Genomic DNA, 114155 nt, shown 5'->3' with positions numbered 1-114155 from the left:
CGGCGAAGCGTCTGATCCCCAGGCAAGCCGCTGGTCACTGTTCTTTGGCGTTTTGACTTCCGGATTACCTACCGCCCCGGGATCAGAACACAGTGATCTGACGCCCTGTCCCGGGTCCATGAAGAGGAGGTCAAGGCGAGCGTCAGATCCCCGGAACCCATCATCCCCGTACCACTACCGTGGCAAGCCCTCACCTGGGACTGGAAAACTGTCCGGGAGGCCCTGGCACGGACCCGGAGCCAGGACTGGCCCAAGGAAACGCTCTACGTCCCACCGGAAGCCAGAGCTGCTGTCCTGGACTTCTGTCAGGGGTCCAAGCTGTCCTGTCACCCAGGGGTGCAAGAACCGTGGCAGTGGTCAGGCAGCGCTTCTGGTGGGCGTCTATGAGCCGATGACGGGAGTATGTCCAGGCCTGCACCACCTGCGCCAGGGGAAAGGCAGACCACCAACGGGCACAGGGTCTCCTCCAGCCGTTACCTGTGCCCCACCGCCCCTGGTCCCACATCGGCCTGGACTTCGTCACGGGCCTCGCCGTCCCAGGGCATGACCACACATCCTCACGATAGTGGACCGGTTCTGCAAGGCGGCCCACTTTGTGGCCCTCCCAAAGCTCCCGACGGCCCAGGAGACTGCAGACCTCCTGGTCCACCACGTCGTACGTCTGCATGGGATTCCATCCGATGTCGTCTCTGACCGTGGTCCCCAGTTCTCCTCGCAAGTCTGGAGGAGTTTCTGTAGAGAACTGGGGGCCACCATGAGCCTCGTCTGGGTACCATCCCCAGACCAACAGACAGGTAGAGCGGGCCAACCAAGAATTGGAACAGGCCCTTCGCTGTGACCTCGGCGCACCCGACGGCCTGGAGCAACCATCTGGCCTGGATCGAGTACGCACACAACAGTCAAGTTTCGTCTGCCACCGGCCTCTCCCGTTTCAGGTGTGTTTGGGTACCAGCCCCCATTGTTTCCGCTTGTGGAGGGAGAGGTCGGGGTGCCCTCGGTCCAGGCCCATCTGAGGCGGTGCTGTCGTGTGGCGCTCTGCCCGCTCTGCCCTGCTCAAAGCCCGGACGAGGGCCAAGGCCCATGCAGACCTCCGGCGATCCCGGCCCCTGCATACCAGCCCGGGCAGGAGATTTGGCTATCGACAAAAGACATTCCTTTACAGGTGGACTCACAAAACTGAAGGATCGGTACATCGGCCCCTTCCCCATCATCAAGGTCCTCAGTCCTGCCGTGGTGAAGCTGAGGCTGCCAGCTTCACTGCGGATACATGCTGTCTTTCATGTCTCCCGGATCAAGCCTCACCACACCTCATCCCTCTGTGCCCCCGGACCGGCGCCGCCTCCTGCCCGGATCATCGACGGGGAGCCCGCGTGGACAGTTCGCCGGGTCCTGGATGTCCATCGTAAGGGCGGGGGTTCCAGTATCTAGTGGACTGGGAGGGTATGGACCCGAAGAGCGCTCCTGGGTGAAGAGGGAGCTTCATCCTGGACCCGGCTCTCCTGGCCGACTTCTACAACCGTCACACGGACAAGCCTGATCGGGCACCAGGAGGCGCCCGTTGAGGGGGGGGGGTCCTGTTGTGTGGGCCGCTGAAGAGGAGGTACTGCTGGCCCACCACCAGAGGGCGCGCCTGCCTGAAGTGCGGGCTTCAGGCACGAGAGCGCCGGAGCAACCTGGAGTGGCAGCTGTCACTCATCAACAACGCCAGCTGTCACTCATCATCATCATCCACACCTCCATAAGAGCCGGGCAGCATCTTCACCTCACTGCCGAGAAATCATCTACCGAACAAGTAAACGTCTCAGCCTTTTTGGTGCCATACAGTTGTAACGTCTTTACTTCTGTGCTGGACTGACATTAATTCTGAGTTTGCAGATGTACCTCTTGTATACTACGAGTACGTGGCTGTGTTTGGGGAGTTGGCGTATCTCCACTCTTCTTTCCAGTCTCTTTTTAGTGTGACATCAGGATCTGCACGAGCTCCGAGAGAATTGTGATTGAGAGGTGGAGGTGCTTCCCACCTTTATATTGAACTGTTTGCTGGGTGTCCACGCACCCACCATCACCTGTCTGTTCTTTCTGCCAGCAGTACCCGATCTGACAGCCGGAGGCAGTGGCCACCTGGGGACCCAGTGCTTGGTGGCTCCAGGATTGCTTCAGGTCCGGTGGAGTGGAAGGCGTGTGGGATCCAGCTCTTTTCTGGACGGGCGTCTTCTATCCTCAAGCCTGCTCACACATCACTGTAATTAATTAGACTGTTGATCTCAATTGTGTTGTCTGTTGCTCTGTTGTGCACATTCACAACATTAAATTGTTATATTGGCTTATTCCATTGTCCGTTCATTTGCGCCCCCTGTTGTGGGTCCGTGTTCCTACACTTTTCACAACAAAAATCAGGACTTAAACCCTGAGCCGGGGCCAAGCATGACAATATCATGTTGTATGGATTTATTTCATTGTGATTTTGAATGATATGTTTTCTTTCTTTTTCTTTTTTTTTTTAGAATTTTTAATAAAATGCCTGAATTCCTTTGTTGTTGTTGTTGTTGTTGTTTTTTAGTGTTGTTTTAGGTTTTTTTTAATTTGAGGTCATTAAAATTTTTAAGTGTAAAAGCCCAACAGTTTCCTGCTGTGCCTCAAATTAACAAGACAGTGTCAAACATTATAAGAAACATGCTCCTTTAAAAAAAAAAAAAAAAAAAAAGCCCATGAGTGAGAGTCCTGCAAAGCGCAGTGTGCCAGAAAGAATCATATGCTGCAGAGAAGTCGCATTAAAGACACCATCCACAACACAAGTGACACTACACCACAATAAATGACGAAGTAATTTGCTGGATGGAGGGAGAGCTGCAGTATTTGTGTGTGAGTGGACAGATAGAGACACACACACACACACACACAAAATCATTGATCATTTGCAGATTGAAAGCGTGTCTCTGAGTGGCCGATCAGCCAATACATATCAATAAACAGTGATCAAAGCCGGAACACATACGACATGCATGTTTTCACTGTAATGCTGCTATTTAATCTTTCTCTGAATCTTTTTCTTTTTTCTTTCATCAGTTTTGAGCATTCACTTATCAGATGTGCATCTACCTAGTTTTCTTTTCACATGCTGTGTATCTCATCTGCACACCTCTTTGCTCTGTTTTCTCTCTTTCTCTGTCTTCACTGTTATCAGTGAGATTGCAGTCTTCATATTATTTGCACTAATTTAATAGCACGCCTCCATTCTTCTCTATGTGTTTGTGGTGCCACCTATGTGCAGTGTGCTGTTATAACCAGTGATTTCCAAATGCCGCAGTGGCTCCAACACCTCCTCTGTCAGCCGGACACCAACGCTGATGTTGATTTGAGCTCAATTACATGTCTACAGTCTGTTCATACTGCATTTCTAATTATTTCCATGTCAGATTTTTCTGTCTTTCTTTCTCTTTTTTTGCAGTATGTGGCATTCGGCTCACTCTTCTTCATCCTCCTGTCCATCTCCACCTTCTGCCTAGAGACCCACGAAGTCTTCAACACCATCTACAACAAGACGGAGAACGTCACTGTTGGCAATGTGACACACGAAGAGGTACAATGAATCGCAGAATCAGAGGCGCTGTATAAAAAACACCACGGTGGATGAGGTCACTGAGGGCTGTATAGTTAATGTTTTTCTTCTTCTTTTCAAAAGCCATATTAATACAGAAGTAAAAACAATGGGCAGCTTCATACATCATCACTCAAGCTCATTGCAGGGTCTAATTCTTTCACGACATTATAGAAATAATGTTTTATGAGTTCAATGGAACAAATATTTAATTCACCCAATTAAATATTCGTTCCATTGAAGGAATGAAAAAACTTTCATTATTTGTTTTATATAACACCTAAAATAGATCCTTGTCATTTGATGTTGTATTCATTTATAAACACCAGAAAAGGGACATTTTGGTGTTCCACTGGTGCTTTGACATCAACAGTCCAACACTAACTTTAAATAGGAGTCCAAAATTGTTCTCAGTCAACTTGCAAAAAACAATCAGTACAGACTGCCGCCTGCTTTGCTCACTGCAACAAAAAAATTTTGTCAGAAATTTGTCCAGCTTTTCATCCTAATGTCATCCTTTTCATCTGAACAGCTGTTCATGCCTCCAGACGGCTTACAGCGTAGTGGGTTTGTTTTTTGTTGGAAGAATTAGCCCCATCAGTTAGCGCCTTCAAATCGTTGTCCGCCACCAAAACAAACTGCGGCGTGTTTAGCTAAACGCTGACCCCGGTAGTGTGAGCATGCGCAGTGTTGGGGGCATGCAATAGCACATTTCATATAGCACCAAAATTGCACGCTGAAAAGAGCTATTGCACGGTCAATGAAACACAATGGGAAATGGTACGAATAATCCATGTCACATGATGTGAACCCACCAGTCAAATGACAAGAATCCACTCAGCTGTTATAACACCAGATAATTTGATCCTTGATCTTAGTCCTAGAGAAGATTCAGGGGTTTCATGTCACTGACATCACATGTTGAACCATTGTTGTGGAGGACTTCTCAGGGGGTTCTGAGTGTTTAGAAGGTTGGATTGTCACCAGCATAGAAGGGAGGACACAACAGACTTGTCCAAAGCGTAGAGGCTTGTTGGCGCTCCGCAGTAATGATGCCACTTCTTTATAGCCACCGACACTCTCTGAAGTTGCCAACAGTTTCCAGCTGATGGCCAACAAATAGTAAATTAGAAGACAATATCTGAACAGTAACACATCCCATCTGCTGTATAATGAAAAAAAGCAAAATGTGTTCATGCGCGTAACTCACAAAAATTCTAATCCTAAGGACTTTCCACAGGAAAACAAAATTCCATTAGATTTCAAAAAAGCTACTGGAAAACTTAGATGAGCCTGTGAGATTGCAGACTAAATTAAATAGCATATATATATATATATATATAATATATATATATATTAATATATATAGCAGGCACGCGAGCGCCTGGTGGTCGGGCCTTAGCCCTCCTGTGGGTTCACCACCTGCAGAGGAGGCCATGGGGGTCGGGTGCAGAGAGGATTGGGTGTGGTCGAGGGCGGGTGGCCCGGCGGCCCGGTCCATGCTCACAGCCCCTGGCTGTTGGGATGTGGAATGTCACCCGCTGGGGGGAAGGAGCCTGAGCTTGTGCGAGAGGTTGAGAGATACCGACTAGAGATAGTCGGGCTCACCTCCACACACAGCATGGGCTCTGGTACCCAACTCCTGGAGAGGGGCTGGACGCTTCATTTTTCTGGCGTTGCCCACGGGAAGAGGCGGAGAGCTGGGGTTGCATTGCTTATTGCTCCCCAGCTCAGTCGCCATGTGTTGGAGTTCACTCCGGTGAACGAGAGGGTCGCGTCCCTACGCCTTCGGGTCAGGGACAGGTCTCTCACCGTTGTCTCGGCCTACGGGCCGAGCAGCAGTGCAGAGTACCCGACCTTCCTGGAGTCCCTGGGAGGGGTACTAGATAGCGCTCCGACTGAGGACTCCATTGTTCTCCTGGGGGATTTCAACGCCCACGTGGGCGGCGACAGTGAGACCTGGAGGGGGGTGATCGGGAAGCACGGCCTCCCGATCTGAACCCGAGTGGTGTTCAGTTGTTGGACTTCTGTGCTAGTCACAGTTTGTCCATCACAAAACCATGTTCGAGCACAAGGGTGTCCATAAGCGCACGTGGCACCAGGACACCCTTAGCCGGAGGTCGATGATCAACTTTGTAGTCATATCATCTGACCTTCGGCCACATGTCTCGGACACTCGAGTAAAGAGAGGGGCATAGCTGTCGACCGATCACCACCTGGTGGTGAGTTGGAGCCGCTGGGAGGGGAGGAAGCCGGTCAGACCTGGCAGGCCCAAACGTATCGTGTGGGTCTGCTGGGAACGACTGGCGGAACCCTCTGTCAGGGAGGTTTTCAACTCCCACCTCCGGGAGAGCTTCTCCCAGATCCTGGTTGGAGACATGGACTCCGAGTGGACCATGTTCTCCACCTCCATTGCTGATGCGGCCGCTCGTAGCTGTGGTCGCAAGGTCTCTGGTGCCTGTCGCGGCGGCAGTCCCCGAACCCGGTGGTGGACACCGGAAGTAAGGGATGCCGTCAAGCTGAAGAAGGAGTCCTACTTATGTTTGTTGGTAGGTGGGACCCCAGAGGCAGCTGACAGGTAGCAGCAGGCCAAGCGTGCCGCAGCCCGTGCGGTCGCAGAGGTAAAACTCGGGTCTGGGAGGAGTTCGGGGAGGCTATGGAGGAGGACTATCGGTCGGCCCGAAGAGATTCTGGCAAAACCGTCCGATGCCTCAGGAGGCGGAAGCAGCTCTCCACCGGCACTGTTTAAGGTGCGGGTGGGGAGCTGTTGACTCTGACTGGGGATGTTGTTGGGCGGTGGAAGGAGTACTTCGAGGATCTCCTCAATCCCATCGTCACGTCTTCCGAAGAGGAGGCAGAGACTGGGGACCCAGAGGCGGACTCATCCATTACCCAGGCAGAAGTCACAGAGGTGGTTGGAAAGCTCCTCGGTGGCAAGGCTCCTGGGGTGGATGAAATCCGTCCTGAGTACCTTAAGTCTCTGGATGTTGTGGGACTGTCTTGGCTGACACGCCTCTGCAACATCGCGTGGCGATCTGGGACAGTGCCTCTGGATTGGCAGACCGGGGTGGTGGTCCCTCTGTTTAAGAAGGGGGACTGGAGGGTGTGTTCCAACTATAGGAGATCACACTCCTCAGCCTCCCCGGTAAGGTCTATTCCAGAGTACTGGAGAGGAGAATTCGACCGATAGTCAAACCTCGGATTCAGGAGGAGCAGTGTGGTTTCGTCCTGGTCGCAGCACACTGGACCAGCTCTGCACGCTCTATCGGGTGCTCGAGGGTTCATGGGAGTTCGCCCAACCAGTCCACATGTGTTTTGTGGATCTGGAGAAGGCATTCGACCGTGTCCCTTGGGGCACCCTGTGGGGAGTGCGCCGGGAGTACGGGGTCCGGGGTCCTTTGCTGAGGGCTATCTGGTCCCTATACGACCGCAGCAGGAGCTTGGTTTGCATTGCCAGTAGTAAGTCAAACCTGTTTCCAGTGCACGTTGGCCTCCACCAGGGCTGCCCTTTGTCACCGGTTCTTTTCATTATTTTTATGGACAGAATTTCTAGGCGCAGCCAGGGTGTAGAGGGGGTCTGGTTTGGGAACCATAGAATCTTGTCTCTGCTGTTTGTGGACGATGTGGTTCTGTTGGCTTCGTCAAATCAGGACCTTCAGCGTGCACTGGGGCGGTTTGCAGCCGAGTGTGAGGCGTCCAGGATGAAAATCAGCACCTCCAAATCCGAGGCCATGGTTCTCGACCGGAAAAAGGTGCTTTGCCCCTTCAGGTCGGGGTGTCCTTGCCTCAAGTGGAGGAGTTTAAGTATCTCGGGGTCTTATTCACGAGTGAGGGACGGATGGAGCGTGAGATCGATAGACGGATTCGTGCAGCGTCTGCAGTGATGCGGTCGCTGTATCGGACCGTCGTGGTGAAGAGAGAGCTGAGTAGGGGGGCAAAGCTCTCGATTTACCGATCGATCTACGTTACGATCCTCACCTATGGTCATGAGATTTGGCTCATGACCGAAAGAACGAGATTGCGGGTACAAGCGGCCGAGATGAGTTTCCTCCGCAGGGTGGCTGGGCGCTCCCTTAGAGATAGGGTGAGGAGCTCGGTCACTCGGGAGGAGCTCGGAGTCGAGTCGCTGCTCCTCGACGTTGAAAGGAGTCAGTTGAGGTGGCTCGGGCATCTTTTCCGGATGCCCCCTGGAGGCCTCGCTGGAGAGGTGTTCCGGGCACGTCCCATTGGGAGGAGGCCCCGGAGAAGACCCAGGACACGCTGGAAGGATTACATCTCTCGGCTGGCTTGGGAACACCTTGGGGTCCCCCCGGAGGAGCTGGGGGAGGTGTGTGTGGATCGAGAGGTCTGGGCGGCTTTGCTTGAGCTGCTGCCCCCGCGACCCGACTCGGATAAAGCGGAAGAAAATGGATGGATGGATATGTATATCTATATATATATTATATATATATATATATATATATATATATATATATATATATATATATATTTATTGTGGGCAGTCTAAGGCACACCTGTGCACTAATCATGGTGTCTAATCAGCATCTTGGTATGGCACACCTGTGAGGTGGGATGGATTATCTCAGCTAAGGAGAATGCTCACTATCACAGATTTAGACTGGTTTGTGAACAATATTTGAGGGAAATGGTGATATTGTGTATGTGGAAAAAGTTTTAGATCTTTGAGTTCATCTCATACAAATGGGATCAAAACCAAAAGTGTTGCGTTTATATTTTGTTGATGTATATGTGTGTGTGTGTAAACATATATATAAATACACACAGATGTGGTCAGAATTTACATACTCATCATGGACATGAATGTCATCGGAATTTTGGGCTTTCAATGAAGTCTGAAACTTCTCTTTTGCTGTGGTGGAATGATTGTATGGCATATATCATTAATGACTAAAAAACAAGAACTGGGTGCAGAAGTCTGAATTTATTTTGGATCTTCTCCAGTCAACACAGGGTCAAAATTCACATACAGGCTCAAATAAATACAAATATCCCTTAGCAAGCTGGACCTCAGCCAGACACTTTTGGTAGCCGTCAACAAGCTTCTGGCATAATTCTGACTGCATATTTGAGCACTCTTCTTGGCAGAATTGGTAGAGTTCTTTTAAATTGGTTGGTTTCCTGGCACAGACTCAGCTTTTAAGTGTAGTCTATAAATTTTTAATAGGGTTGAGGTCGGGGCTTTGGGAAGGCCACTCCAGAAGCTTAATATGAGTCTGATTTATCTAACCCAGCAGCTTTTGTTTTGTGTTTGAGGTCATTGTCCTGTTGGAACACTGAGTTGTGGCCAAATTTCAACTGTTTAGCTGTTGATTTGAGGTGATGTTGAAGAATCTGGTCTAGTCCTCCTTCTTCATTATCCCACCACTTTGTGCAATGCACCAGTACACACCTTTACTCCTCCTCCAAACATACATCTTGTCATTGTGGCCAAATAGCTCAGTGTTTGTCTTGTCTTAACATAAACGTTTTCTACAGAAGGCATTTGGCTGTCCATGCAGCAAATTCAGTCTAGCTTAAAGTTTTCGATTTGAAGCAGGGGCTTCTTTCTTGGTCAGCACTCTCTCAGTTCATGGCGATGCAAAACTCACTTCAACCTGGACAGTGACACTTGTTCCAGCAGTTTCCAGCTGATGGCAGACCTGAGTCTTGGTGGGTCTTGAGTTGTTCCAGAACATCCTAGCCATTTCTTGCTCTTCTCAGTGTGACAGTTTGGGTCTTCTTCCAGACCTTGGCAAAGTGGTGAGACATCTGACTAACTTGTCTTTAATTTACAGTTGTTTGAACAGATGATCTTGGAATGTGCAGTTGTTTCGAAATGGCTCCAAGAGACCTTCCCAACTTGTGTAGATCTCCAATTCTCCTTCTTAGAGCTTCCCTGAGTTCTTTGGACTTTCCATTGTTCTGAGTATTGGTCAGTGAAATGAGTGCTATCAAAACACATCCTTTACATGCTGGCATATTCTACTCAATCGGCTGGAGAATCATTTTAGGATTACTGGAATGCCCTTGCATGGTTGACATCATACCGACCAGTCGTTCTCACTGTGTTTTGTACAGTATCACTACCTTTAACCATAGTGACATGAAATTTGGGCTTCCGCAGGGTCCGTCTTAGGCCCCCTGCTTTTCTCCCTTCATATAGCACCCCTTGGGCACATACTGTGACATTTTGGGATTACCTTTCATTGCTATGCTGATGATACTCAGTTATACATGCTGAAAACTGCTGACAATCTCATCCACATAAAATCCTTAGAAGATTGCCTTGTATCAGTGAAAAGCTGAATGTCTAGCAATTTCCTACTTTTAAACTCGGACAAGACTGAAATGATGGTTCTTGGTCCAGTGAGACATAGGCATCAATTTGACCAGCTAACGCTTAGCGTAGGCTTGTGTGTTACACATCACACTGACAACATGAGGAACCTTGGGGTAATTTTGATCCTTGTTGTCCTTTTACCTGCACATTAGAGATATTACGAGGACTTCTACTTGTGAAATATAGCGAAGATTCGTCCCATCCTGTCTGTGGCTGATTCTGAAATCCTGATTCATGCATTTGTTTCTTCTAGATTGGACTAGTGAAATGTTCTATTTTCTGGTTTACTGTAGTCCAACATTAGGGGTCTCCAATTGGTTCAAAATGCTGCTGCCAGACTTTTGACAGAAAGCAGAAAGTTTGACGACATTACACCCATTTTGGCATCACTGGCTTCCTGTCCCTGTGAGATCAGATTTTAAGGTTCTGCTACTAGCCTATAAAATTGTTCACAGACTGGCACTTGCCTACCTAGCTGACCTAATTAAACCCTATGTACCGGTCCGGGCTTTGTGTTCTCAGGGTGTAGACACTCTGTGTCCCTAGGGTAAATAAAAAGTGTGCAGGTCACAGAGCTTTCTCTTATTGTGCCCTGTTCTGTGGAATGATCTCCCTGCATCAATAAAACAGTCAGATTCTGTAGAGATTTTCAAATCCAGACTTGGTATGGCTAACATACTGGCATAGTATACTATGCGTTCTACCCTTTTAAATAAATTTTATTAGTAAAGAGAGTGGTCACGGTCTCAACTATATCTAAAGTCTGGGTCTTTTAGTGAAGCTTAGGTCAGTGGCTTAATACTGACAAATGATCCTGTATTTGTTGTCTTTCTGATGCCTGATTCTGTTTTTCTCTCTCTCTCTCTCTCTGTTTGAAACTTTAACAAAGATTTTCTAAATCCTCATAGTCAAATGCAAATAGTGGAGTTTTTAGATTCTGTGTTTTGTATGGGATTGTATCCTGTGATAACACATCCAAGCAGGATTACTATGAACACATCAACACTCACTGACAATATATTAACAAATGTTATTGTTGGTAATTTAATGGGTGGGTTACTTATTAGTGACATCAGTGATCACTTGCCTGTCTTTGTTGCTTACAATTCCTTAGGACCAAGGTAGCTTAGCCGCCGTTAGATCCCCCCTGGCAGATCCCGAGCAGTTGGGAAAGCAGGCTGACTGGGTGACTGTGAGGAGGAAGCGTAGCCCTAAACAGAAGCCCGTGTACCGCCAACCCGTTCACATCTCTAACCGTTTTTCCCCACTCGACGACACACCCGCCGAGGATCAAACTCTGGTTATTGGCGACTCTGTTGAGAAATGTGAAGTTAGCGACACCAGCAACCATAGTCAATTGTCTTCCGGGGGCCAGAGCAGGCGACATTGAAGGAAATTTGAAACTGCTGGCTAAGGCTAAGCGTAAATTTGGTAAGATTGTAATTCACGTCGGCAGTAATGACACCCGGTTACGCCAATCGGAGGTCACTAAATTAACATTAAATCGGTGTGTAACTTTGCAAAAACAATGTCGGACTCTGTAGTTTTCTCTGGGCCCCCCCCAATCGGACCGGGAGTGACATGTTTAGCCGCATGTTCTCCTTGAATTGCTGGCTGTCTGAGTGGTGTCCAAAAAATGAAGTGGGCTTCATAGATAATTGGCAAAGCTTCTGGGGAAAACCTGGTCTTGTTAGGAGAGACGGCATCCATCCCACTTTGGATGGAGCAGCTCTCATTTCTAGAAATCTGGCCAATTTTTTAAATCCTCCAAACTGTGACTATCCAGGGTTGGGACCAGGAAGCAGAGTTGTAGTCTTACACACCTCTCTGCCTCTCTCCCCTGCCATCCCCATTACCCCATCCCCGTAGAGACGGTGCCTGCTCCCAGACCACCAATAACCAGCAAAAATCTATTTAAGCATAAAAATTCAAAAAGAAAAAATAATATAGCACCTTCAACTGCACCACAGACTAAAACAGTTAAATGTGGTCTATTAAACATTAGGTCTCTCTCTAAGTCCCTGTTGGTAAATGATATAATAATTGATCAACATATTGATTTATTCTGCCTAACAGAAACCTGGTTACAGCAGGATGAATATGTTAGTTTAAATGAGTCAACACCCCCGTGTCACACTAACTGTCAGAATGCTCGTAGCACGGGCCGGGGCGAAGGATTAGCAGCAATCTTCCATTCCAGCTTATTAATTAATCAAAAACCCAGACAGAGCTTTTCATTTGAAAGCTTGTCTCTTAGTCTTGTCCATCCAAATTGGAAGTCCCAAAAACCAGTTTTATTTGTTATTATCTATCGTCCACTGGTCGTTACTGTGAGTTTCTCTGTGAATTTCAGACCTTTGTCTGACTTAGTGCTTAGCTCAGAATAAGATAATTATAGTGGGCGATTTTACACATCCACACAGATGCTGAGAATGACAGCCCAACACTGCATTTAATCTATTATTAGACTCTATATGGCTTGCTAAAAAAGTAAATGAGTCCACCCAAACTTAATCATATCTTAGATCTTGTTCTGACTTATGGTATGGAAAATAGAAGACTTAACAGTATTCCCTGAAAACTCCCTTCTGTCTGATCATTTCTTAATAACATTTACATTTACTCTGATGACTACCCAGCAGTGGGGAATAAGTTTCATTACACTAGAAGTCTTTCAGAAAGCGCTGTAACTAGGTTTAAGGATATGAGTCCTTCTTTATGTTCTCTAATGCCATATACCAACACAGTGCGAGTAGCTACCTAAACTCTTGAAGGGAGATAGAGTATCTCGTCAATAGTTTTACATCCTCATTGAAGACAACTTTGGATGCTGTAGCTCCTCTGAAAAAGAGAGCTTTAAATCAGAAGTGTCTGACCTCCGTGGTATAACTCACAAACTCGTAGCTTAAAGCAGATACCCGTAAGTTGGAGAGGAAATGGCGTCTCACTAATTTAGAAGATCTTCACTTAGCCTGAAAAAGAGTCTGTTGCTCTATAAAAAAGCCCTCCGTAAAGCTAGGACATCTTTCTACTCATCACTAATTGAAGAAAATAAGAACAACCCCAGGTTTCTTTTCAGCACTGTAGCCAGGCTGACAAAGAGTCAGAGCTCTATTGAGCTGAATATTCCATTAACTTTAACTAGTAATGACTTCATGACTTTCTTTGCTAACAAAATTTTAACTATTAGAGAAAAAATTACTCATAATCATCCCAAAGACGTATCGTTATCTTTGGCTGCTTTCAGTGATGCCGGTATTTGGTTAGACTCTTTCTCTCCGATTGTTCTGTCTGAGTTATTTTCATTAGTTACTTCATCCAAACCATCAACATGTTTATTAGACCCCATTCCTACCAGGCTGCTCAAGGAAGCCCTACCATTATTTAATGCTTCGATCTTAAATATGATCAATCTATCTTTGTTAGTTGGCTATGTACCACAGGTTTTTAAGGTGGCAGTAATTAAAACCATTACTTAAAAAGCCATCACTGACCCAGCTATCTTAGCTAATTATATCTCCAATCTCCAACCTTCCTTTTCTCTCAAAAATTCTTGAAAGGGTAGTTGTAAAACAGCTAACTGATCATCTGCAGAGGAATGGTCTATTTGAAGAGTTTCAGTCAGGTGTTAGAATTCATCATAGTACAGAAACAGCATTAGGGAAGGTTACAAATGATCTTCTTATGGCCTCGGACAGTGGACTCATCTCTGTGCTTGTTCTGTTAGACCTCAGTGCTGCTTTTGATACTGTTGACCATAAAATTTTATTACAGAGATTAGAGCATGCCATAGGTATTAAAGGCACTGCGCTGCGGTGGTTTGAATCATATTTGTCTAATAGATTACAATTTGTTCATGTAAATGGGGAATCTTCTTCACAGACTAAAGTTAATTATGGAGTTCCACAAGGTTCTGTGCTAGGACCAATTTTATTCACTTTATACATGCTTCCTTTAGGCAGTATTATTAGACGGTATTGCTTAAATTTTCATTGTTTACGCAGATGATACCCAGCTTTATCTATCCATGAAGCCAGAGGACCACACCCAATTAGCTAAACTGCAGGATTGTCTTACAGACATAAAGACATGGATGACCTCTAATTTCCTGCTTTTAAACTCAGATAAATCTGAAGTTATTGTACTTGGCCCCACAAATCTTAGAAACATGGTGCCTAACCAGATCCTTACTCTGGATGGCATTACCCTGACCTCTAGTAATACTGTGAGAAATCTTGGAGTCATTTTTGATCGGATATGTCATTCAAAGCGCATATTAAACAAATATGTAGGACTGCTTTTTTGCATTTACGCAATATCTCTAAAATCAGAAGGTCTTGTCTCAGAGTGATGCTGAAAAACTAATTCATGCATTTATTTCCTCTAGGCTGGACTATTGTAATTCATTATTATCAGGTTGTCCTAAAGTTCCCTAAAAAGCCTTCAGTTAATTCAAAATGCTGCAGCTAGAGTACTGACGGGGACTAGAAGGAGAGAGCATATCTCACCCATATGGCCTCTCTTCATTGGCTTCCTGTAATTCTAGAATAGAATTTAAAATTCTTCTCTTACTTAAAGGTTTTGAATAATCAGGTCCCATCTTATCTTAGGGACCCTCGTAGTACCATATCACCCCAATAGAGCGCTTCGCTCTCAGACAGCAGGCTTACTTGTAGTTCCTAGGGTTTGTAAGAGTAGAATGGGAGGCAGAGCCTTCAGCTTTCAGGCTCCTCTCCTGTGGAACCAGCTCCCAATTCAGATCAGGGAGACAGACACCCTCGCTACTTTTAAGATTAGGCTTAAAACTTTCCTTTTTGCTAAAGCTTAGTTAGGGCTTGGATCAGGTGACCCTAAACCATCCCTTAGTTATGCTGCTATAGACGTAGACTGCTGGGGGTTCCCATGATGCACTGTTTCTTTCTCTGTTTTGCTCTGTAGGCACCACTCTGCATTTAATCATTAGTGATCGATCTCTGCTCCCCTCCACAGCATGTCTTTTCCTGGTTCTCTCCCTCAGCCCAACCAGTCCCAGCAGAAGACTGCCCCTCCCTGAGCCTGGTTCTGCTGGAGGTTTACTTCCTGTTAAAAGGGAGTTTTCCTTCCCACTGTAGCCAAGGTGCTTGCTCACAAGGGGTCGTTTTGACTTGGGTTTTACATAATTATTGTATGGCCTTGCCTTACAATATAAAAGCGCCTTGGGGCAACTGTTTGTTGTGATTGGCGCAATAAAAAAAACTGATTGATTGATTGATAGTTGACAAAACTGATCATATTGAAATTACGAATTTCAAAAAGAAAATGACATAGGAAACTATGACAAAAAAGAAAATATTATTGATTGTGTTGCTAACCCTTTAACCTATATTTGAAACTGCGAGATTCCTTCCAAAATGAAATAGCTTAAGTAATACCGCTGTTCAAATCTGTTGACAAACATGCTTTTTCAAACTACAGGCTTCATTGGTGGTAATTGATTTTGTGGAACATATTATAAATGCAATTGAAAACAAGCAATATACTGTAGAGTTTTTTTTTTTTTTTCAACTTACAGAAAGCACTTGATATCATAGATCACACCTTATTACTGGATAAATTATGGAAGTATGGTATCAGAGGATTAGCTCACGACTGGATAGCACGTTGGTGGGATAAATTCTGAATTTTGGAAGTGCACTTGTGGGGTGCTCTAGGGCTTAGTCCTTGTGCTTTTGTTGTTTCTTTTACATATTAATGACATATGTTTGGCTTCTAAGTTTGTGAGTTGCATTTAATTTCCTGATGACACAACTGTGTTTTGTAGTGGGAATCATTTGGGAGAGGTTCTGGACATGATGGAGAGGGAACTACAATTGTTTAAACAGTGGTTTAATTTTCCAGTTTCTAACAACTTTCCAGGCTTGTGGTATTCATCTTTGTGGTAAAATGAGGCAATAAAGGAAAAAATGAATAAAGTTGATCACTAATATATGAAGATTCAGGCTAAAGATTCAACAATACAAAGTAATAATGCAACCTATGATTATTTTCAAAATTTTTCAAAATCAATTAATTGATCAATTATTTTCTCAATTAGTCTGTTAGTTATTGTATCCATGAAATGTCAAAAAATGTTGAAAAATGTTGATCTGTATTATCCAGAGCCCAGATGATGCCTTCAAATGTCCTGTTTTGTCCACAGCCCAGAGATATTCAGTTTACTGCCAGATAGGAGTAAAGCAGCAAATTCTCACATTTTTAGAAGCTAAAATCTAATATGTTAGATATTTAAAAAGAAAAACAACTCAAAATGATTAATCAATTACCCAAATAATTGTTGATTCATTTTAGTTGATAAGCCATTGATTAATCACTGCAGCGCCATAATAACAAAAGATTTCAAAGTTTAACAGTGTTGTGCAAATTGTGAAAACAGATGAGACTATTCTTGCAGAGCAATAAATTATAATTTTTAAAATTCTGATCATATTAATTTAGGACATTAGACATATGGATTGGATTTATTGGATTGCTATGGTTTATTGGGTAAAAAATAATAAAAATAGATCAAACAATTCACAAATATATATAAGAACTCAGTGAGCTAATAGTAATTAAATTAAGGTAATATAGCTGTCTACTGCTAAAGCCCCAGTCACACTGTGAACTGATAAAGGAAACATATGAAGAACTGATAATATAAATTTGTGTTCATTTTTGTCTGAAAAAAGTCCTTTTCCCATCTGCAAAATGAGTTCCTTGACAGCTGATGTCTGCCAAGTTCATCAGAAAGTTTGTGCGTGTTCAAAACAAGCTTTCCTGCTGCCTGACGTTTGTTTTGTCCTCTGCTTGTCTTTTATTTGTCCTGCAGCTGTCCGATGGTTTATTCTCAGCTTCTGATTGCCAAAGCTCCAACACAAGCAGAGAATGGATGTTGCAGCCAACATCTCTCTCTCTCCTCTCTCTCTCTCTCTCCTCTCTCTCTCTCTCCTCTCTCTCTCTCTCTCTCTCTCCCTCTCTCCCAGATACGAGGCATGGTGGAGTTGTTTGATGTCCTGATGTATAAACAGTGAGGAAATATGACATCATGCTTTCAGACCAGGGCAAACTCCGCTCAAACCTAGCATATTTTCCATTACATCCCAGCTTCACAGGAGACTCACAAATTTGCCAATGGACAAAATATTTAAATACGTAACTAATCCTTTTGTTCTGTCAGTGTGTTCAGAGTGTGGCACAGCCTTAACAATTTGGTTAATGTTAGCCGAAAAATACTAAAACAGGCTGGCTCTGTCTAATTTGTCCAAATCAGGGAGAATGTCAGATTGTCGTCCCCACAGGCCTCCACACCTCCTCTAGCTGTCCTCACAGCATGCTGATGCCAAGCCTCGGTCAATGAAGGGCAAAGCTCCTGCTTCCAGCAGCCAAGTTGTTGCTTTGCTTTTCATCTTCTGTTTATTGCTTGCAAGGCGAGTGCTCACCTTTGTCTACAAACCAAAAAAATAATAATAATAATTGCTTTCAACTTAAAAGGTCCAGACTTGATATTGTCCAGGTTGTTCAAAACAGAAGCATGAGCTGTTTCAAATAATTGGTTCACACCAGCAGCAGCCATGTTGGTTGTTGAGCAGGTTATGTCCAGGGATATGCATTAGAAATATTAAGCAATATATGAAAGTGAAAAAGTAACTGAACTAACCCTCTGCCATCCTGCAGGTTGTGTACGAGGTGGTCACAGATGATTGGCTGACATATGTGGAGGGCGTCTGTGTCATCTGGTTCACCATCGAGGTGATGCTACGCGTCATCTTCTGCCCTGACAAGGCAGAGTTTTTCCGTAGTTGCCCTCAACATCATAGACTTTGTGGGCCATTGTCCCCTTTTACCTGGAGGTGGCGCTGAGTGGCCTCTCTTCCAAAACAGCCAAAGACGTGCTCAGCTTCCTGCGTGTGGTGCGATTTGTCCGTATCCTGCGTATATTCAAGCTGACCCGCCACTTTGTTGGTCTGCGGGTTCTGGGCCACACTCTGCGGGCGAGTACCAATGAGTTTCTTCTGCTCATCATCTTCCTGGCGCTGGGCGTCCTCATCTTCGCTACCATGATCTACTATGCCGAACGCATTGGTGCTTCTCCAGATGATCCAACAGCTTCTGCCCACACCAACTTTAAAAACATCCCCATTGGCTTTTGGTGGGCTGTGGTGACAATGACAACATTGGGCTATGGTGATATGTATCCTGTGACGTGGTCAGGAATGCTGGTGGGGGCCCTGTGTGCCTTGGCTGGTGTGCTAACCATTGCCATGCCGGTACCCGTCATTGTCAACAACTTTGGCATGTACTACTCCCTTGCCATGGCCAAGCAGAAGCTTCCCAAAAAAAGAAACAAGCACATTCCACGAGCACCACAACCAGGAAGCCCCAACTACTGCAAACCAGATGCCCTTGCTATGGCAACTGCCTCACCACATCACCTGATGGGCAACGTACTTGGGCCTGGAATGGTGGGCTCCGGGAGCATGATGGGTACTGGAGACTGTCCACTCGCACAGGAGGAGATCATTGAGATCAACAGAGCAGGTGAGAGGGACCAGTCACTTGGGTTATATAATAATAATGAAAGGCATCAGAAGACTATTGCATACCCTGTGTGTATGTGAGACACATCACAGTACACAGTACAAATGTACAAGTTAATATACAAACATACAACCCCAGTTCCAGTAAAGTTGGGGCATTGTGTGAAATGTAAATACAAACAGAATACAATGATTTGCAAATCCTCTTCAACCTATATGTAATCGAATACACCACAAAGACAAGATATTTAATGTTCAAAGTGATAAATTTTATTGTTTGGGAACTGAGGACATTAATTGTTGAACCTTTGTAGGTGGAATTCTTTCCCATTCTTGCTTGGATTTTCTAAATCCAATCAAAAATGGGAAAATGTCACTGATTAACTGATTCCATCTGCTCAAAGTGATATTAATCAGTGAAATCACCTGGTGGAGTCAGTGGCTGCAAAGAAAACCTGCACCCTCTTGGCCCTTTCTGGAACAAGTTGCCCACCCCTGCTTTAGTTCATCCATCAAGGCATGTTTGTTGTCAAGGTGCACAAAAAGGGTGTTATTCAGACCATGTTTTCCTTGACCTTGACCTTTCAGCTTTCACCAGACTGCTCCAAAATCTAATCACCTCCAGATATCTATCCAAATAATATCCCCACCAAGTTTGATCCATCTAGACTTCCTGGTTGTTGAGATATACAAAAGAAGTATTTGACCAAATGCCCCCAAAATCGAATTACTTCTCGATTTCTATCGAAGAAGTATTTCCACCAAATTTGAAGGAAATCCATCTGGCCATTTTTGACACACATGTGCCAGTGAAAGCAATATCCTGCTATCACTGCTTCACCGATGTGCAGAGTAACAAACAAATTTCAAACAATAATGTGTACAGAAGGTGCAAAGTTACTTGGCTGCTCACATGTAAAACAGCCAAGACTCAGAGTAACATTTTGTTTGCTAAAAGTACAGAAGAAAAATCATTCATCCATTGGAATTGCCTTGTCCTGATGGGGGTCGTGGTGGGTGCAGGAGCCAATGGAGCCAAAGTGTTCTTGAGGCAAGTCACCGAACTTTTGCTCTTTTATCAAACTGTAAACCTCATAAAAATGAGTTGCAGGAAGATCAGCCTGCACAGGCTGGTGGAATAGTTTGATATAGCAGAACGAGGTTTTACAGCAGGAGTGTTTTGAACATTAATCTAAATGCAGTTATCAGTACTTTTACAGTACTACAGTTTATTTGCTGGTACAGCAGAATGTAAAATTGTGACATGTGTGCATGTCATGTTATGTGTCTACTGTCAGCAGTTTGAGTTTTACTTTTGACTGCTGTTGTTTCACTATCATGTCTGAGTTCACAGAAGTAGGAATGAAACGGTTATTGGAGACAGTAAATTACACTGAATTGTACAGAAATGTGCTCAGAATTGTCAACACTAATCTCATTTATTTAGTAAAACTGCCCTGGGTGTTAAATACCATTACTTGGTTTTGAAGAGTCCTGATTGGGAAGATAATCCTCTCCAATCACAAGCACTGAACCCTGAATCTCCTATAGAGTTGTTGTGGGTGCCTTGGTGGCTTCCGTCATTAGTCTCTTTCACAGCCTGCTCTACATGTGCCATAATCTTAAATTTTAATGATGTGACACTTGAAATCCACTCCAGAACTTTTATCTGATTCCTCATCTGATTTCGATGTAATTTCCCTCACATTAAATCTGCAATTTTTATTTTATAGTTTTTGCTATTTGCTTTCAACTTTAAGAAGATGTGAAGGAAAGCCAAAATAACAATAGTGATGAAAAGTTACACACTGTAGATTTGTAACAGGATTATGGTTAGGTTAATGTTATGTTTGGGGTTAAATTTAATATTGGGGTTAAAGCTAGATTTTAGGGATTAAGATTAGGTATGGGGTTAGGTTTGGGTTTGAGGTTACATTTGGGATTATGGTTAAATTTGGGGTTAAAATTCAAATTGGGTTTAAGGCTAGATTTGGTTACAAAATGGAGTATGGATTTCAGATTAATTTTGGAGTTAAAGTTAAATTGGGGTTAACTGTTGTTTTGAGATTAGCTCAAATTGTGGTGTGAAGATTAGTTTTTGGTTTAGGTTACTTTTGGGATTGTGGCTAGGATTGGGGTTAAATCTAGATTTGTGATTCAGACTCAATTTGGGGTTAAGGCTAGGTATGGGGTTAAGATTAGTCTTGAGTTTTGGGCTAAAGTTAAATTTGGGTTTAAGAGTAGGTTTGGAATTACATCTAGGTGTGCTATTAAGATTAGGTTTTGGTTTGAGGTTATATTTGGCATTACAGTATAGGACTAAAACTAAATTTGGGATTAAGGCTAGGTTTGGGATTCAGGATTTGCATTTGATTAAAATTATATTCTGTCTTTTGGTTTGCATTTGTAATTATGTCTATATTAGGAGTTAAATTTAAATTTGGGATTAAGGCCATGTTTCAGATTTAGGATAGATTTGCAGTTAAAGTTTGGTTTGGATTTGAGATAACGTGGTATTAAGGTAAATGTTTAGGATTATAGCTAGGTTTGGGATTAAGATTAGGTTCAGGTTTGAAGTTATGTTTGGGATTATGACTACGCGTGGTGTCAAAATTCCTTCTGGAGTTATGGCTCAGTATGGTATTAAGGCTAGCCTTTGGGTTTGAGGTCAAATTTGGGGCTAAAATCATGTTTTGGGGGGAAGCACGGCGGCTTAGTGGTTAGCACTGTTGCCTCACAGCAAGAAGGTCGTGGGTTCAATTCCTGTGGCCTTTCTGTGTGGAGTTTGGATGTTCTCCCCGTGTTTGCGTGGGTTTCCTCCGGGTGCTCCGGTTTCCTCCCACATCCAAGGACATGCGGGCTAGGTGGATTGGACTCTTTAAAATTGTCCGTAGGTGTGTGTGTGGGTGTGTCTGTGTTTGTTTGTCTATTGGTGGCCCTGCGACAGACTGGCGTCCTGTCCTGGGTGTACCCCGCCTCGCGCTCTATGACTGCTGGGATAGGCTCCAGCCCCCCGCAACCCTTAATTAGACTAAGTGTTGTGTAGGCCGCCAGAAGAGGAGGTACTGCTGGCCCACCACCAGAGGGCGCCCTGCCTGAAGTGCAGGCTTCAGGCAAGAGAGGGCGCTGCCGCAGCTGTCACCCATCTCCACTTCATCAATCCACTCCATAAAAGCCGGACGTCATCTCCACCTCGCTGCCGAGATATCATCTACCGGTGAAGGTAATTGTCTCTGCTGATTTAAACATTGAGTAATAATCTGAACTTCTTTGCAGCCGTATTCCTGTGGCGTTTCCTTATCTGTGGGATTGGCATAAAGTGTGATCAGCGGCGTCGCTTCACACTCCAGCCAGATAAGTGATTTAACAGGAGCTGCACGAGTGTGTGATTAGAGGTGGAGGTGACTTTCCACCTTCTGACTGTTTTTGTTACTGGGTGTGCACACCCCCACATCTCACTGTTTGTGCTCCTCGCCAGCAGTACCAGATCCGACAGTCGGGGACGGTGATCACCTGGGAATTCGGGACTTGGCGGCTCCAGTATTCACCAGGCTTGGTGGCGGTGGAAATCGTGTGGTTCCGGCTCTTCTCGGAAGAGACGTCTTCTATCCTCGAGCCTGCCCACACGTCACCTTTGTGTATTGACTGCTATCAGATTCTGTGATTGTCTGTATAATCGTTGTGCACATTCACAACATTAAATTGTTACCTTTGGGCTCATCTATTGACCGTTCATTTGCGCCCCCTGTTGTGGGTCCGTGTCACTACACTTTCCCCAACAGGATGTCTCGGCCAATGTCATGGATCCCGAGGGGCGTCAACCATCTCTTGGACAGCCAATGGAAGAGCAGGCTGCACAGGCGTCGGCTGGAGGCGTGATTGGTGAGTTGCAGCACATCCTCACCGCCTTTACCGCTTGGCTGGACCCGATGACCGAGCAAAACATCATCCTTAATCGCAGGATGGAGGCTCTCACCGCGCAGGTGGAAGCGCGTGCTCAGGGCGCTGCTGCAGCTCCTCCTCCTGCCGACCCGGTGCCGAATACAGACATTCCAATGGTCATTCAACAACCCCTCCACCATCCCCTGAAGCATACATAAGCCCCCCAGAGGAGGTTGTGTGGAGACGTGCGCGGACTTTCTTATGCAGTGTTCGCTTGTCTTTGCACAGCGTCCCGTGGTGTACGCGTCTGACGCCAGTAAGGTGGCTTACGTGATTAATTTGCTTCGAGGTAAGGCACGCGCTTGGGCTACAGCGCTTTGGGAGCAAAGTTCACGGCTCCTTGCCTCTTATACTGGGTTGTGAGGGAGCTCAGAACTGTTTTTGATCACCCTAATAGAGGCGAAACCGCGTCTACCGTGCTGCTGTCAATGAGACAGGGGCGCTGGAGCGCAGCCGAATATGCAATCAACTTCCGCATCACGGCTGCGAGATCCGGCTGGAACATGACTGCACTCCGCACCGCCTTCATAAACGGACTGTCGTCGGTCCTGAAGGAGCACCTGGTGGCTAAGGAGGTACCGCGGGATTTGGCTGAGCTTATCGATTTGGTTATACGATTGGACAATCGGTTAGAAGAACACCGACGGGAGCGAGGCGAAGGGCATGGTCAGGCACAAGCCGTCCCTCTTCCTCCCGGGTCCGAAAGGGAGCCGTCTTCCCCACGCTCCACAGCCACAGCGCTCCGTGTGGCTACAGCTCCCCCTGCTGACGATGCTAGGGACACGAGCAGGGCCACATTCAGACAGAGGAGGCTGGTCCGCGGGGAGTGCTTTGTCTACGGCTCGAGTGAGCATCAGCAGAGAGACTGCCTCAAACGGTCAAAACACAAACGCCCGCCCTTAGAGACTGGGCTGAGGGGGGGTCAAAACATTCACGTGGGTCATACACATCTTTCAACACGACTCCCAGTTACAATCCTGACCGGGATTTTAACCCTTCAAGCCCCAGCACTGGTGGACACGGGGTCAGAAGGGAATCTGCTGGACAGCAGATGGGCAAGGGAGGTAGGGCTCCCTCTGGTGGCGCTTTCTTCACCAGTGAAGGTGCGAGCACTAGATGGCACTCTTCTCCCTTTTATCACACACAAGACATTACCTGTAACCCTGGTAGTGTCTGGGAATCACCGGGAGGAGATTGAGTTTTTTGTGACTACTTCTACCTCCTGCGTGATTTTGGGCTTCCCATGGATGATTAAACACAATCCCCGGATTGATTGGCCGTCTGGGGTTGTGGCTCAGTGGAGCGAAACCTGCCACCGGAATTGTTTAGGATCCTCGGTTCCTCCCGGTGTAAATGCTAATGAGGAGGTTAAAGTCCCTCCCAATCTGACGGCGATGCCAGTTGAGTACCACGATCTTGCTGACGTCTTCAGCAAGGATCTGGCGCTCACCCTTCCCCCGCACCGTCCGTACGATTGTGCCATTGATTTGGTCCCGGGCGTTGAGTTCCTGTCCAGCAGGCTGTACAATCTCTCACGTCCTGAGCGCGAATCAATGGAGACCTACATCCGGGACTCATTAGCTGCCGGCTGATCCAGAATTCAACCTCCCCGATGGGTGCAGGTTTCTTTTTTGTGGGCAAGAAAGATGGCGGACTCCGTCCATGCATTGATTACAGGGGGCTGAACGACATAACGGTTCGTAATCAATACCCTTTACCCCTGTTGGATTCAGTGTTCACGCCCCTGCATGGAGCCCAAATTTTCACCAAACTGGACCTTAGGAATGTGTATCACCTGGTTCGGATCCGGAAGGGAGACGAATGGAAGACGGCATTTAACACCCCATTAGGTCATTTTGAGTACCTGGTCATGCCGTTCAGCCTCACTAACGCCCCTGCGATGTTCCAAGCTTTGGTAAACGACGTCTTGCGGGACTTCCTGCACCGATTCGTCTTCGTATATCTGGATGACATACTCATCTTTTCCCCGGACCCTGAGACTCATGTCCAGCATGTACGTCAGGTCCTGCAGCGGTTGTTGGAGAACCGGCTGTTTGTGAAGGGCGAGAAGTGTGAGTTCCACCGCACCTCTTTGTCCTTCCTGGGGTTTATCATCTCCTCCAACTCCGTCGCCCCTGATCTGGCCAAGGTTACGGTGGTGAGAGATTGGCCCCAACCAACAAGCCGTAGGAAGCTGCAACAGTTCCTCGGCTTTGCAAATTTCTACAGGAGGTTCATTAAGGGCTACAGTCAGGTAGTTAGCCCCGTGACAGCCCTGACCTCTCCAAAAGTCCCCTTCACCTGGTCGGATCGGTGCAAAGCCACATTCAAGGAGTTGAAATGCCGGTTCTCGTCTGCACCAGTTCTGGTGCAGCCCGACCCTAGCCGCCAGTTTGTGGTTGAAGTGGACGCCTCTGACTCAGGGATAGGAGCCGTGCTATCCCAGAGCGGAGAGACCGATAAGGTTCTTCACCCGTGTGCCTACTTTTCTCGCAGGTTGACCCCAGCTGAACGGAACTCTGACGTCGGCAATCGAGAACTCCTTGCGGTGAAAGAGGCTCTTGAGGAGTGGAGACACCTGTTGGAGGGAGCGTCTGTGCCGTTCACAGTTTTCACTGACCATCGGAACCTGGAGTATATCAGGACCACCAAGCGGCTGAACACCAGGCAAGCCCGCTGGTCACTGTTCTTCGGGCATTTTGACTTCCGGATCACCTATCGCCCTGGGACCAAGAACCAGAGATTGGATGCCTTGTCCCGGGTACACGAAGATGAAGTCAAGATGGAGCTGTCGGATCCACCGGAGTCCATCATTCCTGAGTCCACTATCGTGGCCACCCTCACCTGGGACGTGGAGAAGACCGTCCGGGAGGCCCTGGCACGGAGCCCGGACCCAGGAACCGGTCCGAAGAACCGTTTATACGTCCCACCAGAGGCCAGAGCTGCAGTCTTGGACTTCTGTCACGGTTCCAAGCTCTCCTGTCATCCGGGGGTGCGAAGGACCGTGGCAGTTGTCCGGCAGCGCTTCTGGTGGGCGTCTATGGAGGCCGACGTCCGGGAGTATGTCCAGGCCTGTACCACCTGTGCCAGAGGCAAGGCAGACCACACGAAGACACAAGGACGTCTGCAGCCTCTACCGGTGCCTCGTCGCCCCTGGTCCCACATTGGCCTGGACTTTGTCACGGGTCTCCCACCGTCCCAGGGCATGATGACCATCTTCACGATAGTGGACCGATTCTCCAAGGTGGCCCACTTCGTGGCCCTCCCGAAGCTCCCAACGGCCCACGAGACAGCAGACCTCCTGGTCCGCCACGTCGTGCGTCTGCATGGGATACCAGCGGACATCGTCTCGGACCGTGGTCCTCAGTTCTCCTCACAGGTGTGGACGAGTTTCTGCAGGGAACTGGGGGCCAGCGTGAGCTTCTCGTCCGGGTATCATCCTCAGACGAATGGACAGGCAGAGCGGGCCAAACAAGAACTTGAACAGGCCCTCCGCTGTGTCACGTCCGCGCACCCATCAGCCTGGAGTGACCATCTGGCCTGGATCGAGTATGCCCATAACAGCCAGGTATCCTCTGCCACTGGCCTCTCCCCGTTCGAAGTGTGTCTGGGGTATCAGCCCCACTGTTCCCCGTGGTGGAGGGAGAGGTCGGTGTGCCCTTGGTCCAGGCCCACCTGCGAAGATTGCTACGGGTGTGGCGCACCGCCCGCTCTGCCTTGTTGAAGGCCCGGACGAGGGCTAAGGCCCATGCAGACCGCCGGCGTTCCCCGGCCCCTGCTTACCAGCCCGGGCAGGAGGTATGGCTATCAACGAAGGACATCCCCTTACAAGTGGATTCCCCTAAGCTGAAGGAACGTTACAGCGGACCATTCCAGATCCTCAAAGTCCTCAGTCCGGCCGCAGTGAAGCTGAAGCTACCAGCTTCACTGCGGATCCACCCGGTCTTTCATGTCTCATGTGTCAAGCCATACCACACTTCCACCCTCTGCACTCCTGGACCGGCACCGCCTCCTGCCCGGATCATCGACGGGGAGCCTGCATGGACAGTGTGCAGGCTCCTGGACGTCCGTCGTAAGGGCCGGGGGTTTCAGTATTTCGTGGACTGGGAGGGGTATGGACCAGAGGAACGCTCCTGGGTGAAGAGGAGCTTCATCCTGGACCCGGCCCTCCTGGCTGACTTCTACCACCGTCACCCGAACAAGCCTGGTCGGGCACCAGGAGGCGCCCGTTGAGGGGGGGGTCCTGTTGTGTGGGCCGCCAGAAGAAGAGGTACTGCTGGCCCACCACCAGAGGGCGCCCTGCCTGAAGTGCTGGCTTCAAGCAAGAGAGGGCGCTGCCGCCATGGACACAGCCGGGGGTGACAGCTGTCACTCATCAACTCATGACAGCTGTCACCCATCTCCACTTCATCAATCCACTCCATAAAAGCCAGACGTCATCTCCACCTCGCTGCCGAGATATCTTACCTGTGAAGGTAATTGTCTCTGCTGACTTAAACATTGAGTAGTAATCTGAACTTCTTTGCAGCCGTATTCCTGTGGCGTTTCCTTATCTGTGGGATTGGTGTAAAGTGTGATCAGCGACGGCTTCGCTTCACACTCCAGCCAGATAAGTGATTTAACAGGAGCTGCACGAGTGTGTGATTAGAGGTGGAGGTGACTTTCCACCTTCTGACTGTTTTTGTTACTGGGTGTGCACACACCCACATCTCACTGTTTGTGCTCCTCGCCAGCAGTACCAGATCCAACAGTCGGGGACGGTGATCACCTGGGAATTCGGGACTTGGCGGCTCCAGTATTCACCAGGTTCGGTGGCGGTGGAAATCGTGTGGTTCCGGCTCTTCTCAGAACAGACGTCTTCTATCCTCGAGCCTGCCCACACTTCACCTTTGTGTATTGACTGCTATCAGATTCTGTGATTGCCTGTATAATCGTTGTGCACATTCACAACATTAAATTGTTACCTTTGGGCTCATCTATTGACCGTTCATTTGCGCCCCCTGTTGTGGGTCCGTGTCACTACACTTTCCCCAACACTAAGCGGTGGAAGATGAATGAATCATGTTTTGGGTTTGAGGTCACATTAGAAGTTCATGTTAGTTTTGACATTATTGGCGTTTAGGTGTGTTGTAGTGTTAAAGACTGTGATTTGGGATTGAAAACATGTCTCCTGAAAATTATGAAAACCTCTCTGTTTGTGTGTCCACTTTGCTTCATCATTTTAGTCATGTGATCAGAATAGCGCACTAATATTCCTTTACACCTCTGTCTCTCTCTTTCTGCTCATTCTGTCATTGCTTCCACTCTTCCTCTATTTTACCCTCTTTCTTTTTTGCCTTTTTACATCATATTAATTCCCTTTCAACTCCCAACTTTTTGTCTTCTGTTTCTCATCTCTCCTGCTTTCATCCCTCCTCACCACCACCACTTCAGTTCTCTTTTGCATTTTTATTGCTTTCACGCTCTCGACCTTATCTCAACAGTTCAAACTCTTGCTTTTCCTTTTCGCTTCTGGTTTTTAATCTTCCTTTTGTCTCCCTACTGTCTCTCGACTTTTCCTTCTGCTATTTTCCAATTTTTTTTATCTTTTAAAAACAGTCCTCTTCTCTGTTCCCCAATTAAAATATTTCAACATTGCTGTCGTTTCAGAATCCTTTTTCTTCCTCTTCTCTACTTATATTTTCTTTCTTGTTCCTTCCTGCTACTCTTGCTTCTTTTCACCTTCTGTTTTACCCCAGCAAAGCAGTGACGTAGAGGGTGTGTGTGTGTGTGTGTGTGTGTGTGTGTGTGTGTGTGTGTGTGTGTGTGTGTGTGTGTGTGTGTGTGTGTGTGTGTGTGTGTGTGTGTGTAAATGATAACTCAAAAACTGATGAATGCAGTTCCTTCAAACTTGGTGGCAATGTTAATTGGATAGATAGTCAGTGGTGATTAGAATTTGGGGTGCGCAAAGTGCAAAGTAATGAAAAAGATGGTCCAAAGAAAAAAAATCCCTTGTATATCTCAACAATCAAGAAGCCAAGATGGATTTTTTTTATGCATATATTTATCAGCAAAATATTTGTGATTGATATGAATGAGGCAGCACATGGCTCAGTGGTTAACACCACCGCCTCACAGCAAGAAGGTCATGGGATCACATCCCACCTGGTCCTTTCTGTGTGGAGTTTGCATGTTCTCCCTGTGTTCACATGGGTTCTCTCCAGGTTTCCTCCCACTTCCAAAAACATACAGGTTAGGTGAATTGGTGACTCTAAATTGACCGTTGGTGTGACTGTGTTTGTTTGTGTGTGTGGACCTGCGACAGACTGGCATCCAGTCCAGGCTGCACCCCTCCTCACACACTATGAATGCTGGGATAGTATCACTTGATTGGAGTAAGCAGGTACAGAAAATAAAACAATGGTATGAATGACTAGTCTACATCATGATCATATATTGATCAGCAAAATATTTGCAACCATATCCTAAAGTGATTGAATGAATAAATGAATTTATTTATTTATCTGGCACGCAAATCAACAATAAGAAAAACTCATAGCAAAACAACTCAACAATGTACCCGTGTTACCGAAAGGGTGTGGGCAGAAGCAAATCTTATAAATATCCGCACCTTATACTATAAAAATAAGAAATATACAAACACATATATACGAGGTCTATTAGAAAAGTATCCGACCTTATTATTTTTTTCAAAAGCCACATGGATTTGAATCATCTGTGATTGCCTCAGCCAAGCTTGAACCTTCGTGCGCATGCATGAGTTTTTTCACGCCTGTCGGTTGCGTCATTCGCCTGTGAACAGGCTTTGAGTGAGGAGTGGTCCACCCCTCTCGTCGTTTTTTTCATTGTTTAGGAATGGCTCAGAGACTGCCACTTTGCTTGATCAAAATTTTTTCAGAAACTGTGAGGGACATCAAAGTGGACACCATTCGAGAAATTCAGATGGTTTTTGGTGAAAATTTTATGGGCTTCAAAGAGATTACGGAGTGTTACTGTCGCTTTAAGGATGGCCCAGAGCGACTGGTGGTGTGCCGCGCTCCGAAGCCACCATCGACAGGCTGAGCGACCATTTCATTTCCAAACGGATGGCTGTATGGATCCGTGACCATCGTGGGCAATTTCTCTGGTTATCACAAGAGCTGGACATCAACCATTTTCTGGCAGATTTCACTTTTAACAAGAGATTTTGTCATGGAAAGCCAAGCGGAGGCTTCGCGCATCACGATGGATTCGCTACTGGAGCGAGACAAAACCACCTCCGTTTTGGTCTCACAGGACGGCTTTGAGATGGAGTTCAGACAGCTGTCGGTGGTTTTTCAGTCGAGTGATTATCCGAGAAATTGTGGATGTGCCTGAACATTCCAGAACATGTCCTGTGAGGCTTCATCACGGCGTTGCTTTGTGCCATGCGGCGCCGCGACACGCGGAATTCCTCTGCACGTCTGTCTCAATGTGCTGAAAAATTGCTGATGTCCATGTCTTTTCACAATTCCTGTGCTAGCCAGATGACATCCCGGATAAAACACAGCGTCCAGTTTGGAAATGAACACACATTCCACTGTTACAAGAGTTTGTGTCATGGAAAGAGGAGCGGAGGCTTCGCGCATCGCAGTGGTGCTGCATGGCGCAAAGCAACGCCGTGATGAAGCCTCACGGGACATGTTCTGGCATATCCAGGCACATCCACAATTTCTCGGATAATCACTCAACTGAAAATCCACCGACAGCTGTCTGAACGCCATCTCACAGCCATCCTGTGAGACCAAAACGGAGGTGGTTTTGTCTCGCTCCAGTAGCGAATCCATCGTGATGCACAAAGCCTCTGCTCGGCTTTCCATGACAAAATCTCTTGTTAAAAGTGAAATCTGCCGGAAAATGGTTAATGTCCAGCTCTTGTGATAACCAGAGAAATTGCACACGATGGTCACGGATCCATACAGCCATCCGTTTAGAAATGAAATGGTCGCTCAGCCTGTCGATGGCGGCTTCAGAGTGCGGCACACCAGCAGTCGCTCTGGGCCGTCCTTAAAGTGACAGTAACACTCTCTTTGAAGCCCATAAAATTTTCACCAAAAACCATCTGAATTTCTCGAATGGTGTCCACTTTGATGTCCCTCACAGTTTCTGAAAACATTTTGATCAAGAATGAAAAAAACGACGAGAGGGGTGGACCACTCCTCACTCAAAGCCTGCTCACAGGTGAATGATGCAACCGACAGGCGTGAAAAAACTCACACATGCGCACGAAGGTTCAAGCTTGGCTGACGCAATCACACGTGATTCAAATCCATATGGTTTTTGAAAAAAATAATAAGGTCGGATACTTTTCTAATAGACCTCGTACATACTGTACATGCACACTTAAACACAATTACATAAATACATATATATAAATATATATATATATATATATATATATATATATATATATATATATATATATATATATATATATATATATATATATATATATATACACACACACAGAAGTCACCCAGAAGTGATATAATGAAATGATACATAATCAAAAGCACATTACAGACATATGTATATTTATGTGTACATTTCTATCGTGGTATGTAGAGTACGTAGGGGATCCTCTGACACCTTTCATTGTTCTCAACATTAACCCTGTCCTCCTGTTCCCTGTTCCCTGTCCTCCATCCCGTTAGACTCCAAACAGAACGGCGACGCCGCTGCCAGCGCAGCCGCCCTGGCCAACGAGGACTGTCCCACCATCGACCAGGTCCTCGGAGACGAGCGTAGTCCAGCCACAGGAGGTCTCGGCTCCACCACCAGCCGCGAACGTTACCCACATGACCGGGCCTGCTTCCTCCTGAGCGCCGGGGAGTTCCAGCGCACAACAGACGGAAACGTCCGGAAAGGTAGGCAGGCGGGAGGATGACGACGACGGAAAATTGAAAGAATAGGAGGAGGAGCAGAGGGAGGGCAGGACCGGAGTGACAGCAGTAGGTTGTCGCTTGGCGCATGGCCTTGATTGACATGCTGTGAGAGGATGCACAAATGTTCATGTAGAACCTGAATATGCACCAACATACACAAGTAAAGAAAGTGAATCCAAACTGAAAGCACGACGGGTTTCTCACATTTTAGTAGCAGTAGAGCTTATAAACACTATTCTTAACATTTCAAAATCAATTTTTGACAACACGGTAAAACTGAACATCCACAACATGTTTCATCTGCATCCTGCTGATAAAACATAAAACACAAACAGCTCAGCATCACCACATGCCTTGCTGACGTTTGACCTTTAATATCAAGATCCACAGATCAAAGTCCAATCAATTACACTGATATGTAATTTAATGAGCCTCATAAATCTAGTGGTGCAGCAGCCTCTTATCCTGACTGTGTACCGCAGTGGTACTGCAGGTTCTGCTGCAGCGCTCTCAGCTGCAACACAAACGCATCACCTCTCAAAATATGAAAGACAGCCACAGTCTGCATGAGTTCAGCTCATTAGAGACTCACAGGCTCAAACATGTCCAATCACACACAATGCCAAGCTAGAGGAGTGCTCACAGAGTGTATGTTATCAATGTGAACAATAACCAAGAAGCATGCGATTAAAAGTCTCTATGATGTCATAAGGGAAGAATGATAGGGCAGAGATCAAGGAAAGATTTATTTCGCAGAACATGAAATTTAAAAAGAGGATACTTTTATTGTCACAAGATAAGGCAGGCACTTAAAGTAAATTAAAGAACATATCAAACCTAAAAAAAAAAAGCTCCAAAATTTTTCTCTTAAGGCTCGAATACCAACTGGTTCCAAAAAGCATTTCCAAAATCAATCCGCTACTATTTGAGTTACCTTGTACATAGACAGATGGGGTGACCACATGACTTCTGCCTAAGGAATTCTTCTTTAAAAATAAAATAAATATAAATCTGCTTCACGCCTTTATTCAAATTCAAGAAAATTGAGGATAAACAGAAACAAATATATAAAAAAATCAAAAATTTTATTCCCAAAACAGCGTCAACAAGTCAGAAAACACAAAACTTTCGTACACTAACATTCAGTGTTTTTTATCTGCATGCATGTTTTTTGTTGCTGTAAAGCCTTGAAGCATTTCAGGATCAAACTGTGAATTAAATTGTGGAGGCTGGGAAGACATATGTGTGTGTTTGTATTTCTGTCTTCATCACAACCTGTTTGAGTTTTAGACCTAATTACTGGACACCTCCTTTGGTCCCTGCCTCAGTACATTGGACTCCAAATGACCACATGAGTGAGGGTTAGACTACTTGTAGCGCTAAGGTTAGGACTGGGTTTAGGTATGGTTTACAGACATGGTCATATTTTCAAATTCTGCATGCAGGCAGTAATATTTATCAGTTGGAGCTCAGCCTAGCAAGTTAAGCCATATCTGGAAGACCTCATGGAGACATGAGGTCTCTGGATGGAGGTGTTTTGAATGATTGGAAAAAGATAAAGAACCAAGTCTTTAGAGTTCTGGTGCTTTTGGTCTTTAATGTATGGTTGGGATCCCTGGATGCTAACCAGTAATATGAGATGATGACTGGATGTCTTTGGTAAAAGGTTTCTCCAGAGAATCCTTGGGTAACACTGCAGTGACTTTGTGTCAAACAAACAATTACTTAGGGAGACTGAGATGAGACATACTACTTGCACTGTGAGGGAACATCAGCCAAGATACTAGAGCCATGTGGTGAGCTTCTCTGGGCATGAAACAGTGCTCCAGTGCCTTAGCACCAAAGATAAAGTCCATATCTTACCTGGCTGTGACATATAGATGACTACTTTCATTAAGATAGTGATGGATGTTGATTTATCTGGGTGATTTAAGTAGCAAGATAAAGCAAAAAATAACTTGCACATAAGTGTGAAGTTGAGCATCATAAACCCACTTTCTGTTTTGTGCCAGGGATCATATCTACTGCCTGCAGACCACAAGCCTGAAACCAGTTTTGGTTGCAATGTGTGATCCGGTCTATATGAGCAAAGTAGGAGCTCTGTCTGCATTCTTGGCATTACATCAGATCTGTTTCCAGTGGGTGTTGGACTCCACCAGGACTGCCCCTTGTCATCAATCCTGTTTATAATGTTCATGGACAAGATTTCAAGGCTTCAAGGCAAGGATTTCAGGGACCAGAGGGTGTCCAGTTTGATGACCTCACAGTTGCATTTCTGCTTTTTGCAGATGATGTGGTTCTTTTGACTTTATCAGGTAGTGACCTCCAATGTGCACTGAGCAGGTTTGAGGCCGAAGGTGAAGCAACTGGGATGAGATTCAGCACCTCCAAATCTGAGATCATGGTCCTCTGTCAGAAAAGGGTGGGTTGCCCCCTCTGGATCAAGGGAGAGTTACTGCCGCAAGTCTGATCGTTTGAGTCATTCCCGTCAATGGATCATCTTGTTCCACAGCGGGCCGCTTTGTGCTTCAAGTTAAAACACTCACAGTTCCTCATCTGCTCTGAACATTTCAGTCTGCACGCAATGAAATTCCTATGATCCAAAAACAATCAAATAAAATAAAATAAAGTGAAAATAGCCAGTTCTACCTTTGTATGGAGTGGAGAATCTGCACCCATGTCTGCATGCACGCTTGTCAATATACAGTAGTGTTCAGAATAATAGTAGTGCTATGTGACTAAAAAGATTAATCCAGGTTTTGAGTATATTTCTTATTGTTACATAGGAAACAAGGTACCAGTAGATTCAGTAGATTCTCACAAATCCAACAAGACCAGACATTCATGATATGCACACTCTTAAGGCTATGAAATTGGGCTATTAGTAAAAAAAAAAAGTAGAAAAGGGGGTGTTCACAATAATAGTAGCATCTGCTGTTGATGCTACAAAACTATTATGTTCAAACTGCTTTTTTAGCAATCCTGTGAATCACTAAAGTTTTCATGATTTCTTCACATCTGCGAGGCATGGAGTCAACCAATTTGTGGCATCTTTCAGCTGTTATTCCACTCCAAGATTCCTTAACAACATTCCACAATTCATTCACATTTCTTGGTTTTGCTTCAGAAACAGCTTCTTTGATATCACCCCACAAGTTCTCAATTGGATTTAGGTCCGGGGATTGGGCAGGGCACTCCAAAACATTAATTTTGTTGGTTTGGAACCAAGATTTTGGGGTTACTGTCTTGTTGATACACCCATTTCAAGGGCATGTCCTCTTCAGCATAAGGCAACATGACCTCTTCAAGTATTTTGACATATCCAAACTGGTCCATGATACCTGGTATGTGATATATCGGCCCAACACCATAGTAGGAGAAACATGCCCATATCATGATGCTTGCACCACCATGCTTCACTGTCTTCACTGTGAACTGTGGCTTGAATTCAGAGTTTGGGGGTCGTCTCACAAACTGTCTGTGGCCCTTGGACCCAAAAAGAACAATTTTACTCTCATCAGTCCACAAAATATTCCTCCATTTCTCTTTAGGCCAGTTAATGTGTTCTTTGGCAAATTGTAACCTCTTCTGCACGTCTTTTATTTAACAGAGGGACTTTGCGGGGGGTTCTTGCAAATAAATTAGCTTCACACAGGCGTCTACTAACTGTCACAGCGCTTACAGGTAACTCCAGACTGTCTTTGATCATCCTGGAGCTGATCAATGGGTGAGCCTATGCCATTTTTGTTATTCTTCTATCCATTTTGATGGTTGTTTTCCATTTTCTTAAACGCATCTGTTTTTTTGTTGGTTTTTTTTGTCCATTTTAAAGCATTGGAGATCATTGTAGATGAACAGCCTATAATTTTTTGCACCTGCATATAAGTTTTCCCCTCTCCAATCAACTTTTTAATCAAACTACGCTGTTCTTCTGAACAATGACTTGAACGTCCCATTTTCCTCAGGCTTTCAAAGAGAAAAGCATGTTCAACAGGTGCTGGCTTTATCCTTAAATACGGGACACCTGATTCACACCTGGTTGTTCCAAAAAATGGACGAATTCACTGACTGAATGCCACAGTACTATTATTGTGAACACCCCCTTTTCTACTTTTTTTTACTAATAGCCCAATTTCATAGCCTTAAGAGTGTGCATATCATGAATGCTTGGTCTTGTTGGATTTGTGAGAATCTACTCAATCTACTGGTACCTTGTTTCCCATGTAACAATAAGAAATATACTCAAAACCTGGATTAATCTTTTTAGTCACATAGCACTACTATTATTCTGAACACTACTGTAAGTTTCTGTGTAGGCTCTCAGTTGTCCAGGTGGTTTCCATAGTAGAGAAGCTTGAATCTTCGACTGGACTGGGTTGCTTGACGTGAGGACTATAGCAGTCTTCCTATAGCAGTCGGCCTCTCGGTAGGAGGGGTCTGGTTAGGTTAAAAACTCCAGCTTTTGTTGGCTTCTGGTTTATTCTTCTCTACAAGAGTCAAGACAGAAGTCAGACTACCAGAGCAAGAATTTTAGCTGAGGAAGCTTCTGTGATTTGAAGCAAAACGTCCTCACGTCAAGCAACCCAGTCCAGTCGAAGATTCAAGCTTCTCTACTACTGTAAATGTTTCCACATGCCAATGGAAAAAGATTCTGCTGGTGAGAATAACCTTTATGACACCGAAAACACGGTGCAGCTCTGACCCGATCCACTCGATGGAAACAGGTATGTCAGTAGCCTGTAAAAAATTCATATATTAATCCATAAATTAATAGGACAAGATAATGGTTCCGGAGCTAATGCCACTTCCTCCTTCTTCTTGTCCAATGTCAGTACGCAGGGAAGTTCCTGGCTTTTAGTGGCGCACAGTTCAAAATCCGAATATTTGTCTCTTCAAGAACTGCGCACCAGAAAAGGATAAATTTCAAACTGTTTAATTTTAGTCTTAAATATTCATGAAAACATGGCATTACGTGTCATCTACACTTTAAGCTCCTATCCTCACCTATGGTCATAAACTTTGGATAATGACTGAACAAACAAGACTGCGGATACAAATGGCAGAAATGAGATTCCTCCACTGGGTATCTGGGCTTACACTCCTGGACAGGATAAGAAGCTCGGCTATCTGGGAAGGACTCAGAGTAGAGCCGCTGCTTCTTTGTATTGAAAGGAGTCAGCTGAGGTGGTTCGGACACCTGGTGAGGATGCTCCCTGGTCGTTTCCCAAGGGAGGACTTCCAGGCACATCCAACTGGGATGAGGCCCCGGGGAAGACCCAGGACACAGGGCACGCTGGAGAAATTATATCCCCTACCTGGCTTGGGAACGGCTTGGGATTCCCTGGGATGACTTACAGGGCTTGTCCAAGGACAGGAAGTGTTGGCTGAGCTGCTTGCTCTGCTGCCACCATGACTTGGACCTGGATAAGTGACTGAAACTGGATGAATGAATAAATGAATGTGCCACTTAAGAGGACTAAAAAGCACTTACAACCCAGCTTTAGTACTCTATGACCTACACCAAAATGTATCGGTGGCCATCCCAGGGTAGTAGCAGAGGTCAACATTTAAAAATGCTCCAATCCTGGTGAAAGATATACCACATAATTTGTCTGGCCATAAAGATTCCAAAAAGGTATAGTTTGGACTATCTATGACTGAATGTTAAGAGTTATGACGTAAAACAGCAAAAATGGAGAAAGGGGTCCATTTCAGTTTGTACAGGGTAAAAAGTGATTCAAATTATTGGTTGACCTAATAGAATTTGTTAATGAAATATTTTTGACCATGTTAAATACTTGGTCTCCAAAGTGAAGGTCAAATATTCTGTGTTTGATGCACTGTAACATAATAACTAAACATAACAGAAGGTGCAAACTATTTCTTTTAAAAACATTAATAGCTGAACCGATAAATGAGAGCGCCCCCTACCTATGAGAGAAGATAAATGGGTGTGTACGCTCAGGAATTAATGTAGAATTACATACAACATGTATGCCTTCCCTCGCTGCTCGTCCACGATCACCTGTGAGGACAGTTCACAAGGTCAAATGGGGTCTAAAGGTCAAAGGGCATAGTGCAGGTCCATGTCTGATGCATTCTCTTGCTGTTGTTTTCTTGTTTTGTTACTGTCTCCTTCCGCAGGTTGTGTCATATCATGCGTTTGTACGTTGTTGGTCTGTGTTACACTATCCATTTGTCTGTTTGTCTGTTTCTCTGTTTTGTTTTGTGTTTGTTTGTTTTTGTCTGTCCATCTGTCGTTCTGTGTGTGTTCGCATATCGCGTGTAGCCGTTTTCCCCTCCTGCTCCTCCTCCTCTTCCTCCTTCTCCTCCTCTCACCCGGTCTCTTCTCACTCTGGTACTTACAGGCAGGGCAGATAGGGGGCGCCATACACCAAGTGCTCTCTGGTTTTTTGGTTTATTTTGTCACCTGAAAGTAGTTTGGCCCCAAACTCCACCTGGTCCCGCACCACCAACGAGGTTTTTAGTTCCACACTGCTTTTGGGGAGACGGCACCGTGTCTTTTCATGCTTTTTTGTTTAGAAAGCAGACACGACATGTCGTTCTGTCGGGGTCAGACAAAGGGTGCAAGAATGAATCAAAAAGAAATGCCTCAAACCTAAAAAAAACTTTTAAATAAATGTATTGCGACCTGTCTTTTTTTTATGTCCACTGGTTGTAACTGCATTTGCAACATTTAGTTTTCTCAGTTTCAAATGATAAAATTCTGAGTTTTGATACACGGATTAACATAAATAAAAAAATAAATCTAGTAAACATAGTTTTTAAGTGTTTTTAAATACATTCAAATCACATTTGAGCAATCAGCTTTGAAGTTACATTTATTCTAAATTCACATCTTTTGAAACTTTCAAAAAGGTCTAAATGCAGAGTTCAAAGCAAACATCTATGGCTGTAAAGTTTTGGAGTAATGAGTGGACGGTTCAGTCTTTTGTCTCTCTGTGACATCACAGAGAGACAAAACTTTGTATTGAAATGCATTTCAGTCATTGGGTTAAAAACTTGGCACAAATGCATTGAGCACAGTGACAAGTGCATGTTTGTGTCAACGAAAACAATGTTTACAGATGTTTTTGTTTGTTTGTTTGATTCATTTCTTCAAATGAAAAATTAGCAAATGAGGCATTGCTTTTTGATCCACCCATATTACTGGGAATCAAATTTTAAATGGAAAAACAAAAAGGATCCCAACCACTAAATGTGGTACAGTTTTGTTTTTTGTTTGCATTGTTTTACTTTGTTTTGTTTTTTGTTTTTTTGTTTTTAGTTTGTTGTTATTTTGATTTTACTCAAATCATGATTTACATTGTGAGACACAACAATGAAAACAAATGGAAAAGATTGAACAACCACTGGAGCACATACCTCTGCCAAGGTGCCAAGGGTCAGAAACACCCAAATTGTATAAAGTGATTTTTCCTAATCATCAAAAATGTCAAAATTTCTATGCAACTTTTTTTTTTTTTTTTTTGCACCAACAGCTCATAACTGAACTACTTGACCAGGAACTATCCTGACTGATGATATTTCAGTTGGAAATTCCCCGGTTTGTTCTGGGTTTGATAGGAAAATAATATTAATTTGCAGCAAGTGAAATCTGCATTGTTTCATCGGGGACAGGGGTGATGGCCATGGAAACATGGGGGAAAGCTATGGTGACATGGGTGATGGTCACTGAGACATGGGCGAGGGCCATGCCAATATAGGTGAGGGCCATGTAGACATGAGCAGTAGCCATTGAGACATGAGTGACAGCCATGGATGGATATATTGATGAAAGCCATGGAGACATGGGTCACGGCCATCAAGACAAAGGAAAAGCTATGGCGACATGGGTGATGGCTATAGAGACATGGGTGAGGGCCATGTAGACATGAGTAATAGCCATTGAGGGATGGATGATGGCCATGGAGACATCGGTGAAGGTTATGGTGATATAAAAAATGCTTCATCCGTACCGGATACTTGTCTGAAATGAGTATCCAGCTCAACCCTACTTGTTGCCCTCATTTGTTCCGGAGCACAGCGGTGTTCTGCTGTATCTGTTAGCTGTTTGAACTGAGCTGTTTGAGTTCTTTGAATTAACAGTCTTTTTCAAGACTTTTTTACTTTTTTACTTTTTTTTACTTTTTCACCGTCCAACGCCTAAAGAAGACCTCTAACGGTCGAAGCATCGCGACGGAGCACTTTTATCAGCTAACCTTCATCAGCGTTGGCAAGCTAACTAGCTTGCTAACGCTTTCGTTTTTATTTTTATTTTATTTTTTAGCACTGTTGTCGTGCTGCTCCACAGCCTGCCTAGTGGATTTTTATTTTATTTTAGCGCTGTTGTCGTGCGTTACCTGTGCTGCTCCACAGCCTGTCCAGTGGATTTTTATTTTATTTTAGCACTGTTGTCGTGTGTTACCTGTGCTGCTCTACAGCCTGTTCAGTGGATTTTTATTTTATTTTTTAGCACTGTTGTCGTGCGTTACCTGTGCTGCTCCACAGCCTGTTCAGTGGATTTTTATTTTATTTTTTAGCACTGTTGTCGTGCGTTACCTGTGCTGCTCCACAGCCTGTCCAGTGGATTTTTATTTTATTTTTTGGCACTGTTGTCGTGTGTTATCTGTGCTGCTCCACAGCCTGTCCAGTGGATTTCTATTTTATTTTTTACCACTGTTGTCGTGCGTTACCTGTGCTGCTCCACAGCCTGTCCAGTGGATTTTTATTTTATTTTTTACCACTGTTGTCGTGCGTTACCTGTGCTGCTCCACAGCCTGTCCAGTGGATTTTTATTTAATTTTTTAGCACTGTTGTCGTGTGTTATCTGTGCTGCTCCACAGCCTGTCCAGTGGATTTCTATTTTATTTTTTACCACTGTTGTCGTGCGTTACCTGTGCTGCTCCACAGCCTGTCCAGTGGATTTTTATTTTATTTTTTACCACTGTTGTCGTGCGTTACCTGTGCTGCTCCACAGCCTGTCCAGTGGATTTTTATTTAATTTTTTAGCACTGTTGTCGTGCGTTACCTGTGCTGCTCCACAGCCTGTCCAGTGGATTTTTATTTTATTTTATTTTATTTTTTACCACTGTTGTCGTGCGTTACCTGTGCTGCTCCACAGCCTGTCCAGTGGATTTTTATTTTATTTTTATTTTATTTTTTACCACTGTTGTCGTGTGTTACCTGTGCTGCTCCACAGCCTGTCCAGTGGATTTTTATTTTATTTTTTACCACTGTTGTCGTGTGTTACCTGTGCTGCTCCACAGCCTGTCCAGTGGATTTTTATTTTATTTTTTAGCACTGTTGTCGTGTGTTATCTGTGCTGCTCCACAGCCTGTCCAGTGGATTTCTATTTTATTTTTTACCACTGTTGTCGTGCGTTACCTGTGCTGCTCCACAGCCTGTCCAGTGGATTTCTATTTTATTTTTTACCACTGTTGTCGTGTGTTACCTGTGCTGCTCCACAGCCTGTCCAGTGGATTTTTATTTTATTTTTTAGCACTGTTGTCGTGCGTTACCTGTGCTGCTCCACAGCCTGTCCAGTGGATTTTGATTTTGATTTTTTTTTTTTTAGCACTGTTATCGTGCGTTACCTGTGCTGCTCCACAGCCTGTCTAGTGGATTTTTATTTTGTTTTAGCACTGTTGTCGTGCATTGCCTGTGCTGCTCCACAGCCTGTCCAGTGGATTTTTATTTTTATTTTATTTTATTTTTTAGCACTGTTGTTGTGCGTTACCTGTGCTGCTCCACAGCCTGTCTAGTGGATTTTTATTTTATTTTAGCACTGTTGTCGTGCGTTACCTGTGCTGCTCCACAGCCTGTCTAGTGTCGGATTCCCTGTTTGGGAATCCGCTAGCTTAGCGTAGCTACTAGCTCTTAGCCGTTTTAGCATGGCGGCTTCTCCTGTCTCTCCCGTACTTTTCTGCTCTGGGTGTGAAATGTTTAGTTATTCCTCGGCCTCTTTTAGCAGTAACGGTACTTGTAATAAGTGCAGCTTATTCGTAGCTTTGGAGGCCAGACTGGGCGAATTGGAGGCTCGGCTCCGCACCGTGGAAAATTCTACAGCTAGCCAGGCCCCTGTAGTCGGTGCGGACCAAGGTAGCTTAGCCGCCGTTAGTTCCCCCCTGGCAGACCCCGTGCAGTCGGGAAGGCAGGCTGACTGGGTGACTGTGAGGAGGAAGCGTAGCCCTAAACAGAAGCCCCGTGTACACCGTCAACCCGTTCACATCTCTAACCGTTTTTCCCCACTCGCCGAGGATCAAACTCTGGTTATTGGCGACTCTGTTTTGAGAAATGTGAAGTTAGCGACACCAGCAACCATTGTCAATTGTCTTCCGGGGGCCAGAGCAGGCGACATCGAAGGACATTTGAAATTGCTGGCTAAGGCTAAGCGTAAATTTGGTAAGATTGTAATTCACGTCGGCAGTAATGACACTCGGTTACGCCAATCGGAGGTCACTAAAATTAACATTGAATCGGTGTGTAACTTTGCAAAAACAATGTCGGACTCTGTTGTTTTCTCTGGGCCCCTCCCCAATCAGACCGGGAGTGATATGTTTAGCCGCATGTTCTCCTTGAATTGCTGGCTGTCTGAGTGGTGTCCAAAAAATGAGGTGGGCTTCATTGATAATTGGCAAAGCTTCTGGGGAAAACCTGGTCTTGTTAGGAGAGACGGCATCCATCCCACTTTAGAGGGAGCAGCTCTCATTTCTAGAAATCTGGCCAATTTTTTGGGATCCTCCAAACTGTGACTGTCTAGCGTTGGGACCAGGAGGCAGAGCTGTGGTCTTATACACCTCTCTGCAGCTTCTCTCCCCCTGCCATCCCCTTATTACCCCATCCCCGTAGAGACGGTGCCTGCTCCCAGACCACCAATAACTAGCAAAAATCTATTTAAGCATAAAAATTCAAAAAGAAAAAATAATATAGCACCTTCAATTGCACCACAGACTAAAACAGTTAAATGTGGTCTATTAAACATTAGGTCTCTTTCTTCTAAGTCCCTGTTGGTAAATGATATAATAATTGATCAACGTATTGATTTATTCTGCCTAACAGAAACTTGGTTACAGCAGGATGAATATGTTAGTTTAAATGAGTCAACACCCCCAAGTCACACTAACTGTCAGAATGCTCGTAGCACGGGCCGGGGCGGAGGATTAGCAGCAATCTTCCATTCCAGCTTATTAATTAATCAAAAACCTAGACAGAGCTTTAATTCATTTGAAAGCTTGTCTCTTAGTCTTGTCCATCCAAATTGGAAGTCCCAAAAACCAGTTTTATTTGTTATTATCTATCGTCCACCTGGTCGTTACTGTGAGTTTCTCTGTGAATTTTCAGACCTTTTGTCTGACTTAGTGCTTAGCTCAGATAAGATAATTATAGTGGGCGATTTTAACATCCACACAGATGCTGAGAATGACAGCCTCAACACTGCATTTAATCTATTATTAGACTCTATCGGCTTTGCTCAAAAAGTAAATGAGTCCACCCACCACTTTAATCATATTTTAGATCTTGTTCTGACTTATGGTATGGAAATAGAAGACTTAACAGTATTCCCTGAAAACTCCCTTTTGTCTGATCATTTTTTAATAACATTTACATTTACCCTGATGGACTACCCTGCAGTGGGGAATAAGTTTCATTACACTAGAAGTCTTTCAGAAAGCGCTGTAACTAGGTTTAAGGATATGATTCCTTCTTTATGTTCTCTAATGTCATATACCAACACAGAGCAGAGTAGCTACCTAAACTCTGTAAGGGAGTTAGAGTATCTTGTCAATAGTTTTACATCCTCATTGAAGACAACTTTGGATGCTGTAGCTCCTCTGAAAAAGAGAGCTTTAAATCAGAAGTGTCTGACTCCGTGGTATAACTCACAAACTCATAGCTTAAAGCAGATAACCCGTAAGTTGGAGAGGAAATGGCGTCTCACTAATTTAGAAGATCTTCACTTAGCCTGGAAAAAGAGTTTGTTGCTCTATAAGAAAGCCCTTCGTGAAGCTAGGACATCTTTCTACTCATCACTAATTGAAGAAAATAAGAACAACCCCAGGTTTCTTTTCAGCACTGTAGCCAGGCTGACAAAGAGTCAGAGCTCTATTGAGCTGAGTATTCCATTAACTTTAACTAGTAATGACTTCATGACTTTCTTTGCTAACAAAATTTTGACTATTAGAGAAAAAATTACTCATAACCATCCCAAAGATGTATCGTTATCTTTGGCTGCTTTCAGTGATGCCGGTATTTGGTTAGACTCTTTCTCTCCGATTGTTCTGTCTGAGTTATTTTCATTAGTTACTTCATCCAAACCATCAACATGCTTATTAGACCCCATTCCTGCCAGGCTGCTCAAGGAAGTCCTACCATTATTTAATGCTTCAATCTTAAATATGATCAATCTATCTTTGTTAGTTGGTTATGTACCACAGGCCTTTAAGGTGGCAGTAATTAAACCATTACTTAAAAAGCCATCACTTGACCCAGCTATCTTAGCTAATTATAGGCCAATCTCCAACCTTCCTTTTCTCTCAAAGATTCTTGAGAGGGTAGTTGTAAAACAGCTAACTGATCACCTGCAGAGGAATGGTCTATTTGAAGAGTTTCAGTCAGGTTTTAGAATTCATCATAGTACAGAAACAGCATTAGTGAAGGTTACAAATGATCTTCTTATGGCTTCGGACAGTGGACTTATCTCTGTGCTTGTTCTGTTGGACCTCAGTGCTGCTTTTGATACTGTTGACCATAAAATTTTATTACAGAGATTAGAGCATGTCATAGGTATTAAAGGCATTGCGCTGCGGTGGTTTGAATCATATTTGTCTAATAGATTACAGTTTGTTCATGTAAATGGGGAATCTTCTTCACAGACTAAAGTTAATTATGGAGTTCCACAAGGTTCTGTGCTAGGACCAATTTTATTCACTTTATACATGCTTCCCTTGGGCAGTATTATTAGACGGTATTGCTTAAATTTTCATTGTTACGCAGATGATACCCAGCTTTATCTATCCATGAAGCCAGAGGATACACACCAATTAGCTAAACTGCAGGATTGTCTTACAGACATAAAGACATGGATGACCTCTAATTTCCTGCTTTTAAACTCAGATAAAACTGAAGTTATTGTACTTGGCCCCACAAATCTTAGAAGCATGGTGTCTAACCAGATCGTTACTCTGGATGGCATTTCCCTGATCTCTAGTAATACTGTGAGAAATCTTGGAGTTATTTTTGATCAGGATATGTCATTCAAAGCGCATATTAAACAAATATGTAGGACTGCCTTTTTGCATTTACGCAATATCTCTAAAATCAGAAAGGTCTTGTCTCAGAGTGATGCTGAAAAATTAATTCATGCATTTATTTCCTCTAGGCTGGACTATTGTAATTCATTATTATCAGGTTGTCCTAAAAGTTCCCTAAAAAGCCTTCAGTTGGTTCAGAATGCTGCAGCTAGAGTACTGACGGGGACTAGCAGGAGAGAGCATATCTCACCCGTGTTGGCCTCCCTTCATTGGCTTCCTGTTAATGCTAGAATAGAATTTAAAATTCTTCTTCTTACTTATAAGGTTTTGAATAATCAGGTCCCATCTTATCTTAGGGACCTCGTAGTACCATATTACCCCATTAGAGCGCTTCGCTCTCAGACTGCGGGCTTACTTGTAGTTCCTAGGGTTTGTAAGAGTAGAATGGGAGGCAGAGCCTTCAGCTTTCAGGCTCCTCTCCTGTGGAACCAGCTCCCAATTCAGATCAGGGAGACAGATACCCTCTCTACTTTTAAGATTAGGCTTAAAACTTTCCTTTTCGCTAAGGCTTATAGTTAGGGCTGGATCGGGTGACCCTGGACCATCCCTTGGTTATGTTGCTTTAGACGTAGACTGTGGGGGGGTTCCCATGATGCATTGTTTCTTTCTCTTTTTGCTCCGTATGCATCACTCTGCATTTAATCATTAGTGATCGATCTCTTTTTCCTGGTTCTTTCCCTCAGCCCCAACCAGTCTCAGCAGAAGACTGCCCCTCCCTGAGCCTGGTTCTGCTGGAGGTTTCTTCCTGTTAAAAGGGAGTTTTTCCTTCCCACTGTGGCCAAGTGCTTGCTCATAGGGGGTCGTTTTGACCGTTGGGGTTTTTCATAATTATTGTATGGCCTTGCCTTGCAATGTGGAGCGCCTTGGGGCAACTGTTTGTTGTGATTTGGCGCTATATAAGAAAAAAGTTGATTGATTGATTGATTGATATTGATGATGGCCATGGAGATATTGATGAAAGCTGTGGAGACATGGGTGAAGGTCATGGAGACATGAGTGACGTCCATGCAGATATTGGTGAGGCCATGGAGAAATGGCTGATGGATATGGAGACACGGGTGAAGGTCATGGAAACATGGGTGATGGCCTTTTAGACATGAATCATACCATTGAGATATGAGTGATGGCCATTGCAACATGAACAAAACCATGAAAGCATGAGTGATGACCGTGGAGACATGAGTGTTGGCCATGGAGACATATGTGAGGGGAATGGAAATATGGACCATGGCCAAGGAGACATGGGTGATGACCAGTGAGATATTGTTGAAGGCCATGGAGATATTGATGAAGGCCTTGTACACATGGGTGAGGACCATGGAGACATGGGTGAGGAGCATGGAGACATGGGTGATGGCCATTGAGATATGAGTGATAGCCATAGTGATACTGATGAAGGCCATGGTGATACCGATGACAGCCAGGGAGCCATGGTTGAAGGCCACATGGTGTAGGCCATGGAGATATTGATGAAGGCCGTGGTGATATTGGTGACAGCCATGGAGACACAGTTGACAGCCATTTAGACATGGGTGATGGCCATTGAGACATGAGTGACACCCACTGAGACATGAGTGACAGCCATAGATATATTGATGAAGGCTATGGAGATACCGATGACAGTCAGGGAACCATGTGTGAAGGCCATGGTGACATGGGCTTTGGCCATGGAGATAAGGCCATGGTGACATCAGTGACAGCCATGGAGATATGGATGAAGACCAAGGAGACACTGGTGTTGGTCATGGAGATATTAGTGAGGGCCGTTGAGACATGAGTGAAGACCATGGAAACATGGGTGATGACTGAAGACTCAAGTGAAGGCCATGTAAAAATGGGTGAAGGCCATGTAGATGCTGATATGGAGAAATGGGTGATGACTTTGAAAACATGAAGGCCATTAAAAGCTTATCTGTTTGTGATGGAAATGTTGAACTTCTTGAAAGAGTCACTTCTTGTAGCATTTGCGTGTATGAGTCCTCAGCCTTCGAGATCAAGAGTCATCTGGGAAGAACAAATGGAGTCATGAGGGAGCTACACAGAGGTGTTTGGTGGTGTAGATACCTTTTCATGAAAATGAGGGTCTACGTCTTTAAGGTCATGGTGCTTCCTGTCTTACTGTATGGTTATGAGACATGGATACAGTGACCTAAGGTGATGACTAGATGCCTTTGGTACTCGGTCTCTTTGGAGGATCCTTGGGTCTTCAACTTCCTGAAGTGGTGTCTGTGGTGCAAAAAGTCTTCAAGTTCCATATTGTCAAAATGTTTTGAGACAAAACTGTCCTTGGCAGAGGTAAGAAAAAAGAATTCTACAGAATGTTTGTGCCAGAGTGACGGTGGCTGCTGTGCGGTGATTGACTCTTTTCCCATGAAGCCAAGAAGAGCTGATTGCTTATTGGTTGGCGGTTTGATTCCTCTGTCCGCAACTCTCATGTTCAGTTTTTACAGCACAGCCAACAGAGAATCCTTTCAAACAAACTCTGATGAACAAGTTATAGATCCAACACCCTTTCAGCTTTCCTGCTGCACTTTCTGATGAACATATATACTTTTTTGAACAGTTACATTTGACTCTGACTGGCTGAGCTGGAACACTGACCACCTCAGTGCTTCAAACAAACGCTTTAGTCAACAAGACGCTACATGAGCCACGATTCGCTTTGTTAGAAACATGTAAGACTGAGCAGATTCTGACCATTGAGCCCAAATCTTACTTCCCAGGTGAGTATTGAGGTGATGGCAATGGCACGGTTTGCTGTGCTTTGATGGGCTCTTAGCTTAACACTGCACTCTAAAAGTTCAATACCTCATGGAGAAATCAGCACCAAAAAACATGCTTTTATTGAACAAATTTGAATCATCTATAGCACATCATGTTTCTTGGCGAGGTGAGTCAAACACGTGTCAGTTGCACATCTCCATCTCCAGGTTTCTGCTTTTAAAGTGTAACCGGTGTCGCAGACTGAACGGTCTCCCCTAAAAATCTGTCCCCTGGCTTCACTGCACATGGATCATTTTGGAGCGTCAGTAGGGATTCACCGATTTATTTCTGCTTATAATGGCCTTGTTTCTGCTTAAAACTGACTTTAGAATGATTAAAGAGGCTTTACTTTGTCATCTGATGGTTAATAATCACATTATTCCCTTTGATCACTATGGGTGTAAGAGTCAGGCTCGGAGAGTCAGACTCAGACAGTCAGACTCAGATGTGCTGCGGTGGCGCTTTGATCGCTCCCCAGTCTTTTATTATGAAATAATACTGAATTTATGTGGAAACAAGAACAAGCAGAGATTTCTGACTTCCGAAATCTCTTCCAACCTCCAAAATTCAGTGGAGTCTTCCATGCCCTAATACAGGGGTGGGCAACGAGGGCCGAGACACTGCATGTTTTCCTTGCAACCAATCACCTCAACAGGTGGGTTGCTGATGAGCTTCTCCCTTGAACATAAACACCTGGTTGTCAATGAAATCACCTGCTGAAACACCTGAACATTAATTAAATCACCTGCTGAGGTGATTGGTAGCAAGGAAAACCTGCAGTGCTTCGGCCCTTCATGGCACATGATTTCCCACCCCTGCCCTAATATGTATCTGTGGTGCAAATTTGGTGAGCATCCATGAAGGAGTTTTGACATAATGCTTCAGAGCCTATTTAAAATGAAACTTGATCCAGAATCCGGATCCAGATCACCTCTAAAATTTAACGGATTCTTCCAGGCCCTAATATGTATCTGTGTTGAAAATGTTGTCAACACTCATGCAATATTTTGACATAATCCTGCTAACAGTAATCCTTCAAAGTGTTGTGAAAGTGTAGGAACACAGACCCACAACAGGGGGCGTAAAAGAACGGGCAATGGATAAGCCAAACAGTAACAATTTAATGTTGTAAATTGTGCACAACGGAATACAGACAACAATCAGTTTGGGACTATAGTCAATTACACGTTGGGTGACGTGTGGGCAGGCTTGAGGATAGGAGACGCCCGTCCAGAACCGAGCCAGATCCCACATGGCCCTCACCGCCAACGGATCTGAAGAACACCGGAGCCGCCAAGTCCTGGGTCCCCAGGTGGTCACCGTCTCCAGCTGTCAGACCTGGTACTGCTGGCAGAGAACAGAAACAGCACAGGTGAGTGTGAGTACGCACACTCAGTAATCCCACAGTCTGTGTTCTGTAAGGAGGGAGAACCTCCACCTCCAATAACACACTCGGACAGCTCCTGTGAAAACCACTTATCTGGTTGGGGTGGGAGGCGAAGCCGTCACTGATCACACCAAACGCCAACACAGCAGATAAGGAATACATCACAGGGAAACGGCTGCAAATGAGATCAGACTATTATTCAGTTTAAATTCAGCAGAGAAATTACCTCCAAGGTTGCTGATTTCTCGGTGGGGAGGTGGAGTTGCAGTCCGGCCTTTATGGTGGTGGTGATATGGATGAGTGACAGCTGGTGCTGATGACGAGTAACAGCTGTCACTCCCGGTTGCTATGACGTCCTCTCATGCTTGAAGCCCACACTTCAAGCAGGGCGCCATCTGGTGGTGGTGGGCCAGCAGTACCTCCTCTTCAGCGGCCCACACAACACAAAGCCTATATAAAGTGAAACTCGATCCAGATCACTTCCAAAATTGAATGGAGTCTTCCTTTGTCTAATGTCTATCTCTGGTGCAAATTTGATGAGAATCCATGAAGTAATTTTGAAGTAATCCTTCAAAGCCTATATAAAGGGAAATCTTTATCTAGAATTTGGATCTGGATCTGGATCACCTCCAAAATCCAGTGGAGTCTTCCATGCCCTAATATCCACCATTGGTGCAAATTTGGTGAGAATCTGTGAAGTAGTTTTGACATAATCCGTCAAAGCCTTGGCGGATGTAATATACGCCGATGATTTAATGATTGTTGTATAAAAGCTTCAGATATCTGCCGCTGAGATAGATGATGACTGGGGTGTAGTTTTAAGGAGAAACGAGGTGACAATTGGTGAATCGCTGCTGACGCTCCGAAATGATGCGTGCGCAGTGAAGGCGGGGGGGGGGCAATGTATAGGGGTGAGCGTTTGGTCGGCGACACCGGGCCTCTCCTCCAATCCCCCTGTTTCTCTTTCCTGCCTCCTTCTCACTGCCAAGCACAGATCCTGTCGGGCTTTGAAGGATGGATCAGAGCCGTCCTTGTCGTGGTCGAGAGGAACAAAAGAGTCGAGCATTTTACAGCTGGTTGATTACACTATGTAACACAATTTTTGTTCCTGGCTTCTAAGTGTTATATTTCAACTGCTTATGTCTAAAGTCTATGGAAAAATGACTACATTCAGCACAAACTTTGATTTTATTATTTTATTTTTTTTATGTTCTAGAAAGTTCTAAAAGTTTCTTGAAATTTCTAGATAATTCTGGAAATTTCTAGAAAATTCTGGCCAGTTCTAGCAGTTCAAGAATATTCTAGAAGACTATTCAGTAGTAGTGAATGCGAATCGAGAATATTCTGAAAACAGACAAATTTCAAAATATCATTGTCCTGATCACAGAAGCAAGGTTTCTGTGGAATAACAGCTATTTTCTATTTATTTAAGGCATAACAGGTTAGGAAAACACACTGTGTACCCAGGAACAAAACAAAAATAAAAATTTGTTACATAGCGTTATGAATGCAGCATCGCATCATGATGTATCCTTCCCTCTTTGTCCAAGCTTCTTTTGTATGCTGTTTTTCTGGCCTTGTTCACAGCTCCTGTCCGGGAGTAACTGTAGGTCAGTGGTGCCGGCACTTAGGAGGCTCCTCCTCTAAAAGCACCAAAAACCACACAACAAAAATCCCTTTAAATACACAATTTCAGGAGCCTTCGGCTTTTGCTTCACCCTGACTCTTGTGGTTTGTAGCATCTTTATTTTTTTACATTTTTTTATATTAAAATCTTTTTTGTATTCCTGGCTCAAAGGCACAGGTCAAACGACAAAAGGACTCAATTTTCTTCCATATTTATTCTCATGTTATTGTTTGTATGTCAGTGCTGATATTTGATTGGTGCCTTTGAACTATTTTGCCCTGATCTGCAAATCTTTTCAAATATCACGGTAATTTTATACACATTTCGTTGCAGAACATGGTCTCAAGTAACTATTAAAACCACAGTACAGCGATTTAAATGTTTCACATCTGAGTAATTGTGAAATTATGGAACACATCACAGCTTTACAGCTTTCATTAATGTTTCCTGCTTCTATGTTCAGTGGCAGATCTAGGATCTAGACGGGGGTGGGGGGGCTTGAAGGGGTCGCAACACCCCACCCCACCAAGCTGCTCACCAAAGGTGTGCTAAAATGGGAAAAAGCTGCTCGGTGAACATTGCTGCATGCAGAATTTGAAGAATTCAAGTGATTAAAATAACAATTGTGTATTAAAACAACGGCGAGGGAGTCGGAGTCCCTATTTAGCTTATTCGATTACCTCAGAACGCGGAACACACCCAAATAAGTCATCACCCCTCCCCCACCTGCCACCTAAAGATAGCTCCGCCCCTGACAGTCAAGAGTTGCCTCCATCAGAAAGCTTTCAGACTCTGAAATGTAGTTTTAAGCAACATTTCCAATTTCACAGATGTGCATTATATCCCGGAAGGTCATGGTATGAATTCTTGTGCATACTTTGGAAAAATGTTGGCGATGAGCCGGGATACTGTGGTCTTGTTTTAACTGTGGCAGGACTATTGAGATGTCCAAAAATTTCTTTCTTCAGTCCCTGAGAGGTTTCCAGAAGTGCCAAGGTTGGGCTAAATTTATCCTATGGGTATGCTACACTTTTTTCCACACATCACATGGTACAAATTCAGCGCTTTGCATCATCAGACCTCGTGCGTGATGACATTCACAGGTAACCCCCCTCTTCAAATGCCAGTTTGTCACGTTATAGGCGTGTGACCTTCCAGGATGCATGTCCACGTAAGAACAGAATGTTACTGACAAAAACTGAGCATCACTATTTTGATCTGTGTCACAGCAGCTGATGCTAATCTGGCTCCTACGTGATTCCATCATCATTTACACAGAATCCAGCCCTTTCATGCCTATGCAGGGGGAGATATCATCAGTTATCAAGTTGTTCACCAATGAATATTCTGCCTCAGGGTGTATGGTTTTCTTCAGGGTGTAAAAAGCCATATTCATTGGTAAAACAACTTGATAACGATTTTATCATATACCTATAAATGATAAATGTTGTATGGTTTTCTTCAGGGTGTAAAAAGCCATATTCATTGGTAAAACAACTTGATAACAATTTTATCATATACCTATAAATGATAAATGTTGTATGGTTTTCTTCAGGGTGTAAAAAGCCATATTCATTGGTAAAACAACTTGATAACGATTTTATCATATACCTATAAATGATAAATGTTGTATGGTTTTCTGAAGGGTGTAAAAAGCCATATTCATTGGTAAAACAATTTGATAACGATTTTATTGTATACCTATAAATGATAAATGTTGTATGGTTTTCTTCAGGGTGTAAAAAGCCATATTCATTGGTAAAACAACTTGATAACGATTTTATCATATACCTATAAATGTATGGTTTTCTTCAGGGTGTAAAAAGCCATATTCATTGGTAAAACAACTTGCTAAGGATTTTATCATATACCTATAAATGATAAATGTTGTATGGTTTTCTGAAGGGTGTAAAAAGCCATATTCATTGGTAAAACAACTTGATAAGGATTTTATCATATACCTATAAATGCTAAATGTTGTATGGTTTTCTGAAGGGTGTAAAAAGCCATATTCATTGGTAAAACAATTTGATAACGATTTTATTATATACCTATAAATGATAAATGTTGTATGGTTTTCTGAAGGGTGTAAAAAGCCATATTCATTGGTAAAACAATTTGATAACGATTTTATTATATACCTATAAATGATAAATGTTGTATGGTTTTCTGAAGGGTGTAAAAAGCCATATTCATTGGTGAACAACTTGATAACGATTTTATCATATACAGTGGTCCCTCGTTTTTCGCGGGAGTTATGTTCTAAAAATAACCCACGATAGGCGAAATCCGTGAAGTAGTCAGCATTATTTTTTACAATTATTATAGATGTTTTAACACTGTAAAACCCCTCAATACACACTTTATACACTTTTCTCAAACATGCATTAACATTTTCTCACTTTTCTCTCCTGTGTAAACACTCAAAGTTCAAACCTTAGTAGAAAAAAAAATAGAATGTTTTCCTATAAATAATTACGATGGCTTTTAGAACTAATGAATTTAATTTTAACAATCAACTTACGAGGTTGGACACGTAAGAAATTATTAATAGTGACTCACCAGTATTTCACAGTTCCTCTGACCGCGCCTCTTCGTCGTGGCGCCGCTCCGCTGTCCGGATTGGCTGATTACTCAGGTGGTATGAAAAATATTACCCGTCCGCGAAAAGGGTGTATTGCTATTTATTCTTTAGTGTTTTATCCAATCATATTGGCGTATCATTTATAGGTATATGATAATGCTAAATACGTCGTGACTATTAGCGAGCACCATTTCTGATTTCATTATAAAGCTTCCTCTCTTCCGAACGTGATGTACTTTTCTTGTCATCTGTATCAACAATAGCCTTACGACTTTAGGTCGAATTTAGGTATAACGTTTGCACCTCCTACGCCTACAGTGACACACCAATTAAAACTAGCACAAATCTCCACGACTGGAATCCCATCAGCCACCCACCATAACTCCTTCCACCAACCGAAGGAGAAGTGTTACTTTTTTCTCCATCTGGGCCTGACGCAGAAATACAAAATTATATTTATCATTAAACGCTGAAAGTATGTGAAGATCTGGATTCAGACAGTATGTGCAATAACCCAGGATTACGTTAATCAGCAAGCAAGAAGTGTGCGTGGGAATTTTATGGCTGCCAAGAATTTAATAAATCATCACTGTTTGTTTGTTTGTTTATTTATTTATTTGTCTGGCTGTTGCAGGATTATATCAAAACTACTACACTGATTTTGATGACATTTTCAACACAGATAGATATTAGGCCATGGAAGACTTCATTAAATTTTGGAGGTGATCCGGATCCAGATCTGGATGTGGATTCTGGATCTTTTTATTATTATTATTATTATTATTATTATTATTATTATTACTTATTTGTCTGCCTGTTAACAGGATTACATCAAACCTAGTGCACAGACTTTGACAAAATTTTCACCACAGATAGCTATTAGGCCATGGAAGACTTCATTAAATTTTGAAGGTGATCTGGATCCAGATCCGGATTCTGGATTCTGGATCAAGATTTCACTTTATAGAGGCTTTGAAGGATTACATAAAAACTATTACACAGATTTTGACAAGATTTTCACCACAGATAAATACGCGTATATTAGGGCAAGAAAGACTCCACTTGAATTTAAGAGATGATCCAAATCCAGATTGGCAGACGTCAGAAAACTTGGATTGCTCTTGTTTATCTTTGTAACATCACAAAGCAACAATGTAAGAAAAGAGATGAAAGTGAAACCTTTCTTACAACAAAGAGTTCAAAAGAAGAAAAATTGCTGCTTTTCTTATTCAGCACCACAATTTGATCAATTCTTTTTGAACTTGGCAACCACTTTTTCCAATCACTTTAATCAAAATTCAGTTTTGAGTTTCTTGTACACAAACAGATGGAGTGCTCAAATAACATCAGCGCCTCTTTGGCAGGTGTTCACAGCTGTACCTCATTCTGGTTAATTAAAAATGTTAACACTAGTCACAAGCTGCTCTACTAAGAAAAATAGTGTTCAAGGAGCATGTTTCTCTGCAGATGAAATAATACTGAAATATAATTAGATCAAGTGTTGGAACATGCACTTGTGGTGTGCTTCGCCACATTCACGATACCCCAAACCTGCCTTGTGTCCTGGATGGGAACCTCCCAGGCAGATAATCAGTTCATTCACACATATCTACAGCTGTGGTCAAACGTTTACATATCCTGGCGGAATTTTTAATTTTTTTGGTCATTTTTCAGAGAATATGACTGATAATACACAAGCTTTTTTTGGCATTTATGTAAAGCCATTTATTGTCAGACAACTGTGTTTGCTCTTTTTAAATCATAATGACAACAGAAACTAACCAACTGACTCTGATAAAAAATTACATACCCTGATGATTTTGGCCTGATAACATGCACACAATTTGACACAAACAGGTTTGAATGGCTACAAAAGGTAACCATTCTCACCTGTGATCTGTTTGCTTGTAAGCAGTGAGTTTCTGGGCTCCTGACAGTCCCTTGCATCTTTCATCCAGTGCTGCACTGACATTTCTGGTTTCTGAGTCATAGGGAAAGCAAAGGAATTGTCAAAGGAAAGGTGATTGAACTGTATAAAATAGGAAAGGGATATACAAAGATATCCAAGGGACTGAGAATGCCAATCAGCAGTGTTTAAACTCTAATTAAGAAGTGGAAAATGAGGGATCCTGTTGGAACCAATCCACAGTCAGGCAGACCAACAAAAATATCAGAAACAACTGCAAGGAAAATTGTTCAGCATGCAAAGACAAACCCACAAATACCTTCATCTGAAATACAGGACTCTCTGATAAAAACAGGTGTGGCTGTTTCAAGATGCAAAATAAGGAGGCACTTGAATAAAAATGGGCTGCATGGGGCAATCATATGAGGAAAGCCATTACTATGCAAATGCCACAAAGTATCCCACTTAAGCCCCTTTCACGCCGGTGTATTCATAGAGCTGTGAACTGTGGAATATCGTCTACGCCGAGTTGAGCAGCTCTACGCCCATTTTTAGCAGCTCTACGTTTTTTCTCCCTAAGCAGCAGTAGGACGGAAGGACTACATGCATAGGATGGAAGAAATTAAATGTTTAATTTTCTTTGGCATAGAGCACTGGACACAAACAATACGCAGTTTTAAGCTGGTCTGCACAGCACAGCGTTACTGCATGCAAGTCTGTGCAACACAGCGCTCCTGTACACATCCAAAAACTGAGTGCGTGAATCAGCTGGAGAACAGTTTCATGCAGCCCACAGCGTCTCTGTGTGATCAGAACAGCTGATGTAACTGATGCACGTGTGTGTGCTCAGAACAGGGAATCGAACCTCAACTCATAAATCCAGAGCTACACCACACCATGCAGTAGAGAACAGAGCATACTTCCGCAGAGGCAGAAAATAGCAGCTTTGGCTACATATGTGGCAGTAATGAAACTGTAAAAACCTCCTGATACAGTCCACTGTTTTCCAAACGCAGTGATGTGTTCTGCACAGCCGGAAGGAGTGAACTGGTTTTAAATAGCGGCAAGGTACACGCGACTGTGTGCACACATTAAAAAGCGAACACATGCAAGCAGATCTACGAACACGGAAAAAGGCTGAGTATGCGCGCATTTGGGGCGTATTTAAATGAAACACAACGCCGCAATACGCAGCTCTACGAATACGCCAGTGTGAAGGGGGCTTTACAATAAGCGAAGTGCGCAATGCATCTGTGCCTGCATGGGTCAAATGGGGTCAAAAATTCCAGCTACCAAACGCACACCGCTACCATTGAATTTGGTATACAGTAGCGTTAGCGGACTGCGAAAATTAAGGCTTACAGGGATTGTTTCAAAGGCTTTAAGCCTTAAGCGACACATACAATAATGACAGGTGCGCATTGTGCGGTTTTCAAATGCTCAAACGGAATTTAGAGGCTTGAAAAGTGGCTGAAAACACACGACTGCAAGGCTCCACCGAGTCCACCCAAAGACGGAAAGAAGAAGAAATGTGGTTGTAAACCTCCGTTCATTCTACACAATTTCCCGACAGAAAAGAAAGATTCAGATGGACATAAAAGACAGACTAAAATTGTAAGTTTCTTGCACACATTTATTTTGTCAATATCCTGAAACCGTGCTGAATTATAATCTGGTTGATGGCGAGAACTGGTCGTCATTTTCGACAGCAGCTCTCTCTTCCTCCTTTGTCAGCACCAACGCTAGTTTCTGTACCAATGCAGCACACGCAAGGGCAGCCAGCTCTTCTTTCCATTTCTCTCTACTGCTGTACGCAGTCCTGGTTGTAATAGGCAATCTGCGGAACTTACAAAAACTCTATAAATCATCAACTTTCAGCGGTTGAAATGGTCAAAATCATAGCACTCCTCGCTGCTTTCTGCTGTCTTTGAACGTGGATTGGTAGCCAAAAAATTTAGAGTACCCATAATGCACCGCACGGCCCGAGATGTGCACTTCATGTATACGCCAAACAGCACAGAGAACAAAGTCATTTAGAGTGATGCTGTTCTTTTTGGCCACAACCATAAATGTTACATTTGGAGAGCAGTCAACAAGGCTTATGATGGAAGGCACACCATACCTACCAGTGGTGTGGGGTCAGGGGAGGCAGGTGAGGCTGTGCCTCACTTGTCACCATGGAAAGAAAAAAAAATGTAAAGTAAAAAAAATGAATTAAATGGTTGTACGAGGTCTGTTAGAAAAGTATCTGACCTTTTTATTTTTTTTTCAAAAACCTGATGGATTTGAATCACGTGTGCTTGCATGAGCCAACCTTGAACCTTCGTGCGCATGCGTGAATTTTTTCACGCCTGTCGATTGCGTCATTTGCTTGTAAGCAGCCTTTGTGTGAGGATGGGTGGAGTCTCTCGTCGGATTTTCTTTGCAAGGAAATGGCGGAACGACTGGAGCAGCACGACTGCATCAAATTTTGCCAGAAACTGGGCGACAGCCAGGTGGAAACCATTCGGATTATTCAGACGGCTGTCTCACTGTATGTCGCCATTAAAATGGTCAAAACTTTTTTTTTATATGAACTTAAATTCCATAGCTTAGCTGATGTACATAATGTACAGTGTTTTTTGTCAACAGCTGTATGTGTGTGTAACACAAGTGTACTGGAGACAATACTGTAAGTTATCGGTTATCTGTAGCTTCCGATAAATTTTTGGGTGGTTTATCGGTTTAGCTTTATAAAAGATAACTTTTCAGTTAGCTGAAACTTTTCAAAGCTAATTTTTTGGTTATCTGTGCCCACCACTGGATATAATGCAAAATGTACACCAAATGGGCTTTTCAAAATTAAATTTCAATGTCCACAAAATCCTCAATCCGGATCAGATGCAGATCAAACTTTGTCAGATGATACTGAGTACCAGTCTGCACCTCACTTTCAAATATGAGAATGATTGGGACATGTATGATTAAGATATAACATAAAACATACATTAAACTGGGTTTTCAAAGTTATTTTTAAATGGCCACAAAATCTGTAATCCAGATCAGATCGAAATCCAACTTTGTCAATAAAGGATACCATCCTACATAACACTGTCAAATATGAAGGAAATTTGATCTTTTTTAACAGTTATGAAGTTTTGAAAATTCATTCCATATTAAAGACAGAGATTTTTCCAATTTTCCAAGATTTTTCCTAACTTTGACCTTTGACCTATGACCTTGAAAATTGAATCAGTTCTTTCTTATCGGGATGTGAATCTTCAGTTTAAAAAAAAATCATAATATATGAAAAATTGTGAGCTCCAGGCTGTTCACAATCAGACAGACAAACAAACAAGGGCAAAAACATAACCTCCTCCAACTTTGTTGGCGGAGGTAAAAATGTTGACAGTACTCAACTGCCTAATCTCAGTTGGCAGATTCTTTCATAGCTCATGATAATGAGAAATTAACATTTACTTTGAGAGAATAAAAATAAAGAAACAAAGATAATTTTGTCCAATTTACTCCCATCCAGAATAAATTCTTCAGCGGAGTGCGATGCCTGTGAGAATGTTAAGGGCAGATTGCAGCTGCCTCTCTGCAGAGGAAGCAGAGTCGACATTGGTGCAGTGGCGCTAGTGCCTGTACAGTCCAAAGCTGCACCTCATCGAGGTGAAGATATACTGCACCAAAACCCAGTTGACAGCTCTGAATCTCAGCATCCAGCTGAGACACAGAGCTGTCACATCTAATCTATGATCTCTCTGAAACTTTCAAGAAGACTTAATTTCTCATCCATGCCTGTGTCTCTGCTTCCTTTTGTCCAACCGCAGATCTAGAATTTAATCGTTACTGGTGGTCAGACTCCCCTGAGGCCTCTTAGGTTGCACTTCTCAGGTCGTGTTATTTCATTTTAAAAAGCACTCAAGTCACAACAGTGCTTGAAGGTTTGAATTGATTGAAGGTGATGTATGAAATGACTGTGGTTACAAAAGTGAAGGTATGACTTTAATCACTGCGAGAAATCACACCTCTCATTCTGTATTGTTAGCTAACAGTCACGTATGTTTGGGGATGCAGATTTTATCCTCACTGTCTAACAGAACAACTGAGGCTGGGTGTTTGGTGACATGTCACAACTATTTGCCAGTGTGGCACTTGTCATTATACATGCAGTGCATCCGGAAAGTATTCACTACGCTGCACTGTTTCCTCTTTTTTTATGTTACAGCCTTATTCCAAAATGAATTAAATGTATTTCTTTCCTCGAGATTCTACACACAATACCCCATAATGACAATGTGAAAAAGTTTTTTTTTAATTTTTGCTAATTGATTAAAATTTAAAAATCACCTATACATAAGTATTCACAGCCTTTGCCATGAAGCTCACAACTGAGCTCAGGTTCATCCTGTTTCCACTGATCATCCTTGAAATGTTTCTACATCTTAATTAGAGTCCACCTGGGGTAAATTTGGTTGATTGGATATGTTTTGGGAAGACACACACCTGTCTACATATAAAAACAACCACAGTTGACAGTGCATGTCAGAGCACAAACCAAGCATGAAGTCAAAGGAATTGCCTGTAGACCTCCGAGACAGGATTGTCTTGAGGCACAAATCTGGAGAACGGTACAGAAACATTTCTACTGCTTTGAAGGTCCTAATGACCACAGTGGCCTCCATCATCTGTATATGGAAGAAGTTCAGATCCACCAGGACTCTTCCTAGAACTGGCCGCATGTCTAAACTGAGTGATCGGGGGAGAAGGACCTTAGTCAGAGAGGTGACCAACAATGTGATGGTCACTCTGTCAGAGCTCCAGCATTCATCTGTGGAGAGAGAAGAACCTTCCAGAAGGACAGCCATCTCTGCAGCAATCCACCAATCAGGCCTGTATGGTAGATTGGCCAGATGGAAGCTGCTCCTTAGTAAAAGGCACATGGCAGCCCACCTGGAGATTGCCAAAAGGCACCTGAAGGACTCTGACCATGAGAGACATCCTGGATGAAAACCTGCTCCAGAGTGCTCTTGACCTCAGACTGGGGTGACAGTTCTTCTTTCATCAGGTCATTGACATTCAGCACACAGCCAAGATATCAAAGGAGTGGCTTCAGGACAACTCTGTGAATGTCCTTGAGTGACCCAGCCAGAGACCAGACCTGAATCAGATTGAACATCTCTGGAGAGATCTGAAAATGTCTGTGCACCGACACTCCCCATCCAACCTGATGGAGCTTGAGAGGTGCTGCAAAGAGGAATGGGCAAAACTGACCACAGATAGGTGCGCCAAGCTTGTGGCATCATATTCAAGAAGACTTGAGGCTGTAATTGCTGCCAAAGGTGCAGCAACAAAGTATTGAGCAAAGGGTATGAATATTTCTATACATGTCATTTTAAAATTTTTAATATGTTTGCAAAAAAAAAAAAAAAATCATGTTGTCATTATGGGGTGTTGTGAGTAGAATTTTGAGGGGAAAATGAATTTGCTCCATTTTGAAATAAGGCTGTAACATAAACTGTGGAAAAAGTGAAAACTTTCTGGATGGGTAAATACTTAACATTACAACTGTGGTACAATGTTATGTAGTAAAACTGCTGAGATTCACTTATGTCAGGAATGAAGTTTATGTCTCCGAGTCCACAGCCTTGGATGTCTGGAAGCTCCTGGGGAATAGGTTGGACTTAGGTGTTTGGGAATGCTGGTAGCTCTTCAGGGGAACAAAGTCGCACATTTTTAGGGTCCTGGTGCTGCCTGTCTTTCTGTATGATTGTGAGAGTTGGACATTATCCAGTGAGCAAAGGTGATGACTGAATGTCTTTGGGGCTAGGTCTATTCAGAGGATCCTTGGATGCCACTAGAATCATTTTGCACAAAACAAATAGCTGCTTCGGGAGCTGAGTTAAGAAGTATCACTTGTGTCCAAGACATTTTAGCCATGTGGCACATTTCTCTGGGCATGATCTAGCATGCATGTGCCTCAGTGTTGAGGACCCCAGCTGCTGCAGAAGGCCAAGGACATGCCCATATTTCATTAGGCACTGGCATGTAAATGATTACTTTTGAGAAGTGAGAATGGACCAGTTCTGTGTCTGGATGGTTGCTCTCCAGGACCCAAAGTAGTTCCATGGTGTGACACCAGTCAAAACAGAAAACAGTCTGCATTGTATTGTAATGTCAGCCTTTAATTTAAATATGGCATCAAAATAACTGAGCAGTAAAAGTCCACATTGAAACAGAAACGATTTAGTTCAAGAAGCACGAACACAATAAGAACTGAAGTATCTGTAATATTATATCAGATTTATCTGTCTTCCTAGTTGCTTGTGCTAACAGAGAAGGGCAGACATAATGTGATCACCCCTGATATTTTGTAAGAGATTTTTTATGGCCCTTTGGACCAAAAACAATTTGACAAATGTTAGTTATAATATGAAGTCTGTTTTAACATTTGTCCTTTTATCTATATCATGAGTTTCTTTCACTTCACGAGATAGGTTTTTATTCTCTGTCTCTCTCTTTTATTTCTCCAGTATGATGTCACAAAGATCTGTGGGGATGAAAGTGAATATTCTGACTGCTCTTCTCTGTTGGTGGTGAATTCCTACTGTTAATACGAGGGCTGTCAATAAAGTAACGGTCCTTTTTATTTTTTTCAAAAACTATATGGATTTCATTCATATGTTTTTACGTCAGACATGCTTGAACCCTCGTGCGCATACGTGAGTTTTTCCACGCCTGTCGGTGACGTCATTCGCCTGTGAGCACTCCTTGTGGGAAGAGTCGTCCAGCCCCTCGTCGGAATTCCTTTGTCTGAGAAGTTGCTGAGAGACTGGCGCGTTGTTTGATCAAAATTTTTTCTAATCCTGTGAGACACATCGAAGTGGACACGGTTCGAAAAATTAAGCTGGTTTTCAGTGAAAATTTTAACGGCTGATGAGAGATTTTGAGGTGATTCTGTCGCTTTAAGGACTTCCCACGGTGCGAGACGTCGCTCAGCGCTCTCAGCCGCCGTCGTCAGCCTGTTTCAAGCTGAAAACCTCCACATTTCAGGCTCTATTGATCCAGGACGTCGTGAGAGAAGAAGTCGGTTTCAGCATTTTATCCGGATATTCCACTGTTAAAGGAGATTTTTTTAATGAAAGACGTGCGGACGGATCCGCGCGTCGGGATGCAGCCGACGCGGTGCGGCAGCACAGGAAAAACACCTCCGTGTTGATAACCATTTGTAAAATCCAGGCGGCTTTTGATGGCTCAGTGGAGTGAGTATATGAGAAATTGTTTAACAGGCAGGACATGTTCCAATTTGTCCTTAAGGCTTTCAACAGAGGTGTTTTTCCTGTGGCTGAGCGTCGCGGCGGCTGCGTCCCGACGCGCGGACCCGTCCGCACGTCTTTCATTAAAAAAATCTCCTTTAACAGTGGAATATCCGGATAAAATGCTGAAACCGACTTCTTTTGAAACTTCTCTGTTCTCTCACGACGTCCTGGATCAATAGAACCTGAAATGTGGAGGTTTTCAGCTTGAACAGGCTGACGACGGTGCCTGAGAGCGCTGAGCGACGTCTCGCACCGTGGGAAGTCCTTAAAGCGACAGAATCACCTCAAAATCTCTCATCAGCCGTTAAAATTTTCACTGAAAACCACCTTAATTTTTCGAACCGTGTCCACTTCGATGTGTCTCACAGGTTTAGAAAAAATTTTGATCAAACAAAGCGCCAGTCTCTCAGCAACTTCTCAGACAAAGGAATTCCGACGAGGGGCTGGACGACTCCTCCCACAAGGAGTGCTCACAGGCGAATGACGTCACCGACAGGCGTGGAAAACTCACGCATGCGCACGAGGGTTCAAGCATGTCTGACGTAAAAACATATCAATGAAATCCATATAGTTCTTGAAAAAAATAAAAAGGACCGTTACTTTATTGACAGCCCTCGTATGTCACTGTGCTCTTGCTAAGGTTATACAACCCCTGGCAAAAATTATGGAATCACCGGCCTCGGAGGATGTTCATTCTGTTGTTTAATTTTGTAGAAAAAAAGCAGATCACAGACATGACACAAAACTAAAGTCATTTCAAATGGCAACTTTCTGGCTTTAAGAAACACTATAAGAAATCAAGAAAAAAAGATTGTGGCAGTCAGTAACGGTTACTTTTTTAGACCAAGCAGAGGAAAAAAATATGGACTCACTCAATTCTGAGGAATAAATTATGGAATCACCCTGTAAATTTCCATCCCCAAAACTAACACCTGCATCAAATCACATCTGCTTGTTGACACTGACCCTATGTCATGAAATTGACCCTATATGTCTTTTTGCAAGGAATGTTTTCACAGTTTTTGCTCTATGGCAAGATGCATTATCTTCTTGAAAAATGATTTCATCATCCTCAAACATCAGAAAAGTGTCCAAAATATCAACATAAACTTGTGCATTTATTGATGATGTAATGACAGCCATCTCCCCAGTGCCTTTACCTGACATGCAGCCCCATATCATCAATGACTGTGGAAATTTACATGTTCTCTTCAGGCAGTCATCTTTATAAATCTCATTGGAACGGCACAAAACAAAAGTTCCAGCATCATCACCTTGCCCAATGCAGATTCGAGATTCATCACTGAATATGACTTTCATCCAGTCATCCACAGTCCACGATTGCTTTTCTTTAGCCCATTGTAACCTTGTTTTTTTCTGTTTAGGTGTTAATGATGGCTTTCGTTTCGCTTTTCTGTATGTAAATCCCATTTCCTTTAGGCGGTTTCTTACAGTTCGGTCACAGACGTTGGGAGTTTCCTCCCATTCGTTCCTCATTTGTTTTGTTGTGCATTTTCGATTTTTGAGACATATTGCTTTAAGTTTTCTGTCTTGACGCTTTGATGTCTTCCTTGGTCTACCAGTATGTTTGCCTTTAACAACCTTCCCATGTTGTTTGTATTTGGTCCAGAGTTTAGACACAGCTGACTGTGAACAACCAACATCTTTTGCAACATTGCGTGATGATTTACCCTCTTTTAAGAGTTTGATAATCCTCTCCTTTGTTTCAATTGACATCTCTCGTGTTGGAGCCATGATTCATGTCAGTCCACTTGGTGCAACAGCTCTCCAAGGTGTGTTCACTCCTTTTTAGATGCAGACTAACAAGCAGATGTGATTTGATGCAGGTGTTAGTTTTGGGGATGAAAATTTACAGGGTGATTCCATAATTTATTCCTCAGAATTGAGTGAGTCCATATTTTTTTCCTCTGCTTGGTCTAAAAAAGTAACCGTTACTGACTGCCACAATCTTTTTTTCTTGATTTCTTATAGTGTTTCTTAAAGCCAGAAAGTTGCCATTTGAAATTACTTTAGTTTTGTGTCATGTCTGTGATCTGCTTTTGTTCTACAAAATTAAACAACTGAATGAGCATCCTCCGAGGCCGGTGATTCCATAATTTTTGCCAGGGGTTGTATAAGGTTAAGTTTCCATTTCCCAGGAATGGTGTTTACACTGCTCATTCTTGTAGCTGCCAGCTTCTCATGCAGCTTATCTGCATGAGAAGCAGTGGTGGGCACAACAAGCCAACAAGTTATCTTCAATAACTGGTAATCAGCTAACTGAAAGGTTCTTTTTTAACACTAAACTGATGAATTCCCTAAAAACCTACCAGAAGCTACAGATAACTGATAACTAGAGGTGGGCGGATCGATCCTAATATCGATAATATCGATACCAATGCTGATATTGATATTGAACGATCCTCGTGTAAAAAGATCGATACTCAAGCTTTTTTTCTCTCCCGCATGCACTGACTGCTGCGCACGCAGATTCATCAAAGTTTACTCTCTGTCTGTAAGAGCAGCGCTGCGCCATGTCACACAACATGGAGCAGTGCACCCTTGTATTGTGGTTTGCCAGCCCTCTACCTCAGGAGATTTTTTTTTAAGTTGTGTTGAGTGATATTTTTCAAACAAAAATGTTGATTGTGATAATAAAGTATTTTGTCGTCACGTACAATGTTTGGCAAAATTCTATCCTAGGTCTTTTGGATCCTTTGGATCTATGAAGCTTAAATATGAAAAAGTATTGGTGATACTGGGCCTGTATTTACTTGGTACCGAATCAATACCAAAATTCCCAGTATCGCCCACCTCTACTGATAGCTTTCAATTTTGCCTCAAATATGCTCTCAGCTACTAAGAAGCTGATTTTAAGTTTAAACACCGCCAAAGCTGCTAACAGAACCAATGGCAATCACAAACCCAAACATAGCGATGAGGCAGAGGTCTTGAAATGGAAAGCAGGTTTGAATTATGGTTTTGCTTTAAAAATAAAATTATTCTTAAAATTACTCTTTACTATTACTCTTAAAATGTACAAAGTTATATATAACACATATCTTTTAATTTTAAAATAATGCACTAATTCTGAAGATTTGAACATTAACACACAGAAGCCCAAATGGATTATGGGTAACTAAGCCTCCTCTCATACTGATTGGTTGATTCATTCATTCTATGTAAAAACTAACACAAGTGAATCAATGTAACATGTGTTGGTGTTTACAAATAAATGTGCTTATGTAAAATATGTAATTTTTTTCATTTGTGAATAAAAAAAGAAAGGAATTTTCAAGATCCCAATAGACACCGCCTAAGCGCACATGTGATGACATCACAACTCTATCCGGTTAGGGAGACAAGGTTTCTTTCAATAACAAGAACTGTCAAAAAACTTTCTTATGTGCGTTAGGAATTGTGTGGCGATAGGAATTGCCTTTTGAATGCTTGAATAACGATGTCAGATGCACAAAGAAATCAAATAACAGTGAAAACATGTTCGGTGCGTTGTCATAACGCATCAATCAGTCGCTCCGTGAGGCGTCATAACATCAAGCCTGGTTCACTTGGCAAGATAATTAGGTCGACATCTGACCCGATCTTCCCCTTCCGACAATCTTAAGGATGCCCCGACAATCGTGATGACGATAAATATAATCTTATCAGATATTCCTGCCATGTGTGGTGTGTTAAGAAGGATGTGAGGAGCTAAATGTGACATGCAACCAATCAGAAAGCAAAGTGTCTGACCTGGGAATGTTCGTATATGAAATCTGTTTGTGTGTGTTGTTTTTACCGTGTGGCTGACACCACACACTGTACAACTAAACCTGTCAGATCTGTGATTTTTTTTATCTCCACGTGTGTGGTCTCTCAGGTTTTGGAAACCTACAGATAATAATTTGTGATATAACCGTTCACCAGTAGATGGCAGTGTTCTATGCATTTTGATGCCGGTTATATCACACGGCCTGAATCACAATTAAACAGACTTTCCGGCTTTTAGAAGCAACCTGGGCTTCTTCTAGCATTTTTACATAAAACAAACACAATAACATCTATAAACACAGAGAATATATTCACGAGAGTTTTAGGCACAATATACAAAGAGTTTAATGCTGTTGTCTGTGTGGAGCCTGATCAGAGCGTCTCAAATGCATTTCTTCTGTTGTGAATGTACTGAGATACTCATAATGCACCTTAGTGCATTACTTTAAAACAAAAACATATATCTGATATTTTCACTTTATAAAACTTCAGACATGACGTTAATTTAAATAACTTTTAAAATTTTAACCATAAGTTAAAACTGTATGCCTCTGGATGACTTGGGTGATATTGCCAGCCTGTTAGTATGGGGTCAAAAGAAATGAGCTTTTTTCTTTTCTGTGACTAGTTCTGCTTTGGCTGCAGAGGATAGAGCAGTTTCTTCTAGAACCAGCTCTTCTCTGTTTGTAGAGGACAGAACTGCGCATCTACTACAAAAAGCTATGTCTGCAAAAATATTAGCGGACTAAAAATGATCAGACCAAAACTTATCAGAAGATAATTGGTCCGATGATGGTTTTCAAAGTTATCTGCAAAGCTAATCCAATAATGAAAACATTATCTTTGATAATTTGCAGTTAGCAGAACTGTGCCCACCACTGATGAGAAGACACAACAACATGATTCCATTGCTGCGAATCAACAGGGTGGATACCGAAGAACAGGGTGACCCATCAACCGCAAGGTCCTGTTTTTGTGTCTTCCAGTTTGAACAAGTTTAGCTACATGGCCGGACACAAACACCACTATACAATCCAGATCACATGCTGTTCATGCAATATGTGAGGACCACCCCTCTGTCATGGTGAACCAATAGGAACTGCTTTGTGTGAATAGGTCCACCCATTGTAATGGGGAGTAGATTCCCACAGTTTATACAGTGCCACTGCACTTGTGTTCATAGCTCTTTTTCTGAACCAGTTCCCAAGTGAGCTACATTTGTTAAGAGCCCAGATCTGTCTGACCTTACATGAGATTTCAATAAATTATCTTTTCTGCATTTAAAATATAACTCTCTGCACCCTTTGTTCAGGACAGTTTCATTAAAGAGCTGGAGCATTTATAATTTCGTACACCACCAACAGATTGTTGACTCAAATCTGGCAGCAACTTGATCTGCTAGTTTGTACTCATTGGGTACTCCTCTAGACACACCTGTGGCATCAATATAGGTGGGAGAACTGGCATATACATCAAACGTAGCTTATTTAGATATGAGCAGTACACTAACAGGTTTCCCTTACCTTTGATCATTTTTGGAATGTTCACATTGAGATTAATAGGCTAATACTGGCCAACACCAACAGTGCTATCCACTTACTGCACTCCATCATATTTTAGGTACGGAGCAGCCAGCACCAAAAAAAAATATGCACTCAGAGGATACAAGTATATAAGCGTTGAGAATGAATTCCTTAGAAGGGCCTATGTTCCTCTCCTCTCTGGGGGCATAAGCTAAATACCGTATAGTGACTGAACAAAGGGTACTTCCTTATGATGAGTTTGTCCCTTTGTTCCTCCAAAGAGTTCCTGTCTTCATAATCTGATTCCGCAATTAAAATCTTTCAGGTGTGTCCATGTTTCTCTTATTGTTCAATCCATTGGGGCCCTTGTCTTAGTACGAGTGTTATGGATGTAATTACTCATTTTCCCCCTTCCAGCAATACTTTTATAGTATGACTGGCTACTTCCGCAACTTGGTATGGGCCTACGCACCTAGGATCGGACCAGTTGTGCATTCCTTAAAAATGACCAGATTTTATGAACAATACAATGCTTGGGAAAAAATGGATAAAGGTAGTCCATTCTTAGTCCAATGGATCTGGCACATGGTACTCTAAACTACCAACTTAACGGGGAAGCTGAGTACGATGTGATATGGCAGGTTAGTTGACCATGTAGAGCTGACGGGGGAGGAACCAAGAGCGAAAGCCAGGGATGTTTACGTAGGCAGGGAGGGAGTGGCGGCTGCCGTTGCCCTTCCACCTGAGTTGGAAGTCTTGTATGGCCTACAAGACACATCTGCACCCCATTTGACTTGAAAAGTTCAAAAAGGGGGAGAGTCCAAAATCAAGGCCCTATGATTTAAAGGTACCTTGCGGCTACCAATTGGGAATTCACACAATGTACTCACCAAGAGAAGAGTGTTACAAGAATCTGTCTGATGCAACTCTTGCAAGTGAGGATTTAAAGTTGCAACCAGAAAAGAAGCCATTACTGAGGTCGTACAGCAGGGAGAACACTGATCACCCAGATACTGCAGCAATGTTGAACCGACTTCCTGGGGAGTTGTGGTCTAAGGGCACCCTTGATATGTTGTTAAACTCAAGGAAGGCACCATCCCCATTTATCAGACACCTACAGAAGGAACAAATTATGGGTACTGAGAAACCTATTGATGCCCCCTTAAAAAAGGAGCAGTTGAAACTTCCTCTGAATGGAATACTCTCATCTTACCAGTACCATGAGTTGTGCCAGTCCACCTTGTATTAAAATATGTTTCTTCAGTTCTTTTTATCGCCTTCATCTCTCAGCTCAGTAATGTTGGAAAATGCTCCCCTTTAAATGGTATCCTAAGATCAGAGTGCTTTGCTAAACAGGAGCAACAGTATCACAATCAGTGATCATTAATCCAAATAACTGTGATGTTTTCAGATCAGTTGATTCATCCTGGTGATTGTTTTTCATGTTTTCATCTAATTTTTTCATGTTATTTATCCCTGTTATCATGTTAGTCTTCTTTTGTCATGTAACATACATGCACATTACATGTCTGCACTTTCTAAACATGCATGTTAATATTTTCAGTGTTTTGGTCACCTCATTTTCAAATATTTGTACTGATGCAAATATTATTGATGCCAGTCCTGAGTCTACATGTAGTTTCAAACCAGAATAATTAATGTGTGTGTGAATGTTTGTTCTTTTCAATCTGTTGTCTGGTGCCTGGGAAGTGCCAGCCAAAATTACATTATAGAAAACAAACTGACAAACAAATTTAAAACAAATTAAAATGATTTAAAACAAATTTACATGTTGAGGAACACATTTACAAAAGTAAAAACAAATTTACATTTGAAAAACATTACAAAAGTAAAAACTAATTTATATTTCAATAATAAATATACAAGTTGAGAAACACATTTACAAAAGTAAACACAAATTTACATTTCATTAATAAATTTACAAGTTGAGAAACACATTTACAGACATAAACACAAATGTACATTTGAAAAACAACATTACAAAGGTATAAAGAAATTTACATTTCAATAATAAATTTTCAAGTTGAGAAACATATTTACAAAAGTAAACACAAATTTAAATTTCCAAAATAAAAAAAAACTTTGATTAGCATTTCCCAGCCACCATTGAATTGCTAATTTTAATAAGCAAAACAAGATTGCAACTAACAACCATTTTCAAGATGAATTAATGTGTTTATTGTTTTCTTATGGTTTGATTAATTGAAATTTGAATGTGGAAAAAGTCAACTCCTTGCTTCTGGGGCAATATTTTAAAACCCTTAGCAAAAAGTAGTATACTTAAAGTTCATTTTATTAAGTATGCTTCAGTATAAGTAAGTATAGCAAGTATACTACAGACCGTGTACTGTTGTATACTAGAAAGTACACAAATGTAATACTTTTTCGGACTAAATTGGAACATTTCAAGTTTATAAAAGTATATTTTAATGTTTGTTTTAAGTTTTCAAAAGTACACTGTAAAGTATACAACAAGTACACTCATCTATATCCTATCAATGTACTTGGTATATCCCTCTTGTATGCGTAAAGTATACCACACGTACACTTATCAATGTACTCAATAAATCCCTCTCCTATGCTTAAAGTATACCACAAGTGCTTTGAGTCCCTATTTTTAGTTTATTATCGTATATTTAAAGTATACTGTTATACACATTGGTTATTTCGCTATTTTACTTTTTATACTTTACTTATGCTTACTATTTATATACTGCAAATATACTCCTTAAGGCATTCTTAAAGTTTACTCATACTGTATGTACACGAGAGTGTGATGCATTTAAAAAATCACAAGACAGAATGTTGAAAACAAGTTTGATATATTTTCAAACATTTCAAAAACAAAGACCTATGAAATCAAGTCCTTCCTTGGTGGAGAAAAATAAAGGAAAAAGTGCATGTAGAATGTAAACATAATGGTCTCTCCAAGATCAAGTCCTTATTTGTAAAAATGTAAACTAGTCCGGCGGCTAAGGGACAAATTTTATGCACTTTTATACAAAAGCGCCAAAACTTTATCAGAGGTACTTTATAGTGTCCTGAAGTATATAAGATCAGAAAACATTGAATCCATAAACGTCTACACTCTTTAAGAGAATAACCATTTTCAGCCTTCTACAGCATATAATTCATGACACACTCTTATCCAAATGTCTTTTTAAGTTCATAATATAAACTTGAAGGCTATGAAAAATGTATTAAGGCTAAGTAGGGATGCTTTGAATGTACGTACTTCAGTGTGCTTACACTCTTAGAAAAAGCGTTAATCTAGGGAAAGTGACTAAATATTGTCTAACTCATTGTGAATATCAATATACCTATGCAGTATAGCTGTTTGCGAGCATAGGGCAAAGGAAAGATGCTACTCATGCACTCTAACATATTTACACTCTAAAATAACAACAGTGTTTGAACGGAAAGAAATTCTTTTTTATTAATTACAAGAAATCAATTTTGTTTTTATGGCCATAACCATTATTATTATTGTTGTTGTTGTTGTTGTTATCATTATTATTTTATGTTATTGGTATTAAGACGATTATCACCATATTTTTTAACTGAAAACATTGTATATACCTGGTTGGCAAACTTCCTAGATATGCACAAATGTTTCATGAATATTTTTAATGAACTACTCTCTACAGCTTTCATGCTAGGAAGATCACAGTGACATAATCTTATGTCTCAGAGGTAGAGGCCTGTTAAAGATCCCTACAGGCCTGAAATGAGTCCTGTACCTCTTTCCATTTTGAAACATACCACCCTGCTAATGTATAAGGATGTACAATGACGTATGATGCCACACGACGGACGATGCATGATCACATAAGCTCAGTATAGCTTTGCACTAGTTGCAGTAGTCATTCTCCACAGCTTAACAATGTCCAATCTTGATCACTGGCCCCCTACATAATAACCATATGATCGTATTGTCATATGAATAGTAAAATATACACTGTATTATAACCATGCAAACACCCTTTTAAAAAAGCAGGTTACAGGGCTAAAATCAAATGTCTCCCGCTTTGACATGACTTAATATAACCTAAAGAGTCCCTGGACAAAGTTTGGCGCTTTGGAAAAAAAGTGCACGATTCTATCCCTTAACTGCTGGACTAAACATAGCGTCTTCAACTGAGAACTGAAGTCCTTCCTTGTCAAAAAGGTAAAAGAAAAGTGCAAACCTTTGGAACCAAAAATAAATAACTACATAGAAAAAAAAAATCTGTACTTTTATGACTTGTTTTCAGTTACTCGAGTCAATGGCTTGACTTAGTATATCTTGCTCCAAGTGTATAATAAGTATTAGTACTTTGTGGCAGAAAGACGTAAAAAGTATACTAAAGTATAAGTATACATTTTAGTATTAAAGTATAAGTGTAAGTCTTAGTATTAATGTACTTAGACTTAGACTTTTGTTTATACTTTTCAGTATAAGCCAAGTATACTTCACTATATTATTCTTAAGTATATAAAATATAGTTTATAAAAAGTCACCTTCAAGTATACTTCCTCAATTTTAGTAAAAAAATAAGTATACTCATACACTTGAATAAACTTCTTTTTGCTAAGGTAAATACTGATATTGAAATATTGATATTTTTCACAGAGTCCAAACCTGGATGTTGCCATAATTTTCAAATAAAGTAAAATCAGAGAAAAGTAGCAATTCATCATATTCAGATTAAGCAATTAATCATTTCCGCCATTGTCAAGAATCATTTTGTGTAAACTGAACCATGTTTCTTTGCATGCTGATTGATGCTGAAATAATACTTGTTGACTCCCTCCTCTCAACCTTGCCTCACCCAGCCTCCCCTCCACCCTCATCCTCACAGTAAAGTTATGCGAGGTCATATTCTACAAGCCATTACAGGTGTTCTCCAGCTGTGACTTGCAAGCACAGATATCTGAACAGCTGCAGGTCACAGTGACATGTCCACCTTTGTCTGTGGACCGCGCCAGCTCACTAAAAAAAGGTTCACCTTCTTTTCTTTCATTCTGTGATTATTTTATGTATGTATTATTAATTTTTGTCATGCATCTCTCTGATGTTTGTGTTTTTAATGGAGCACCTTGTGTGCACGGTCAGGTCCAGCTGACAGCCAGCAGTCAGTTGACATGCCCCATATGTCCATAGCAAAGCGTATGAGCAATGCGATCACATATGAATGAGTTCTTGCCTTCACCCTTATTTGATCTCCACTCTTTCTGTCTCTCATGCAAACTACAATTTACGTGGTGGAAGTGACATCAGCCTGCCCGTGCCACGTGCTCAGACACTGACCAGTCCTCATGTCATGAGGGCATGAGCACCCATACACACATGTACATTGCATGTTTACCAGGTGAGTTGCAGTACACAGTGGTCAGCTATTCCAGCAGCGCACTGCGCTGGACAGCGACCGGACTCCAGGACCCTCCCCACATGTGTGTTGGGGAGGATGACAACGACAAACTGTACAAGTCATTTGTGTGTGTGGGGGGGGGGGAGTCAGCACAGACTGGAGCAAGTACAAGTATGATTAAGATATAATGTAAAATATACATTAGATGGGGTTTTCAATGTTAAATTTAAATGCCCACAAAATCTGTAATCTGGATCAGATCTGGATCAAACTTTATAAGTCAATAAAAGATACCATCCTACACAATGTTCTCAAATATGAAAGAAATTTGATCTTTTTTGACAGTTATGAATTTTTGAACATTCATTCAACCTTAAAGATTTTTTTCCAATTTTCAAAGATTTTTCCTGACTTTGCCCTTTAACCTATGACCTTGAAAATTGAATCAGGTCATGCCTATCAGGATGTGAATTGTCAGTAAAAATTTCATCATGATATATGACAAAATTGTGGGCTCCAGGCTGTTCACAAACAGACAGACAAACAAACAGGGGCAATAACATTACCTCCTATAACTTCGTTGGCGGAGGTAATAAATGCCAACAGTTGTGAGAATTGAGGTTTTATGGAGGAACTCCTGGAGCTGTACTGGGATCACTGGTTCTGGTTCTCCAGATTAAAGTGCAGCCTTAGTGTCCCAATCCACCCAAAATAAACTGGAGGTCTTCCACTTATGTGTTTATTGGAAAATACCAGCAATTATTCCGGTGGATATCAAGAAAAAAAAATTTAGCGTCTGTAGATGTTGACTGTGTACAGATCAAAGTGTGCATTCATTGATCCAGGACCTTTTCATTTCTCAGTATTGGTTCATGTTGGTGCCACAGAGCACCCCCACACCCACCCCAAGGAGAGGTTGTGCCAATGGTCCATCCAATAGCTGATGTTCCTGTTTTGTCCTGTCTTTTTCTGTCCACCTGTCTGTCCTGTTGTCCACCTGTCTACCTGTGTCTGTCTTCCTGTGTCTTTTCCAACTTCCTCCTTTGGCTCGAACATATTTTTTCTTGGCTTGGGCCGACTGGGTTTTTGTTTGTTGCCATGCTTGTTCTTGTAACAAACTGTTTGTCTTTGTTATTACTGATGTGCACTATTCATAACATGTCATTTAAATGAGAAAAAAAAAACACATTTCCATCTCAATGCACCTTCCTAACATTTTGACATTTCTTGAAAAACTTCAATGCTGTCTCTGTTTTTGCAAACCTCGTTTGCGATCATGCCCGCGGCCATTCATTATCCTGTTTGGTCATTTAACCTTTGACATGTGCTTGTCATCCTCATGTAGCTACAGGCTACGAGAAGTCACGCAGCCTGAATAACATCTCTGGGATGACGGGCGCCCCGCTGCGTCTCACCCCCATCACCAATCCCACCTTCGAGCCCTTTGAACCTCCGGGTCTCAGGCGATGCCACTCCCCCATCCCATCCATCTTGTAGCATAGCGACCACTCGCCAAAAAAAAAAGAGTAAAAAAAAAAGTTAAACATCACAAAGTCAACAATGACAGCACACACAGATGTTTGATTAATCTGCACTTTCATTGAGCCACCAGTGGTACACAATTTCATCAAAGAGTTTTTCTGCCTGGAGAGGATGATATTTTGTTAGAAGAATGCTATACAAGGTCTGTCAATAAAGTATAGGTCCTTTTTATTTTTTCAAAAACTATATGGATTTCATTCATATGTTTTTACGTCAGACATGCTTGAACCCTCGTGCGCACGCGTGAGTTTTTCCACGCCTGTCGGTGACGTCATTCGCCTGTGAGCACTCCTTGTGGGAGGAGTCGTCCAGCCCCTCGTCGGAATTCCTTTGTCTGAGAAGTTGCTGAGAGACTGGCGCTTTGTTTGATCAAAATTTTTTGTAAACATGTGAGACACATCGAAGTGGACACGGTTCGAAAAATTAAGATGGTTTTCAGTGAAAATTTTAACAGCTGATGAGAGATTTTGAGGTGATACTGTCACTTTAAGGACTTCCCACGGTGCGAGACGTCGCGCAGCGCTCCCAGGCGCCGTCGTCAGCCTGTTCAAGCTGAAAACCTCCACATTTCAGGCTCTATTGATCCAGGACGTCGTGAGAGAACAGAGAAGTTTCAGAAGAAGTCGGTTTCAGCATTTTATCCGGATATTCCACTGTTAAAGGAGATTTTTTTAATGAAAGACGTGCGGGCGGATTGCAGCGTCAGCTCGCAGCCACCGCGACACTCCGCCACAGGAAAAACACCTCCGTTGGAAGCCTTAAGGACAAGTTGGAACATGTCCAGCTGTTAAACAATTTCTCAGATACTCACTCCACTGAAAGCCATCGAAAGCCGCCTGGATTTTACAAATGGCTATCAACACGGAGGTGTTTTTCCTGTGCTGCCGCACCGCGCCGGCTGCGTCCCGACGCGCGGACCCGTCCGCATGTCTTTCATTAAAAAAAATCTCCTTTAACAGTGGAATATCCGGATAAAATGCTGAAACCGACTTCTTCTGAAACTTCTCTGTTCTCTCACGACGTCCTGGATCAATAGAGCCTGAAATGTGTTTTCAGCTTGAAACAGGCTGACGACGGCGCCTGGGAGCGCTGTGCGACGTCTCGCTCCATGGGAAGTCCTTAAAGCGACAGTATCACCCCAAAATCTCTCATCAGCCGTTAAAATTTTCACCGAAAACCAGCTTAATTTTTCGAACCGTGTCCACTTCGATGTGTCTCACAGGTTTAGAAAAAATTTTGATCAAACAAAGCGCCAGTCTCTCAGCAACTTCTCAGACAAAGGAATTCCGACGAGGGGCTGGACGACTCCTCCCACAAGGAGTGCTCACAGGCAAATGACGTCACTGACAGGCATGGAAAAACTCATGCATGCACACGAGGGTTCAAGCATGTCTGACGTAAAAACATATGAATGAAATCCATATAGTTTTTGAAGAAAATAAAAGGACCTATACTTTATTGACAGACCTCGTACTAGAAATCTTTAAATTAAACCTGACAGACAAAATAGATAAATATGACTGCTTAGTGACGTCCACCACATTAAAATGCAAAAACATGCACACTAACACGCCTGCCTCACTAACACAGATTTAGCGTTAAATAATCGTTTAGGGTGACTTGGTAGCCCAGTTAGTTGCCTGTATTTTGACTGCACTTGTACTTGCCAACAGACTGATAAATGAGAGTACTATAAATAAGACTCTAATATGCATTAAGCCTCAGACAGCACATGTGCACAAATACCAACATATATGCTCAAAAGGCAGCATGAAAATTTTCACAGAAGAATTATTTTAAAATATGCGATCAGACATAGTTAAAGCAGCAGAATTTGATTGATTTGTAATCGCTGGTACTTTTCAAAGTAAATGTCAAAATTTAAATCTGTGGAATTTAATTTCTATCATTTGTACATTTCAAAATATCAGTTGGTAGTTAAAACAGCAGAATTTCTTTTATTTCTACTATTTGCACATTTCAGAATAAGAGTCAGAGGGTAAAACAGCAGGATTTGATTGATTTCTATTGTTTACGCATTTAAAGTTTGAAAATTTCTGCATGTTTGCACCTTTAAAAATAAAAAGTTACAAAACCATAGAATTTGATTGATTTTTGCTGTTTGCACATCTCAAATTTAGAGTAAAAAAGTTCAAACATGACAGATTTTTCAAAGTAAGTGCAAAGTATTTATAATGTATTTAAAAGATCTGCAGTGAAAAAAAAACAGTTGAGCAGAACTTTAATTTCAGAAAAACAATGTTGACATGAGCACTTTGCTTCTGGAAAGCAACTTTATTATTTGAATTTACTAATAAATATGAATAAGTTAAGCATGACCTCATGCTTAGATCAGTCTGGTGTGTGCTGCTTTTCACTGCTTCTGTAACATGCACTAAAGGAAACCTACAACTACAGTATGTTCAATAATTATTTATTTTTTTTTACCTTTAAATTGTTCAAAGGTTTCTGAAAATAAAAATGCCAATGCAAAAGCAGCCCTGCATACACCAAAAAAACAGCCTTTGCATTCTGTGAATGATATAACATGAAGATCACTGCTGTTCCTACAACTTGTTAATTTATAGTTGCACATGTGCAAAGGTAATAATAATAATAATAATGACACATTTTATGGTAAAGCAAACATCCTGATCAGACTCAATAAAGAAAACTTATAAAATGTTGGTGCAACTTCAAATTCTTTATCTACTTATTTCAACTTTTTAATTTATTTATTTTTTTAGTTAAATTAAATATTGGGTTTTACATTGGATACTGTGGGAGGACTAAAGAGTACAGTGATCTAATCTGGGAGCTAATGAGAGACTGATGCAGTATTGTGGCGCTGATCGGAATATCGTCTTCAAGACACAACTCAATCCCCAGACAGGCTGAGAATTTAACCATAAAAATGCCCATTTAGTTTTCTTATTCTTTATCAGTTAATTTATTGATATTGCTATTTTCTGTTTACATTTATCAATAAGAAATCCTGTTTTTATTTCTCAGAGTTCCATAACAACATCTACTTATATCATCCTACCAACAGTCAAGAACACAGAGATATTTTATTTACAATAATATAAAGCAACAAAAAGGAGTAAATATTCATATCTGGGGATTAGAATTCATCTTGTTTTTCATACATTGTGTCAAAAATTTGTTTTCAACAGACTATAGTAATAAAATGGAAGCCATGTTTTAATCAAAAGTCAGCAGAAAAAAAAAATCATGATAAAGCAAATAAATTCTTCAAAACAAAATGGAAATGATATTTTCATAATGTGTAAAATATTGGAATTATAGTTTGGTGGATTTGAGATGATGACGTCTTTGCTGCTCCATCACACTCAGTGTTTATGCTGTTAGAACATAAAAACACATGTTGCCCTTTGACCTCAGACTTGCTGTTGGCCATGCCCTCACTTCTCTCCTGCTCTCCATCCTCTCTCACCTGAGCTCTCGGCAGAAGGCTGAACTACAAAGTCCGATCAACGTTCTTTTTTAATTTATGAATAATGTTTCCTCCTATTGGCTGCTGGTACCAGCCTGAAACTTGTCCAAAGTGTAACTGCACATTTATGTAAAATGCAGCTTCTCCAGTCACAACTTCATGGAACAGACATGGAAAAAAATCATATTAAGAGGAGAGGTATTTTGTTTTGTTTTGTTTTGTTTTTCCTATGTGCCTTCTGGCAAGGCAAACTAGAAATGAATTAATCACATTCAAAATAAATAAATAAATATAATGATAATAATATTAAGAGAGAGAGAAAGAGAGAGAGAGTAACAGAGAGAGAGAGTAAAAGCAAGTGACAGTCTAAGAGGTTGATGTTTCACAGTCTAAAAAAAAAATTTTGTTGTACACATGATGTACAATGAAAATAAAAGCCCTTCCTTCCTTATTGAATGTATTTTTATGAAACAATGAAACATGTAAATACTGGTTGTTATAGGAGCAAGAACAGAGTTTAGTTTAATGAATGAACCAAATTATATTTTCATTTTCACTTTCTCTTCTTAGAAAAATGATGATGATGATGATGATTATTATTATTCTGTCAGTAACTCCAAAGCTAATGCACATTTCTTTTTTTTTCTTTTATTTTGAAGGTTGTTTTAAGGACATTTGCTGACACACTTCATGAATTCATGTTTTGGGGTTTTGCAAATTACAGTAACAATTTTTTGCATCATACTGTGTTTGGGCATGACTTAGGAGTATCTCCAAAAAACAAAACAAAATTGCATTACAGAGGTGCATTGTTTATTAATTAATTAATGTATTGATTTAATTAGTAGTTTTCAAAAACCTGTAGGTCGAGCTTACAAATTTACAAAAGAGAAATTCAGTTGCATATGTACAATCTAGTTCCATGAATTCACTTTGGAAATTTTTGAGTGTGGCAGCAGTAGTACCGGAAGCATGAACCATTTCAGTTCTGCTGGTTTGTTCCCATAAGGTCAAGTCAGTGAATGCACAAGAACTGGATATTGAACGGCACGATGCTGCCTTATAATTGTTCATGCTTTCAAATTAAATGAAATTCATGTCAAAAATGGCAGGCTTTTAGGTCACTTCAAGACACAAACTCGAAAAAAAAAATGATCGGACCTATAGCTAAGGTTACTCACTCACTCACTCATCTTCAACTGCTTACTCCAATTAAGGGGGGGGGGGGGGGGCTGTAGCCTATCCCAGCTATTGCTAAAGTTAATGTATGTTAATTGCATGTAATATTTCCATCAGTTTGGATTCAAGTTTTAACATAAACATGCATTCATCAGTCAAACATGCATGAAGCAATGAGATTTATGTAGCTAACTGTGGAAATAAACTCAATGTGTTTTGAATACATAAGAACCAGATTCAAGTTTTGAGCCTCACCCAGAAAAAGTAGGGCGTGGTTCGCCATCTTTTCCATTTTGAGAAACCAACATTTCTGGAGAATGTGTGACGTTTTGACTCACTGGGTGCAATGCTGAGAAATGTTGGTTTCTCAAAATGGAAAAGATGAAGAACCATGCCCTAATTTTTTCTAGGTCAGGGTCAAAACTTTTCAATCGCCCCTCGTAAATAGCTTCAGGTTGCCTCAAATTCCTATTGGTTCATATATATATATATAGTTTGGCCGCACGATCATGGCCGCATGATCATGTTTTCTTGTAATGTGTGCCCACATTACAAGAAAACATGATCATTATTATGGGTATATATATTTACTCAACAAAAATATAAATGCAACACTTTTGGTTTTGCTCCCATTTTGTGTGAGATGAACTCAAAGATCTAAAACTTTTTCCACATACACAATATCACCATTTCCCTCAAATATTGTTCACAAACCAGTCTAAATCTGTGATAGTGAGCACTTCTCCTTTGCTGAGATAATCCATCCCACCTCACAGGTGTGCCATATCAAGATGCTGATTAGACACCATGATTAGTGCACAGTTGTGCCTTAGACTGTCCACAATAAAAGGCCACTCTGAAAGGTGCAGTTTTGTTTTATTGGGGGGGGGATACCAGTCAGTATCTAGTGTGACCACCATTTGCCTCATTCAGTGCAACACATCTCCTTCGCATAAAGTTGATCAGGTTGCGACGACGAACTGGAGTCAGGTCGAGACCCCGATGAGGACGACGAGCATGCAGATGAGCTTCCCTGAGACGGTTTCTGACAGTTTGTGCAGAAATTCTTTGGTTATGCAAACCGATTGTTTCAGCAGCTGTCCGAGTGGCTGGTCTCAGACGATCTTGGAGGTGAACATGCTGGATGTGGAGGTCCTGGGCTGGTGTGGTTACACGTGGTCTGCAGTTGTGAGGCTGGTTGGATGTACTGCCAAATTCTCTGAAACGCCTTTGGAGACGGCTTATGGTAGAGAAATGAACATTCAATACACGAGCAACAGCTCTGGTTGACATTCCTGCTGTCAGCATGCCAATTGCACGCTCCCTCAAATCTTGCGACATCTGTGGCATTGTGCTGTGTGATAAAACTGCACCTTTTAGAGTGGCCTTTTATTGTGGGCAGTCTAAGGCACACCTGTGCACTAATCATGGTGTCTAATCAGCATCTTGGTATGGCACACCTGTGAGGTGGGATGGATTATCTCAGCAAAGGAGAAGTGCTCACTGTCACAGATTTAGACTGGTTTGTGAACAATATTTGAGGGAAATGGTGATATTGTGTATGTGGAAAAAGTTTTAGATCTTTGAGTTCATCTCATACAAAATGGGAGCAAAACCAAAAGTGTTGCGTTTATATTTTTGTTGAGTGTATATATATATATATATATATATATATATATATATATATATATATATATAAAGATGTGGAAGTTTTCCAAATATTTCTTTTATAATGAATTTTTTTGGCATGATTTAAGAGATTTTATTTGTTTATTTAATTTTTGTTTTGTTTTTTGTTTGTTTGTTTGTTTGTTTTGAGTTGGTCAAATGCAGTAGGCTGTCTTGCTGTTCCGTATCCACCTCTAATGTGTCCACTTTGCATGCATAATATATGGAAGTTCAGGAAATGTCAGAAATTGTCCAATCATATTCCGTGCTGAAAGGTGTTGGACATTGTAGCTCAGCCTGAGCGTGGGAAGTGTGGTTTTCTTCAGGTCTGATTCATCCCACCGCCATCTCCAGCAGTGTGAATCTTACGCTGACTCCAGTGTGACTCAGCCGCCAGTGGCAGAGTTTTTAGTTTTCTCCCTTTGGTTTCTCTTTCATTCCCCATTTTTGACCCTCCTGAACCCCGTCCCTCCTCTTCTGTCCATTCATCTCTTCTGTTCTGGCCGGACAGTAGGAGGCACTGTGAATGGCTACTGGAGTGACAGCCCGTGGTAGAAGAGCAGACAAACTACAGCGGCCGCAGAACACCTCGCTGGACAAAGACGAGCAGAGAAGATGTTGAAAATTTTTTAAAAATATGCAATGTAGATCGATGGCTGAATGGAGCGCCGCATTTCTGTTCACCTTTTACGTGCAGCACACGTGACCCATGTGCATGTCGGACCTGCATCTACCTCTCACTGAGATGCATCAATGGCAACTTGGAACATTTCTTTTATTTTGTTTTCATTGTCAATAAGAAAATTGTCTTATCAGTCTGTGTCAGCCATCAGCTCAGATGCTGATGTCATTTCTGAGCATTTTACTTTTTTTTTTCAGTTTGAAGTATTTTCCAAATTCCTTTCTTTTCACTTTGTCTGGATAATAATTCTTCAGTGTTTTATTTCAGAACTGAAATGGCAGTCGTATTCATCACTGTTGGTAGTAATTATGTGTCTTGGAAGTTTTTACATTGGTTTAAACCTTTCACCTTCCTCCCTCAACAAAGGCTGATAATGAAAAATCATCTTTGATTTCAATAAGAAATCAAAGATGATTTAGATGACAAAAGGCTTTATTTTTGTTTTCCAAAAGAAAAAGATATGCTATTGTTTTGGCACATTTGATATTGAACAAAACATTTTACATTAAAATTTATTTTAAATTTTAAGCTAAAAAAAATACATTTTATTACTTTAAACTTGCAAATCATCTTATTTTGATTATTTTCTTTTGTAAAGCAGAGATGCTACCTGTAAATGAAAAAAAAAAATCCAAAATAGCAAAACAGATGTTATTTTTCAAAATGTATTTTATTTCTTATCATTACATTCTCTTCTTCTCTCACTCCATTGTGTTCTCATTCTGAGCATGTTTGACAGATTGTCTGACATCTCTGCTGACTGGTCACTTTTCTCCCGTGTACATACTGTATGTAGATGATGCATGGGTTTCCATTGCAAGCAATAAGGATAGAAATATGACTTTTCATGTCCGAGGAGTCACAGTTTGATAAGATTTTAAGCTTAATGAATGTGTGCATAACATTTAGGCTAATAATAATGTGTATGGGTGTGTTGATACGCATACATATGCTCTAACAAGCATGCAGGACAAAAAAATAAAAGAAAAGAAAAAGAAAAACTCCACCTCTTTGAATGCAGGAGGTTAGAGGGGCTGACATTATGCATGCCAAAATACTACAATGCTATTGGTCAGAAAAGACCAAGTTAGGTACTGTAACGGGCCGGGTGGTGGTGGGAAAGTTTATTTTTGCAGGGTGGGATGGGGTTTAATTTCTAGTAGGTCTTGTATAGCTGCTTTCGTATTGATCTTGAGAGACTTCTAATATGAGAAACTTTCAGAGTTTATTGGTTTTTGGTTTTCACAGAGAAGTGTTCAGAAAGTGTTGTGCTGTCAGACACGTATATGCAAAAAGAAGCTGCAACTGTGAACTGATGCTAAGAAATGAACAAAAGAAAAACAAATCCAGCTTCTTCCATCGTTGTCTCAGCTCTGCTGCAACAGAAAGAGTTTCCTCCTGAGACACCTCTGTGTCCATCTTTGTTCCTGTATCATTTTTTCTAATTTGATGTCCCTTTTCCCCCACTGCTGACATTTGATCTAAGCATTCAGGGAATGATGCCTCTGCACAGCAACAATTCAATGCATTTTCCCACAGTTGTGCCAACTCAATTTTAATCAGTGAATTAGCAATGACCAAACTATATATATATATATATATATATATATATATATATATATATATATATATATATATATATATATATAAAATCAACCCTATTTTATTGACATGTCCCATTTTATTTTTTGTGAATTAAAAGTCTTACAGAGTCCTGACAGCCTTGTTACAACAGTGTTGTACTTTTAATTCCACACCAGCTGTTCTACTCTGTGCTGGACTTCATGACAGAAGGCAGCTGCATCCTTCATCATCATCATCATCATCATCATCACACGGTCACTGTCTGACAACCAATCAAGACAAGAATAGTGCTGCTACTTCATTCATAAATTTGGCTACACCCTCTTCCTTTATGACAATGAAAGAAATCATGACTTTTATCTGTCATACACAGTCCAACGTTTTGTCTAATGAAGTTTACCGCAGCCTTAAATTCTCACCTGATCACATGATTTCAAAGTTGATCAGGTTAATTATGAAGCTACAATTGAAACAACTCTATTTTCCAAGCTATAAGTCACACCGGTGTATTAGTCACATCAGTGCAAAAGTGTGTTAATAAGAGGAAAAAACATGTCACTTTTTTAAAACGGCATGCTATCACGTTATGCATCAAGAAGCAAAATGAATTAAATTGACATGTTATTTGTTTGGAACACACAAGCAGATACTAACAAGCTAATTGTTATTGTGCAAAATAAAAAAAGTTTAAGTAAAAAGCTTCTTTTGGTCACTGAAAAGAAGATCATATGTGCAAAGGTGCAATATCATTAAATATTTGAAAATTAGATTTTGTAAAACTATACTTTGTAATAGCCTTACTTAGATTTGGTTTGCTGACCTGCTGTTGCTGTTCTTGTTGTATTGCACAGTTCAAACAAGTGTTGTGCCAAGTCGTATGAAAGTTATATTGTCTTTTTATTCGAGAACGTGGCCTTTCGGTTTGAGAGCATGATTTCTTAAATGTAGTCACTGTATATGACACACAACATTTCTCTCATTCAGATCTTCATTTTGTTGTTCTTGTTTTATGATTGTTGACATCCAGCTTAATGGTAAATTACTGCCACCTTCTGTTCCAGAATGTGAATTACAGCACCTCTTTCATTATACAGGAGCAGCTCGTCATGCATGTAGATGGTGCCATCTTGTGGTCATCAATCACAATGCAGTATTTTTTTCATATAAGTCACTCCGGAATATAAATTGCATTACCTCCCAAAGTAGATTAAGAAAAACAGAATTGATAGTCATGAAAAATACTGGGGAGGGGGGCGGGGGGATTTGTAATTGAACAGATGCACTTTGCCTTTGTGCAAATATGTATCACTGAGGATGTTGCATTGAGTTTTTGGAGGGGAAACTCTTCCTGCAGAGGCACTCTGAATTTTATTCCAAAATTCTCCTGATTCAGACTTTATGTTCTTATATTAATATTCATATCCTCTGCCCCTGACTGCAAATGTGTTTATCCTTTCCAACAATTCACAACTCAGGTATCTTCTTTCCATACTTTTTCATCCTTGTTTTTAAAGAAGGAAGCTTTTTTTTTTTCATCTTTTATGTTCCTGTGAATAATATATGCCCCTCCCTTTTTTGTGGCTCTCACTTTCCTCAAAAATGTAATTTTATTTCCTGCAACCAACTGTAGTTGTCGTCTTCTCCTTTGAAGTGTGCCGTCATCTTTTTCAGTCACTGTAAGATTTGATACCCTGAATACACCGTGCATCCTAATCTAATATATTGCAGCACAAACCTAAAACGTTATTCACTGAAATTGGAGAAACTTCCCAAATAAATAAATGGAATGAAGTAAGGCTGAACAGCGAGGATGAAGATGACAATGAGCAGTAAATTGAAATACTGAAAAGTGGAGTTTTGTGTTGGAAACTGAGGACAGATATGGGGTGCTGTGAGTGGATTATCAGCCAAGGAGCATCAGCGGGATGATGTGAAGGAGGAAATGTTTGGGGAAGAAAAAGGGATGATGATGAGGAGGAGCAGGAGGAGGAGGACAAAAAGAAGCACAGAGCTTCTCCTTGTAAGAATGTGTTTTTCACTATTGCTTCCTGTCTTTGTGTCATCATAACATTTTACGTTCTCTGCTTGTGTGTGTGTGAGTTGAACTTATGTTTTTTGGTGAGGCCACGCCCCATTAAATGACATTTGGCATGTGGCGTGTTTTCGAACACAGAGCTGCTTAACAACATTGTCTGAAACTTCCCAACCTTTTTCACATTAAAACATCACTTTGTTTTGGGTTTTTGTTTTTTTGTTTGTTTGTTTGTTTGTTTGTTTTGTTACCACAATTGTTTAAATATAGAAATTTATTTCTTATGGTGTTATATTTATTAATTATTGAGCTTGTTACCACCCTCCCCCCATCCAACTGAAAGCTCCAACTCTCTAAGTCCCTCTTAGTCACACTGATTCAAAGTCACATTTCAGGCCGAGGTTTGCGCGTGAAAAACATGCAAACAGTACTACACTTGCAAATACACCTGTGTACCGACATACTAACTACACAATGAGGATAGCATCTGTCAAATGAGCAAAATAGCACATATTGTCTATTTAGCATCTTTGTCTTAGTGAATATGAAATTTGAGGTTTGTCCACCCGAATGCACAAGATTGTAAGAGGAGGCATGAAATCAGGTGAAGGCCTCTTCACACATAACACGAATGTGGCTGAATGGCGCACGAAGGAGGATTTCAATGGCAGGCATGAAAAACAGAAGCTGCACTCCAACACAGCATACAGAGGTCGGCACAACCATTCGGCCACAGCATATGCACGCCACATTCACGTCGCACTCGTGTTGGAAACCCAATTGAACAGTGTCAAGATGAGCTCGTACTGCCATCTCACCGTGGTTGTAACATTCGTACAGCATGTCGTATGCAGGTCAGACTGTGGTCGAGGGGCTGCATGAAATGATTGGCCACATCGCACCCTGGTCGAATGTAGTGAACAAGCTAGCCTTCACACCAGCGGGCGAATGAGGGACACCTATCATGGAATATCCAGCATGTCCTGCTGGAGGCAGAATCACCGGCCAGCACCATGTGCACACCATCACAACTGTGATAAAAGTAAAAACCCAGCTGGTCCAGTTTCATGTCACAGCACTGGGCGGACCATGCAGCAGCCTGTGCTGTACATCCCTCTGACAGCCCCCACATCAGCTCACAAAAATGTAGTCCCTTATGAATCCCTTATGGAACCCCATTTGACGCTGCATCCCACAGCCAGCGCGCCATCCAACCGGAAACCCACATTACGTGACTTGCGATCACTGATGATCATGGCCCAGGCTCGCCCACCGAGGCATTCAGATGATGCCAGCGCACTCAGGCACACCAAAGCTGTCAGATCTTGGCCCAAAAATGCTCACCGAGGCCATCAGATGATGCCAGCGCATATGGGGGCACCGCAGCCATCAGATCATGGCCCAGGCATGCCCAGCAGGGCAGTCATATGTTGCCAGCGCACACAGGTGCGCCGAAGCCGTTAGATGATCACATGTGCATTCACCAAGGCAATCATCATGTGTCACCTGACCACTGAGTCATCGCAACTCAAAGCTAGAGAACACATATTGTACCATGAAGAACATCACCTCTTAACATGCCATCACAATGTGTTGGTAGGCTCTCGTGACATGGTGAAAAAAAACACATATCACCTCTAGAACACATTCAGCTGCAGCCAGGCTGCCCCATGTGAAAATATCTGTCTGATCATGAGAACAGCCAGCTGGCAAGGCAAATGTCACTTCCACTATGTGAGTTATAGTCCACATGACGTGGTGTCGTTCGGAGCACCACACTTTTATTAGCCAGAGACAGCTGGACATACGGACCCTCTGTGTGGCTGGCTGATGTGTTCATGTTGTGAGCGCATCATTTCATTCATGTCATCATTCATCTTTTATTCATCTTCAACCACTTATCTGGGATTGGGTCGCAGGGGCAACATCTCTAGCAGGGGACCACAGACTTCCCTTTCCTGGGCCACATTGACCACCTCTGACTGGGGATCCTGAGGTGTTCCCAGGCCAGTGTGGAGATATAATCTCTCCAACTAGTGCTGGGTCTTCTCTGTGGTCTCCTCCCAGATGGACGTGCCTGGAACACCTCTCTAGGGAGGTGCCCAGGGGACATCCTTACCAGATGCCCAATCCACCTCAGCTGGCTCCTTTCAACATGAAGGAGCAGCGGCTCTACTCTAAGCCCCCCACGGATATCCAAGCTACTCACCTTATCTCTAAGGGAGACACCAACTACCCTCCTAAGGAAGCCCATTTTGGTCACTTGTACCCTCAATCTAGTTTTTTCAGTCATGACCCAACCCTCATGACCATAGGTGAGAGTGGGAATGAAGATTTTTCACCTTTTGGCTCAGCTCCCTTTTCGTCACAACAGTACGGTAGAGCGAATGCAATACCACCTCTGCTGCACCGATTCTCCACCCAATCTCACGCTTCATTGTCCCCTCACTCGTGAACAAGACCCAGAGGTACTTGAACTCCTTCACTTGGGGCAAGACCAAATTCCCTACCCGGAGTAGGCAATCCATCGGTTTTCTGCTGAGAACCATGGCCTCAGATTTAGAGGTGCTGATCCTCATCCCACCAGCTTCACACTCGGCTGCAAACCAATCCAGTGAGTGTTAGAGGTCACAGGCCACTGGAGACAACAGCACCACATCATCTGCAAAAAGCAGTGATGAGACCCTGAGCCCACCAAACTGTGCCCCCCCCTCCCCCCGAACTACCCCTCAATATCCTGTCCATGAATATCACAAACAGGACTGGTGACAAAGCGCAACCCTGGAAGAGGCCAGCCACCACCGGAAACCAGGCTGACTTACTGCTGAGCACCCGAACACAGAACTTGCTTTGTGAGTACAGAGATTGGATGGCCCTGAGAAGAGACCCCCCTCACTCCATACTCCAGCAGCACCTCCCACAGTATCTCCCGGGGTACCCGATCATACACCTTCTCCGAGTCCACAAAACACATGTAGAATGGATGGGCATACTCCCAGGCACCCTCCATAATCCTTGTGAGAGTGAAGAGCTGGCCGGTTATTCCACGACCAGGACAGAACCAGCATTGTTCCTCTTCAATCAGAGGTTCGACTATCGGCCAAACCCTCTTTCCAGCACCCTGGAGCAGACTTTACCAGGGAGACTGAGTAGTGTGATGCCACACTAATTGGCACACACTCTCTACAAAGGGGGACCTTTGTAAATATGGGGGCCACCACCACAGTTTGCCACTCCTTAGGCCACTCCCAGACTTCAGTGCAATGTTCATCACATCCAAGACCTTCAGCATTTCTGGATGGATCCGGGGCTTTGCCACTGCAGAGTTGTTTGACTACCTCAGTGACTTCCACCAGGAAAACTGATAAAAATCCTCCATCAGCTTCCAGGTCTGTCCTTACTGTTGAGGGCACTCCGGTCTGATGTAGGAGTTCCTCAAAGTGTTCCTTCCAGCACTGGAGTGCATCCTTAGTTGAGGTCAACAGAGTCCCATCCTTACTCTAGACAGCTTGGATGGTTCCCCTGTTTTCCCCTCCTGAGGTGCCTCACGGTCTGCCAGAAACACCTTGGAGCCAACTGAAATTCCTTCTCCATGGTTGCGCCGAACTCCTCCCACACCTGCTGCTTAGCCTCCCCCACAGCAGAGGCTGCTGCCCTTCAGGCCTGTAGGTACCTTGCAACTGTCTCTGGAGTCCTCCTAGATAATATATCCCTGAAGAACTCCTTCTTCAGTCAGACATCTTCCCTGACCACCGGTGTCCACCACAGTGTTCAAGGATTGCTGCCCCTTGAGGCACCTAAGACCAATCAATCAATTCAATCAATTTTATTTATATAGCGCCAAATCACAACAAACAGTTGCCCCAAGGCGCTTTATATTGTAAGGCAATGCCCCCAACCTCCACAGGGATACTAGAAAAGCTCCGCCAGAGGTGTGAGTTGAAGATCTGTCAGACAGTGGGCTCCTCTAGATGTTCCCAGTTCACCCGCACTATCCATTTGGGCTTGCCAGGTCCCAGCAGAACAAGGGAGTCCCCCACCGGAGCCCCATACAGGACTCGATACAGGGACTCCAAGGGCAACTCCAGAGAAGAATAAGGTTTGGAGACAAGGCCCACCAAATCTAACATATCGTTCCTTCCCCCACAGTGAGGTGATGTTCTACACCCCCAGAGCTAGCCCTTGCTGCCCGGGTCTAGTCTGCCGAGGCCCTCGTTTTCCACTGCCACCTATGGGACAGCGCACCCGACACCAGTGGTTCCCCCTGCAGGTGGTGAGCCCACAGGGTGGAGATGCAAGGTCCTGGTCCACGTTGTCATTCATGTCAGTTCATCCATGGGCATGGTTCATGAACCAAAAGGGATGCAGTGAAGACACGCACATCTAAAACACATAAAAGGCATGCTGGATCAAGAAAAATTGTACCAAAAATAGAAATAGAATGATCCGCACCACCACAGCACTCCCATGCACAAAAAGCTTTATTTAATAAGATGTGACGTTTCAGGCAAACTGCCCTTCATCAGACTTCATCTGAAAAAGCTCCATCAGATGATGGCGGTATCACGCATCTCACATGGTCGCACTGTGTTCGTGCGCGTGCATACGAGTGTACAGAAAACTGTCGCCACAGGATCATATGGCATCTGTGCGCAGCTGTCCGACAGTCTGTCTCTCCCAAAAAGCACTGGAATTTTTGGGGTCTTGCTCAGTCGGCCTGTTTTATCCCGATTTGCCCAACTTCATATTATGTGTGAAGGGGCCGTGAGGTTTGACACACAACAGGATTTATCAAGGTCAAAAGGAAATTTTGCGGGTGTCAACAGTGTCTGTATTTTGCAAGTTTAAAACCATTCTGCCAGTGGAACGCACAGAGAACTGTGCACAAAGCACCATGGATAGAACAACATTAAATTTCTGAAACAGGAGATTGCTTTCTTTTTCTTTTTTAATTGACAGGGCGTGAAAATGTTCGGCTATACGTCGAGTTTATGAGTAATGAAGGACAAGGTGAATACTGCATTTGAATGCACTCCTGATCGGCCATTATCAGAAGACAACAAAAATAAAGAAATAACAAGGCTGTAAACAAAATAAGAAAATTCTAGTTTACAGCCTGCCAGAGGATGTAGTAACTCTGCCAAGTCTAACCATTTTTAAAAATAGATTAAACAAACACTGGAGAAATAATGATAATCAGATAAATGAATAAAATATACCACTAATCGAATACTGAGTTGTCTTCCATGTATGTTAGAGCTGGACCTGCATCCAGTAATTTAACTTATGTGGTTGGTTAAATTTAATTTATGGTGATTCACAAGAACAAAGCCCGTATTTGCTGTCTCCATCATGAGACAGCCCGCTTTACATTGCACATTTGCTCTTAGTAAATCACCAGCAAAACTGTTTCCATTCCAACAAACAAAAGTTTGGATTGCCTGCGCAATTTGGCACTCTTTATCTGGGATCTTAGTCAGACAGGCCCGAAGTGTCAAAAGAATCTGGATCCTCATCCAAGACACTGTTTGGATTATTAAATCAAAACATTAAGCCTTTGTTTCAAAGATTTAAAAACAGGGACTGTGTTGTAATTTTATGACACTGACAATTCAACAGCAGCACCTGACTGGCCAGTTGTTCAGCCAGACAGTTGAGGTGCAGTTGTCTGCGATTAAGGGAACGATCACCATCTTGAAGAGAGCCCTCGGATACAATGCCAGATCTGGTTAGGATAACTATAGAGCCTAGGGTGCAACTTTAGACCCCAGGTTTGGGGCCCATTGCATTCTACTAAAAAGACATCAAAGATAAATGAAAAACCAAATGGAAATAAAAGACATCCCAATTGCTTTTTTATGTTTTCTCATTTCAGTCTTCAGTAAAAATAATTCATCAGCAGCACAGAACAAGTGTTGAGTGATATTGTTGAATTATATGGGTTGTGGCTTCACACCACAACCCCAAGGTTGGGAAACAAAGACGGGGAAGTTTGTGAATGCAGCGGCCTGTACATGAAACACGACCAGCTCGTGTCATTTGATCCAGGTTGTGTATGTGTGCAGAACAAAGCAGTCTAAGAATTTACACACTCAGCTTTTGGTTTGGATTTTGGCAAAGTGCAGGTCAGCCTCAGTTGTCTGAGTCCTGCTCTGTTTTCAAATTTGTTCTATCAGAGAACTGAGAATTGACCGTGTGTGTGTGTGTGTGTGTGTGTGTGTGCGTGTGTGTGCTTTGTGTCTCTGAGCTTTGTGATGGTGTCTTTTCTTTGCTTTAATGCTGTATTTGGCTGTTTCTTTGCTTTCATATGCTCTGTGTGATGCTGTGTTAGTTTCCGTCAGGACAAACATGTAACACTGTCACAATGAGCAGCAGATCATCGCTGCATTTGTAAATGTAGTCACTGCGGAAATGTTTCATTACTAACACGTTAATACATTTTAAGTTTGTGTCTCTAGACCAGTCATTCCCAAAGTGGGGCCAAAGGTGCTGCAGGTGGGCTGAGAACAATGATGACCCTGCTTTGTATGTCACGTGTCATGGATTATTCGTTCCATTTATTGTGCAAATTTGAGTCCATACGTTTTGTACCATTGCACTCTGTAAACCCACACGCTAGTGGCGGCAGCATTGCGGTAAACATGGTGGAGTTTGTTTTGCTGACGGACGATGATTTGAATGAGATAATTGATGGTGCTAATTCTTCTAACACTAACACACACACACACACACACACACACACACACACACACACACACACACACACACACACACACACACACAAAAATCCACTATGCCATAAGCCATCTGGAGAGATGAAGAGCTGTTAGGATGAAAACCTGGACAAATTTCTGATGCGATTTTTCACTTTTTTTTTTATTTGGAAGTATCACGTACTACATTGTCAGAATTATTTTTGAACTATCTAACTTCTTTTCCAAGTTGAGAACAATTTTGGACTCCTACGTATTTAAAGTTCATGTTGGACTTTTTGATGTCAAAGCACCAGTGACGTAGACAAAAATGTAAGTCCTGTTGTTTATAAATTAATATAGTATCAAATGACATGGATCTATTTTAGCCATTATATAAAACAAATAATGAATGTTTTTACATTCTTCCAGTGGAACGAATATTAAATTCGGTGAAAGATGGAATGTACCATTCAACGAGGTGAGCAGAGTTGAATGTATGTTCCATCTTTCACCTCATGGAATATATGCACCATTGAACTCATAAACATTAATTTGTATTTTATATATATATATATATATATATATATATATATATATATATATATATATATATATATATACAGTGAGGAAAATAAGTATTTGAACACCCTGCGATTTTGCAAGTTCTCCCACTTAGAAATCATGGAGAGGTCTGAAATTTTCATCTTAGGTGTATGTCCACTGTGCTGTGCCACATGTGCTGCTCAAGCCAGCACACGTCCAGACCTGTTTGAAGTTCACCAGTGACCATCTGGATGATCCAGAGGAGGCATGGGAGAAGGTCATGTGGTCAGATGAGACCAAAATAGAGCTTTTTGGAATCAACCCCACTTACCATGTTTACAGGATTAGAACAACCCCAAGAAAACCATCCCAACTGTGAAGCACTGGGGGTGGAAACATCATACTCTGGGGGTACTCTTCTGCAAAGGGGACAGGATGACTGCACCATATTGAAGGGAGGATGGATGGGGTCATGTATTGCAAGATTTTGGCAAACAACCTCCTTCCCTCAGTAAGAGCATTGAAGATGGGTCATGGCTGGGTCTTCAAGCATGACAATGACCCCAAACACACAGCCAGGGCAACTAGGGGCTCCATAAGAAGCATTTCAAGGTCCTGGAGTGGCCTGGCCAGTCTCCAGACCTGAACTCAATAGAAAATCTTTGGAGGGAGCTGAAAGTCCAAACCTGAAAGATTTGGAGAAGATCTGTATGGATGAGCGGTCCAAAATCCCTGCTGCAGTGTGTGAAAACTTGGTGAAAATCTATAGGAAAAGTTTGACCTCTGTAATTGCAAACAAAGGCTACTGTACCAAATATTAACATTGATTTTCACAGGTGTTCAAATACTTATTTGCAGCAGTAACATACAAACAAATCATTAAAAAAAAATCATACATTGTGATTTCTGGATTTTTTTTTTTTTTTAGATTATGTCTCTCACAGCGGACGTGCACCTAAGATGGAAATTTCAGACCCCTCCATGATTTCTAAGTGGGAGAACTTGCAAAATCGCAGGGTGTTCAAATACTTATTTTCCTCACTGTGTGTATATATATATATATATATATATATATATATATATATATATATATATATATATATATATAAGGTCTATTAGATAATAAACCAACCCTTTTTTTTTTAACTATATGGATTTGAATGACGTGCGATTACACCAATCATGCTTGAACCCTCATGCGCATGCGTGAGTTTTTTCACGCGTGTCGGTGACGTCATTTCCCTGTGGGCAGGCCTTGAGTGAGATGTGGTCCCGCCCTCTCGGCTGAATTCCTTTGTTTCACACGCTGCTCAAGACGGCGCGCGTTGCTTTATCAACATCAGGACCGGTGAGGGATATCCGAGTGGACACTATTCGAGAAATTACGCTGGTTTTCGGTGAAAAGTTTAACGGCTGATGAGAGATTATGGGGTGTTTCTGTCGCTGTAAGGACTTCCCACGGAGCGGGACGTCGTGCAGCGCTTCCAGGCACCGTCGTCGGCCTGTTTCGACCTGAAAACATCCTAATTTAAGGCTTAATTCACCCAGGACGTCGTGAGAGAACAGAGAAGATTCAGAAGAGGCCGGCATGAGGACTTTATGTGGACATTCCACTGTTTAAGGACATTTTGTAATGAAAGACGTGTGCGCAAATTCGCCGAGTCGTTTCCGTGACGACTCGGTAAATCTCTGTGCGCCGCAACAGGAAAAACACCTCCGTGTTGAAAACCATTTGTAAAATTCAGGCGGCTTTTGATGGCTTTCAACAAGTGAGTAACTGAGAAATTGCTTAACAGCTTGGGCATGTTCCAACTTGCCCGTTAAGGTTTCCAACGGAGGTGTTTTTCCTATCGCAACCCCCCGCGGTCGGGTCCGGCCCGACATGCGACTCTGCCCGCACGTTCTTTCATTACAAAATGTCCGTTAACAATGGAATGTACGAATAAACTCCTCATGCCGACTTCTTCTGAAAGTTCTCTGTTCTCTGACGACTTCCTGGATCAACAGAGCCTGAAATGTGGAAGTTTTCAACTTGAAACGGTGAGACGCTGCCGCCTCGAAGCGCAGATCGCCATCAGGTGCCGTGGGCCGTCCTTACGGCGACACTACCAGACCAAAATCTCTCATCAGCCGTTAAAATTTTTACCGAAAACCAGCTGAATTTATCGAATGGTGTCCACTCAGTTGTGCCTTACAGTTTTGAAAAAATTTTGATCAAACAAAGCAGCAGTCTCTGAGCCATTCCTAAACAATGAAAAAAACGACGAGAGGGTGGGCCACTCCTCACTGAAAGACTGCCCACAGGCGAATGACGTAACCGACAGGCGTGAAAAAACTCTCGCATGCCCACGAGGGTTCAAGCATGTCTGATGTAATCACACGTGATTCAAATCCATATGGTTTTTGAAAAAAATAATAAGGTCGGATACTTTTCTAATAGACCTCATATATATATATATATATATATATATATATATATATATATATATATATATATATATATATATATACATACATAAAGGGTGTAACGGTACATGTATTTGTATTGAACCGTTTTGGTACTGGACGTTCGGTTTGGTTCAGGGCTGTGCACGGGTGAGTTCGCGTTGCGTGTGTTTACATTCATTGTTTGCAACTTAGTGACTTTCTCTGTAAATCTGGTGACTTTCCAAACCCTCTTGACCAGTGTTGCCACAGTTACTTTGAAAAAGTAATCCAATTACTGATTACTGATTACTCCTTGAAAAAGTAACTTAGTTACTTTACTGATTACTCAATTGTAAAAGTAACTAAGTTAGATTACTAGTTACTTTTTTAGTTACTTTTCCCAGCTGCCGACAACAACCCTCTGCCACCTCAACATGACAATGATACCTGTTTTGCCAAAACTCACTTTATAGTCACCCTTTCTTGACTTCAATGAAAATAAATACTTGTTTTATAAAAAGTAAAATAAAGACCTCTTTCTTGACCTCATATTTAACTGTTGACAGCACTGTAACAGTAAAACTTGCAATTTCGAACCTACATTGTTTATAAATGTAACTATTAAATTCATTCTAGCATTTTTCTAACATTGAAATTCTCTCTAAATATTTTACTTGTCGAAATTAATATTATTTTAAGTAGTATTAGTAGTTGTAGTAAAAAAAAGGCTTCAAAACTGGACCTTTAATCTAGGGGTGTTGTGGGGGCACATCCTTGCCCCACGTCCCCATTCCATCTGGATTCGCCCCTACTTTGGCGTTTGAGCACAAAGAATGGATAACATTTATTTATGCAGAAAACGTGACCAGATTTACAGGTAAGAGAGTTTTATTGTGTTTTCGCATCATGTGGTCCTCAGAAAGAGAGTTTAGGTGCATTTGAGTGGAAAATAGTGTTAGTTGTTGACGCGTCGCGGAGGATCAGCTGTTTTTAACGAGACGATACGGAGCGGCTCAGCTCAGAATTCTAAATAAAGGTGGAAAAAAGTATAAAAATGTCTTTGTAAAGCTCAGTGCAGGTGTGCTGATCACCGCGCTTTAAGAGGTGAGGACGAGTCGAGCAGCTGCAAAAAACCGCGGATGAAAAGCTCACAGCTCGCTGAAAGTGGGCAGTTCAGTCGAACCCCGACCTCCTGCCCACAGACCAAGTTTAATGCTGCTATCGACCCACAATGAAAAATAATAGTAACGCACAGTGACATGGAGAAGTAACTTTAATCTGATTACTGATTTGGAAAGATTAACGCGTTAGATTACTCGTTACTAAAAAAAGTGGTCAGATTAGAGTAACGCGTTACCGGCATCACTGCTCTTGACAACTTATTTTCTCAAAAGCAACTAGCGACAAATCTAACTACTTTTCCTGGCATTACCGAAGACTTTTTTGATGTCTGGTGACTGAAAGTGAAAGTCTCTGTTGTCACCAAGCAGCAGCGGATCTCCCCCTCGAGCAGAGGGATATCTACAATCCTCCTCACTCACTCATTTGCTGTACTGTGATTAAATAGTCCCTTAGACTTTGAGAAGCCCTGGCCTTGAGAAGATATTTTATTTTAATAAGTGATGGCCAATTTTAATGGCTAAATAAATAAACCAAGAATCAAGTTTATTTGTGGTTCTAAATATGTTAAAGGTGGTTTTACTCACTTTTTTTGCATCTCCCACAACTTTTTTTTTTGTTTTCAAAACTTTATTTAAAAAGATAAAACAAACATTAAATGAACAGTTAATAGAAAGAGATAGAAAATAAAATAAATTGTACAAAAGTAAAGGGATTCTTTAACATTAATTCTCTTTAAAAATCCCTTATAGACTGACAGTTTTGGACACGTTAATTTTTCTGGCAAAAAAAATATGACGGTTGAATAAAATTGAACAGGGCTTCATACTGCAACTGTTGTGTTGCTCTTTAGTTGTGGAAAGGTTTTGTTAAAAGCTGTTTACTAGGAAAGTATTTTTTTTATAATAGGTCATGCATTTGTTGTTTATTTGAGAAATTTTACTTACCTTATTACCAGGCAGCACTTTGCATTTATTGTATTTTCCTGTTTGTATAATGTTATAAATTGTTGGTTTAAACAACAAGCAAATTTAGGTTTTGCATTTTGTTCTCATACTGTACGGAAAATGAACCGAACCGTGACCTCAGAACCATGGTACGTACCGAACGGTGATTTTTGTGTATCGTTACATCCCTAATATATATATATATATATAGTGAAAGAGAGCATGCGCAGGTACAGGGTGTCCCAAAAAAAAGTGCCACAAAATCATTTGACTTTAATTCTACAACAGCTACTCTGAATTCTGCTTTTTGGGTTTTTTTCTTTTTTTCAGACATCAAGATATATGTGAGGAATTTCTCTTCATGTAATTTGAGACTGATCGAATGAGGATTCCGCTTACAATCGAGCAAAACTGGGAAACTGGTGGAATTCCACTTTGAGACCAAATCGATTGTGAAACTCAACGAAAATATTAATGTCATTTTGCAGTTAGAAAAGCTCCAGACAGAAAGACTATGAAGGATTGTAAAGAAGTTTCAAAGTGATAGAACTGTTCACAATATTAGGGCCCCTTCACACATAGCACGAATAAGCACGAGAGTGCACAAAACTGTTGCACCGGGAACACAGTGCAAGCAGCTGGAGCATGTGGAACCACATTGCGCCGCTGATATAGAAAAAAAAATAAAAAACAGCTGGAACGTGTGGAACTACATCGCGTGCTGCTGTAGAAAAAAAAAAATATATATATATATATATATATATATATATATATATATATATTCCATTCACAGGATTCAAACCTACAATTTATAAAAGCTCTGATTAACAGACAGAAACTTTACCACTGTGCTACCATCACTTTCTTATAACAGGAGCATGAAATGCCTAAAATCAACAAGGAGATAACATTTACATTTACCCTGATGGACTACCCTGCAGTGGGGAATAAGTTTCATTACACTAGAAGTCTTTCAGAAAGCGCTGTAACTAGGTTTAAGGATATGATTCCTTCTTTATGTTCTCTAATGTCATATACCAACACAGAGCAGAGTAGCTACCTAAACTCTGTAAGGGAGTTAGAGTATCTCGTCAATAGTTTTACATCCTCTTTGAAGACAACTTTGGATGCTGTAGCTCCTCTGAAAAAGAGAGCTTTAAATCAGAAGTGTCTGACTCCGTGGTATAACTCACAAACTCGTAGCTTAAAGCAGATAACCCGTAAGTTGGAGAGGAAATGGCGTCTCACTAACTTAGAAGATCTTCACTTAGCCTGGAAAAAGAGTTTGTTGCTATATAAAAAAGCACTCCGTAAAGCTAGGACATCTTTCTACTCATCACTAATTGAAGAAAATAAGAATAACCTCAGGTTTCTTTTCAGCACTGTAGCTAGGCTGACAAAGAGTCAGAGCTCTATTGAGCTGAGTATTCCATTAACTTTAACTAGTAATGACTTCATGACTTTCTTTGCTAACAAAATTTTGACTATTAGAGAAAAAATTATTCATAACCATCCCAAAGATGTATCGTTATCTTTGGCTGCTTTCAGTGATGCCGGTATTTGGTTAGACTCTTTCTCTCCGGTTGTTCTGAGTTATTTTCATTGGTTGCTTCGTCCAAACCATCGGCATGTTTATTGGACCCCATTCCTGCCAGGCTGCTCAAGGAAGTCCTACCATTATTTAATGCTTCAATCTTAAATATGATCAATCTATCTTTGTTAGTTGGTTATGTACCACAGGCCTTTAAGGTGGCAGTAATTAAACCATTACTTAAAAAGCCATCACTTGACCCAGCTATCTTAGCTAATTATAGGCCAATTTCCAACCTTCCTTTTCTCTCAAAGATTCTTGAGAGGGTAGTTGTAAAACAGTTAACTGATCACCTGCAGAGGAATGGTCTATTTGAAGAGTTTCAGTCAGGTTTTAGAATTCATCATAGTACAGAAACAGCATTAGTGAAGGTTACAAATGATCTTCTTATGGCTTCGGACAGTGGACTTATCTCTGTGCTTGTTCTGTTGGACCTCAGTGCTGCTTTTGATACTGTTGACCATAAAATTTTATTACAGAGATTAGAGCATGTCATAGGTATTAAAGGCACTGCGCTGCGGTGGTTTGAATCATATTTGTCTAATAGATTACAGTTTGTTCATGTAAATGGGGAATCTTCTTCACAGACTAAAGTTAATTATGGAGTTCCACAAGGTTCTGTGCTAGGACCAATTTTATTCACTTTATACATGCTTCCCTTAGGCAGTATTATTAGATGGTATTGCTTAAATTTTCATTGTTACGCAGATGATACCCAGCTTTATCTATCCATGAAGCCAGAGGATACACACCAATTAGCTAAACTGCAGGATTGTCTTACAAACATAAAGACATGGATGACCTCTAATTTCCTGCTTTTAAACTCAGATAAAACTGAAGTTATTGTACTTGGCCCCACAAATCTTAGAAGCATGGTGTCTAACCAGATCGTTACTCTGGATGGCATTTCCCTGATCTCTAGTAATACTGTGAGAAATCTTGGAGTCATTTTTGATCAGGATATGTCATTCAAAGCGCCTTTTTGCATTTACGCAATATCTCTAAAATCAGAAAGGTCTTGTCTCAGAGTGATGCTGAAAAACTAATTCATGCATTTATTTCCTCTAGGCTGGACTATTGTAATTCATTATTATCAGGTTGTCCTAAAAGTTCCCTAAAAAGCCTTCAGTTGGTTCAGAATGCTGCAGCTAGAGTACTGACGGGGACTAGCAGGAGAGAGCATATCTCACCCGTGTTGGCCTCTCTTCATTGGCTTCCTGTTAATTCTAGAATAGAATTTAAAATTCTTCTTCTTACTTATAAGGTTTTGAATAATCAGGTCCCATCTTATCTTAGGGACCTCGTAGTACCATATTACCCCATTAGAGCGCTTCGCTCTCAGACTGCGGGCTTACTTGTAGTTCCTAGGGTTTGTAAGAGTAGAATGGGAGGCAGAGCCTTCAGCTTTCAGGCTCCTCTCCTGTGGAACCAGCTCCCAATTCAGATCAGGGAGACAGATACCCTCTCTACTTTTAAGATTAGGCTTAAAACTTTCCTTTTCGCTAAGGCTTATAGTGAGGGCTGGATCGGGTGACCCTGGACCATCCCTTGGTTATGCTGCTTTAGACGTAGATTGTGGGGGGGTTCCCATGATGCACTGTTTCTTTCTCTTTTTGCTCCGTATGCATCACTCTGCATTTAATCATTAGTGATCGATCTCTGCCCCCCTTCACGGCATGTCTTTTTCCTGGTTTTTTCCCTCAGCCCCAACCAGTCTCAGCAGAAGACTGCCCCTCCCTGAGCCTGGTTCTGCTGGAGGTTTCTTCCTGTTAAAAGGGAGTTTTTCCTTCCCACTGTTGCCAAGTGCTTGCTCATAGGGGGTCGTTTTGACCGTTGGGGTTTTTCATAATTATTGTATGGCCTTGCCTTACAATATGGAGCGCCTTGGGGCAACTGTTTGTTGTGATTTGGCGCTATAGAAGAAAAAAGTTGATTGATTGATTGATTGAGATAAACATATATATATTTTTTTTTTTTTTTAAAAAGAGAGAAATTAGATGATGTAGACGAAGAGGAAGTTTTCGTCATTTTTAATTACGGTGAAAAAAGCGCCATATAACTGACAAAACGTTGTTTGTTATGGCGTATTTTTGGTGATACGTGACTGAAAGTAGCATATTTGTCACACTGTTGGCTTGTAGACCTGAGGTGTGCTGCTCACAGGACACACGTATCCTGTCAGACAGACATGTAGATCGCCTGCTGCGTGACCACATGATCAGACGGTCCGTGTCACCTGGGAAAGCCTGTCAATGTGTGCATCTTGTGCTCGCTTGCTGCAACCCGTCAAAAAGCAATATATGTTTTTAAGTATTTCCACGTGAGGACAGCAAGCACACACGCGCACGTCACAGTGAACAGTCGTAAGGCCATGTCTGTCAAAACACGGTACTTGTTCCCCAGCTGTGACGTCCAGAACCAGAGATCTCAACAGCTGCTGCTGTCGGCAGCTACGCCCCTGTCCATTCTGTGCAAAGACCAGTGTGTCATTCTCTGTTTCTGTGTTATGTGCAGTGGTGGGCACAGTTCCGATAATCCAATAACCGATAATTATTGAAGATAATGTTTTCATTATCGGATTATCTTTTCAGATAAGTTTGAAAACCATTATTGGACTAATTATCTTCCGATAAGTGTTTCTCCCATACTTTTTAGATCGTTAATGTGGTAAACAAAGCTGAACAGCTACAAACTCTTACAAAATTTAAAATCAGATGAGCACTTACCTGTTAAATGTTTTATAGCAAATGTGCAGTTCTACCCTCTCTAAAGCAAAGGAGAGCTGCTTCTAGAACAAAAAACCACTCTATCCTCTGCAGGCAAAGGAGAACTGGTCACCAAAAAAAAAAAAAAAAAATTCTTTTAACACCATACTGATACGCGGCCAATATCACCCAAGTTATCCAGCGGCATACATTTTTAACTTATGGTTCAAATTTTAACCAAAATAATTGCAGACAAGTTATTTATATTATTGTCATGTTTGAAGTTTTATAAAGTGAAAATATCAGATATATGTTTTAGTTTTAAAGTAATGCGCTAATTTTTAAGGTTTTAGTGTGGACATGCTATGTCCAGGTGCATTATGGGTATAGGATAATCTCAGTACGTTCACGACATGAAAAAACTCTTGTGAATATATTCTCTGGGTTTATAGATGTTATTGTGTTTGTGTTTATTAAATTCCACACATCTTAAACGTAGCAGAGTAGCAGCAGACACAGATTATCTGGAATTTTGTTTTGGCAAGTATCTGCTGCCATCTACTGGCAAGTAGTGTTCATGACAGTATTGGCCCTGAAGCTGGGCTGATATTTCAATCACTGTACTCGGTTCCAGCTAAAACTATACCACAGAACCGCACAGTGTAAAAGTTCAGAGCGCACGATTTATGTTCTCACACACATTGTACGTTCAAAAACCACACGTCGGACTCGTGTTTCCAGAAGCAAAACGTAAACAGAAGCTTTTTTCAAACTTAATTTACAAAAATTCTCAATGAGAGACATCAAAGTTTAAAAAAAAAAAAACATTACAAGACAGGTCTGTGGTGTTTGCACATGCACAGTGCGAGAGGTGGTCGTGAGATGTTAAACGCAGCTCGTTACTCCATGTATACTAAACGATGCAGGACGCATGATTAACCTGAAACTCTGTGCAATCCAAAAAATTCTCGCACAAATGAAAAATCAACTGAAAAAGGGCCAAAACTCGCACTGGCACCAGTAGATCATGGCAGTGTGGTGTGGCTGTGGTCGCTGTGTTTTTAATGTGACACATCGTGTGCACTGAGCCATCATTTGCAGCTGTCAGTGAGTCTCTGGCTTGCAATCAGCTGGGAGGTGGCTCGCCATGCTGTGTGCACACAGACGTGGCTGACCGGTCCCTATCTGTACATACATATCAGCATTCCATGCAAGTATGCCCCCCCTCCCCTGTGAAACACATGCACGCCACGTGTTGTGGGGGGGAATGGGGGTGTAACACACGCACGGCACGTGTTGAAGGAGGAGATGGTGCTCTGGCACGCCACATGTCTTGCGTTGCTACTCCATAGTCGTGGGGGCACTTAGGCAAATTTCACATCCAGCTCAAAAGTGGTAATCTGCTCACTATTTTCGAGCTGACAGCTCGAATGGCCACACATTTTCTAAGTGTCCAGTGAGCGGTGTTGGATGTTTGTGTGTGTCACCTGGAATTTGGCCGACACCTGCCGCGAGAGGGATCGAATGGGCTCTCACAGGACACTCTCTGTCTTTCAGCCGCTGGTGTGCGTGACTAGTTGTAGTGACACGTGTACGAGGCGTTGAAGGCAGCTCAGATTTTTCACGAATGGCATGCAATTCCTCCTTCGTGTGCTAGTCAGCTTCAATCATGTTATGTGTGAAGGGATGCTTAACAAAGGGAGATTTGGCCGAACCAGAGGAGCCGTGCACATATTGAGCGCATCTTGTGAATGCCAAAACTCTTACAAACTGAGGTGAAATTAGAAATGAACACCAGGGATAAAATTGCCTGAGAGATGCTTCAAGATGACATACGACAGACATCAGTATCCAAAAAATGTATAGATTTTCTATGGATTTATTCTTGTGGCACTTTTATTGGGCCCCTGTATTTCCGTGGATATGGACCTGCCAGTTTGTAGTGCTAGGTTTGAATCCCTCTCATGCTAACTGTCTGTGTCCTTGGACAAAACAATTATTCTGCATTATCTCAGTCCACCCAGCTCTAAATGAGTACTGGCTTTGTCTGGGGAAGTATCCTGACATTCCATCCATAATGGTGAATTAGGGTTTGGGTGGGGCCCCAGACTATATGTAGATTTCAACCTGAGCCCTGGTGTACTTCAGTTTGGAAATGGCTGCCCTAGAACATTCAAAACTATTTTAAAAAAAAACAACAAAAAATGATGCTGTGTTGAGGAACCTGAACAGTAAGTTAACCAAACAAAAGAAATGCTTTTTTAGTAATACTGTTTTACCTTATGAATGATCGCAAACTGGATTAAACTCGATTTAGAACGGTTTATTCTCAAGTAGAGCCCAATTTTATTAAACTGCTTCACTTTGACTCCATTCTGCACGTTTACATTTCATTTCAAAACTCACTAATATTAACTTCTGATTGGATTCAAGAGAATTTAAGTGTCAAACTGAAAAGCTCCAAAATCCACGTGCATGCCCAAAAAATTTCATTAAAGTTTGCTCTAAATTGTAAGCCGCAGTCTGGTGCAGGAGTCAAGAGCTTCTGCAAAATGCAAATGTTCACCAAATTCTCTTTTCTTTCTTCCTTTCAGTGCTGAGTTTCTAAATCTCATCTTCCTCTACACGAAGAGGAAAATGTCAAACTCAAGGTCGCCGCTGCTCCTCCGTCTCCCTCTGCAGGATTCACCGTGGTAAAGAAAGATAAGTGGGAGAAACGGTGACATTACATCTGGGACTCACCAAAACGTTATTCGATGTGCGTTGCCTTCACACGCTGATGATGCCAATCATTACAGAAGAGACGTCCGTGGTTAGTGAGCAAGAACTTCCAAACCCAAAAGAAACCACAGTGTGGAGCTCTGAGTGTAGCAGCCAGAGCGCCTTAAACCACTTCACCACGAGGCTTCATGTGTTGCATTTTCATTCCTTTTATGCTTTTTCCAGTCGCCATTATTTTTAAAAACACTATGCAAAGTGAGGGTTGGTCCATCATGATGTCCATCAGCTCCAGTCGAGTCTGATCCAGTGTACTGCTGGACTGCCCCGCTGACGCCTGAAACATATCAGAAACATCTGCCCCGTCCTGTCGGTCTGACGTGACCCCACATCATATCAAGGTTCACATCTTTGGACAGATCTCAGCTGAGCCGCTCACATTCATTGCCAACTTTTGATGGAACTTTCACAACAAATGACGCGACGGAAAGCCCTCAAAAAAAAATAAAAAAATGTAAAGGAGAAGTTCCTGAATGTGAGGACATGTGTGAGGCCCTCGCTCTCTTTCTCATGTGGCATACGATATCTTGGCCTTCCTGTTCCCCGCATCCCAACACTGCTGCAGCTTCTCTTCAGCAAAACTGCATGGCATGAATGAAACCAATCCAAACCAAAGAAGGACCATCAAAGACACCATAATTTAAAAAAAGAGGGAAAATATGCTCTGAGAAGAGAGAGAGGGGCTTTTATTGATTCAACATTGCTACTTCAAAGTCACACCATCATCGCTGTCATTTGAACTTCCTTCCACCTAAACAACTGGCTGCTAATGTGCAAAACAGCAAATTCTGCACAAACTGCTCTACTTCTGAAGGCATGATGATGGATGAGGACGTTCTGCAGACCATACACTCTATACCTCTGGGGATGTGAGAAAATAAAATTAAGAAAGTACGTATTCAGCAGGACAGGGAGAACATCTTTGAGGAACTATTCTTGGGGACAGACACACAAAAAAAAGGCAAAGATTGCAAAATGCATTTTTTTTTTTTTCCTGGAAATTGTTTACCAGCATGAATCTTCTGCATGAACTGACTTCTGCAAGCCATTCTGGTCTCCCCCATTAAAAAAAAAAAAAAAAAAACAGGGCTAGGAATCCATAAAATAAAGGCTTAACAACAACAACAACAAAAAACTTATGTTACAAGCAACAGAATTTTTTTAATGTAAGGTCATGTTTAAAAAAAAAGATGACTTTTTTTACAGTCAAGACATGAATAATTAAGAAAAAAGGTTGTAATATCCATCTTTTTTTAATTGCAGGATTCTTCACAGTCCTGTAAAATCCAAAATATTCCATTTACAAGATGTACCCCATGTACTGGCTGCCAGTCCTGTGAATATGGGGCTGGATCCATACCCACAGTGAGGAGGCCATGACTGATCCATGGAGGTCTAAATCTGAACATGGGCTGCTAATTGGCTAAGATGTTCTACGTCATGATTGCGATCTTGTTGTCACACAAGCATGGTGGACTTAATTATTTTGGTTGTCGAAAATACAAGGATTCATCACGACGTACTAGAAGACGCTCACAGAGTGCATACCTCCACCATGATCACATGTTCCTGAATGCTTAAAACTTTTTCTGGATCAAAAAATATGTTCTGGATCAAATACAAACTAAAATTCCTTATTTTCTCAGAGAGTATCAATCTGCTCCCCAAATTTCATCAACATCCTCTCACAACTATTTGACTGAAATGTTGATATGTGCCAAGCATTCTTCTGGATCGCATTTACAGAATATATTCTGGATCACCTTCAAAATGGAATCACTTGCTTTCCTAGAATATTACCTATCTGCTCACCAAATTTCATAGAAATTTGTTCATTACGTTTTGAGTTATCTTGCAAAAGTCACACAAATAAATGGAGAATGACAATAATTGTGCAAGTTGGTTTGATTGTAGCACCCTGTGGTGATCTTAATCGAAAGGCTTGTTTATCACGTGTTTTTTTTTTGTTTTGTTTTTTTTGTGCATAACTCCCACGGTGGAGGTGGTCTCAGACTGGGAGTGAATCTCGATCATCACCTGCCGACTCTACTTCCCTTTTTCTTTTCTTTTTCCTCCTTGAAGCAGTTACCAGAATGCTTATAGTGCCCTCCATTGGCAGCTGTGTGTATCTCAAACACAAATGATAAATGGACTGCATTTATATAACGCTTTCACAATCAAAGTGCTTTACAATGATGCCTCACATTCACCCATAAACCAGTGTTAGCGTGTTGCCTTGAGAGGCGCTCACCTGCACACTTGGGGATTAAGGACGTTGCCTGTAGTGATTTTCCTGTAATCCTCTGGTCATACACCCATCACTTGACCGTCACCTCCCCACAAGACAGAATCAGTTTCTGAAATGATTCCTATTTGGTTGCTAATGTAAAATACTTCCCATCTGCTATTTGGTTTGGGGGTCTAAACTCTGTCCCATTTCCGACTGGTACTGGTCTGCATCATGGTGTTGCCACATTACAGTGTCCCAGCTGTCTTTTTCCACACCAACGTTCTCCTGAACCTCCTGGGGGATTCCTAGGTGTTTCTAAACCAGATCCCATCAGTATGTTTGGGGTTTACCTCAGGTTGGGTGACCTAGGGGTCTCAGTCCAACTGGATGTTGACCATTAGATGGTTGAACCTCAACTGTCCCTTTTTAATTCAGAGGAGCATCAGAACTCATCACGCTCTCTGTAGTCAAATAAATGTCAAAATGTCCCATGATGCAACAGAAAATGTGCTTTGATCTACAAATCCTGCAGTGCAATAGTTCAGAACTGATAGATTTATAAATTTCAGGCACGATGCACTACACTCTTCATTTATGGAGCAAATTGATGGCAGGCAACTGAAATCTCACTTTGGTGAGACAAAGTTGTTGTACAAATAGAAAATATATGAAATTTTGAGATAAAACTCAAAATATTTTCAAACTTTGCAAAAAACAGGTATTATTCTGTCAAATTTGTGACAACACAGACAACATGATGTAATTTCCTTGAATAAATGTGACAATCTGGAAGTGAAGGATGAGGAAAAAGTTATTTTCTTCTTTGGGAAATTGAAGTTCATGTCTCATCTTAACACACTGTGCACATCCAACATTGTTGTCTAATTATAGTCTTTTTTTCCTCACAAAATTATTATTATTATCCATTCATTCATTTTCTATGCCTGCTTACTCAAATTAAAGAGCCTATCCCAGCAGTCATAGGGCATGAGGTGGGGTTGGACAGAACACCAGTCTGTCACAAGGCCACATATAGACAATCAAACACATTCACACCTGCATGCACACACCTCCGGACAATTTAAAGCATCCTAGGCTGTGGGAGGAAGCCGGAGCACCCGGAGGGAACCCACACAAACACGGGGAGAACAAACCCACACAGAAAGGCCACCGGAGGGAATCGAACCCATGACCTTCTTCCCATGAGGCAACAGTGTTAACCACTAAGCCTCTGTGCTGCGCATTATTATTATTATTATTATTATTATTATTTATTTATTTATTTATTGTCATTATATATTAGGTTTTTCACTTTTGTCTTGGTAATATAATTTGTTGTTTTTCTTTTGTGTGTGTGTTTAATGGGTTTGTAAAGACATATTATGAACATACGCACACAGATTACTAGTTGTTGAAACTTTTTTGTTTAATTTGTATTTTGGTTTAAAGGGGCACTCCCTCATAACTGTTCAAGAAAACAGCCCCATTTATTAATTTTCAACCCTATGAAGCTGCTTTTACTTTCAGACAGTGAACATAAGCTGTCCAGCATTATTTTCTTGGAGGGGGGGGGGGTTCCACTTGAACATTTATGCATCACATTAAGTTGGTCAACATTTTTTGAAGTAAGATGCTTATTTGTTTGTTGGGGGTTATTTATTTATTTATTTTTAAATGTGTCTTTTTTATTTCATTATTATTTTGTTTGTTTAAGATTAAGTAAAAAAATGTATTCCATGTCTTGCGATGGACTGGCACCCTGTTCAGGGTGTAACTTGCCTTGTGCCCTATGACTGCTGGGATAGGCAGCCACACACCCCCCTACACCCCCACCCCCAGTTGCTAGTTATAGCAATATATAAATTAGTTATTGGTGTTTTTTAATTTTAGACAGTGAACATAAACATACAGCGTTTCAAAAATAAACCCACAGGATTTGCAGGTGCTGTTTTCCATTTGAACATTTGGGGTTTATTGTTTGTTTAAATTTGTAATTAATATTGGGACCGTTTTTTGTTTTATTTTCCTAAAAGTTAAATTGAAATCAGTTGTTCCATGGCATGTTGTATGAGACAAATACATAGATGTATATCAGTTATTTATGTTTTTACCTTGACACAGTGAACTCAGACATGCAGTAAGCCTAATCAGCAAGATATACATCAATTATGTATGTTTCCTGAAACATTTGTTGAGTTGGACATTGCAGGACAAACTGTAGATTTCCTCTCTGGGGATTTGTGCAGAACTTTGCAAACAAGCCAAAATGTTCTTGTTGAGCTTGTTAACACAAATTGTGTCCATGTAGTTTACACTGTTTATGTCACCGTGCTTTTCTAATTTGCTCTTTGGGAAAATATATATCACACTGTCACGGGTTTAAGGTGATGTAATGTTGAAAATCAAACTTGAATTTGAGGATTTTGAACAAACTAATACTTTGAAGAGATGATGTTTGCAGATGCATTACCTGAAGCATTTATAACTGTGAATGGATTCAAATTTTGCATCAGCGTAAATCCTGTGTTGAGTTACAGATCTTATGTGCACAAAAGCCAACGTGATGATGTGTTCTCTGTAAGAAAAACAAATCATTCAAAATCAAGTTTATCAAAATGGGGCGGGGGGGGGGGGGGGGATTGTGTCATGGTATAATTGTTTCTCCAGATGTAACTTTTTTATGATGGATATCATCTAAATATCAGGGAAAAACCCAAAAATCACAATGAAATCAGGCTTTTCTCAGGAAAAAACTTTGTCACGTTTGTTTTGGTGAATGCTTACTCACTTGCTATTCTGAAATGATCTAAAGCAGCTTAAAAGTGCCACTGTCTTATAGCAACATCGGTTTGCTTATTGTTTTGGTGTTCTGTATTTTTATTCACTTGCTATTTTTGTATTTTTGGTTAACATACCATCTTTGATATTCCCCAGGCCACATTGTGTGTCATCATTATTTCCAGTAGTATGCACATTTTTATTGCAATCAAATGTAACTGAACAGTCAGTTGATCTTTGCTGATATATATATATATAGACCCATAATAATGATCATGTTTTCTGCTTTGTAATGTCAGCTCATTTATTCTTAAAATGCTCAAATCTACAATAATTTTGAACCACATATACTTTTTACCTCATCATACTAAAAGTGCAACTGTAGAGAGTGGGTTGTCCAGTGACCAAAAGGTTGATGGTCTGATTCCTGACCACAAATTATGTCAGGTCCCCAAACAAGACCAGAAACAATGTCCAGCAGTCATCATTTGCAGAATGAAGCCAAAACTATTGCATTTAAATACACGACGGCGCAATTGGCAAAACATTGTGTTGTTTTGGCGATTGTGAGATCCCCTCTTTATACAGACTTACATTTTTGCTGATATTTTTGCTTTTTTGGTGCACAATCATTAAAAATCATAAGTTCTCTGTCAACCTTACCAAGTGGTACGACATTGAACGTGTCAGCGATCTCAGTGAGCGATGATGCTAATCAGGATTAGCCGCTATAATTTGTCCTGTTCACGACCTGAACTCTGCCTATCTGTCCGGCTGCGTTATTTTTTATTTATCGCTCTGATTGTTTTGATCAGTCATTCAGATGAGGACCATCCATATCAGTCTTTTTTATCATACATGACATTTTTTTTCTATAAATAAAGTTGTTTAAATATTACAACAATTTGCTCAAAAAATTCTTTCTTGTCATAGCTATTGTTCCCCTGAAAACAAAGCTCATGTGTTTTTAAAATATTGCAAATTTAATCTCAAATTCTCTGGGTTATTTTTCCCCCAAATGTGGCGCTATAATTAATGTTAAATATATGTAAAATTTACTTTTTGTTGTGACTTATGATGATCTTTTGTTTTGCCGTTAGAAGGCTCATGTGATCTAAGTCATCCTCAAACTAACCCAGATAAAGACGGAAATCTTTGTTACAAACTTTCATCCCTCAGTCCTGTCTTCTCTCCTCTTTCTGTCAATTCTGTTCTTCTGTCGTGGTCTTTTGAGTAGGGAGGGGTGTTATTTCAAAAATTTGGAAATCTATAAATGTTTGCATGGAATATGGAAATATACACGGAATAAACCACAGCAGGATAAATTTTGGGTCATTTGGTTCCAAAAACCTATACGGACGGAGCCAGTGAAGATATCAGGTTCGCCAAAAATATCAACGAAAATGTCATATCTTGAGAACCGCTGCACCTAGAGACTTGAAATTTGGCTCCAAATGTTGCTTGACCCCAAGTTTATATTCAACTTCTATAGTAACAATAAGCCTATCTGGTGTTTTTTAAGAGTAATTGACAAAAAAAAAAATAATAATTTCAGTACATATACGATCAATTGTAACAAACAAAATCTATGTAGTTTTTATTTCAGGAACATCAGTTGAGTATAATCGTCACATGTAAAGAATGACATGGCCCCAATGAACTAATTATAAGCAACAGAGTGGTTTTCTACATCAACAGCACATATACGACACACGTGTTACTTGAAATTTTCAAACGCTCTGTCCATATGGGTTTTTGGAACCAAATGACCCAAAAATTATACTGTTATGGTTTATTCCATGTATATTTCCATATTCCATGCAAAAATTTATAGATTTCAACAATTTTTGAAATAACACCCTTCCCTATTTTGAGAAAAAAGCTTCTTTTTGCATCCCCTCTTGTGTTTTTGTTATTTCTTTTGGGGGGAAGATGAATTTGCATGCTGGAGAAAAACAATAAACTCTCATGGGGGAAGCCTCTCTTCCTCCTGTCATGTAGAAAGCAGTGATATCATCAAACAAAAATATTTTTCTCCTTTTTTCCTTCAACACTTTTTGCAGAGCAGCAAGGAAAGAATTGCTTTACTGTTTACATCACATCTGGTAAGCGAGTGACATTCCTGCCTAGCTACCTGTGAACACACAAAGCAGGCAATCCAGACAACTCGGAACTCAAATATTTCCATCCTCCTATTTTAAAAAAAAACTTTATAACAGTTCATTCCACACTGAAAAAGAACCAATTTTAAAAAATTAAGTTGTTTGAACTTTGAACTAGAGTTGTTGACCTAACTTACAAACTTAAGTTCAAACAACTTAATTAATTCAGGTTTTACCAATTGTAATGCTTTTTAAATTGGTTCAACTAGTCTCTTTTTCAGTACAGGCCCATCTACTGTGAGAACGTTGTTACTGTGACATCACTCATTGTGGCAGAACTGGCAGAGTCATCGACATCACCATCGAAATAAAAACTGCTGCAAATAGTATAAAAAACATTTTGCCTATAAAGTGGCCACTGAGTCCATGGACATTTGAATCATTTGGGGAAAATGTTATGGAACCTTTTGAGGTCAAACGTGGGAATTTTTTCATTGGAAAATTCAAACACAACACTTTAAGCTGATGTGACATTTTCACCAAATGTTGTGAAATTTATTTTTGTGTGATACTTTTGAAAATCCAACACAAAAACGAGTCATCAAAAAAATTACTTAATTAGTAATCTTTCAGAAGCTAGAACAGTGGGCTGATTCCTGCATGGTTAACAAATCAAATCATCACAGACATAAATCTGTAAAAGTTTGCATAAAAAGCTTACTGGAGCTCATTTCACCAGCTGACTGATCGATACTAATCAATGAATCTGTTAACAGTCTGCAGAGAAAAAGTTGAGAGAAAAGAAGAGAGGCTTCCTCCATCACCACTGAAAGTGGTTTATATTTAGACTGATGCTGGATCTACTTTTATTGTTGCTACCCTAATGTGACAAAAAAAGAATCTGTACAAAATATTGGAATGTTTATTATTTGCCTTTTATATATTTTTGAAAGATGTTTAAAAAGTTGATTAAGTGTAAGAATTCATGGTATTTGTTTAAAAAAAAAGAGAGACTTGTGTGAAGGTTTTACTGTGAATGCTGCTTTACTTAAGAAACTCTTCTCCTTTACTAATAGGACAAATTCAAAAAGAAAAATAAATAAATATAATTTAAAAATAAACACACACACACACACAAACTGGGTAAAGTAAATTCCATTTAAAGAGAAAAGATTTGAAAATTAATAAAAACATTAAAAGCTTACACCAAAAGGTTCCATTTGTGTCGTGTGTCTTATTTGATGTACTTTGTCATTTAATCTGAGGGATGTTATTTTAAATGGAACTGGCTATTCGCACGGCGGCCGTGTGAATAACTCTCATTCCACTATTTGCCCAGCAGGAAGTAAGTGTGAGACATTTTCGCTTTGACGCTGTGCCACGCTCTTTTCTTGTATGTATGATGAAATCGATTAGTGTACTGTACACCAGATATCTTCAGCCTCAAAATAAAAAATCATCAAAATCAGACAAATATTAAAGGAGTTATGACATCTTGAATGCAGTATGTTTGTTTATACAAGTAGTTCCAAGTTTTGCCACCAGAGTCTTGCTGTGCGAATAGTGAAATGAGAGTCATGGACACAGCCGCCGCATGAATACGGTCGGCCATTTTAAATAGAGGTGGTTTTGTTTGTTTGCTTGTCTAAATATATTATGTGCCTCATTTAAAAGGGCATCATTAATTGAGATTTGAGATGAATGAATGAATTTATTCAGCACACACACAAAACAACAACAAACAAAACTTACAAGGAAAAGAAGATGGACTGACACTGAAAAAGAAAATGGATTGACAATGAAAAAGAAGATGGATTGACAATGCATCTCTGTGCCTGAAAGGGTATATATAGGCAGAAGCAAAGCTTTTTAACTCCTACCCCTTTAACCAAAAGTAACATCATCTAGTCATCAGAAAGGAGTGCAAAGAAAGAAAGAAAAAAAAAAAAAAACTATTCCCACTCCCATTTTCAACCACTTCAATCTCTTCAACTTAAAGGACACAATCCGAGTGTTACCGAACAAATTTACAATTACAATTGACTACACACAAAACCCATCCTTCTTCAGTAGATACATATCTTGAAAACATCATTTCTTTATATTGATTTTTAAACTTATTGATATTTGGACATCGTTTGAGTTCATCCGTCATTCCATAATCTAGGGCCACACATGGAGACACAAAAACCTTTCCTGGTCGTCCGAGCACCAGCAGTTTTAAAATGATACAAGCCCCATAAATTATATTTTCCCTCTCTCTCAGTAAAATATTGTTGAATTCAAAATGGCACTTGTTTATTTTTCATTTTGTACATTAATTGAACAGTCTTGAACAAAATCATATCGTGAAGTTTTAATATTTGAGATTTAAATGAACAATGGGTTGGTGTGGTCTCGATAACCTGCATTAGGAATTGTTCTTAATGCTCTTTTTTGAAGAAAGAAGAATGGTTGCAATGTAATTTTATTATTATTGCCCCAAACTTCAGCACAGTAATTCAGGTAGGGTGCAACCAATGAACAATACAAAGTATGTAGTGCTCTACAGTCAAGAATATGGAGATATGAAGATTTTGTAATGAAAGAACGTGCGGGCAGATTCGCATGTCGGGCCGGACCCGACCGCGGGGGCTCGCCACAGGAAAAACACCTCCCTTGGAAACCTTAACGGACAAGTTGGAACATGCCCAGCTGTTAAACAATTTCTCAGATACTCACTTGTTGAAAGCCATCAAAAGCCGCCTGAATTTTACAAATGGTTTTCAACACGGAGGTGTTTTTCATGTCGCGGCGCAGACGGATTTGCCACGCCGTCACGGATCTGACTCGGCAAATTTGTCCGCACGTTCTTTCATTACAAAATCTCCTTTAACAGTGGAATGTCCGGGTAAACTCCTCATGCCGGCTTCTTCTGAAACGTCTCTGTTCTCTGACAACGTCCTGGGTGAACAGAGCTTTAAATTAGGATGTTTTCAGCTCGAAACAGCCAGACGGACGCCACCTCCGACCGCGCCGCACCGATCCGCTTTGTGAGCTGTCCTTAAAGCGAAAGAAAATCCACAATCTCTCATCAGCCGTTAAACTTTACACTGAAAACCAGCTGAATTTCTCGAATAGTGTCCACACGGATATCCCTCACCGGTCCTGAAAAAATTTGATAAAGCAACGTGCGCCGTCTCCAGCAGCGTCTCAGACAAAGAGATTC

The 114155-nt window shown here is 41.8% G+C and overlaps 1 protein-coding gene and 1 long non-coding RNA gene across 2 annotated transcripts; both read left to right on the top strand.

Moving 5' to 3' along the window:
- Nucleotides 1-391: 391 nt before the first annotated feature.
- On the top strand, nucleotides 392-74412 carry LOC117528749 (potassium voltage-gated channel subfamily C member 3-like). Its single transcript, XM_034191381.1, is given in 7 exon segments — nucleotides 392-400; nucleotides 3449-3580; nucleotides 17631-17756; nucleotides 17758-17778; nucleotides 17780-18494; nucleotides 31108-31320; nucleotides 74234-74412. Coding segments are annotated over 7 exon segments (1368 nt in total). The 3' UTR covers nucleotides 74386-74412.
- A 9228-nt stretch (nucleotides 74413-83640) lies between these two features.
- Nucleotides 83641-104909, top strand: LOC117528671. Its single transcript, XR_004565854.1, has 2 exons — nucleotides 83641-85020; nucleotides 103654-104909. It is a non-coding gene; the product is annotated as an uncharacterized LOC117528671 (long non-coding RNA).
- The last annotated feature ends 9246 nt before the right edge of the window (nucleotides 104910-114155 follow it).

The sequence above is a fragment of the Thalassophryne amazonica genome, chromosome 16, assembly GCF_902500255.1.
Source record: "Thalassophryne amazonica chromosome 16, fThaAma1.1, whole genome shotgun sequence".
Classification (NCBI taxonomy): Eukaryota; Metazoa; Chordata; class Actinopteri; order Batrachoidiformes; family Batrachoididae; genus Thalassophryne; species Thalassophryne amazonica.
The sequence above is the reverse complement of the archived record's forward strand: the minus strand, read 5'-3'. Positions and strand labels throughout refer to the sequence as shown.